The following is a 144,179-nucleotide window of genomic DNA, read 5'->3' on the forward strand; positions in this document are numbered from 1 at the left end:
CTGACTAACGCTTGGCATTAGTTCAAGTGTACTTAGACTGTAAAGGCTAAAAGGGAATTTCCGTTTAGGACAACAGAATGTTGATCGACCAACCTAAATAGGGTGAGCCTTACCTCCGTTTATTGTAACGTTACTCTAGCTAAGTGTACATGGGAAACCATGGCATAACCAAACCAAAGCTACTATAAGAGAAGTAATATTGGTCGGCTTATCTGTAGTAGTGGTTATGACCTCTGACTAGAAGTTAGTGTTACTTTAATTCAAGTGTATATAGGTCTATGGGGACTACACAAATTCTTTTAGAGAAAGCAAGCATGAGAGCGGCACTCTATTAGTATAGTCAATTACCTCTGTCTAGTGACCAAGACTGGCGAGTTTGTGATCGTGGGCCCGCATAATTAATGAATGGCCAGTGCGAGGACCCTGTGCGACACTGAGAACCGAATGAACGAGTACAATAAAAGTAAAGAGTGAAATAGAATATTCAAATGTAAAGCCAAATTATTATACAAATGACCAATAATCAATTGACATTCTAAACTAAAATCGAGGTCATAATAAAATGGAGTCAGATAAAAGTTTACTTGGAATTAAACTACTTTGCCACACTGAAAAGACCGAACACGCAAGAAACCTTCCCCGCCCGGTGGGAAACCACCATTGGGCCGATTGGGCGGGCCTTACAACTGAACTGATTCTGTAAATTGTTCATGTACAAAATATTAAATATATTGATAAAAATAAGTTACATTTCATCTTGATAAACAAGCTGTGGATAGGCATCATGACCTTATTGGAGAGTATCATGAAACAGAAACTTCTGGTAAGCATAGGGTGACCACCATCAAACAAAATAAAATGTGGGATGATTACTAAGTTTGTGTGGGACATGTTACCAACACTAAATCACAACCTGAAGCTGTTATATAATGTCTAACTTAATAAAAACATTTGTATTCTGCCTTTCAGCTGATAAAAATACTTTGTTCCTTAGTCCCTTCCAGAAAACACCATTACATCACAATGTAACATAACATGTCTTTATTTTACATGTCATTTAAATTCAACATCACTGACCCTAAAGGCAGCAGGCATCATGCAGAGAAGTATTTTTTTGAAACAGTTCTTCTGACCAATGCTGCGTTCATGCCACCTTGTATTTACCGGAATCTTGAGATGACAACACGTGACGTTATATTCTGAGCTGTTCACGTCCTTGGACTGGGAATTATGCGTTTCCATGGCACCACTATCAACGCCTATGAATCTACAGAGGTCAGGTGGTACAGTGGCCACGTGGTACATGTGGGAGCTTTCAGAGAACTCCCAGCTTACAAGCTCTCACTTTTTACAAGCTTGAATCTCATAACTACAGGAATTACGAGGCCGCGTGAACGCACCAACTCCACTCACATTTTGATTGACAGCTGTCACAACATACTAGTGACTGTGTTTACTCCTTTATTTTCAGCCATTGGATAGTATTAAAAAAAAACAGCTGTTGTATTTGTGTAAGGCGGGATGTTACTTCTGTCGAAGTGCTGTTAAAGGTGAAAAACTACGCAGCAAAAACAATAAATAAAATGCTTTCTTTAAAAGGCAAAAGAATGCATGCATTATTAATATTTTCCTAATATGATAATTAAAAACCAACAGACTGATGAAAATGCGTTTTCTCAATATGCGACGTGCGGGACAAGGAGTGAAAATGCTGTGCGGTACAACGCAAAGCGGGACGGGTGGTCACCCTAGGTAAGCAACATAGTAAGAAAAGTGACAGTCATGAGATATTAGTAAGAAAACCACAAATACAACACCCTTCAGTCTAATTATGATAGTCATAAGATCATAAAGTAAACCAGGAATCTGGTTTTGAGTTAAATAAGTGTTAATAAATACATTTATTAAGCGTTTATAACATGTGCATTAAAAACGGCTCACTATTTGGCAGATATTGCATTAAAGTCTCCCTTTTTATTCATGCAGTTATAACTGCATTATTAATGATTTATAATGCATTCATAAATGACTTATTACTCATTAACAAACACCTTTATAAACCCTTTACAAAGGGAACCTTAATGTAAAGTGTTATCGTTATAATAAAAGGTACAGTGATATTATGCTTTCCCCTGGACTTTGTAATGAGGCGGAAGCCAAGTTAGAATCCACACACAGTCATTTATTAAAAACCACAGCAAACAAATCCAAATCAGCAGGCAGATATAATCCAAAAGATACAAGATAAACAAGAAAATTATTATAGAATGCTCAGTAAGGCAGGTAGACTGGCAATACTTCAGGATGGCCTGTTAGCCAGGCCATGCTTAATGGTCTCACAAACAGGAAGTAACAAGTGAAGCAGAGGGAGCGGCACACAGTCAGTACTCGGGAGAGGGTTCCCTCTACTGGCATGACGTTACAGAATCGCCTGGCTCTCGATGTTGGGGTCAGCACCTGGGTGGAAGAGTTTGAGGAGAGAAAAATGGAAGGAGGGAGAGACACAATAATTAGCTGGAAACTCTAACTGGAATGTGACCTCATTTATTTGTCTTATGATTCTAAATGGACCTACATTCCTTGGGCTGGGCTTCCTGCTTGGTAGCCGCAAGTTGCGGTCCTGTGTGTAGAGCCAGACCCTTTGTCCAGGTTGGTAGGGAGGATGTGGGTGATGTCGCCTATTGGCCTGAATCTCCTGGGTCCTGACAGCCCTTTGCAGACATACATGAGCACTGTCCCACACCCTCTCACTACGACGAATCCAGCCATCGACTGCAGGTACCATAGATGGTTCTCCTGACCACGGGAACATTGGGGGGTGGTATCCAAGCACGCATTGAAAGAGACCAGTTGATGAATGTCTTAAAGAGTTCTGCGCGTACCCTACCCATGGTAGAAACTCTGACCAGCAATGCTGTTCACGACCACAGTACGACCGTAGTTACCTGCCAATCTATTAATTCAATCTCTCAACTTGACCATTGGATTGAGGATGATATCCTGAGGTTAAGCTGACATTGATGTCCAGCTGTCTGCAGAAGGCCTTCCATACTTGTGAGGTGAATGTGTTCCTCTATCTGAAACAATATCTTTGGATATGCCAGAAACTCTGAAAACATGTTGGAACAGCGCTTGAGTGGTTTTCATGGTAGTGTGGAGGCCTTTCATAGGTATTAGACAACAGGCCTTTGAAAGTGATCAATGATGACTAGGATTGTTGTGAATTCATTTGATGTAGATCGGTGACAAAGTCTATTGAAAGGCGTGACCAAGGTCGTTGGGGAATAGGCAAAGGTTGTATCAAACCAGAGGATAATTCTTTTTGTATTTTGGACTGGACACAGACTGAGAAGAACTTGACCTAGTTAGTCACGTCTTTAATCATTGATGGCCATCAGAATTTTGTGTGAGATAGAGTGTTCTTGAGACATTGACTTCTATGACAAGCGGCAGGTTGGGATCAGGATGTTTGAGGATAGGTGCTGTCGTGAAACTGTTCTTGAGTTTAGTGAAGGCTTGAGTGGTACTTTCAGTCCATTCTAATTTTGAAGGTTTACCTTTCAACAGGGATGTCAGTGTTGCAGCTGTAATGCTATAATTATGGATGTATGGATCATGGATAAAGCATCGATAGAAGTTGACAAATCCTAAGAAGCGCTGAAGTTTCTTGACTGTGGTTGGTTAGGCCATTCAGTGACTGCTGTAATCTTGGAATTGTCCATTTCTTCACCTTGATGGCTTTGATCGCTTGACATGGAATTCACACTTCTCAGCTTTTACATAAAGTTGATTCTCTAGCAGTCTGGATAGCAAAGTCTTGACATGATCCTTGTGTTCACTTTCAGACTTGGAGTCGATAAGGATATCGTCAATGTATGCAACTATGTACTTGTTCAGGATGTCTCTGAAGATCTCAATGATGAAAGACTGAAAGACTGCCGGTGCATTGTCCACCCCATATGGCATGACCTGGTATTCATGGTGCCCCCTATTTGTCAGAAATGCTGTTTTCCTCTCACTGCCTTCTCTGATTCTGATGAGGTTGTAGGTACTCCTGAGGTCTAACTTGGTGTAAATTGTTGCCTCTCAGAGTTGTTCTAGGGCAGCAGGTACTAATGGTAATGCATAAGAGAATTAAACTGTGACATTGTTCAAACCTCTGTAGTCAATGCAAGGCCGAAGTCCTCTATTCTTTTTTTCTACAAAGAAGAAGCCTGCAGCCGCTGTGGAAGTAGATGAACGAATGAAACCAGAACTGAGAGCTTCTTCTATGTATTCTTCCATTGTTTCTGGGTATGATGGGGGATAGATCTTACTTTTGGGAGGCATCGCATTGGGCAAGAGGTCATTGGCACAATCCCAGGAACAATGATGTGTATAGTAGAACTGTAACCTTTGCATAATCGCACCATGCCAAGAGATGACTGGGTCGTGAACATATAGCCAAGGGCATCCTAGGATGATTTCAAGGCATGGAGAATCAATCACATATAATTAGATGATTTCTAGATGAAATAGTCCTACTTGAAGTTGCATGGGCAAAGTTTGTTGGGTGATTCCATCTCCAGTGGGCTTGTTGTTAACAGCGTTAACTCTGAGTGGTGGATCACAGGGTTGCGTGGGGATATTGAATTTCTTGATGAGGTCTTGATGGATTAAATTCAATGCAGAGATCCGGAGTCATTCAATGCTGTAAAAAACAATAGAGTCATTTTCAGTAGTAATCTTGACACTGATAGTGAGGGATTTAGTATTAAGGAGAGAAAGACTGTCAACACTTACTCGGCTGGCAATTTTGGTGTTCCTCTGGGCTTTTAGTGAACTTACAGCGTTAACGTGGCCTGTCACTCTGCAAGTAAAAACACAAATTGTGTATCAGCCATTGTGATCTTTCCTCCGTAGAGAGTTTGGTAACACCTAGCTGCATGGTTTCAGGGTTGGATTGAACAGTTGGTAGGACTGGATTGGCTATCTGAGAACTTTGGTTGCTTGGAATGATTCTCGTGATGGTGACTTGGATTTAGTGGGGTTATTGCGCACAAGGTTATCAATCTTAAAAGCAAGCAACACATACTCCGAAAATGATTGGTTTTCTCCTCTGCACGCAAGTTCTGCCTGTAACTTAATGTTCAAACTCCACTGAAACACAGCTTTGAGCACATCATTCCAACCACTCTGAGCAGTGAGCATTCTGAATTCTATGGAATAATCAGCGGCTGATCGGTGACCTTGAATCAATTGCAGGAGTTGTGTTGAAACATCCTTGCCTCCCGCTGGATATTCAAACACATCTCTGAGTTGTTAAACAAAATATACATTCGACTTTTCAAACTGTCTGCTTCCCAGAAAGCTGTGGCCCAATCGATCACTTTACCAGTTAACGGAAACATGAGAAAAGCACATTATTTTCCTCATCAGACTCAAAATCATCCCCTTGGTGTTTGAAAAAGATTTCTACTGGCTGGAGAAATCCTTTACATTTCTGCTGAACCATCAAATTCATCGGGTAAAGCAAAGCTTACCTCCTTCGGCACAAGTGGTGGTAGCGATCAGAGATACTGCGTGAGGTATTCGTTAGCAGCTTGTAGTTTGCCCAGCTGTTCTTGGTATCCCTTGAGGATGTTGCTTTGGTAAGTGAATGCCAACTGTAGATTAGACACTTCTGCTGGATTCATCGGTGGCGAAGTATTATGTAACAAGGCGGAAGCTGAATTAGAATTCATATGCAGTCATTTATTAAAATCCACAGCAAACAAATCCAAATCGGCAGGCAGATAGCATAAACACAAGGCAGGCAGAGGTATCACTCAATAAGGCAGTCCAATCCAAACAACAAAGCAAAGGGATAATCCAAAAGGCGAAAACGAAACAAAGCAGGCAATGGTCATACACAAGATAAACAAGACAATGATTATAGAACTCTCATTAAGGCAGGTAGACTGACAAAAATTTGCAATGGCCTGTTAGCCAGGCCATGCTTAAATGTCTCACCAACAGGAAGTAACTAGTGAAGCAGTCAGTACTCGGGAGAGGGGTCCCTCTGCTGGCGTGACTTTACAGACTTTTAGTTTGGTTTGCATTTTTTTCCTGTTTTTCTTTCTATTTTCTTTGGTTTCTAAACATGTTTGCATTTGTTGTCATAGTGACTAATTAGTTGATTTATTTATTCCCTACCTGTGACTTGTTTTCCTCCTCAGTTAACCCATATAGCCCTAATTTTCAGCTGTTTTTTGGCCATTCTTGTTGCTACTGTGGTGGTTTGCTGTTTATTCTCGTGTTCTCCTGTGCTCCTGAGTATTTATTTTGATATTCTTTATTAAAGTTGTTAATGCTGTGATTCGATCCAGCCTCAATCATAACTAAAGATGCAGACAAAAATCATTATATTGTTATGAATGTAATTAAAGTTCCTAAAAACACACAAATACATAATAAAGAGTGGCTTTTTGATGTTTTATTCCAAATAAAACAAAAAAGTCAAATGTCAGGGTAAAAAAAGATTTTCCCTTTGAATTGTTTTTTTTTTTTTTTTTTTTTAAGCATAATCTCATTTTTTATATATTAATTTTGCTTCTCAAGTATTGATTGTCTTTATTTAAGTATGTTTAGATATTTTGTATTGGATAACAAAACTCAACAACTCAGTGAGATGACATATATTACGCAACACAGGTTTTAGATGTATGTTTTAATATTAAATCAGATAGAATAATTCAGGAGATACTCCTCAGAGATAAAGACTTCCAAAAGGAGTGCAAGTAAATTTTTAAACAAACAAGTGACACTCTCAACCCATCAGAGGTCATAAAAATACTCCAGCACTGGAAAACAGCATGTTTTTAACTATGCATTAGTAAAAAAAAAAAAAAAAAAAAAACAAGAAAAAACAAAAACAAACAAAAAAACACAACAACAGGATATTTGATGTTCAAAGGTTTTCCAGCAATTAGAGAAACTGTGCTTAATTAATTTAATATAATTTAAAGTGCTTAACTAAACTAAGATTAACTAATGCACAAATTAATTTCATCCTTCATAAGCTCTTAATTAGTCATACTGTGTGTCCACGGATTTCTAAGAATACAGCGAAACATAGTTGTTTTAATGCCAGTCTATCATTTTACTGCTTCAGTTTCAGTTTTCAGAACCTTTTCACCTATAATCATTTTAACCAGTCAATTGTAATAACTAAAGCACAGCATAGCACCCTAGGTGCGGAATGAATCATTGTCCTAAGGTGATACAGCAAGCATTACTTGCAATCAAAATGAAGCAAACATTGATTGATAAATGTCAAACACAGATTGGTAATATTTCATAATATTGAGCTTTGGAGAGCTTAAACTCTGTTCCACACTCTGCATATGTAAGAAATTATCTCTGAAGATTTTCTGTCTGTCTGTCTGTCTTCCGGGGGGCGTACTGTAACAGTTCTGTTTTCCCTGTTCTGCGGTGTGCAGTCTGTATAATGCATAAACACAACTTCATTCTTTATAAATCTCTCCAACAGTGTGTAATGTTAGCTTTAGCTATGAAGCACTATCAAACTCGTTCAGAATCAAATGTAAACATCCAAATAAATACTATACTTACTATATCTGATATCCATTTTGAGGGTTATATTAGCTATGTGAACTTTGTTTATGCAATGTATTATAGAGTTGTGAGCTTGGGGGCGGGGAGCGCGAGCATTTAAAGGGGACGCGCGCTGAATCGGCGCATATTTATTTATGCCCCAAAATAGGCAGTTAAAAAATTTAATAATAAAAAAACCTATGGGGTATTTTGAACTGAAACTTCACAGACACATTCAGGGGACACCTTAGAGTTATATTACATCTTGTGAAAAAGGGTTCTATGGCACCTTTAAAGGGTTAGTTCACCCAAAAATGAAATTTCTGTCATTAATTACTCACCCTCATGTCATCCCACACCCGTAAGACCTTTGTTTATCTTCGGAAATCAAATTAAGATATTTTTGATTAAATCCGAGGGTATCTGATCCACACATAGACTGCAACGTCATTTCACCTTTTGACATCCAGAAAGGTAGTCAGCATGACTACAGTGGTTCAACCTTAATGTTATGAAGTGACAAGAAAACTTTTTGTGCGCAAAAACAAAACAAAAATAACAACTTTATTCAACAATTTGAACCATTGTCATACATAGTAAACTCACTGCAGGCTTCCTTGTTTACGTTCGAACGCCAACTCAATATTTGCCAATACTGAACATGTGAGCAGACACATGCAAGTGCTGCTGACACAGGAACCGGCCAAGTACATAACCTGCCAGTGTTCAAAACTATCTCCTTACCTTAGCCCGATTCACAACGGTAAGCTTGTAATAATGTTTTATAATAAAATTGGAACTGGTGGGTTTCCGCGGGAAATTCGAGCATGCAGTCATTCATCTTTGCATCATTACGTCATGTCTGTAAACAGAAAGAAGGAGTCCCAGCTAGTAGTCATGCAATGCTGATGTTGTTAACATTAACAATTTGAGAACAAAGTATAACAATAATAATAGTGTCAGGACGGCGGTTTGATCTACCTTATGTTTGCTTTTGTACCGCTGTTCGTCCGGAACGTATGTTTGTCTGGTCACGCGCTTCAGCGTGTGGTATTTGTGTTCGTTCGCCATGTGCTTCGGCACATGTTGTTGTGTTGTTTGCGTCATGCATTCAACTGTCTATTGTTGCCCCGCCCGCTTGTTAATCTGTTAACTCGTTAATTTCACGTTACTTTTTTTTGTGTCTAAATTCAAGTTATTTTTATGTTGTTGTTTTTTTTTTTTTAGTTTTTGTTTTTGCTGCGACTAGAGCTCTGTTTGATTTCTAGCTTTATTTTGACTTTGTTTTAACCAACTTGATTTAATTTTTCTTTTTTTCTCTCTTTTTTTCTTGGCATAACAGTTTTTTCTGGTTACTTATTTTTTGTTTTATTTTATTTTTCTCTTGTGGTTTTATCTTCAGATCAATTAGTTTAGTTTTTCTTTTACTTTTTATCTTTACTTTCTCTCCAGTCTCCCTGTTTCCCTGGCTACTGGATTGTGCTTATCTTCCCACTTCCTCTGTCTTCCCCACTGCCATCTCCCTTCCTCTTCTCACCGCTTCACCTCCCCTCACTCCCCATTGCTCCCCCTGTCCCGTTCGCCATCATCCTTGACCGCCTGAGCTGCAGACTGCTCTTGGCTGGGCATTTCAGTTCCATGGACTTTGTCTTGCTACCTGAGGCCGTCATTGACTGTGGACATTATCCAGTCTAGCCCTTGCTGCTATTTTGTTACTCCTTGATCTGTTTCCCTAATAAACTGTGTATTACCCTGCAAATTTAATCCTCTTCTTTCCGAACCCTAACAAATAATTTGCAGGGTCTGACGCACTCCAAGCTAAGCAGCCGTTAGATTTAATCACCATTGGCAGCACAATTTCTTGTAGGCCTAATGCTTTTTTTTTCAGTTGGTCAGAACAAATGTGGCAGACATGTTACTTACTTGTTCAGATGATATTTTCCGGTGAAAATTCTTATTTTGGTCATACTTCCAAGACTATAATCTGTGATTCCGAAGTACAGTATCCACACCGATGTGGTGACTGACAGAAAACATCAGATTCATCCGCGCTGAGGAACCGTGACGATCCACAACCAACATAAAGATGATACTTACGCAAATAACTGCAATTGCAGGTTTCAAACAGAGATGGCGACAAAGAGGCAAAACTTACGAACTGCAGCTTTAAATAACATTTGGATGTAAATGGTCCTCTTCCCCTTGCAGTTGTTGTACATTGTATTATATATATATATATATATATATATATATATATATATATATATATATAAAATCAATTCATGCCACACCACACCACAAGGAAGCAGTATATACCATGCTAAAAAAATCTAGCATCAAAGGCACTCTAAGCGATTCTGAGTGGAGTAACTTCCTGTTGACGTTCGAAGTGTTGTCAAACAAAACAGAGGCTAGCTAGACCCTCCCTCCTACTCCTCTTGGCCCTCCCCTCCGTGCTTCCTGAAACAGTCATGAACGCGCATTTAAAATGTAAGTAGTTTGCCTATTGACGCTGCTTGTCGGTTATTGGCTGGAGCATGTTTATTATGTTAAGTGGTCCAGGCTGCACCAGTTTGTTTTTATTGCAGTTTTCGGAGCTTGTGGCGACTACAGAGACCGCGTTTTTTTACAGTGTGTTCAGGGGACAGGCAGCTAGCACATAGTGAGGAGATGTTTGCACTTTGCAGTATGTGACAAAAAAAAATTGGGCCTAAAAACGCGTCAAATCGCTTGCTGCGTTCACACCAAACACGAATAGACCGTCAAATTTATGGCAAGCCAAAGTACTCACAAACGCCAAAAGCGCGCGTTTTGACGCGTCAGTGTGCAATCAGACGTCCGACCAGGCGTTTGTGAGTACTTTGGCTTGCCATACAAATTCGCGTCTACCGTGTCTAGTTTGCCGCTTGAGCATTTTGAATGCATTCGCGCGTCTAGAGCGAAATAGACGCGCATAAAAAACAAGCGTTTGAAGCGAAATCCGCTTCTTGTGGGAGGGGCAAGTGCTAGGCGGTTGTCTGTTTGCAAGATGGCTGATGTTGATCGTGCGTTCATTGAGAGAGCTAACGTTACCGCTTTGTATTCGCGGGTCGATAAACGTGTGCGTGACTCAAAAGTGAAATGTGTATTTACAACTTACCAGGTTGCCCAATCTCCTCACCGACACTCTTCCAAGCGAGGTCCTTTTTATTCCTGTCTGAAGTATGAACTTGTGTCAAATCTCTGGGTGAATGCTCACTGATAATATCAGTCGTTCCTCCATTTTGAATGAGTGACTCCGGGCGGGCCTGCCGCCACAGCAGCAAGCAGGCTCCTGATTGGTTAACGCGGCGCGAATTTACGCCAAAATTCAAATTTTTCAACTCGGGCGTCAGACGCGAATTCGCGCGAAACGCTCAATTCGCGTCATTCGCGCGAACTAGACGCGCGAATGAGGCGAATTCCGCGCCGCGCTAAACGCCTCATTCGCGCCGCGAGACCTCCAGACGCGCGTAAACGCGTCTTTACATTGACTTAACATTGAAATCATTCGCGCCAGACGCTCTATTCGCGTTTGGTGTGAACACAAGAGCGCCTTTAATTTGATCTCAAATGGATGCATTAAAAGTTATTACTCCACCACCTGGCAGAGATGGTTCAAAACAGTCGAAGTCTAATTACATTTGCAACTAATTACTTTGTCTCTGTTATTTACAATGTGTAGTTTTTGGATATTTTACTGCAAAAATCGTACATACTGTGCCTTTAATGTAACTATATTAATTATATAACAAGCATCTGAATAACTCTTAAGCAAACTAACCCTAGAACAAGCAAACAAACCCTGCTCCAGGGCAGGTTATGTTCATAGAATAAGTTGCTATGGCTACTCAACCTGAAAGTTACCTCAGTTTTTGGAACAGAAAGTTGAGATTATCCGCTTACTTACTCTTAAACATAACCAGGTATGTCACATAACCTGCTTTCTGGAATACACCCAGAAGTATTGTTACAATCATGCAGATGCATGCAAACAAAAACGACATTCAATCTTCATTCCTCAGACCCTCAGCTAAAATGAAATGATATTAAAACCGCTAATAGCAGCAAATCATTGTCTTAATGAGTTATTAATCATTATGAATGAGTCATTAAATCATTCAGTCAAATGATTTGTTCAATACGGCTGATTCATTCAAGGACAACACAGAAAGTTATTAGACGTGTCATTTATTAGAACGATTCATTCAAAAAAACGCAGATTCATTCAGTAACGAAACTGAAACTGTTGCTCTGAGATGCTCAATGGCTCTTCTGTTTGGAACTAAATAGAGGAAAAACAGACAATATTGACAATAGTGTGTATAAAATGTACAGTAAGTCACCTAATAGGCTATAATTTGTTTATTGAATTGTTATTTAAAATCAATATCACATTTGCAAACGTACATCAAAAATATATTGGTATTCGGGAAAACAGTACTTTTGCTTGTGTGATATTGCTTATGAAATATAAAAAGCAAAAACTTATACTGACACTTCTTTGTGCTATATCTTGGTTTTGAGAAGCATTTTGATTAAATTTGGTGGCTTTTTGCCTCAAGCCCGTTCGGCATTCACACTAAAAACCAATGCTGCTGCTCAGTTTTTGTACCACTCAGTGGCCGTGACCGCAGTCATAACGATCGACGGTGACGTCACGTGCATACCCTCTATTCTGGAGGGTTAATAGAGTACCTCAGGGATGATGTGTTTTTGTAGGCAAAACCTGGAAGCGAATTAGCATTTTAGGACTTCCGGTTGCATCGCCCATAAGTCAATGGGTTTTTTGAATGGGTTTTTGCTAAATCGCCTGAAATAAGGTCTGTGGTTAACAAAGCCTCTAAATATTTTCACGTTTTGATCTATGGCATAAAACACACCAGTTATAACCCGCTTGTGATTTTTTTTAATCCTTTAAACCAGATCATAATCAGCGAGCATGTTTTTAAATAAAGTTGTTTTCTAAATAAAGTTTGAGGAAGCTTAGTGGTGGTGACGTTGACCCGCGATGGTGTGCTGTAGTCCGTTTATAGCCTACTGTTAGCTTTTTATATCTGACGACTTTATTAAGGCTTCAAAATGTATAAATGTTGTTTGTAAAGATTATCTTGATAGACAAAACGTGTAAGTGTCTTAAACCTTTGTTAAACACAGAGCTTATTTTTTGTGATTTTCCAAAAGTTTATGGGAAAAATGCATAGGCTTTCAAACGAGGGAACCCGTGCGCGCTAACTTCCGGGTTGGCCTATAAAAACACGTCATCCCTGAGGTACTCTATAAAGGCCTTCTGAAGCAAAGCGATGTGTTTGTGTAAAAAAAAAAAAAAAAAAAAAAAAAAAAAAAATTCCATATTTAACACGCTATGAAGTAAAGTGGCGTCACGTCAGTTAAAGGGGTCATGAACTGTGTTGTTTTATTGTTTTATAATGTTTCCTAGGGTGCACTTATAATGTTAGTATGCATTTTACATCCAGAATTGTCATAATTTATAAAATAAAAGGCATTTTTCCTACCCTGATTTTAACCCTCTGGTTTGAACGCTCTGTTTTAAGGGGCATGTCTGCTGTAAGACTTCAGTGTAAACGCCCACTGCTGTGATTGGCTAACATCTTTTCATATGAAAATATCCAAGTATTACTCTCTCTTTTAGCGCGTTCTTACTATTACAGCTCTCAAGGTTAACTAATCGTAAAAGTGTTGCATTACATTTAGATCTATGGCATTATATTTAGATCGTGGCATGAAATGTTGCAGAGGTGAACACTTTGTAGCTGATCACAGACAATGTTGATCGCATGAAATCTCGTCATTGAAACTCAATTTCTGTACACTAACAAATGCTTTCATCTTCACTAACAGTGCAAACGTGATATAACTAAGAGATCCGTTGAATAAAACGGGAGTTTTGCACGTCAGTCACTGATAAACTTGCGCTGTTTGATTGACAGCTTCAGCACGCGCTGCTCCAACAATTGCAAAGGGAGATTTCTTTGATCACTTTCTTTATATAATTTAATCACCGTTAAATAACAGATTATTTTCATCCTACTAAGAGAAACACGCGAATAGAGCGAATAGAGCGAATTTGACGCGCGTCTCATCTCAAAATGTTCAAGTGTCCAACTAGACGCGTCTGACACGAATTTGACGCCCTAGTTTGGTGTGAATGCAGCATTATTATATTATAATTCGCATCATGGGAGGGGCTTCCATCTCTTTCATTCTCTCCTCTGAATAAACACATCATCTTGTCAGTTGGAAACCAGTAGGAGCAATTTAACTCGGTTATGCCGGCCGGCTTTTGCTAGCTAGCAGGTGGGCTAGTATCAACGGCTAAAATCATGCAAAGCGTTTTACAACTAACCAGATTGTCCGATTTCTTTGCTTATCCTCTTCCAGGCAAGGTCCTTTTTATTCCTGTCTCGATAAAAATATGATGACACATCACAGAGCTCAGGGTGGCCACATACAGCGACTATTATCTTTGTTCTGGTCTCCACCGCTGATCACGTCATAAACACGTTACTACCAAAGCAGAGTCCCTGATTGGTTAACGTGCCGCAAATTTTTGCCAAAGTTCAGATTTTTTAACTCGGGCGTCTAGGGCGTCAGACGCTCAATTCGTGCATCAACGGCCGATTCGCGCCGCAGGACGTCTAGACACGCGTTTACATTGACTTAACATGTAAATCAGACGCCCCAGACGCGTTCGGTGTGAACGCAGCATTAGAGCACCTTTAAATTGGTGGCGGTGTGAACACATGGTCACATGTCATGCGCGAATCGGTGGGCGGGGCTAAACAGGCAGTGATGAAGTAGTCGTTGATCTTCTTCTGCAGAGGCGGTGCTTGCTGCCCTTTGATGTCATAGATCCCCACTTTGTAAATCCTGTCATTTGCTGGGTCTGGTGTCAGAGCTTTTATTGGACTAACAAGGAAGTTTTCAGCTCTAAAACTTACAGGATATGATGACCTCTTATATGTCAAAAGCTCAAGGAAAATTTGATTTCTCAGTTCATCACCCTTTCTGTAAGTTGAATAGGGAAGGCGTAGGACATAGTGTAAGATTTTTGAGCTATGAGAGTTTTGCAGTTTCTTCCTAAGTAGAATATGGAAGGTGGTCTGAATATGGATTTATTATTATTTATTTTTTTTACACATAGGCATCGCTTCGCTTCAGAAGGCTTTATTAACCCCCCAGAGCCGTGTTTATGATGGGTGGATGCGGATGGAGGCACTTTCTTAAGTTGATCCTCACTCACTGCCATTATAAAGCTCGTATGCGTCAGGATTTTTATTAATATTTCTCTGAGTGTGTTCATCAGAAAGAAGAAAGTCATATACACCTAGGATGGCTTGAGGGTAAAGCTTGGGGTAATTTTTCATTTGAAAGTCAACTAATCCTTGAAGCACAGGGGTATGAGTCAACGTGGAAAATCACTGAACTTTTTTTTTTTACCATCGCTTCACTCATATTATTCATGAATGGGCCACTGTTCTTAAGGTGAACAAATCTGTGCTTGATTACTTTCCCCTGACAACGCACAAGAAAGCATTCTGATAAAGTCTGCGGGTTTTTATATTCAAGTATACCAGAAATAAAACATAAAAAATGTTTACACGAGCTCGTCAGACCGATGGAACTATTTGAGCAGAAACCAAAAGAGTTTTAATTTCTTGCTATCGCGGCAGGGTGGTTAATCGATAGCAGAAAGCATCGCTTATGTTATTCTGCTCTGAGAATCTGATGTGGAGTCGCTTTATTGCTCTATCGCTGAATATAAACACCGCTGGACTCTTGATAAATGACATTAGATTATCGATAAAAAGTGAGCATTGGACTAGACAGATGATTTAGACAGAACCCCGTTATATTAAATGATATTACAGTAGTTAGTTAGCATCTCTAGCTACAGGTCCACAGTCATGACGCTACATTGCTAACGGACCTAAGAGAAATAACTTAACCAAAATGCCGTTTTACTTTCTTTAAGCGATAAACTGGATTCACCCGGATATCTGTTGAACATACACGCATTGGACTACTTAAACATATTGTTTGTCGCGGAAGCTGTTTTTAGAATAAGTTAGCCTATTTAGCGGTGTGCAGCTGCTGCATACATACATATAAACTTTCGTATTTCACCACATAACTCAGTTATAACTCTGTGATCGTGTATGTTTGGGAACTAAATACTAAAGCGCGTCCCCAGTATTTTATTTGTAAGCATCAGGCTTGAGTCTCATGTAAGGTATATGAGCGTGTGATAGATGAGAGAGAGAGAGATGCAGCGGTGGTGAGGAAGAGCTCAATGCCGTGTGTGCTGGAGGATGATGCGGATGAGCTGGATGATCACAGTCATTAACAGAAGAATGATGAAGATCCTGATCGCCCTCGCTCTCATTGCTTACATCGCCTGTGAGTATATTACAATAACTGACACACTGACATGAGATGAAACATACCCGGCTGTCTATCTGCTCTACTTTGTTTCTACAATAATGGAAAACTTGGGAATATATCCTTGAAAAGTTATGTAATTCAATAAAACCGCGAAAAGTAATAGTAAAAGTAATAATGGAAAGTTATGGTAATGTATCTCTCCCAAATAGTACTATGCCAGTACCATAGTTCAGCCCATGGTATATCTAATGGCCCAACTGAAGCATGGTATTTTAATGGCTCTTCATAGAATACCATGGTGCATGTCCAAAAATATCATGGTATTCCCAAGACAAAAAAAAAAAAAAAAAAACATGGTAGTGCTTTGCAAGGTTCCCACCGTCACTGAAAACTTGAAAATATCAGTACATTGTAAAACAAAATTTTAATTAAAATAATTTTGGCAGCTGTGGTTGCCAGAATTACTTTGTAAAAAATATAGAAAAAACTGTAAACACATTTACAGAACAAACTGTAAATTTTACAATATAAAACTGTAATTACAAGACAATTTTTAATGTAAACCAGTAAATTTAACAAAGTTCGTCATAAGAAGCTTTTTCACAAGCTGAAGTATATACTAATATAAAGAAGTGCATAAATATAAAGTGCAAAGAGTCATTCACGGAAATGCGATACACCATCATGGTAACCCACAACACTTACATAATGCAATAAACATTCATTAAACAACAGAAGATGTAACATAAAACCATAATGTACATAACTGATAACAAAAACTATTAAGAAACATGATTATTTAAAAAAAAAATACTTTCAAATATGGAGTGTCTCACAGGGAATTGTGGGAATATTAGTTTACTGTTTTTGTCTGTAAATTACACATTGATTTGTTCTTTTTTTTACTTCTAAAAATTGTAAAATTATCAGCATTTTACTGTAAAAGGTTTTACAGTTTTTCCCTATAGTAAGGGAACTTACTGTTAACCTATTAACATTTTTTTCGTAGCATTTTTACAATATTTTACAGTTAAAATCACATTAATTTTTACAGTGTACATTTTCAATCTGTGATCTCTAGTCCTTTAAAAATCATGTAAAAATGTATGTTCTTCTTTAAATTATTTCATTTTTGTGATTGCAGCTCAGTTTTTTTTTTAGTATCATTGAGATATTTTTATATTTTTTATATTTTTCATTTTTATTTTAATTTTGGTTAAAGTTTAAGTAATTTTGTTGTAGGCCTATGCATTGTCAATTTTTGGAATTCTGACCATGTTCATTTTTGTTAGGTCTCTTGTTGGGTCTCTGTCTCTCTCTCTCTGTTTGACCCTCATATCTGTTTTAGTAAATGTGCTGACCGGGGGACATTTAGCAGCTGTTACTGTTTTGGCAGTGTCATAATTACATGTTTCAGGACTGCGCAACATGCATTGCATGTATCAAAATGTCTGCAGCTGCTTTTTTTTTTTATCACTGAGGACATTGAACTCATTAAGTCAAGCCCTTTAATTATATCTATATATATATATATCTATATATATATATCCGTGTAGTTAGTTAATATGTGCTGTTGTGTTTGTCTGTTTGGCTCCCTGAGAGAGTGCTGTTGCTGTTGTTAATCTATTTTTTGATCTGTAAAGTGAAATGGTCAACTTTGTGTTGTGACAGCTCTAGGGCAAGTGCAGATACGCTTCCTTGTTTCACAACACCAATATTAATGCAATGAAAACATTTTCTAATTATTCCTATGACCTTCATCTAGCAGACACACAATTGAAGAATCTGACAGACATTATTAGCTTTAGGACAAACATAATACATGAAAAATGAGATTGGAAACATTTCAGTGTGTGATTAGCTTTCTAATAAATTAAATAAGTTCTGAAAGAGCATTATGTAGCCATCATTAAATGTATTACTATGTTGTGCATAAGAAATGTTAGTGTACTTTGAGCCACTTTGTTAAAGCCCCTCTTCTGTCTTCTCACAAGGCATATCACATGTTTGGTTAAAGATTAGAGGATGGTTTGGCTAAAATGGATGGACAGGTATTGGTCATCATTTTCTTTTTTTCTCTCTTTTTTTGTTTTTTTTAGGGCTAACTGTGATTTTTCTAAAAAAAATCACCAACATTCACTATGGATTTAATCAGTGTTGGTTAAGTTACTTCAAAAAAGTAGTTAATTATTAATTACATCATCAATGTTGTATTTAAAATACTTTTCTAATTACTCTGTCTGAAAAGTAGTTTAATTACTCAATAAGTAACTTAATAATTACTTCTTAAAATCCCTATAAACCTTCACCGGATAGACAATAGAATGGAAACTCTTTTAATAATTTAGTCAACCATGGAATAGTTTAGCCTTTTATAGCTTTTTAAAACATTTTAACTTTATTAAAACATGTACTATAATACTTTTATTTACTTCATAATACTTTTTTTTTTTTTTTGGTAACAAATAGGGATGTCACTATCCCAAAAATCTAGTAGTTGGTACTGATACCACCAAAAGTGCACAATACTCGATACCACGGTAAAAATACATAAAAATACAAATAAAACAATGCTATATTTTTTCCCCCATGTAGGTCTAATAGTACTAAGTAAAAATACCACATAAATTGAATAATCAAATATAAAATAACTCTGCATAGTCATAACTGTGTAAATTAAATATAGATTAATACTTATTAAAGCGTTTCTTTTGTTGTTTGATTATCATTTATAATACAGACAGCCAGTAGTAGACAGTAGCATGTTTTAAAGGTGTCCCCTGAATGTGTCTGTGAAGTTTCAGCTCAAAATACCCCATAGATTTTTTATTATTCAGCTTTTTAACTGCCTATTTTGGGGCATCATTAAATATGTGCAGATTCTGCGCGTGTCCCCTTTAAATGCTTGCGCTCCCCGCCCCCAATCTCACAACTGTATAATACATTACATAAACAAAGTTCACACAGCCAATATAACCCTTAAAATGGATCTTTACAAAGTGTTCGTCATGCAGCATATCAGATCATGTAAGTGTAGTATTTATTTGGATGTTTACATTTGATTCTGAATAAGTTTGATAGTAGCCTATGCTGCGGCTAACGGGGCTAAAGCTAACGTTACACACTGTTGGAGAGATTTATTAAGTATTAAGTTGTGTTTATGAATTATACAGACTGAAAGTGTTTAAAAATGAAAATAACATCGCTTTGGTCTCCGTGAATACAGTAAGAAACAATGGTAACTTTAACCACATTAAATCTTCAAATTGTGACTGAACAGGAAGCAAGTACATCATGTTCCAAATTATTATGCAAGTGACATATTTATATTTATTAATATACAAAACATATATTTATTTATCCATGTCTTTTTAGATGACTGGTATCAGTCTCAGACAAAATAATTTGCCAGGTCTATGGAAACTTAGAGGTTGTTCCACATTATTAAGCAAGTCAAAGTTCTCATGCAATATGGGTAGGAAGAAAGATCTTTCTGAAGATGAAAAGCATGAAATGGTGCAATGTTGTGCAAAAGGCATGAAAACAACTAATATTGTGTGAAAACTGAATGGAAATTATCAAATTATCATAAGATTTGTGAGTGATTTAGAGCACAGCAGAACTCGGTCAGATAAAGGCTTATTAATAAAAGTTCCTATAAAAAAATGTATTGTATTAAAAGGGGAGCTATAAAAGCTCTCCATGCAGGCATCTTCATGAAGTGGATTTTTTTGTCTTTTCTTGTTTGATTAACATTAAAAAGCAGCAGGAATATCAGGCCGCTGATTTCTGGCCGCGCGCTTTGGATGTTGGTGCACAGAAACCTTCCCACACAGCGAGTAACAAATTGAGTTCCCTTTTGCTTAAACTTAAACTGAAGATGCAGCACTGGCCCATCAGCTGTCCCACGTGTTGTTCATGTTTGTTCACGTTCTTGTTCTCACAATATTGCATTGTTAGAATTCATAAAATGTTACAAGCCAACTGGTGATTGACACCATTTTATATGCTCACCAACATTGATTTTTACTCACATTTGACACTAATGCTTTATTTCCAGGAATAATTTAACAAAAACTTATTTGATTTGTTCATGATAGCTGTTAGTAGTCTGAAACCCAATTACGTACCGGTCCAAAAAAATACCGGTTCTCGATACCCATCCCTAGTAGTCTTTTTTAGTTCTATTTTTGTGAGTTTGTTGTCATAGGATTATGTTTTTTAAAATACATCAAGGTGCCCCCAACTTCGCAAACATATACTCCATAAACACGCGGCTCATATATTTATTTAATTAAATCACAGTCTTTGTAGAAATGGTGCCTAATTTTATAAAAAAGTCATGCAAAGAGCTCTAGAGTTCCATTGTAGGCTGTATTATACATTATAAGTATTATACATACATATACATGCGTCTCAGTAGCCAGTTTCCTTTTGTAAGTCTCATTTACATTGTCACTCAGAGAGGTTCGTTGGGTACGGGGAGTATTCCCACACGCAGCATCTCCCTGCTGAGTTAATAGCTCTAAAAACCAGTAATCTACTTCCATTCTGTATAAAAATACACAGGCAGTTGCTGGGCTCTCAGTGCCATTACAATGAGTGCTGTCCATTATAATCATTAGCGGTCTTAACAGTAATTATTCATTGATCAAGATCATGCCAGCATAACATTCAACTCATCCCCTACCCCCATATTTTTTCATATTATTGTTCTTTCCCAAACAGTTCAGAAAATTTGAAAAGGTACACTTGTAGATATTTTCAGTCCCAGACACAGCATTTGTTCACTTGCATCAGTCTGCGTTCATACTAGGGATGCACCGATACCGATACCAACCTCATGTGCTTGTACTCGTACTCGTAAATATAAATAATGAAGTTGTACATTTCTTTTTATATAACGACAATTATATACACTGCGTTCCAAATTATTATGCAAGTGACATATCAGTAAGATTTCAGTACAATAAACATTTAGATTTTAGATTTTCTAAGTAAATAATCTCTCCATGCAGGCTGGCAGTTGTGCGTAAAGATGCATTTTAGACACCACTAACCAAACCTCACAAAGAGAAATATTAACAGTGGGTGTAGAAATACATGAAGACTCATTTTTTAAATAGTTTTATTCACTGACTAATGCTGTACTGCAATAGATGTTCTAAACGGATGGATTTCTGGATGGTTGGCGAATGGCCACCACGTTCCAACAAGACTGCGATTGCCAGCAGGTGGCGCTATGACTAACTGAATATTGGCATATAGATGTCTTTAGGCCAGGACGTTTATTACACATGTGAAGTTTGGGGCAGATCGGACACTGTTTGCCTGAATTACAACAGCTTCCTCTTTCATGGCGAAACATCAGACTTTGTCAGGCCGCCACGGACACGCTCTTCAACGAAAACTCAAGATCTTCACAATTTAAGGCCTTAAGATTATACAGACCACATATGGATGTTGATCTGGTTAAACCTCTATGAGGAATTGATCACAGTGTAAAATGTCATTTCCTGTTGCCCACAGGTGGCGCTATGACTGTAACTGAATATTGGCATGTAAATGTCTTCGTGCCAGGACTCTTATCAAACATGTGAAGTTTGGGGCAGATCGGACACTGCGTGCCTGAGTTACAACAATTTCCTGTTTAATGACGAAACATTGAACTTCATAATTCTGAAACCCAAATCAGATGTAAATTTTCACCACTTCTGATGTGTGTGCAAAGTTTCATGAGTTTTTGAGCATGTTTAGGCCCTGAAAATGTGATTCATTTCGGAGAAGAAGAAGAATTGACTGAGCAATTCCAATAGGGTCCTCGCACCATCGGTGCTCGAGCCCTAATAATGCCGTGTTCAAATTGATAGTTGAATTAGAAGGCTATTCATCACACTAATGTGATGCTATAATAGATGGAGAAGATTAGTGAGAGATTATCCCCTAAATTTTCCTCTCTGCTGGCAAGTCATTCTTACTGAAGTATGTCTTGATTTAAAAAGTAAGGAGTTACTCATATGGGGGTTTGTGAGGGAACTGCAGGGGGTTCATAAGTTTAATTAATATAATTAATTATTTAATTAAATCATCAAAATGTCAAATGTAAATAAATAGTTGTAACATAAAAGTCCAGAAAACTACCTGAGTTTGCAAAAATCACAAAAATATTTTAATGGGTATATTTTAATGCTCACTGTTTGTTCAGTTGACTTTCTTCAGGCTAAAACAATTAGAAAATAAAAATATAGCTGCAAGCAGCAATTATCGGGGCCAAGCACAAAGAGCACGATAAGTCATGCCAACATGGCAAGTAATGACATTTTAAGATGATTTTAGGCAAATTGGCTGAAAAATCATTAATACTGTCATTAGAAATATGATTGAAAGGTTTATCACAGTCGTAATCCATATCTTTTTTCTGGCATGGTCTGAAGGTGATCTTACTGCCAACTATGGAATCATTGGTATCTATGTTCTTGGCATGACCCAAAAAATCTATTAAAATAGGGATGCACCGATACCAAGCTCATGTACTTGTACTCGTACTCCTAAAAATACCCCCGATACCAAAGACCGATACCTCACGTGGCGTAACTAACAGAATTGTCCGTGCAGAGAGCACCGGCGGCAGCAGCAGAAACATTGTCAGCCTCAGTGGTGTGGAAATACTTCAAAATTAGTGATGACAACACACACATTGCGAACTACATGCTTTTGTTAATGATTAGTGAAGGCAGGATAGGCAGAATCGCGCTGAATGATACAGACCAGAAGCGCGCTCTTTCGCATGCTCTCTCTATCTTTCTTGTGCGCGATCGCAGACAGCGTGCAATCAGTTCTCCTCGTACCTGAATGGTCAAATGCACACATAGTTGTCATAATGTCCATCGTGTGGAGTATCTAATGTAAATACAATCGGTTATTGCTTAAGTGGACGTAAACATTTGGGTGAAAACAGGATATGTGTCAGTATCCATGGATTCGGTCTTAAAGGGACCATAGCCTATATATTTGTCATTAATGTTAATAAAACAACAAAAGATGTTAAATAAATGTATACATGGTAAATAAACCTACTGTATCTGAAAAAAACAAGTTTATAGCATTTGCTGTATTGTTTGTAAATTTATTTTATATTACAAAAATTATATTGGTAATTATGCCCTTTAAAGGTTATTGGACACTGAAATTTTTGTTCTTTAAGTTTGTGACAAGCACATAAAAATAAAGATAATAATAATAAAGAAGCTGTTCTACATTCATTAGTCTCACTGTTTTGTACTTGGGAAAACTACAACATCAAAAAAAAAAAAAAAAAAAGAGAGAGAGAGAAAAATTAATAAATGTATAGGTATCGGCGAGTACTAGAAAAAAAAGTATTGGTACTCGTACTCGGTCCTTAAAAAATGGTATCGGTGCATCCCTATATTAAAGGATTAATTCACCCAAAAAAATAAATTCTGTCCATTATTGCTCACCCTTGTGTCATTCCATAACCTTTGTTCATCTTCGGAACATGGAGTACTTTAATGATATTTCTCTTACCTTTCTGGACTTTGGAGTGGTAGTTGGATCTCTGTTGGATCTTTCTCTTCATCAAAAAGAACTTAATTTGTGTTCTGAAGATGAACTAAGGTCTTACTGATGTGGAACAACATAAAGGTGAGTATATAATACTGTATTGTAGTTAGTGGCAATTTCATGTTTTGTTCTATTATAGCACCATGAAGAGGCACAATCCCACCATTTTTTAATGTGTCTGTAGAGTGAGCCGATACATGTGTGTCAAATTTGGTGAAAATATCTCATTTTATTGGAGTTACAGACATTTATATCTATAAGAACATAAAAAATGACCCATGGTCAACTTTGTTTGCATTTTTTGCCAATTACTATCAATATTTTGACATTTGGCCACTAGCATTTAGCCAACAACTTATGTTTCTGAATTTCCTACTGTGGTTTCGTCTCGATCGGACTAACTGTTGCGAAGATATTGGCGAAATTTGTTTTAGCGCTAAATCACTTTGTTGCACAAATCATAAGGTGAAACCTAGCGTGTTTGGAATCGTTGGAATAGGCAAGGATTCAGGAGTATAAGGAGATGCCTTTTGTGAAAATAAGTTGACCACACCCAAAGTTATAAGCATTTGAATATTTGATTTTACCACTAGGTTGCGCTGACTTGAAACTTCTCAGGCTCCTCCAGGGCATTGTGCTGTTTCCTTATGGTGCACTAATGCGTTCATAAAATACAGCATTTTAGTACAAAATTCAAAATAGCTGATGGCCAAAATGGCCAATATGAGAAAATTGAAGATGATGTAGTTCAATTTTTGTGAAAATATGTTCAACCATCTATTAGGAGTTTGAAAAATAGGCTTTCGAAAATGTTCATGACAGAAAATGACATCATGCAATTGAATTGTCTTGAGCCAAGGAATCAGAGGAAAAATGTTGTTTCTAGTCATTACGGTTCTGCAGCCATATGCTAAAATCATTTCAGTTAATTTTTTTTTTCCTCATTAATGTACACACAGCACCCCAGATTGACAGAAAAACACAGAATTGTTGACATTTTTGCAGATTTATTAAAATAGAAAAACTGAAATATCACATGGTCCTAAGTATTCAGACCCTTTGCTCAGTATTTAGTAGAAGCACCCTTTTGATCTAATACAGCCACAAGTCTTTTTGGGAAAGATGCAACAAGTTTTTCACACCTGCATTTGGGGATCCTCTGACATTCCTCCTTGCAGATCCTCTCCAGTTCTGTCAGGTTGGATGGTAAACGTTGGTGGACAGCCATTTTTAGGTCTCTCCAGAGATGCTCAATTGGGTTTAAGTCAGGGCTCTGGCTGGGCCATTCAAGAACAGTCACAGAGTTGTTGTGAAGCCACTCCTTCGTTATTTTAGCTGTATGCTTAGGGTCATTGTCTTGTTGGAAGGTAAACCTTTGGCCCAGTCTGAGGTCCTGCACTGTAAAAAAAAAAAATCCCAGTAAAATTACAGTAAAAAACCGGCAGCTGTGGTTGCCAGAACTTTACCGTAAAAAATACAGTAGCAACTTAAAAAAAAATCTGTTAAATTTACGGTAAAATAATGTATTTCATTAACTGTTATAATGGTAATTTACCAACCTAATGAAGTACTAATATCTGTTTTGTACCTGTATAATACACTGACAGTCACCAAACACAGTGGTGATAAGAGTCACATGATGAATCAAAGTTCATCACAAGCAGCTTTTCCACAAGCTGAGGAGGACAATAATAATATATAGAAGGTGCACACAGTGTCATTCACACACACACTAAACACCATCATGGTAACATGCATGAAATTTAAAAAATGCAATAAACATTAATTTAACAAGATTAGATGTAAAATAAAACCCTAATGTACATAACTGATTAGAAAAAAATGAGAAAAACTAAGAAGAAACAGAGTTATTTCAACGAAAATATATCAAATGTGAAGTGTCACACAGGGAATTGTGGGAATGTCAATTTACGTTTTTTCACTGTAAATTTTACAATGAATTGTTATTTTTCACTTCCAAAAACTGAATTTAACGGTATTTTACCGTAAAATTACATTAAATTACATTAAATGTACCGTTAGACCGTTAGAATACCGTTAGTTATTCACCGTATATAGTACGGAAACTTTCTGTAAACCAATTGACAGTTTTTCACCGCAGCATTTTTACAGTCTTTTACTGTTAAAATCACGGTCATCTTTTACAGTGCACTCTGGAGAAGGTTTTCGTCCAGGATATCCCTGTACTTGGCCGCATTCATCTTTCCCTCGATTGCAACCAGTCGTCCTGTCCCTGCAGCTGAAAAACACCCCCACAGCATGATGCTGCCACCACCATGCTTCACTGTTGGGACTGTATTGGACAGGTGATGAGCAGTTCCTGGTTTTCTCCACACATACCGCTTAGAATTAAGGCCAAAAAGTTCTATCTTGGTCTCATCAGACCAGAGAATCTTATTTCTCACCATCTTGGAGTCCTTCAGATGTTTTTTAGCAAACTCCATGCGGGCTTTCATGTGTGTTGCATTGAGGAGAGGCTTCTGTCGGGCCACTCTGCCATAAAGCCCCAACTGGTGGAGGGCTGCAGTGATGGTTGACTTTCAACAACTTTCTCCCATTTTCCGACTGCATCTCTGGAGCTCAGCCACAGTGATCTTTGGGTTCTTTACCTCTCTCACCAAGGCTCTTCTCCCCTGATAGCTCAGTTTGGCCGGACGGCCAGCTCTAGGAAGGGTTCTGGTCATCCCAAACGTCTTCCATTTAAGGATTATGGAGGCCACTGTGCTCTTAGGAACCTTAAGTAACCTTGGCCAGATCTGTGCCTTGCCACAATTCTGTCTCTGAGCTCTTCAGGCAGTTCCTTTGACCTCATGATTCTCATTTGCTCTGACATGCACTGTGAGCTGTAAGGTCTTATATAGACAGGTGTGTGGCTTTCCTAATCAAGTCCAATCAGTATAATCAAACACAGCTGGACTCAAATGAAGGTGTAGAACCATCTCAAGGATGATCAGAAGAAATGGACAGCACCTGAGTTAAATATATGAGTGTCACAGCAAAGGGTCTGAATATTTAGGACCATGTGATATTTCAGTTTTTCTTTTTTAATAAATCTGCAAAAATGTTAACAATTCTGTGTCTTTCTGTCAATATGGGGGTGCTGTGTGTACCATTAATGAGGAAAAAAAATGAACTTAAATGATTTTAGCAAATGGCTGCAATATAACAAAGAGTGAAAAATTTAAGGGGGTCTGAATACTTTCCGTACCCACTGTACATCCTGAGTAAGATCGATGTATGACAGAGAAGGACTGACCAGCTGAGGTTTCCATGAGGCTTTATGGGGGTCAATGCTGTGAAGTGTTGGTTTATGTGTCTAAAGCCCCAGAGATGGAGATTAAAGCAGGAGATTACAGAGGATCAGTGAAAATCAATCGGCTAATGGTCAGTGCTCTGGCCATCTCTTAGTAAAACACAGCAGTGCACACAGCATGAGCACGCAGAACAGGACACACAGCTTTAAACATCATTCTGCACCATAGAGCAGAAAGTCACCAAAAGGCCACAAAAAACCATTAAGGTTTTAGTTTTTTCAGTAGAAAAAGAATAATTCCTTTACTTAGTCTGTGCAATGTGCATAGATCCTGAGAGACATCTTGCACCGCTATTTTTGGTAATACACGACAATTTCCCCTTCACTAATACAATCCATTCATCTCCTCCATACTTAATGAACACTGCTAGTTTTTGCTATATTTAGCCTCAAGATCACCTGTGACTTCTAGTGTTTTCATTGACATCAATAAAACCCATTTGAGCTGTCACTGGACGTATTCAAATTGCCACAGGAACCTGTAACCTAGTTCCCTGGCTGGTAAGGAATGCAGTGGATTTGACCTAGTTATGGAATAGCATATGATGAAATTCATTTCAGAAATAGTTTGTTATTAAGATTGAATTAAGATATTTTTTGTTATATATGTTAATGTTTTTTCTGCCATTTAAGGGATTTACAGGGATTTTTCCACTAAAATCTGTTTGTTTGGATGACTTGTATTAAGCTTTTGTTTTCGTCCCAACCTGCTGATGCTGTCCCTGTCTTTCCTCTGTCCATGTTCCACATCTCTAGAGGATTCGATGCCCTTTTTGGGATAATCCTTTTAAAAACAGTCTGACTCTTGTGCCAGCTTCAATCTGCAGTAATTACCGTTTTATATTGGCCACATCATCTTTTTGGTTGAAGATGTAAAGTTAGCGCTCTATGAAATCCATTTTATTTGTTCCGAAATTCAATTTCAGTTCATTCTTTATTTTAGACCAATGGGTCTGTATCAAAAAAGGAAAAAAAAAACAAAAAAAACATAAAAACGTATTTTTACAAACAACAAAAATGTTATTTAAAAAATGCAAACTTTTGTTCCAGTGTTTCTAAAAACAGGAGGTATTGTATCACTTAAAGGTGCCCTAGAATTAAAAATTGAATTTACCTTGTCATAGTTGAATAACAAGAGTTCAGTACATGGAAATGACATACAGTGAGTCTTAAACACCATTGTTTCCTCCTCCTTATATAAATCTCATTTGTTTAAAAGACCTCCGAAGAACAGGCGAATCTCAACATAACACTGACTGTTACATAACAGTCGGGATCATTAATATGTACGCCCCCAATATTTGCATATGCCAGCTCATGTTCAAGGCATTACACAAGGGCAGGACGTCTGGATGTGCACAGCTGAATCATCAGACTAGGTAAGCAAGCAAGGACAATAGCAAAAAATGGCAGATGGAGCGATAACAAAGTCCCTTTAAGACAAGTCATTTCACTCGGTGACCATCTTTGAAACACCTCTCGGGCATCTTGTGCCTCATTTCGGAGGCGCGCGTCTGACTGTTTCTATAGAAACCAGTGCTTCTAAAGGCCACTGCAGTGACGCGATGACTTTACCAGTCGGCGATTGGCTCTTATTTAGAAGGCAGGACTTATTCCGCCATATTGCGCTTTACACTTTCTCCCATTCAAAACAATACGAGTGACATGTCTTGTGTTATTCTATAGTCTTTGGCGATGATCCATGATATCATGATATTTTTTGTGATATTTGTAAATTGTCTTTCTAAATGTTTCGTTAGCATGTTGCTAATGTACGTTTAAATGTGGTTAAAGTTACCATCGTTTCTTACGGTATTCACGGAGACAAGACTGTCGTTATTTTCATTTTTTAAATACTTGCAGTCTGTATAATTCATAAACACAACTTCATTCTTTATAAATCTCTCCAACAGTGTGTAATGTTAGCTTTAGCCACGGAGCACTATCAAACTCATTCATAACCAAATGTAAACATTCAAATAAATACCATACTTATGCGATTAGACATGTTGCATGACGAACACTTTGTAAAGATCCATTTTGAGGGTTATATTAGCTGTGTGAACTTTGTTTATGCTGTTTAAGGCAGTCGCGAGCTCGGGGGCGGGGAGCACGAGAATTTAAAGGGGCCGCAGCCTGAATCGGCGCATATTTAATGATGCCCCAAAATGAATAAAAAAAAAAAATCTATGGGGTATTTTGAGCTGAAACTTCACAGACACATTCAGGGGACACCTTAGACTTATAATACATATTTTGAAAACACGTTCTACGGCAACTTTAATGTAAGATAATTTAAAACCAATTTAATTGTATTTTTTAAATCAATTAATCAACACATGAAATTATGCATATAATTTCTTAACACAGCCTGTGAAGTGGTAACATTATACGAGCATTTAACTTGCACTTATCCACCTTGGAAGCTTAAGCACAATTTTTAATACATCATTATATCACCTGAAACTTTTTAATTTTAGCTTTACTATATTCGCACCACAGGTGTGCCGTATAAAGTGAAGTACAGTACTATTATAAAAACATCTTTATCTGTACACACATAAAATTTATGAGCCAGTATATTTGCCTCTACAACTTACATCATCGTCATCATTTCAAGGTTCAAGGTATTTTACTGTCATTCTGTACATGTTGTTACATGAGAACGAAATATGTACTCAGTTCCAGCAGCATGCTACATAAAAAATAAATAATATACAAATATGCATACAATAAGTTAAAAATAATGTAATGGACTACATTTAAAATAACTTAATAAACTAGAACCCAACACTAATTAAATGGATCTTGGACTTCCTGAGTGGACGGCCACAAAGCGTAAGGGTGGGGAATACATTATCTGAGGTCCGCTTCACTTCAATTGGGACACCACAGGGTAGCGTCTTGTCACCACTATTATATTTATTGTACACTGACTGTTGTCGCAGTAGTTACCCTGGACGTTATATAATTAAATTTGCAGATGATACTGCTGTGATTAGTCTATTGGAGTGAGATGAAACTGAACAAGGTCCAGTGATGCATGAATTTGTTGACTGGTGTGAAGCCTCCCAGTTGCATTTGAATACGTCCAAGACCAAAGAGTTGGTTTTTGATTTTAGACATGGGGCTCCCTCACCCACTCCAACTCTGATAAAAGGAGAGGAGATAGAGATGGTGACGGACGGAGTATAAATATCTCGGTCTTATCATTGACTGTAAATTATCCTGGGATCAGTGTGCTGATGCCGTTTTTAAAAAGGGTCAACAACGTTTATATTTTCTTAGAAAACTTAATTATTTTAATGTTGATAACAAAATGTTGTCTCTTTTTTATAAGTCTTTTATTGAGAGTGTTCTCTCTTACTGTATTGTATGCTGGTATGGACATTCAAAAATCACCCACAGGAATAAATTGGGGAAGATTGTTAAAACCTGTGGAAGAATCATTGGTAAACAACAGGTAGACCTGTACCAACTATATCTGACGAGATTGGTACAGAAGGCAGACAAGGTTTGCATGGATACAACCCATCCACTTTCAGTGGAGTTCAAGCGTCTCCCTTCTGGTCGTAGATATAGATACCCTAAGGTTAGAACTAACCGAGCAAAAAACTCATTCATTCCCATGGAAATAACCCAATTAAATAAGGTATAGGGAGGGGTATGATTGGAGAACATATGTGAAGTAGTTTTTATTTATTTTTTTTGATATTGTGTATGTGGATAATGTTTGTGTTGTGGATTATGTGTCAATATGTCTGTACTGCATAACAAATTGCCTCTCTGAGGACATTAAAGTTTTCTAAGTCTAAGTCTATACATGTAAAAAGAAATAAATAAATAAAACCTATTAATAAATAACTAAACAGCAAATTTTAAAAAGCAGTGCATGATATTAGCAATTTAAACCAGAGCAACACCATGAACCTTGTCACACGTGTTTGACTATATGTGTTGTAGATGAAACTGTGGTGCTCATTTACACATGCACACTTCCTATTTCAATAGTAGTGTTTCAATACATTAATATTCACAGTAGGCGTGCAACGGTATCAAATTTTCATGTTGCGAAAACTGCTTAAGCTTTTATCACGGTATATGGTATTATCACGATATTGAAAAAAGTTGCAAAAAAATGTTGTCATAGTATAACAGGTTTAAGAACTCTTTTTCTTATAATACCCGCATTACCCTCAGTTTCCGGTTTTATGTTGTAGAAATCATGGAAACACCAAAGATGCTTTAAAATAACAATAAATAACAATAAATAAAAACAAAATAAATAACAAAAAAATACTGCGCCATTGACTTTAGACCAGGTTTTTGTTGGTCAATGGCGCAGTTGTTTTCAGTTGCCTGCCTCTAAATAGCAACGCATCTAAACACGCACCCTTTTTCAGACCAGCACGCCCATGGGAGAACAGATGGGCACGAGTGCATTTGCTTTTTAAACAACGTGGGCACTGGGTGTGAAAATGATAACCTAAACTAGCAAAAAACACTTGCTTCATGCCTGGCTGTATGATAGGGCCCACTGTATTCCGTTTATCGGTTTTATATGCTGAACATCAGCGACTACACACACACAGGTTGTGAAGGTCATGTAATGGCTTTAATTGCATAATGGCTGTGCTGGAGGTAGCATATTGTAGTGCTATCACATTGTTCAGTCTGTATATAACAAAAGGATGTTTTTATCTCCTCTTGTCATTCAGAGCATCAGATTTGCCCTTGAGGGCTGCATATAGTTTTCTCTGGTCCTCTACGTGATCATCTTATTTTATGAATATTGATTAAATATCCTGTTTGATGGGGAATTTGGTTGTTGTAATTTTATCGCTGTGTGAGATTTTCTTTTCAGTTTTTTTGGCTGATTAAATATGATTTGCTGCAAGAAATGTGTTGGATATCTGGATATCTGGATATTAGAGCAGTGCAATCAGTGACGTAAACAGTGGCCAAGGGAACAAACTAGAGACTAATCAGGACTAAACCGAAGCACCTGAAACAAACACATAGGAACAAAAAGACAACAAATAAACACAATCCTGAGAGTCAGAACACTCATCTAGGAGATATGTGCTGTAAGTAGTGTATATTATTTAATTGCAAAGTGAAATTATAATGAGTTACTGAAAAAGTAATGTTTGCTTGGTGACTCCTAAGAGAACTCTAGTGGAGAACTCTGACCCCTGTTGAGTTGATAAACCCTGAATTAGATCATTTTTTTGACACTGTGAGTATTATTCTTTGCTTCCACCAAAATAGACTGTAAATCTGGAAAGGAAAACTTTAAAAGTAAGCATTTGCTTCCCAGTTTTTTTTTTTTTTTTGTTTTTTTTTCTTCTCAACTTAGCACCAAACTGGCATTTAAAATAAAACAATAATTTACATTTTTAGAATTATAATGATATTTAAGCACACTTTTGTTTAAAGGAACACGCCACTTTTTTTTTGAAAATAGGCTAATTTTCCAACTCCCCTAGAGTTAAACAGTTGAGTTTTACCATTTTCGAATCCATTCAGCCGATCTTCGGGTCTGGCGGTACCACTTTTAGCATAGCTTAGCATAGTTCAATAGTTCATTGAATCTGATTAGACCATTAGCATCTCACTCAAAAATGACCAAAGAGTTTAGATATTTTTCCTATTTAAAACTTGACTCTTCTGTACTTTTAGCATAGCGAAAAGGAAAAGATGCTAACGGTCTAATCAGATTCAATGATCTATGCTAAGCTATGCTAAAAGTGGTACTGCCAGACCATGAGATTGGCTGAATGGATTCGAAAATGGTAAATTTCAATTGTTTAACTCTGGAGGAGTTGGAAAATGAGCCTATTTTCAAAAAAAAGTGGAGTGTTCCTTTAAAGGTGCAATATGTAATATTTTTGCAGTAAAATATCCAAAAACCACTAGGCTAGTGTTATATATTTTGTTCACTTGAGTACTTACAATATCCCAAATGTTTCCAACTATTTGTAAATCGTGAGAAAATTGCAATTTTAACCAAGGCTCCGGGACGTGTGAGGAGTCGCCTGTCAATTGCGTCATACCAGCATTACCCTCGGTTTCCGGTTTTATTTTGTAGAAATCATGGAAACACCAAAGACACTTTAAAGTAACAATAATAACAATAAATAAAAAAAAATAATAATAACAATAAATATAAAAAATAAAAATAAACTAAGACTTTAGACCAGATTTTTGTTGGTCAATGGCGCAGTTGTTTTCAGTTGCCTCTAAATAGCAACGCGCCTAAAAACACACACTTTTTAGAGAAAAACACTATTTTGTCAAGTAGCTAACATAGCATAATCAGATGCAGCTTTATTTATATTAACAGTAATACATAATTTTCTCCATTTATCAACACAAGCTATCCAGCATTTAATATGATATTCTAAAATCGATCTATCTTACTGCAGTGTGTCTCAAACAAGTGTCTCACAGCAGCCACCGAGCGAACACACAGAGTAACGTTATATCATTTTCAACAGTCTCAAATGTATCTAATATGATAAACAGAGCTGTGTTACCTCATACTCATGACCGGAAAAGCGTAAGTGCCACTGGCGACTGTGGCATAATAAAAGTTCTGCTGCTCGTGAGGCGTGTGTCGCACAATCGCTCCAGCGCCTCGTTCAGCTCCCACAACACTCGGTCCTGCTCTGCTTCATACTACAGTAACGTTAATAATCGCATCCATGAACATGATTTCTTCCCGACTCCAATACCTATTCTTTTGCACCGTCCGTTGAGATGGAGACCACATTTCCCAAGATTCCGCTCTAAAACTTGGCGTCATCAAGCTACGCCATTGTTTTGAATAGGCTTCTAGTGACCTCTAGCGGACAAAATTATTACATATTGTACCTTTTAAGGGGTTAAATGAATGGCAAAACTCACCATTTTGTTCATTTTCTATGTGTACCCCAGTTTGAGAACCACTGGCTGATATGAACGAACAGTCGACTTGGAAAACCTTTAGTCGGAGCAGGCCTAATTGATATGTGCATAAGAGTGATTGGTTAGTAGGGCTGGACGATTAATCGAAAAGTAATCAAAACCGAAATTCAGAACCTCTAACCGACGTAATTTTCCCATGTCGGTTATTTCGGTTTTTTAATCCTGTTAATACTTCCCCCTTAAAAACATAACTGCGTGTGTAGCCACGTGACTCCGCCCAGTCCAGTCAGTGGCATAAAAGCAAAACACGGAGGTGAACGCCGGTTCAACACATAGTGATGGCGCGCGAGCGGTGAGCCTTGCGTCTTGACTAAACTTTGTCAGTTGTATTTGTTTTATGGTTTGGACATTCAAGCGATTAGACGATCGGATTTGTATTATTATATCGAGCTACCGCGCTCGCATAGATATATACATATATCTATGCCGCGCTCGCGCAGCTGCATGTGGCACGAACACTCATACAAACAGCTGCGCAAAACGTGAAGATCGCGCGCACACAGAGGAACGCAGAAACTTGTTGTCAGCGCTGTCCTGTGATTTATCACTAAAATAGCTTAGAAACTCAAAAGTTATAGCATCTATTTTTTCTACTTTTGAAGGAACTATTTACAACCCACAGCTTCACAATTAATAGAGAGACGGTATGACTAATTCACACACGCAATCACTACTGGTACTGTGCTAATTTATCTTTATCTGATTTACAACGAGCAGAAACCTGTAAGAAATGTTACAAACCATAGATAAAATAACTGCTGATAGTGAGCTATGATGTCAGATCACTCTTTCAACAGGAAAAAAAATATCCCACCTTAATAGTCAATCATAGGCTATTTACAGTACAAACCTTGTCAGTGAACTATGAGGGCAAAAAAAAAAAAAAAAAAAAAATCAGAAATAAAATAATCGTTCATTAATCGTAATCGAGGTAAAATGTTCAATTAATCGAGGTTTTGATTTTAGGCCATAATCGTCCAGCCTTATTGGTTAGTTTTGTAACTTTATGCTTGAGCAGTACTTCATTCACTTCACATTCACCTTTCAGCTTAATAAACTTGGAAACTTAAAATACAGCATTAGTTAACGCTCAGCCAAGACTCTAGACACACAGCTGCAACCATTTACACATATTACGCAGTCTTATGTTTTAAATAACTAGAGACCCCAAAACCAGGGTGGAGAAATTCAGAAAGATGAATTTGGGTCATATGGAATGCTACTTTGAGAAACGACTGTTCCAGTTTTTTTTGATCCCTAAAGAGGCCCCAGGACTCAGAGAGTGGTTCACCAAGAGAGTGACCTTGACAAACCAGTCTGCCGCCGCTGCCCACCTGCCCCAAAACACAATTTTCACGCCTACTGACAGGCAGCACTAAAAATTATGTATTTTGTAAGGACTTGGCCAGATGTAATTGGGCATGTTTTTAAGACTGTATTATTTTATTTCCTGTTCACTTAAGCTCGTTCAGAAGCTTTTATTTTTGTTAAAAGTGCCAGTGTCCCATTTCTCAACATGAATTGATTTATCTGACTAAATTGCATTTCAAAAGGTCCAAATGGACCTAGTGTATTATGTGTCTTGAGCCGGGAACACACTACCGTCCTGTCAGGCCGATTATGAATATAATTTGGTTGTGACGACTGATCGTGCCCAAACGGACCGGGTCTGTTTTGGTCATTTGGTGTTTACAGTCATGTAGTGTGCAATGTCTAAAGATTAATCGTAGAATTTAGGAACTAGCTGTTGCCATTCATCCTCACAAATATTTTTTAAAACGTGTTTAATATGACGCTGGTAACTATGCTGTGGAGATCCACATCCACAATCCATGCCAAGCATCTTTTATATTATTTCATAAGTTAACATTGCAAGTTAAACATTTTTAGGCTATTCATTTTGTTCTGCAGATGAAAAAAGTGAAACTGCATTCTGTAAAAATTTAGAATATGCAGTGATTTCTGAAAAATCACAAACATATAAAATAATTTTATATGTATTTTTTTTTGTTCTAACTGGTTACTCTGGAACCGGAACAAAAACAAAATAGCATTTTTGTTTTGCTCAGAATGAACCAGACTGTTTTTAATGCCTGATTTGAGAATAACAATATTGCTTTATTTGCTTAATTATTGTGCATTATTGCTTGATTAAATAAACAAAAACAACAACAACAACAAAAAAAAAAACGGCTGCATTAATACAACTCTGTTCCTCGATTGCTATGGTCCCGAATTTTTTTTTCTATCAGGCTTCTCATTCTGTCCCCTGTGATTTAGATTGTTTCTCCTCTCATATTTGCATTGACATGGCATCAGGGGGCACACGGCAAGCTGGCCATGCACAAAACAGCCTGCTGTAAATCACGCAGCACCCAGGAATTTGCAGTGACAGCAGCAAGGCCACTGGGAAAGAACTGGCCAAATTGGGAACAGAGGGATTTGCATAATTACTTCTCTAACTCTCTTCTGGAGAGAGTTAGAGAAGAACAGATGGTTGTTCAGAGGTTTTCTGTTTACAGTCACATTTTGCCTTGGATTCCTCTACTGTCCTCTTTTATTTACTTATTTATTTATTTATTAATCTATCTATCATCAAGTTTAGCCACTGACTTGAAACTTGAAGTTGCTTCAAGACTTGAAGCTGTTGTTTTTGTTGTCGATACTCGCCTGGTGCAAGTGTGGAGGGAGGATGGTTTATTATTTATGGTAGTGATTGGCAGGTGTGTTATTTATCTTTGTGATATGTAGCCTTGTGCGTGTTACAGAGAAGAATGATGTTTCTTTATTAAACAGTAAAGGGCAGATGTTTACATTATCAGTGTAATAATACAGATTTATGTATGAAGGTTATAACTCACATACCCAAGTCAAATTCATCTTTTCTGTGCTTTGATTAGATAGTCAATTGATTGAAGAGGTACTTGATTGTGATTATTACGTATATAATGTTAAAATTGTTTATATATGTTCAACTTTTATTCTATTATTTATGTGAGTGAGTTTATTCGTATTAACTTTGAGATTGGAACAGAATGGTTTTAATTAGGGCTGGGCGATGTATCGAATGCTTTTGTCATGCGCATTTCTTCAGTAAAGCCGGTTCCCTGATTACCACTAAATCGCCATCACCTGCTTTCAAATGGAGCGGCATTTAATAGACAGAGCCGTAGATCACTGATAAGCCACGCAATATCGCGTTCAATATCCATATGTATCGCCGTCGATATTGAACGCGATATTGCGTGGCTTATCAGTGATCTGTGTATGTGTTGCACATTAAAGAAGGCAATGTTATAAATGCAGGAAACAAAATGGTTTATTTTAAGCTTTTTTGAGCTATATTCATCTTCCATGTGCCTCATTATAGTAAATCAGTGAATCATCAGAGTCTCTTAAATATTCCTGAGATTGAGAGTTCTTATCCTATGAGACTCTCTCTCTCTCTCTCTCTCTCTCTCTATATATATATATATATATATATATATATATATATATATATATATATATATATACACACACACACACACATATATATATATATATATATATATAAAGGTATACAATAATAAAAAAAGGTAGACAATAATATAAAAATCAAAGTAGAGGTGCATTCAAGTATAAACATATCAAATAAATACTTAGTAAAGCTCACAAATTTTTACAGTCTTGATAGCTTTCTTATTCCGTTTACATACAGCCTTATCTCAGTCAACAAAATAAAATTGGGTTTCTGATTAGTAAATGTACATTTATGAATGTAAAATTTGGTCAAAAGTATAAATAAATTAATTCAATAAAAGCACTTGTTCAGGGTAACAGTGAAACCAAAGAGTACATTTTCCCATAAGAAAGAGAGAGGTCTTGAACATTGAATATTATTTAATAATACATTTCTGTACCTTACTCCACAATATAACTGAAAAGTACAATTCCAAAATAAATGCAAGGTAGTTTCATGATAATTATTATATAAAGTACAGTTTACATTTATATCTTTTTAAAATCTTGAAAATTATGATTTTCTGTGTACAACTGTGTATTGAGAATCAATTTGCATTCGTTTGTGTGATTTTATAGGTTTGTGTGATGTTCTAGGTACTAATGTCTCATGTTTTTCTTTTTTTTTCTTTTAGCTGTTTGGGGAACCTACGCAAATATGAGGTAATTATGGCTTCTTTTTTAGTCTGCTGCTAAAATCAGCTCTTCTGTAAATGTTGGAAAAACTAATAAATGTCAGATTACCAGTCGTTCTGCTCAGATGGGCTGCTCAGATCTGTTATCAATAGAAAACCTTTGTCATAATACATTTATGGCTGTCTTGATATCAGATATCACTACATGATTACTGTGGTATAAATTATCTTATTGCATTATCTATAGGAATTTAGGAATCAAATCTGTGCCAATGAATCACAATTTTTTTGGCTAAAGAATCACATTTAAAATATGAGTCTAAGGGTGCTTTCACACCTGAGTGTTTGTTTCAGAACGTGGTGCGTTTTCTCTCTTGGCTCGGTTAATTTAGGCATATGTGAACACGACAATCGCACTCAGACCCACACCAAAACAATTGCTCCGAGATCGCCTGAACGAGCTGGTCTCGGCCCGATTGCAAACAAACTCTGGGGCGGTTCGCTTGTGGTGTGAAAGCAATCTGACCCAACGGACCAATGAACCAATTGATATTATATTCATAACAGGAAATGTATTATATAAAATGCAGCAGTGTCCGATTCTGTGAGTGAGCACATTAGTTAGAGCAGTTCAAAACCAAAGAGCACCTTTTCATCTTAAAATGTTGTGTAATCGTGCTTCTTTTTGCAAGAATGTGGTCTCAATGAAGCCTTGATTCCCGCTCTGCTGCATTATAACATTTGTATAGTGTTTGTGTCTTGACCATAGACTGTAAAAAAAATCTTGACACAGTTAGCCTACAAGACAGCACTGGGAGATACAGAGAGAGCGTTCTTGAATTAATACAAATGCATTATGTAATTTAACAGCGGGAATAATGGCTACATTCGTAGTGTTTACACGTGTCTTGACAGTTATGCTCATGAACTGAAGCGAACTTGTCAATCATTTTAATGGATGACACAGGGGAGACTGACCAAAAAAAGGACTGTTGTACACGCAGTTGTATTACTTGCATAAACTCATTTTGGTACGCTTTGAAAACTTGCCTTGTGAAAGCAAACCGAACCAAGAAGAAAATGCAACATTGTACCAAATTAAGTCCCTGTTTCGGAAAAATGCAATTGATCTACAGGTGTGAAAACACCCTAAGGAAGTGGACATAAAGTTTGTAACTTTGTACAAAAGTGTATAAAAGGAGTCAACACTTCTTGCATACTGGCATGTCTATCACTCCATCTTTATTACCGAATCCAAAAAACTCCCACACTGGCAGGATAACTTGATTTTGTGTGATAGGTACACACTGTGTCTTCTTTTTTCTATTTTGTGATGGGTGGCAACAAGCAGCAAAGTGCAATACCACCATCTACATGTTAACTGATGACTGATGGATTATTTATGATATTATCGTGTGTAGTATTAACATGATGTAAATATTTATTTAATTATTTTTAATATGGTTATCATCAGTGATTTGTGACACCCCTAGTTGCATTGGATTGATTGTGCTGGAAAGTTGGTAGAATTCTGCAGAGTAGGTTTAAAATATGTAAACAAAAGTCAAAATGAAATTAATTTTGACTATTAAAATATTAGTCCGGTCATTCCCAGGGTTTCAGACCATTGATATTTAACAGAAAACTCACTAGTATCCACATTCAAATAATTTCAAATCAAATTAAATCAAATACTGCCCTTACTTCTTTCTTCTTAAATATCTACATATGTGTTGTCACACTACACTAATAAAATTCATCACAAGTAACTGAGGATGTGTAAATTATTGATGACTGGTGTTTGAAACTTTGTGTAACTTTATTTGGGCATTGATACTGAGCGGTCCTTATCTTTAAGTATTGCAATGCCCACATATCTAAAGCCCCTTGTGAAGGACCACTGTACTGTGTGTTAATCGGAAACAGAGATTATGCTCACTGCTGGGCCATAGTTTGAAACCGAAAAGGGAGATTGATGGAAAACAAGCTTTACTATAGATCAGCTTCCGTCATTTGGTACTGTTGACTCTGAGTGTATTCATTGTGTGTCCAAACTGAGCTGAGGGAGAGTATTGTGTGCTTCAGTAAGCTCTGCGGTACAAGTGTGAATGTCTGTGTATCTGTGTGGATGCGATAAAGCCGTCTGCTGTTATTTCCCACAGGTCTATACAGGAACATGGAGAAATGAAGATTGACCAGAGGATAGATGAGGTTTGTTAGCACAAGCTGTTCATGTTTGTTTTCAAGTTATTTTTACAATTGTGTGTTTTTTGTTCAGCTTTTTACTTTTTTAAAAAAATTAATTAACACCTACCTCAGTATCACTGGAAACATATATATATATAAACTTAACAGCTGATATCCACACTTCAAGCTCTCGGGAAACATTGTACAGCTACCCAAGAGTGCAATGTAATTAAGATTTTAATTACTCGTGCCTTTGATAGCAATTAAGTTTCCTAGTCAGGGGGCAAGTAACAAGCAGTGCTGATCTTATGTTATGCTGTTATGCTCTGCTTGGAACCCCCAAATACCTCTTCTCTGCTTGTGATGCTGTCTTGACTACATGTGTGCCATTTCCCAGTCTTTGTTTTCTGAAAAGAGTTACTTTCAGTCATTATTGTCCATTACTGTATGTTAATGCTGTTTTGTATTGGGGTAACAGGTACAGGCTGGAATATACTACACAACTTTTAGAATCTTAACAGATTTTAAAACACTAGGCATCGCACACCTGCTGTCTTTGTAAATGGTTACAGAGGGAAAACTGGGCATCATACACTAAACGACTTAAAAATCAATTCTGTGAAATCTGTCAGCTAGACCCAAAAGACTGGCTCTGACTTTCAGCAACTCACATTGCCTCGGCTAGACTGCAAATCGGGCAAAAATCTGGCCAAAAGTTGTGTAGTGTATTTCAGTCTTAAAAGATTAGTTTACTTCAGAAATAAATTTGCTGATAATTTACTCTCCCCCATGTCATCTAAGATGTTTCTTTCTTTCTTTAGTCGAAAATAATTATGGTTTTTGAGGAAAACATTCCAGGATTTTTCTCCATATAGTGGACTTCAATGGCTTCAACTGGTTGAAGGTCCAAATTGTAGTTTAAATGCAGCTTCAAAGGGCTCTACACGATCCCAGCCAAGGAATAAGTGTCTTATCTAGCAAAACGATCTGTCATTTTCTAAAAATAAATACAAATTTATGTACTTCTTAAACACAAATGCACATCTTTCACTAGCTCTGCGATGCACCACACTGGAAAGGTCACGCGTGATGAACATTTGTGGTTAAAAAGTATATAATTTTTTAAATTATTTATTTATTTATTTATTTTTTAGAAAACGACAGATTGTGAAAATATTGCATTGGCTTAAATTGAAAGAGAGAACCAAACTGTATGTAGCAACCAGAATATCATAGAGACTTGGGCCTGTAAGAAACCACCCAGAACACACTAAGGCTGCATTTACACTGCCACAAAAAAATCAAATTTTTTTACTCACATCTAACACAGATCGGAATTAGTTGCACGTGTAAACACAAAAATCTGCACGAGATCCAATTTTTCCGCATTCGATCTGAGCCACTTCCAAATGTGGTTTTAATTTCAGATACATATCTGATCTCTTTAAATGCGACCTACGTCTAAAAACGCATATCCGATTCCCCTTGGAATTCCAAGCCATCACACGGTGAGGGCGACACTGTTTTTTTTTTTTTTTTTAAATAAACCAAAAGCTTCACTGGGTAGGCTACTCTCTCTCGCACACGCTCTCTCCCTCACTTGCTTACTCGTTATCATTCATGTTCGAATTCATTCAAATAGGCTATATGTAATCTTACCTGTTACTTTATTTCACTTCAGAATTATAGATCTAATGACCGTAGATAAAATAACAATTGCAAATTACCTTTATTTTCCAGTCTATATCCGTTCATTCAGATTTCGCACTGCAAAACATCCATGACACTGACAGCTGTAAACTTATCCATTCTGGCAGGTAATCATGGCCACCCGACGTGAAATATATTGCCATGGCCATTCGAAACCCTAGGGTCTACCATGTGCATGTAAAATTATCAATGACAATCATTTTGGGGCGGGAAGTAATGTAAACAAACACAGGTATCAGATACCAGTTACGTCTAAAGTGAATGTAAACGCACTGGCCAAAAAATCGGATACAGTCAAAAGATGGGATCTGTGCATTAAGACTTGCAGTGTAAATGCAGTCTAAAAATCACAAACAGTAGCAACACTTTGAAAACCACTCAATGTAGATTGCTATATCTTTAGTTTGTCATATTTATTTATTTATTATTTCCATGCAGCATGTTTGCGAGAAAGTTTGAAACAGGATGAAACGCATTAAATTTGACTTAAGCTGGTTTGTTTGCACGTACGTTCGCATTAAAAGTCAGTGCTATAACTGTGATCTCTATCGTGTCATTATAGATCCCAAATGTCTGCTTATCACCTTCAGAAGCTCATTAGAAACCGCTTTTCTCCTATCTGCCTGACCTTAAAGTTCAAAGTGTGTCAACACCTACTGAGGCTTGTTTGTCAGCATCTGTGATAGCTTTTAGAAACGATGACATTTAGTCTCCGGTCTGACGTTTAATATTTCATTTAAAGAAGTGTTACAATTTGCAAATGTTTTTTGACCCAGATCTTAAAATCTTGCTGTTCTGAAGCAAATGTCTGATGTTTTAGCTGTCATTTGAAATGTTAATGAAGTTAGGATTACTTATTGAACATGACTAATAATTAGGAATAGTGCTTAAATCGATTAAAGCAATCAGATAAATGACCTGATATGCTAATTTGTTGAATTGATCACAGTTAATTACAGGTATCAGCAACACATTGTAAAGGCTGTAGTCAGACCTTTTTTTTTTTTTTTTTTTTTTTTTTTGTGCAGAACCACCTTTCTGCTTATTAGTGGCTTAATTAAAGAATGAGTAATGATTAATAATCTGTTAACTATTTCTGTTCCCTAACCAAAAGTCATTTAATTGAGTTTCACATAACCTTACGACTACTCTCGGGTTAATCTGTAAATCATTTTGAGGGCTGATAGTGCTTGACGACTAAGTCAGAGATAAATTTCTGCCATTGTATCTGTTCTGTTTTCCTTAAAAGGCTTTAAATGTCACAGTCTCACCTGGCTAATTAATGCAGTCCCCTCACTCTCTATAAATATCTCTCTGGTCACCTCTTTACTCTTTGTCTCATGCATCTTTTCTTTGACCATCCTGTCCTGTTCTTACTGCTATCTCACTCTGTTCCTCTCAGGCAGTGGCACCTCTCAGGGAGAAGATACGGGAACTTGAGCTTAGGTATGTTTTTCTTCTGCACCCAAAAAACTTAAACTATGCTTTAAGTCTCGCCATGTTTCATTTAAACATAAAACACATTCAAAATGCATTGATGTTTCAATACATTTCAATTTATTTATTTACCTTGTATATCTGGTGGCCACATTTCATAAATGTATTGAATATATTGTGCAATAGTGAGAAAAAAGCCCTCTTAAGCATGTTCAGTTGAATAGGATAGAAATTACATGATCAAAGAATATTTCACAGTAAGGAAAAAAATACAATGTAAGTTTGCCTTGTGTGAAGTGGCATGTAACTTAAAACAGCCAGTCTGGAGATGTGTAAGCAGGGAGAGACAGGAAGCTAGAGCACGATGTGCGTCACGCCTTGACTGGCATGGAAGGATAAGGTCAAAATTTCACCGTGATCTTTTCTCAGTCCTTAGTCTCTTTTTTTTTTTTTTTTTTTGATGATGTGTGAAGTCTCCACAGAGAGTGGCTCATTTTCTCTTCACTTTGCTGCATCTCAGCCAGACCTAAAGGAGATTCTTTGATGCTGTTTGATTGGCCCTGAGCCCTTACTAATCCCAGCACTGACATAATCTCAAGGCCTTGTTTACACCTCGTATTAAGATGCAATTTGGTCGATCGGATCACAAGTGGATTCTAAAACGTATTGAGCTTGTGCACTTTTAACCCCTTCCAGAGGTAGTCGAAAACACATTCGACTGGATTGCTTTCTTAGTGTAAACGCTCATGTGGTCAAATATGTTCGAACTAGCCAGATGGGATTTAAATTTTATCTGCTGAAGACCTTAGTTTGGTCCTAAGATGAAAAATGTACCAAGCATAATGTTCTCACACCATTCCTGATTTCTAACACACACTTACTGCATTCAGCATGGTCTTATGGCTGTCAGAGCAGAAATGAAAGCTGATACTCTCTGTATATTTTTCAGTATATTTTAATCTGAAAAAGGTCATATATTTACCAGCCCATAGACCCTCCCCTTGAAGAAATCAGGACAGAAGTGAACAAGAGACTAAACACAAGGTGTAAACGGGAATGTGTCTCCTTCGTCTACTTGTGATCAACCAAAGCGCATCTCAATACCATGTGTAAACAGGGCCTCAGAGTATATTACCTGTTAGAAAATTCATCAAACAGGCACAGGTATCATGGCAGCAGTGTGAAATGAATCTTCATTTAAAATCAGTTTGGCCAAAGTAACAAAAAAACATTGGTACAGGTTTTTCTGATGGGTGTATTGATGTTGTTTGTTCTTATAAAGCTTTCTGTAAAGCTTTACTGGGACTGCATACAAAAAAAAAAAAAAAAAAAAAAACACAACATGAGATCAGAGTTATCTCTTCGGGACTGTGTCCGCTTTGGGACCAGTGAGGCAATTGAAATTATCAGTGATAAAGTTATCAGTGAATTTAGGGGACTAAGAGAGTGGGGTTATATCTATATCTACAAATCCACTTGTCAGTATCTCAGTGTTTGACCTGAGAAACTCAAGAATAATTGGATGAGAGAATCACAAGAATGGATTCATCCCCCTGGATTCTTGAGTTGTTATTGAGTTTCTGTGCTCAGATACTGACATATTCAATACTGACAAGTGAATTTTTACTGGAATGTGTTGAAAGAGTAGCAAGGAGAATTTGGACATTTTTCATCAGCATTGATTTTTTTTTTTTTTATGCTTGTGTGTGTGTGTGTGTGTGTTTGTATTGTGTGCTGTTGCTGTTATAGTCTTGAATCTTGCTTAAGGTTTTCTTTTATTTTACAGTTTTACCCAGAAGTACCCACCTGTGAAATTCTTATCCGAGAAAGACAGAAAGAGGATTTTGGTGAGAGATTTTTGCCAGACTTATTCAGGATACAAAACTGCTTCTTCAATAATGCATGTCTGTCTGTCTGTCTGTTAGATATACATGGCATCCCTTGCACCTTACTAAATTACAGGTGGTCATCATAGTTTGACATTTCGTTGTTCATTTTCCACTCTCTGATAGATCGGCGGCATTTATCTTTCTCCTATTGAAATGTTATAAAAAAAAAAAAAAAAAAATCTCCTATGTTTAAAAGGTTACTGTGTCAGATTGAAGCATGATCAATTTGGCAGCTGTTACAGTGAAATAACAACAGTTATTTCAGAGAGAGTTTTTCAATAGGCTGGGTTGCACCCAGATAATTGAGAGTGTAAGTACATAGAAGCCTTGAGGAAACAAGAAACAGTAGGGAGTAGGAACACTGCTTAATTCCTCTAAAACTTAAGTAAATAAAAAGTAATGTATGACTCTATATACTACAATAATTTGGGCTTATGAAATGATATACAGTCTTTCCTCTGGTAGATCACAGGTGGGGCAGGATTTGTGGGCTCTCACCTAACTGATAAGCTGATGATGGATGGTCATGAGGTGACTGTGGTGGATAATTTCTTCACTGGCCGTAAGCGCAATGTAGAGCACTGGATTGGCCATGAGAACTTTGAGCTGATCAACCATGATGTGGTGGAGCCTCTCTATATCGAAGGTGAGTGCATCTACTAATTGCTTTTAATGTGTGATTCATCATGTAGCTAAACAATTTAATGTAAACACAATGTGTGAATGCATTTGGAGAGCATTATAGCTTTGCCTTAGATCATGCCGACATATTTCCAGCTACACCAAAAATGAATGAATGAGGCATTTATATAGCGCTTTCCTATGTACAACTGTACACCCAAAGCGCTTTACAATCATATCAGGGGTCTCTCCTCATCCACCACCAGTGTGCATCATCCACTTGGATGATGTGACGGCAGCCACAGTACAACGGCGCCAGTGCGCTCACCACACACCAGCTGTAGGTGGAGAGGAGAGAGAGTGAAAGAGCCAATTAAATGGATGGGGATTATTAGGAGGCCGTGATTATAAGGGCCTATGGAGGGAATTTGGCCAGGACACCGGGTTACACCCCTACTCTTTTACGAGAAGTGCCATGGGGTTTTTAATGACCACAGAGAGTCAGGACCTTGGTTTAACATCTCATCCGAAGGACGGTGCTTGTTACAGTACAGTGTCCCTGTCACTATACTGGGGCGTTAGGACCCACACAGACCGCAGGGTGAGCACCCTCTGCTGGCCTCACTAACGCTTCTTCCAGCAGCTACCTGGTTTTTCCCAGGTGGTCTCCCATCCAGGTACTAACCAGGCTCAGCCCTTCTTAGCTTCAGTGGGCAACCAATCTTGGGCTGCTGGCCATATCACACTGTTAAATCAAATTTCCACACCATGAATATTGGATCCAGTCTCTTTACCAGACCCCATCATAAGATATCCGTTTGGTCGGGTATCCAAAATCGGGCAGCAGGGCCAATGGAGAGGGACGCTACGGAGGCCACACCCTGCTGATAGGAAGGTAATGTTTGGTAAATCACAGCATATGGGCTGTTAGCCCAGTACATTGGCTGACTGACCGAGAATGCACATTAGTACTGGGCATGGCGTCGACCACCTCCGCCACATCTGACTGCGAGGATGCTGGAGGAACGTGATTCAGCTTTGTCCAAGTGGTAGTCTGAAGCTACACATTTGTTGAACACAGCGGCCCAACCTGTTCTTGAGGCATCTGTTGTAACAACATGCCTGGACACTTGTTCTAAGGGCACTCCGGCCTTAGAAAGGCAAGGACTGACCAGGGTCTGACTCTGGGCGCTCGTTGGTGAGACACACCATCATGTTGACCCAGGTAGAGAACTTGCAGTCTCTCCAACTTTGGTAAAGATGCGGGGAGACAGGGACAACCCAAAGGGGAGGACCTTGTACTAATATGCCCGATCCCTGAAAGCAAATTGAAGAAACGGTCTGCGTTGAGGTAAAATCGAGACATGAATGTACGCGTCCTTCAGGTCAATCGCTGCAAACCAATCCTGGGGGTGAACCCACATGAGGGTGCGTTTCTGTGTGAACATCTCAACAGACATATCTTCCAGGGGGCAGCAAGGACCACTGGTGCCTAACCCGGGAAGCATAGCATCCCAAAGTAGAGGCAGTGAGTGTGGTGTAACGCTTGCCTGGGTCAGTGTGTCCCTTGAGTCTCAGCCACTGGCTCAGTGGCTAGGGTGGCATAAGGAAGCAGCGCGTCCTTGAAACTCAAACTCCCTGCCTATGGTAAAAGATGGCAGGGCTGGGAGTGAGGAAGCGGGGAGTTTGCACTGCAAGAATACCCATGGTATGGCCCAGATACTGAAGAAACTTCTCTTTTATTGAAAGAGGAACAGAACTGGTGGAATAGAAATAAACTGAAACTGAAGATTCTCTACCCGGCCCTCCTTTGGGGGAAGGAGTGGTATGAACACCATCTCCTGGTTTAGAGCAGCTCCCTCCATCTCTGGGCCACCCGTTTAGCCAGAGATGGCACTCCTGGAACACCAAGGTGGACATCATCTGGCTGGGCGAAACACGGCTGAGAACCGAGCACCATACCCAGGAACCAATCATCCAATCGTGAGCACTCCGTGCAAGGTGGAGGGTTCCACTTGAGTCCAATGCCCAACTCTGAACCCGATTCAGTGTGAGCAGTTGCCACAAGTGTGGGAAACTCAGCTTCACCATCCTTCATGCAAGGTCTTTCTGTAAAGGATGAGAGTGTTCTAAAAGTCACTGTTATGGGAACTGAAAGAAGAACTGTCAAAGACAGTCAAAGAAAGAGGAAATTATTTTGATTTAATTGATTTAATAAGACTGACAGAAACAACCAGCATTGAAGGTGAGGGAGGTGGCTTTCATAAATTCAGTCTGGTTTGAGGACAGACGTTGTCAGTGATTAGACTCAACAATGGATGTTTGAATGTGATGAAAGTGATGTTGAAAGTGATGTAGAACTTAGAGGAGTTTCAGGTCATTCTTTTGGCTCAGGTGTGAGGCTCACAGTATCTCTTTGCCCCTATTTGTCAGGCAACTTCACACCTCCCACCACTCCTGCTAATCAAACCAGGAGAAGTGAGAGGATGGCTAGTTAAAAAAAGAAAAAGACCTCTGTAATGGAAAATCTCAGCAGCTGGTTTCAACCCCTGATGAGTACAGGGTTGACATACTCAACTCTGACATTAGCCACATTCACACAAGAAACTTGTTAAATTACAGTCAAATTATAAATGTACCACAGCTATTCACAAGCAGAAAGGCTTTCCATCTTTTATTTGTAATGCACCTGTGAACACATCTCCAATTTTCGACTTTGATTCACAGGCCTATCATGAAACAGCATGAAAGACAGTGCTTTATCTTTTTGACTGCAAACTTCTTACGCCAAAGCGTTCTAACCTTGTACGTGCTTAAACGGTTAATTCTCAGCTTTGTTCACATAACACATAATTTTTTCTAGCAGTGTTACAACCATTTAAGCCGGCACAGCGGTGTCCTGTACACACAAGACCTCTAAACTGAAAAATACCATTGAAAGTTTTATATGCTAAACCACTTTTCTTTTCTTTTTTTCTTTTTTTTTCATGGCAGATTTTTACTTTCGTTGGGAGTCTGTTGCAACACATATAACATTATACATAATTTAAAATCTTTCACAGATTAAAAATATCAAATTTAAACCAAGAAATGAAACATGTTTTTCTTCTTTTATTATTATTTATTTATTTATCGTCATTTAGATGTATTTTTACTGAGACTTCTTCACAAGAAATGCTAAATAGATGTCATACTGGATTTTGTTTGAAACAGCCAGGCAAAATACTGTGGCATGGTCAATGAATAAATTGTCTGTCAGCAGTCACTTTAGATGTAGTTTAAGCCTCTGAGCAGTGGACTGTCTCATATGTGTTTAGCTGCTTCCATGAGTTTTTTAGCCTGTCAAAATTTGGTTTTGACATGAACCAGGCTGCTACAATAGCCGTGTTTCCACTGTCGGGCCAAAAATGAGCATGCAAGTGCGTGCCAGGGCCTGTCGCCCCGAGGGGGCTGTAGCCCCTATTGTAATTGTTAGTTTTCTTATTAAATTAATATAAATGAAAAACGTTTTTTTCCTCGTTACTCTTTCTACAAATTTTGTCCAATTTTGGATGATCTTTGGACCAATCCACACAGAAATGACTGACTTGAATTTTGATATTCGCTACCGTTATACCGAGATATTCACAGAGATATTTATCTCCGAATGTGACCCTGTCTGTGTTTGTTGTTTTATGCTAGTTAGCTTAGCATGCTAAGTGGTTATTTGTAAAAGTTTTTTCTATTTCAGAAATTGGGACTTTCTGAGAATGATCTAATATGAACTTGCATGAATGCAGTGCATTTCTACAAAAAGTCTTAATTTGAGTTGATTCTCACTCAAACTATGGAAGTTTGACATCTGGGTGAGATGGCGCCCAGTGGTGCAACAGGATGGGTGACAGGCACCTGACCCCAGAGACTGTGGGTTTGAGTCACATGTGAACAACTTTATAAAATTGTGTGAAATGTTGTCATTTAGATTCCTTTATTATCCCAATAAGTTTTGTTCTAGTCTTTCTTCCTCTAGGATTAGAATTAAGTTTTTGTTCATTCTGTGTTCATACTCATCTCAACTTGAGTTCATTCTCACTTGAACTACTGAACTTTGGCAGGTGTGTGAACATGTACCTGCCCAGTGGCGCAACAAGATGATTGATAGGCACTTGATCCATGGGTTCGAGTCCCGTGTGGGGCAACTTTATAAAATTGTGTAATGTTGTTTAATTTTAATTTCTTTATTATCCGAGTAAGCTTTGTACTAATCTTTATTCCTCTTGGATAGACATAAGGGTGTTTTTGTTCATTCTGTGTTTTCTTCTCTTCTTCTCTTCTGCTCATTTTGAGTTCATTCTCACCTGTACTTCTAAATCACCTGTTTTTCATGTACGTTCAGTTCCTGTTTTCCTCTTCCATATTGTGCTAAAGCCCCGTGAAACCGCTTTCAGTTCTTGTTTCCCATGTTTTCATATCAGGATTCCAGGTAATCTCAACATTTAAGACAAGGCACTTACTTTCAGACACCAGCAAGTGTCTGAAATAACGTCCAATTATGATCCGATATAGATTTTGATCACCATATGAGGCAGAAATAAATATTGATATGTGATGCTAAAGGCTACTTATGCTAACCAATATGATCATAATTACATATATGTTTATGGAAAATACCAGAGCAGCGGTGGAGCCAGGATATTTTCCTGTGGGTGGCCAAGCAGGGGCCAGCAACCAGTCTGGGGTGGCACAGAAAGGTTTATTATTCAAACATAAAAATGAGTTTGACTATAAAGTGCTGGACTGTTTTAGTGCCTACAACACAACTGAATACATTGTACTCAAAGGATTAGTCCACTTTTAAATAAACTTTTCCTGATAATTTACTCACCCCCATGTCATCCAAGATGTTCATGTCTTTCTTTCGTCAATCGAAAATAAATTAAGGTTTTTGATGAAAACATTCCAGGATTATTCTTATTTTGTGTTTATAAAGCATATACAGTTGTATTTTTTCCGAAAATGACCGATTGTTTCGCTAGAAAAGACCCTTATTCCTTTTCTGTTATCGTTTAAAGCCCTTTGAAGGTGCACTGAAACACTCATTTTCAACCTTCAACCATGTGAAGGCCATTGAAGTCCACTATAAGGAGAATAATCCTGGAATGTTTTCATCAAAATCCTTGATTTATTTTCGACTGAATAAAGATAGACATGAACATCTTGGTCGACATGAGGTTGAGTAAATTATCAGGAAAAGTTTATTTAAAAGTGGACTAATCCTTTAATTGTAATTGAGGTAGTGGTGGAATAGATCAAGTGGCATCTGGTTTCGATTACAAATGAACAGGACTCACATTTATTTCTGCATTAAATTACAGATTTCATTTGTGCCTTATATTGTGAGCTCACATAGCAGTATGTATATTTGAGAGTGATTTTCATAAATGTGATGCATATATATAACAAATACATGATTTTTTAAGTTTTGGCAAAGCTTTAATCATATCCACATTTAATCATGTTGTATTTACCCAACTGTTCAGCGGTGTGATATTTACTGTTCAACTGTTCACTGGGGGATGCTGAGTCTCCCTCAGCATCTATGTTTTTTTTTTTTTTTTTTTTCCTCCTCCACATGTTTGATTTGTGCCTGGCACTGACGCAAAGTGTGTGTGTGCGCACCTGAAAAGTCTCCCGTGTTGTGGTTGTAAAGAGATGGTTCTATGTCTAAATAAACTCGTTTGTGGTCAAGATAAAAAATAAAGAAATAATAGTTGTGAGCGGGGTGGCCTAGCTCCTCTCCTGTACCAGAGACCACTTGCAGAATTAAGACAAATCATATATGATTATAACTGTGTATTTATTTTGTTTTGTATTTCATCTCTCTCTTCCCTGTGCCTTTGTTGATACCAGACTAATACATTGGCATATATAAGCTCTCTCTGTTGTGCTGGCTGGATTATAAATGTTTACTTCTGACCAAGTGCCTGATCAGTGGTTAAATATCAATGCTGGAGTCTTAAGTCTTTAAGTAAAGACCAATTGTTCGCTTCTGTCATGCTCATTTTGTCATGATTGTGAAACGGTGGGGTTTTGCGTACTCTTAATTTTCAGCTTATATTTTTGACTTGCAGGTCGAGGTACAAGGCTATTTGCCCCACCCGGCACATTGTAAGCCCTGCCTCGTACTGGCCAGACATTGGAAAATTGGCTAATGAGCTCATTTGATAAAAGAACTAGTTGTTCATGTCATTGATTCTTTGAAAGCTATTCAAGTGTTTTGCTTGAGGTACTTAAAATAGAATGTAAACTAGCACTTGTCCTCAAGCACAACTGTATATCCCACTTTTTTGTTGATTTGGTTGTAGGGGTGTCACTCTATACTGGTATTGACGATAACCGTGATATTATAAAATGAAATATTATTATTGTGTTAATTAGGGGTGTCACAGTATATTGGTATTGGCGATTAACTATAATTAAAATGAATAGTACACATATGATAATGTGACGCGTAACGGTGGCGGTATTGCACTTTAACGCTGGTTGCCATCACAAAAAACACAAGCAGACAGTGTGCTGCGCATAGCTGCTAATGCTGGGTAAAAGCATGTGTATTTATAATGCAATGCCAATTGACATAGCCTTTACCACTGTATATAATAGTCCTACTATAAAATAATGTAATTTCTTTTTAATTTCTATTTGACTGATAGCATTATTTGTATTTATTTAATTTTTTTTTCAAGATTTCTATAGACATCACAATATGTCATTATCGTGAATTGATAACCATGTAGTGAAAAATTTGATATGGTGACATTTGATGGAAATTTTGAGACTGACTAAATGACAGTGGCTATTGGGTTGCCTCTTATATCCTCAAGTAAGGCCATTTAGGTAGACAGGTGGCCAATTTTTGTTTCATCTTAAACAAATTTTTGTGAAAATAAAAATATTCACTTTCAAACTTCAATAAAGCTAAAGAGGCAAAAGTTTTTATTACATTTTGTCTCATTAAATGTAATGTACAGGAATATTGCTTATTATTAATGAATACTTTAATGGCTTTGTAATTCTAAAGTAAACATAATAAAGTATGTGAATACATTAATATGGTGTTGTTGCATTAGTACATATATTAGTATCAGTGTTGGGTATAGTTACTTTGGAAAGTAGTTAGTTAGGTTACAACGTTACCATCAATTAAAAGTAATCAGTTATGATACAGCGTTACCTATTCATAAAAGTAACGCGTTAGAGTACTCATGCGTTACCAAAAATTAAAAGCCGTTTGCAGCGGCTCACACATGACAGACACAGCCCCCGGCCCCTTTAAATGCACCTAGAAGTCGTGACTCCGACAATGAATAACGTCAGTCATCCGACTAAATTAACACTGCAGGATAACAATAACAGGAAAGACAGTCAGCAATAGGCTATTCCACATGGCGTTTTATTTATTTATTATCACAGAACATATTATTAATCAAAATTCGCACCTACCCAGCCCGGGTAGCCTAGGCTACTGTATATTATGAGCACCACAAGATAACTCCTGATTTTTCTTTAACTTTAAATAATGCAGTTATCAAAGTACAAGTATGCTTACTTGTAAACACAACCTTAAACAGGCTTGCAGATTTAAATCCATTTACCTCACTGATGGGGACTGTTTTAGCGGAGTTAAAACTCAAACGCTGTTGCTTTGGAGCTGGTGCACCACCGTCGTCCTCCTCAGCAGGCTTTGCTACCAGAGTGCTAGATTGGTGTTTGGATGCAATGTGTTTTTTTAAATTTGAGGTAGAATTTTTGGCGGTCGACAGAAGCTTTTCACCAACGCAGAGTGTGCATTTTACCGTTATGTTCTTTTCTTTTTCGTTGACAAATTGAAAATAATGTGCGTACTTCCATAAACCAAACGCTGTCCTCTCTGCCATCTTGCCGGGAGTTCGAAAAAAAAAAAAACACACACACACACAGGGTCAGGCGCAGGGCACAGACAGACGTATCACAACCATTGACTTTACGATCACAGAGCTTCGGCTCCGCTGATACATCCACAGGTGGCACAGTAGACCTAGGCCTACTGTCTGACAAAAAGCAGGCTGCAGTCGGGATTTTCCTTTCCTTAAAATAACGGATTACTTTTTTTAAAAAAATAACGAAGTTACTGATTACTTACGCACGAAACTAACGCGTTAAGTTACACATTTCAGGAAAAAAGTAATTAGAGTACTCTAACGCGTTACTTTGTAACGCGTTACCCACAACACTGATTAGTATGTAGTTGTTTTTAATTGTGCTTTATATATTTAGACTTGAGACTTGAATATGGTGCTATGTGCATATTATCATAGGCCAGGCTAAAAATGTCAACACTCAATGTGATAAAGTTTTTAAAACAGTCCGTGTGTTATATCTCTCTTTACCAATGAGTCCTTGGCCTGAAACAGTTTGAAGACTCCTGGGGTGGACCTTAAAGGACACTTTCACCATTCCTCCATGCCAACTAAAGCGTAGGACCAGCGTGTCGCTGCTCTTTGATTTTTCCATTCCATTTCAACCTCAGTCAGCTACTCTTTTGACTCATCTCATTCCTCAGCCCTCTAAAATTGATCCCTGTATCACTACATCTAGGTTGTGGGAGGGTGAATGAGAACTTGTCTGTTTATATGTTCTGCATCCATTATATTTACTTCCCTATGCCTAGTCTGTTTGACATCACACTGCATATAAAAGACAGTCCATTGACTAACGGTAATGAGAATGGCTTTTCTGACATCTCTGTGTGCGTCAAAGGATGATGCACTTTCATCCAGTTTGAGTTGTAGTGAGCCTTCATATTTGTGGCATTAGTACAGTGGCTGAGTGCTCAGAAGTTTATCTTGGAAGAGCACAACATTTTCTAAATTTACCAATTTTAGATTCAAAGACTGATTAAGACCTTAAAGCCCTTAAAGCCCTCTTAAAACAATCATTTGCATTATCAAGACAGCTCATTTGTTTGGGCATATGAATAGGCAGATGGTTACCATCTATTTAGGCTGTTTTTTTGGATTAGCTTTAGGCCTAATTCAGTATCTGTAATCATTGTACAGTTGGATGATGTTTATATTGGTATAAATGGAGGTGTGTGTTTGATTTTTATCTGTCCTAAACAGTTCCCCTCTCAATTTTCAACTTCTGTTTTTTGTTTTTGTTTACCCCTCTTTTTCAGTTGACCAGATATATCATTTGGCCTCGCCTGCATCGCCACCAAATTACATGTACAACCCAATCAAGACACTGAAAACGAATACTATTGGTACTCTCAACATGCTAGGTGAGTATTACCAAAAAATAAAATTCTGTCATCATTTACTCACTTTCATGTCATTCCACACACATAAGACTTTTGTTCATCTTCAAAACACAAGACTTTTTTTTTTTAAATCTGAGAGATTTCTGTCCCTCCATTGATAGTTCATTCCACCAAAACTGACACTTCAAAATGTTGTCTAGGTGAAAAGCTGTTTCACGATATCTGCATGACTGTCTGAGTTGAGTTTGTGGCAAAACCTTTTAAGTTTGTGCATTATATTGTTCTGTCTTTTACTGCATGTGATAATTCATACTCAGAAAGCAGAAGTAAAGTGACATTCATTACAAGATGATTAGTGTAGGGCTGTCACGATTCCTTGATTAAATTTGAGTGCTTGATGCAATCCTTGATTGCAATTTAACTGGAAGTGGCACTTTCCACATATACGAGAAACAATGCACCACATTATTAGATTGTTTTCTATGGAAGCACAATATATTAAAACAATTTAAAAATCATAATATAACATAGCATAGTCCTATCATTTATAAACCTACACTAATACAGGAGGACACATCAGTATGTTTCTAAATATGCAAACTGTTTTTATCGCGATTTCAAAACCCTCGCTCTGAGTTTTCATGTGCTGATGTCTTTCTACCATAAAGAAGTGGCCAAATATTAAAGATTAAGTGAACATTTCAGTTAAACATTTTGCCAATATTAAACAAGGATTTGAAAGTGTAAAAACAACAATCACCAGGCTTCTGGAGTCCCCTGCAGAGATTTGTCTGACTTCCTTTGATCATTTATTTAAACCAGTTATTATTGCCTCATTGTTATTATATATGTATTTCAAGTCATTTTAAAGAATATTCAGCACTATTTGTATTACCACAAAAAATATTATCTGATTACTGAAATTGTTAAAGGTGCCCTAGAATTAAAAATTGAAATTTATCTTGGCATAGTTAAATAACAAGAGTTCAGTACATGGAAATGACATACAGTGAGTCTCAAACACCGTTGTTTCCTCCTTCTTATATAAATCTCATTTGTTTAAAAGACCTCAGAAGAACAGGCGAATCTCAACATAACACCGACTGTTACGTAACAGTCGGGATCATTAATATGTACGCCCCCAATATTTGCATATGCCAGCTCATGTTCAAGCATTAGACAAGGGCAGGACGTCTGGATGTGCACAGCTGAATCATCAGACCAGGTAAGCAAGCAAGAACAACAGCGAAAAATGGCAGATGGAGCAATAATAACTGACATGATCCATGATATCATGATATTTTTAGTCATATTTGTAAATTGTCTTTCTAAATGTTTCGTTAGCATGTTGCTAATGTACTGTTAAATGTGGTTAAAGTTACCATCGTTTCTTACTGTATTCACGGAGACAAGACTGTCGTTATTTTCATTTTTTAAACACTTGCAGTCTGTATAATTCATAAACACAACTTCATTCTTTATAAATCTCTCCAACAGTGTGTAATGTTAGCTTTAGCCACGGAGCACTATCAAACTCATTTAGAATCAAATGTAAACATCCAAATAAATACCATACTTATGCGATTAGACATGCTGCATGACGAACACTTTGTAAAGATCCATTTCGAGGGTTATGTTAGCTGTGTGAACTTTGTTTATGCGATGTTTAAGGCAGTCGCGAGCTTGGAGGCGGAGAGCGCATGCAATTAAAGGGGCCGCAGCCTAAATCGCCTCTTATTTAATGATGCCCCAAAATAGGCAGTTAAAAAAATGAATTAAAAAAAAGTCTATGGGGTGTTTTGAGCTGAAATTTCACAGACACATTCAGGGGACACCTTAGACTTATATTACATCTTTTAAAAAGACGTTCTACGGCACCTTTAAAATAACTGACAAAGTGACATTCCTATTTAGTTAAATGACAAATTCCTCATTGTTTTGCATTTTGTGACTTTCAGTCGAATAAAATACTATTTTTCCAGTCATATTTTGTCATTGAAGATTCCTTAAATATAGCATTCCTTAAAAATATCATCTTGTTCTCGTGAACCCAATATTGTGTATCGTCTCATCTTGTGAGCTGTGTATCATCACATCCCCACTCACATTCTCTTCTACTATTTCCGATCGGTCGAATCTTGCACCTCCGCTGTCTCATCTGTGATGACAATGAAAAAATCTTGAAACTCTCACACAAACTAACAAGGCTTCCTGCTACTGTTTACCAGGCAACAAGGTGAAACTTAGCCTCTGCCTTTGGTAATAGAATTGTAGGAGTAAAGTCAGAAAATTGCACCAAGTATAAAAACCTCTTCAATTGATTTTTGGAAAGGTTAGACTGTTTTCAATCATCACTATACACTTTCTTTGCACTCTTCAATTAGATATCCACTGTCTGTAAGTAGCCATTAAAGACTGTAATAAAGGTTTTTTTTTTCTGTCTTTCTTTCTTTCTTTTGGTGATTGAGTTTTCTTGAGTTGTCATTTCTATGTTGATATGAAATGATCTATTTTCCATCTGCCTGCAATTACATATAATTGCCAGGGTATTTCTTTGGAATCTGTTCCACAGAATTGCAATTGTCATTCATAAAATGCTTGTGTGTATAAATCAATATTTTGAAAAAAACAGCCAGCCACAGTTTAAAAATACATGATCCAGACAACTAGGACAAATAATAAGGTGCACACATATTAAGATAATGCAACCCAGGCTCATTGGAAATTTTTTTGCAAAACAGCAAAAACATACCTACACTGCGTTCCAAATTATTATGCAAGTGACATATCAGTAGGATTTCAGTAGAATAAAAATTTAGATTTTAGTTTTTCTAAGAAAATGTTTGTTTGTTTATTTATCCATGTCTTTTTAGATAACTGGTATCAATCTCAGACAAAATAATTTGCCAGGTCTATGGAAACCCTACTTAGAGGTTGTTCCACATTATTAAGCAAGTCACAGTTCTCATGCAATATGGGGAGGAAGAAAGATCTTTCTGAAGATGAAAAGCATGAAATGGTGCAATGTTGTGCACAAGGCATGAAAACAGCTAATATTTTGTGAAAACTGAATGGAGATTATCAAATTATCATAAGATTTGTTAGTGATTTAGAGCACAGCAGAACTCGGTCAGATAAAGGCTTATTAATGAAAGTTCCTGTCAAAAAAATGAATTGTATTAAAAGGGCAGCTATAAAAAAGCCAGTGTTGAGCAGCAAACAGGTATTTGAAGCTCCTGGTGTCTCTGGAGTCTCAAGAAGCTCTCCATGCAGGCTAGCAGTTGTGCGTAAAGATGCATTTTAGACACCACTAACCAAACCTCACAAAGAGAAACATTAACAGTGGGTGTAGAAATACATGAAGACTCTTTTTTAAATAGTTTTATTCACTGACTAATGCTGTACTACAATAGATGGTCTAAACGGATGGATTTCTGGATGGTTGGTGAATGGCCACCACGTTCCAACAAGACTGCGATGTCAGCAAGGAGCTGGCGGGTAATTATTTGGGCTGGAATATTGGGAAGTGAGATGGAAGGTCCCTTTAGGGTCTCTGAGGGTATTAAAATGACTTTTGCAAGATATGTGAAGTTCATAACTGGCCATTTTCAGCTATGATATAAAAAGGAGGATAGTGCCTTCTGAAATACAGTGCACTATGCACTATCCCATGCTGCAAAAAAACACCACAGCAATAAAACTGTTTGAAAATGTATTTCTACACCCACTGTAAATGTTTGTCTTTGTGAGGTTTGGTTAGTAATGGCTGAAATGCATCTTTACGCACAACTGCCAGAGAGAGCATCAAGATGCTGGAGAGCATCTTAAGACTCCAGAGACACCAGGAGCTTCAAATACCTGTTTGCTGCTCAACACTGGCATTTTTATAGCTGCCCTTTTAATACAATTCATTTTTTTGACAGGAACTTTCATTAATAAGCCTTTATCTGACCGAGTTCTGCTGTGCTCTAAATCACTCAAAAATCTTATGATAATTTGATAATCTCCATTCAGTTTCACAAAATATTAGTAGTTGTCATGCCTTTTGCACATCATTGGACCATTTCATGCTTTTCATCTTCAGAAAGATCTTTCTTCCTCTCCATATGGCATGAGAACTGGACTTGCCTAATAATGTGGAACAACCTCTAAGTAGGGTTTCCATAGACCTAAGTAGACCTGGCAAATTATTTTGTCTGAGATTGATACCAGTTATCTAAAAAGACATTACTGATATGTCACTTGCATAATAATTTGGAACGCGGTGTATAGATTATGTGGGCGTTTTTACACAGATTATGATTTACAGGGGCAGATTTTCAATTGATAAAGACTTATTTTCATATGATTCCATTCACAGTACCATGACCTCAAAATACTTTTACCATAGTGCGTAAACTAATACAGTTTGACGTTTGCATCGGGGCATCAGTTGGATATGGCAGGGTGTGGTGGCTGCCATACATTGGCTGCCTGGTCAGGTCAATGCAAAGCAATATATTTTTATTGCAGGATTGACTTTGTTATATTACTACATGTAACCTGTAATTTGTAATTACTTAATAAAAGAGAAAAGTAAGTAAATTAAAGGGATAGTTCACCCAAAAATGAAAATTACTCCCAAATTTACTCACCCTCAAGCCATCCTAGTTGTATATGGCTTTTTTGACTTTTTATGTGTTTGTTTTTTGCCAAATGTTAGTTTCCCTACATTGTGAAACTTAGTTTTACAAATGGGGACAATCTTTGAAAGATGAGGAAAAAAAAAGAAAAAGTTTTTGGTCATCACATTAAAAATAACATTTAAATTGTATAGTATTCAAACTTTTGAGCTTTGAAATGCTGGGAAAGGTTGTGTGAAGTACTTGAAAGTCATTCATTCTTAACAGTGGTCTATAACTTTCTAATTTGGTCATAATCAAAGCTATAGACCTATGTGATTCATCTTTGGAATTCATGAATGACACCACACACTTCGTTGAGTTGAGGGAGTAAGATTTGATGATTTCATCGGAGTTCACCATACCTTGGCTGTTGGTGAACTGTATCACATAAACAGCTCCATACATTTCAAATGTGATAGAGAATGAACCTTTTAGTTCCAATAGCCAAGCATTTCAATTTCTTTTTTTTTTTTTTTACATTTTGTTTTAAACATTTTTAACCATCTAAATTAATTTTGCTAACCAGCTGTCTGTGTCAGGGAAACATAAGCTTAAATCAAATTGCAGTGCATCAGTGTGTAGATAATCGTTGATATTGTACTGTACATCCTGTGCATGTCCTGTTGTAATAGAGTGAATCTGATTTTCTTTCTTTTTTTTCCCAGCCAGTCAAAACACTTAATGAAAATACTGAGAATGTAATACCTCAATTCAAACATTAAGCTGTGAAAGAGGTGGATTGTTGCATATTATTTTTCTTTGGCTGATATCCTGATTAGGATATCTTTGCTTTTTGCTTGTAGCCTTTTTCTGATTAATGTCTGGTTTGGTTGTTTCTGACTCACCCGATTGGGAGTCACATTTTGATTGATGAGTCACTCTAACCAGACTCTATCTGGTTAGATACAATTTAACAACTGATTTGCTCATGCCTCTCTCTATCCACAGGATTGGCCAAGCGAGTTGGAGCTCGCCTGCTCCTTGCTTCCACTTCAGAAGTGTATGGAGGTATGTGTACAAATGTCTCTATTCTAATGCTTAAAGTGATGAGAAGTGGACATTTATACACACTTACACATCAATTGCTGTTCTCCTGTTGTTCTTCATTAGATGTCTGTTGTAGAAATAATCAGATTCCAGAACCGCAACCTAAAATCAAGAGACCTGTAGTCAAGTAGTTTCAGTACTTTAGGTATATGGCTTTAGGTGAGTTTGGATCAAGGGTTAGAAGAGACAGGGATGAACTGCTTCTGTCAGTTTCAGAGTGCATGAGTCTGGTATCTGAAAAGATTTTGGTAAAGCTAGGACTTTATGGTGGTTCTCTGCAATAATAAAGAACCCAATCCCAGTTGTGAAGTATCTTGATAGAAGTGATGTAGTGGAGGCTGCTTTGAGTTCATCTTGAATTGCTGCAACATATATAATTTGTCCTAAAAAAATGAAATGTTATGGCTATGTCAAAACCCATAGAATATGCTATGAAGAGGGAGCAAGAAATCTGAAGATATTTTATTTAATTCAAAGAAAGTGAATTAAACAATTCACCTGGATTCCCCTGAATTTGAACCAGATAACCCAATGTGACCCATTTTACCCAAACCTTTTCTTGGTGATCCCACAACCCTTTGAAATGAGTATTTACTTATTTTTTGAATGACTGAGAGGAATCTGCAATTGATCTTCAGCCTTTTGATGGTTGGATAATCAGCTCATTTGGGATTTGGGAATGAACACAGATCCCTATCCATCAAGATAGAAATTAAGCTTACCAGTAATTAATAGGGCTAGTCATTGATACATGATTCGATTAAATTTTATTTTCTCAAGCTTGCAATTTGATTCAATTCCAATATCAGTTCATTTTGATATAAATCAGGTACAGTTAGCGTTTTCAAAAGTACCAGTACTTTGCTACCAACTTAGTACTGAAATTATATAAATGTCAAAATACCAGCATTTTCCCCTAGGATTTTGAGTGCTGTTGAGCAGATTCTGACTAACTTAAACACCTCTGATTGGCCATTGTGTTCATGCGCTCAACAGATTTATCTGTGATTGGCTACAACCCTTCAAAAACATGTTGTCAATAGACTTCTTTGATACTCTTCACCGAGAGCTTACGCAGATTCACACGGGAGCATTTGAAAGCAGGTGTCTATCAGCTGATCTGCTGTGTATGTGCTCAGTGGAACCCTGTCAGTTGCTACATTATTATATTAAAGGTTCGAATATACTGATTTGTATACAAACATTAATTGCACAAAGAAGGCAGTTTTTATAATAAGTTCATGACAATGATGTTTCAACTCCATTTATTATTATATATATATATATATGTGTGTGTGTGTGTGTGTGTGTGTGTGTGTGTATATATATATATATATATATATATATATATATATATATATATATATATATATATATATATATATATATATATATATATATATATATATACACATACACACACACATATTATATATATATATATATATATATATATATATGTGTGTATATATATATATATATATATATATATATATATATATATATATATATATATATATATATATATATATATATATATATATATATATATACAGTGGCCATCATAAAAACACTTTTTTAAGGAAAGATCTGTCACGCCATTGTTTGAAATAAGTAATAAAATTGACACAATTTGTAAGATGAGACTTTCTCATATCATAAGAAACACAGCACAGAGTGATTACTGGACTGTGATTATTGGATTGGAGGAACACTACAAATAATGTTTAGTGAAGTTTTGTTCAAGCATCATCTGAAAACAGCCTAAACTAAATGTTGGATTCTTGGGATTTAAGAATCAATATCAGTTAATCAAAATGAGAATTAAAATTGAGAAATCAATATTTTCAACCTAGCCCTACAAATTAGTTATGTGCAGTCAAGGTTTTTTTTGTTTGTATTTATTTTATTTATTTTTTCTCTCTATTTGCTCTTCTCTTTAGTATCTTTTTGACTAATGTCATTTATTACAAGCTTTAGTTACTATTCATGATAGTTGCTTTAAAAGACTGTTCAATTGAATGTGCAAAAATCAATCCTGCTTTCACCCTAGCTGTTGCTCCAGCCTTTGAAATCTGCCTTTTTAATCAACCAAGGACACTGGATTGCATTGAAATCCAAGAATCAATCTTTTACACCTAAAAGCACAATTTGTTTGAGAACATAAATGTATGTGTTATTGAGGGAATTATATAATATGAATGTAAACTTGAATAACAAAAACGAACTTTATCTACATGTACAGTGATCACTAAAAATAATTTTCTTCTCACCAGATTGATTCATTGACCGGAATTGTCAGCAGAATTTCTTTAAAGCATCTTCAACTACATCAATAACTGGTTTTAATGGCTTCACAACTCAGGGTATTTTGGAACGTATAGCAATTACCTTTCAGTTTGTTCTGAACAAATTTGTTTGCAGTATATCATTTTCCCTGTCTTATTTTGGATTATTGCAGTGTTCTTTTCATTCTTTACAGTTGTGTCCAAGGGTTTGCCATGAATATAGCCATAGAAGCTGGCATCGTGTTAAAAAAAGCGAAAGAAAGAAAGTGTCCCAGGGGGTTCATTACCAAGCTTGATTATGACTCTCAAAACACTTACCACTGGCTTTCCACCAAAGCTGCAGACTGTGCCCAAATATTATTCTTCTGATTATTTGCATGATCTTTGGCCATCATGCTTGGGAATTCAGGATTTACAAGATACTTTGCACTGTTGTCTACTGCCAGTGTCAGACATCTCTGTCTGTCTAGCTCAGTTGGTCATGCCAATGATAACTATGATGACTGTAACTGTAAAATTTTAGTAATTGTCCTAATTCACACCACAACGGATAACTATGCAGAGAAATGATATTGGAATCACTTTCAAAACATTTTTTTTCCAGCTGATAAACAATTAAAACATTGGCAGAGTCAATCAGACTCCTGCAGACTTTAAAGAGCTCAAGCATTTAAAGTGACAGACAACATAACTGCAGTACATTCTTAAAATAAAACATTATCATCCTTTAATGTGGATGGTAATATAGTAATCGTGATAATTGTGCCCAGTTTATCCCCTCTGAAAGCAATTTGGGTCCTCTACTTTTTGTTTTCAGGGTTTTGCAGTCAGCCACTTATAAACAGCTGATTGCTGCTTGCACTAGCCTTGACCTATCCTTCTCGCTGGCAGTGATGCAACAGTTTGGTGTTGAACTTCCGACTCCAGCCTTGCCCTGTGCAACAGTACGGATGAGAGCCTTCTGCTTCAGCCTAGCTTCTGCCTGTTGGACTGCCTCAGCTGCCTTCCACTTCAACCCTGTCCTCACGATGATGCCTCACTTTAGCATCCTTCGACCCCAAATACTGCAAATGTTCTCATGCCCGTGTGATGATGAATTTCTCCCTGATGGAGCTGAATGGGATCCTGAGCTTGTTGCTGTTTCCATACAACCCAATACAACTCAGGCTACGTGGCACACCCAGCCATCTGCGTAGATAGCTGCTCACTCTGCACTCAAAGCCATAGGGACTTCATAGATGAGTAGGGGCCAGAGGATTCTTGGAAAAATTCCATGCTGGTAGATCCAGGCCTTAAATTTCCCAGGGATTCCAGACTTGTCCACAGTTCTCAGCCATCTCTCCAAATGGTGTCCTTGATGGAATCTGTATCCTTCAGGCTGCAGCTGACGACCTTCCCAAGACTCTTCACTGGTTTTTCTGTGACAGACAAGATCAGGTCTTCTCCCAGCCTGAAGCGGAACTTGTCCATCACCTTTCCTTTCTTTTATACTAAATACCAGGATTTTGGGGGTTTAAAATGCATATGTTTCCACGAAATGAGATTCTACAACCCCTGAAGGATCCAGCTGACTCCATGCACTGTTGATGATGTTACAGTAAGGTCATAATAGGTGGCTACCTCACTACAGACTTGCTGAGGGGGCCTATGCACTCCGTCTCTGCTTATTTGACCAGCATATTCATTGCCAGCGCAAAGAGGGTCACTGAGTGCACCCAGTGATAATTCCTACTTCCAGCTGGTGCCAGTCAGCAGACAGTGTGCCTACAGAGACTCACACAGAACTTACTGAAGTAGTCCAGAATAAACTGTTTCACCTTCTGGGGTACATGGTATCTCTCCAGTATCACTTCAACCAGCTTGGGAGGTATTGAGCCGTAGGCGTGGGTTAGATCCATCCAAATTACCGCCAAGTCCCCCCTTCCCATTGCCTCTCTGATGAGCTGAGACACCACACCTGTATGTTCAAGGCACCCCAGCACCTCTAATATGCCTCCCTTTTCTACTGATGTATCAATTTATCTGTTTCCCAGCAGGAAAGTCTCTTGGCCAGAATGCTGAAGAAGATCTTACTCTTGACACTGAGTAAAGATAAAAGTGGTATAAATACCCCCTCAGCACATCTGAGCAACCAAGATTGTGCAACCTTTCCTCTCTTCCAGATTGCCTTCAGGGACCTCCAAAGCCTTATGCACTCTATAGGGCACCCCATTTGGCCCAGGTACTGAATAGTTGACTCTTGGCCTCTTGACAACTTCTTCGACTTCTCTCAGACTTTCAGATTGAAATTTAATGGTGGCTCAGGTGGATTTATCAGTGCCTTACATGAGTCCAATTGTTGGCTCTTCAGGTCACTGTAGGTGCGCTTGAGATAGTCATTAATCTCACCTTTGGAGCAAGTCAACCGTACCCCCCTCCCCCTTCTGCCTGAGAAGCTACTTGGTCAGCTGGTAGGGGTTGGCTATGAATGGCGCTGTTCTTCTTGCCCTCTCTTTTCTTCCCCTCCTATGGCTCTCTGCTCTCCGCAAGATCAATTGCTCTGCCCTGTGTCTCTCCAGCTGTCTCTGCCCTGTTTGTAGTTGTCAACCGGTCTGTTCCTGGTTGTCACTGGTAATACCAGAGTGTTTCAGCTCTTCATATAGCAACTATCTAGCATGGAAGTAGCTCTTTCTTTATTCATCAGTTGATCAACAGTGTTAAGTTTGAATGTCAGTCCATCATGACTGACCTAGATCAAAAGTTTTGAACCCCTTTTTTTAAATTCATTTGTTTGTGTATACAGGTGCTGGTCATATAATTAGAATATCGTGGAACAAGTTCATTTTTTATTGTAAATTATTTAAAAAAATGAAACTTTCATATATTCTAGATTCCCTACATGTAAAGTAAAAAATTTAAAAAGTTTTGTTTTTTTTTTTTTTTTTTTTTTTTTTTTTAATTTGTTGATTAGAGCATACAGCTAATGAAAGTCCAAAATCCAGTATCTCAAAATATTAGAATATTTACATGTGAGTTTCATTAAATGACCATCCCTACAGTATAAATTCCGGGTATCTCTTGTTCTTTGAAACCACACTAATGGGGAAGACTGCTGACTTGGCAATGGTTCAGGAGACAATCATTGACACCCTCCACAAAGAGAGTAAGTCACAGAATGTCATTACTGAATGGGGTGGCTGTTTACAGAGTGATGTATCAAAGCATATTAAATGCAAAGTTTGACTGGAAGGAAGAAATTGGGTAGGCAAAGGTGCACAAGCAACAGGGATGACCGCAAGCTTGAGAATACTGTCAAGTAAAGCCGATTCAAACACTTGGGAGAGCTTCACAATGAGTAGAATGAAGCCGGAGTCAGTGCATCAAGAGTCACCACACTCAGACATCTTCAGGAAAAGGACTACCAAGCCACTTCTGAAACAGAAACAACGTCAGAAGCATCTTACCTGGGCTAAGGAGAAAAAGAACTGGACAGTGAACAGTGGTCGAAAGTCCTCTTTTCAGATAAAAGTAAATTTTGCATTTCATGTTGAAATCATGGTCCCAGAGTCTGAAGGAAGACTGGAGAGGCACAGAATCCAAGCTGCTTGAAGTCTAGTGTGAAGTTTCTGAAGTCAGTAATGATTTGGGGGGCCGTGACGTCTGCTGGTGTTGGTCCATTGTGTTTTATCAAGTACAAAGTCAATGCAGCCATCTTCCAGGAGATTTTGGAGCACTTTATGCTTCCATCTTCTGACAAGCTTTATGGAGATGCTAATTTCCTTTTCCAGCAGGACTTAAGCACCTGCCCACAGTGGCAGTGGTTTGCTGACCATGATATTACTGTGCTTTATTGGCCAGCCAACATGCCTGACCTGAATCTATGGGATATTTTCAAGAGAAAGATGAGAAACAGTCGATCCAACAATATACAGATGATCTGAAGGCTCAATAGTGCCTCAGCAGTGCCACAGGCTGATCATTTCCATGCCACACTTCACTGATGCTGTAATTTTTGCTAGGAGCAAGTCATTTGCTGTAATATGTGCTGCCGACCAAGTATTGAGTGCACAAATGAACATACTTTAAAGAACTTGAACTTTTCTGTTTTGCAAATCCATTTTTTGATTGATCTTAGGAAATATTCTAATATTTTGAGATACTGGATTTTGGACTTTCATGAGCTGTACGCTCTAATCATCAAAATTAAAAAAAAAAAAAAACGTTTGAAATGTTTTACTTTACATGTAGGGAATCTAGAATATATGAAAGTTTCATTTTTAAAAATAATTTACAATAAAAAAAATGAACTTTTTGATGATATTCTAATTATATGACCAGCACCTGTAGTTCTATGACCACACAAATGCAGACTATAAAATTTGTATGTAAAAGGTTGTTTCACCCAGAAATTACCATTTAAAAACATATTTTGCATGTATCATATATGACTGTATTGTACACTTTTTCCCTTTGGATATTTAAACATTTATCCAGCACACTAATCAAGCTTACAAGCTTGATGCAAACTTTAGTGTGCAGGACTGAAATTTGTTCTAGTTTATATTGCAATGTCATCCATTATAGTTCTCCCTCTTGTTTTACAAATTGAAATATTTGTGTGAAATGTGATCCATAGGGGGTTGTGTATCATATATCATATTTGTGTGTTTTTGTTGTCTTCTAGACCCAGAGGTGCATCCCCAGAATGAGGAGTACTGGGGTCATGTGAACCCTATCGGTCCCCGGGCTTGTTATGATGAGGGAAAGCGTGTTGCTGAGACGATGTGCTACGCCTACATGAAACAGGTAAGAGTGAAATTCACCCATGAATACTCTACTGCTTGCCACTGTGTAGCAGTAGTGTTCATTTTATTAACGGAAACTATGTCTAAGACAGGTCGATGACCAGACACCAAAATCATTAAATGATTATATCAACATGCAATATTTTTGAAGATAAAAAATGAGACTAAAATGTAGTTAAAAAATACATTTTTTATCAACAACTCTCTTTATTTTTGTCGAGAAAAAAAGGAGACAAAATATTACAGACTGTTATACAAGCCTCTATAAGCTTGCATGCTTGAAGTTGTCAGATGTCAAGAGTTTAAATCCCCCAATCAGAGCTTTTCTGTTAAAAGGATACGTTTTCTGCCCAGTGTTTTACTCAACATTTGCAATCTGTCGACCATGCACACACACTCTCTACAGAACCGCAGCCGATGATCTGAAAACACAGACAAACAAGCTGGAGTTCAGGGAGAAATTCTGCTTAAATGAAAGTGTCATTCAGTCAGTCTTGTTTCTTCATGAGTCACTTGCACTGTTTGATGCAACGAAATCTGTGATCAAACCTTCTCAGTGATGAACTGTAATAAATCCAAACATGGATCTCAACTATATTGTTTTCAGTTGTGGTTGCTGAATAAATGTGTGACAATACAAAGTGTTTTTGCTATTACTGCTTCTGCTGCCCCCGGTGAGGCAAGTGGTTTTACTTACCCTTCTAAACTTTTCACTGGTCCCATCACAAAAGAGTAATAAATAAATAAAATAAAATAGGCCTAGTTATTTTTTAATTGTTTTTGACCCCTGAAACCTTAATAAATAATCATATCAATTTCAAATATTGTTAAAGACAAAGTCAATAATAAAATAAGAACAAATAATCAAATTATGAGCAATAGCACAAATCAATACAATACAACAAACATACAAATTAAATAAACAGTACTCTTCTGGTACAAAATTTCAATAAAGTAATTAAATGTAAAATAACATTGCATAGTCTTCACTATATGAATTAAAAATGGATTAATCCTTATTAAAGTTAAAAAAGTTATCCAGTTAAAAGGAGTTAGTGATTTTTTTTTTATTCTTTGTCTTTTGCTGTTTAATTAACATTAAAAACACAACAGTTTCATTAGGCTGCCGTCACTTTAAGACAGATGTCCGGATCCAATATAGTATTACACGTGTTTTATTTCTGTTTTATTTAACTGTTTACGTTCACTTAAGACATAACCAACTCAATACGGGCATTTTTACATGCAGTGATTCTGTGAGAATATGTCCGTTCAAGCGCAAGGAAACGTGAAAGAGAAATTAGTCCGACATGCGCCTTTCCAGGCGTGCGCTTCGGAGGTGTTATGCACACAAAATTTCTCAAACAGCACGCAAGTACAGAGTTCTCTTTTGCGTCTTCTTGTACTTGAATATTTAGATTGGCAAGGCTTAAAAACACCTGCAAAAGGCTTAAAAAAAACCTGGTACGGCAGCAAAGTTCCTTGATTATTACACTGGAATGAGAGTATAGTTCCTAGTCATATCGGCCTAGAAAATCACAACTTTTCATTTTCTGTCGGTCTTAGTACATGATGTAACTACAGTAGAGTCAAGTTTTAAATAGGAAAAATATCTAAACTCTTTGGTCATTTTTGATTGAGATGCTAACGGTCTAATCAGATTAAATGAACTATACTAAGCTAAGCTAAAAGTGGTACCGCCAGACCCGGAGATAGGCTGAATGGATTCGAAAACTGTAAAACTCAAATGTTTAACTCTAGGAGATTTGGAAAATATTTAAAAAAAAAGTGGAGTGTTCCTTTAAATATGACTACATGTGACCTTATATGTTTGAGTCTCTATCACTATATATTATCAACTAAACTAATTTCACAAATTTCACTTGCACTGATAGAGCAAGATAATTTATTTTATTTGTCCTCTTTCTTGGACAAGTATTTTATTTAGTGTAAATGCGTTTAAATTCTTTTTTTTTTTTTTCGCGCTCCACAAACTCAGGATCAAAGCCTGAGTTGACAGAGAAAGTTGATGATCAGCATCATGGTATCAACAAAGCTGGATTAGAGTGGTTTGGTTTTGTCAACTTGAAACTAATCCTATAACCCTGAGTTTTTTCAGCTACCATCATGGTACAGGCCCCAGGCCTCAGTCGACTAAAACTTGAATAAACAAAAACAGGACAAAGTTGACTAAATATATGATAAAAACTAAAAAGTATACAGGACTAAGACTAAAATGTAAAAATATCTGATGAAATTAACAACTGTCGCAACTGGATTTCTATGCTGTATTTTAATCATCCTGCTCTCAAGGTGTATTAACGTAGAAAATTGGCCACTTGGGGGTTTGACCTCAGAAATGTGCCATCACATTATTCTAGTCTGCTTTGTTCTTTGCTGTCGCATTCTTACCCGAGCAACATACCGTAGAACTAGACGTATTGTGTAAGAGCCAATTACCAGAGGAAGAAGCTAACAATACACATAATGTAAAGTCACAAATTGAACTTGGATCTCCCAAGCCATGGAGAACTTGAAATAATGACATAAGAATCTCAGCTATTGTTTGTACATCAAAGGGCTAGAATTTCAATCCTTGGAGGAGTGACAAATATTTGTGTAGAAAAATTAAGAGATCTTGGCAACAGCAGTGCGGTTGAATGTGAAACATAAATGGTGACTCAAACCATTACCAGTATTTATTTATTTTTTTTTACTAGGGATGTGTGAGACTAGCCAACTAGTCCATTAACTCCCTGAGGTCTGAAAACGCGCCGGCGCGTTTTGCAGGATTTTTTTTACATTGCAGCAAAACAGTCTTAAAATACTCCGTCATTTCTTGTCATAGAGACATAAGTAATATATCAATTGAAAATATAGAATGTCTTCTTTTATTTGTGTACACTCAGAGTAAAAACACAATGTTGTGCTTTTTGTAAAATAAAGAAAACTAACATGATGCATGATCTCTCCTCTCCCTCTGAACAAAGTCCAATCTGATAGTTCTCAGAAAATGAACTGTAACTTATGAATACTAATGACAAAAAAAATGACACTTACGTCTAAAGAAACGTTGAAATGTCAGGTTTTAAATCGTGCAAGTCAAATCGAAAACAAACATTCTGTGTTTATGTAATCTGTATGAAAAGAGAGCCATGTCAGAAGTCCATGATTCAGCTCATTATCTGCTAATGCGGCCACACCCACGGAGCTAGCGCTATTCAGACGCAAATTCAGAGGCAATACATGCATACATCGTCTCAATCGTGTATTTATTGTCTTGAAAAGTGTTTATTTGGATGTTAAAGCAATGGTTAGCGATCTCTAGAAGACATGCCGTTAGTTCCTAGTTCCTTTTCTTCTTTATATGAATTTGTGGCCTAAAGGTGTACAGAGAGCGCCCTCCGGCTGCAAGTATGAATTGAAAAAACAATATCCAGCACTCATAGTGATGACAATAAATATTACTTCTCAGTATAGAAAATTGACATAAATATATAAGAATCCATCAATATTTCTCCAAATGTGCATGCTTTTAAGCTAAAAGCCTATATGAAATGCCATAGAGGTAACATAATTGTTCAGACACTTTGCATTACAGAAATACATCTTATTACATTTTGAACACAGATTTAATATACTTTTTTTGGCCTTATTTCAGTGACTTAAGTTTTTTGTTTTTTCAATAACCACGCATAAACATTATTCTTCAAAAATACAAACATGTACATACATGTTCCTCACATATTATTGTAGCCTAGTTTGTGCTGAATACAGTGTAATGACACTTTTGTCATTTATATGTTTATGAACAACTGAAAAAAGCACAAATGTCAGGGCATTTCAAAACTTCTCCAAGCCCCAAATCAGCCTCAGACTCCAGAGGGTTAAATGATACTGCTGCTGCTAGAAAATAATAGTCGTTTACATTTTTTTTTTTTTTTTTTTTTTTGCATATTAAATGTTTTGCTTTATATTTTACAAAGGCTATGTTTCAATTATCGTCATGTTAATGTTACATCTTAAAAAATTTAATAAATTATGTTAAGTGTATATCTGCACTGCAGCAGAAAACAAAGTCATTTAATTTTACCTCAGATATTGCCTGCATTGGTTTTCTCTGTGGCGCTCATGGTGGATTCAGAGAAATATCCACTCTGAAGATGAGCAAGGTGAGGGAGTATTTGAAAGCCTACACAAAACTTTTCCATTTTCTTCAATGTCATGTCAAATTAATGTAACAATTAAGCTTGTTGTATTCCTGGTTAATGGGACAATACGGTATGACATTTTATTGCTGATTAAAGGAGAAACGTAATGAATGAAACTTACTTGACACTTGAACAGCTGCTATATCAATAATAATAAAAAAAAAGGTTAAATAATGCAGTTGTCAGTTGCAACATGTACAGATACTTTTCATTAAAGACTTTATATATAGGAAGACGATGCACTCATATTACTTATTTATGGGAGAAAGTGCAACACCCAATATGGCAAATAAGCCCCTCTTTCTAAGTGAAAGAGCCAATCGTTGATTAGTCAAGTCATCGTGTCACTGCAGCTGCCGTTAGAAGCTCCGGTTGCTATAGAAACAGGCAGCGTTCTCAGACTCGTGCTTATGACTCTGCATGCACATTGGCTAGTCTAGCATGAAAAACAAGCTTTTTTAAACAGTATTTGAACATAAGAATCATAAGAATCAAGCTTTATGAGCTTTTTCATTTTATTTTAGGAAATACGTTTTTAACGGGCTATTACGTTTGAAGTCGTTGGTCCTGCGCTACCTATTGATTTAGTTGATTTGAATAAATATGTCTAATTGCCAGCTTTGCTTAAATGAATGCACAAGTTTAATATACAATGATCATAATCAAGGCAAGAACATCACATATATATTTTTAGCAGCATTCAGTATGGGTTTTTACTGTTCATAGTTTGTGTTCTTTCAAAAGGATCGCATATACAGTCTGTTTCTGGGGGGCGTGGTTAGACTAGTCAGTTGCAGAATTTTCATTTAAACGGTTATGAAATTAGTCGTTACACACATCCCTAGTTTGTATGCAAAATTTGTGTGAAATCTACATACGAACGTTTTCACAAACAAATCATGGTTCACTTATAACTTTTATTCTAAAATGTGTTACATGCTAAAATCACATACTCTAGGTGACCCTATAAACATGATTGCATTTTTTAAATAGAAATTTCATCTTAAATGTTTCATTTTATACACTGTAATAGATTAAGACTAGACTAGACTAATGTGGTATTGCTTGAGGATGCTATTGCTGTGCATGTGCATTCAAGAATGAGTCTTTAAAGAGCGTCATATGTTTGCGGAGAGTGACGAAAGGCTGTAAAGGAAAGGTTGTGAGGAAAGCCCTTATATGGAGATGGTTTGAGTGTGTTTTATGCAAATGATTAACCTCTAGCATATGGTCACTCATTTAGAATACCCGAAATTCATTACACTAGAATTACATTACATTCATTACATTAGAACATTATAGCCAGGTTAAGAACAAATGCATGCATGTGTTGTGGAATTTTTTTAATGAAATGTTGTGCACTTTGAAATATAAAAAAAATCTATCAATTTCATGATAAGTAGTCCGTTAAAGCTACACTATATAACTTTTACCACTCTAGCAGTGAGTCACACAGGCACTGGGCTTTTCTGCAGTAGTTTTCAGCCCACCTAGTTTAAAATATTTGGAATGTAAATACTTATTATAGGCATACTATAGTGATTCAGGATAAGACAAAAACACAGTTTGGAAGATATGTTATATCTATATAATTTTGGGCTCTGAGAGACAAAGGTAAGATCTCAATGATCATCTGCCTCTTTGGTTCTCTGACAGTTTCATTTCCTGTCTGTCATCTTGTTGAACATTCTGTATGATTGATTGGCACCACCCTTTGGTGCAGCTGATTTGATCTATTTTCTTCTCTTGGTGTCACTCTTAGGTTGTCTTTATAGCATTCACTCTTCCAACAATACACACATTGTCGCTCTACATGCCACCACATGAGAAATGCTGCCTCATGTTTGATTTGAATATCATCAGTGACATGTGGCAGCTGGCATATGTGGCTGACATCTTTTTCAAATGAAATTCAGTGACATTTGAGAAAGATAAAGGCTGTTTGATATAAAAATAAAAGTCTGTTTTTTTGTTTTGTTTTTTTTTTTGTCTAAAAAGAATAGTTTCTGTTCACCACCTTTCATGCAAGAAGGTTGTTTCTGCCACCTAATAAAAGATGTACCGATACTAAATTTCTCTGCTAATACCGATTATTCAGAATGATATCGGCCGATACCCATAGTTTGATTTTTCTTAAGGAAAAAAAAAAATCTCTCCCAAATAATGTTGCAAACTGTACAGGGAACCCTCTCATTTGGTACACTACAATATTAGAGGTTATAATTAACAACAGAGGTGTTATATTCAGCTGCTGTTTATTTTCAGATATAATAATTATACTCAAATAAAAACTGAAATGTATAAAACTTTCCGCGGTTGAAACACAAATAAAGTGATTACATGATACATGATATATTCTAGTAAGTTATACAATATATTTCAACATACCTTTGATGTTCATTTATGTTTTTCGAGATATAACTATTGAAGAGGAAGAAAAGACTCGTGCTCCGAGCTGCCGCCTGAGCTGAGGCATTACAGCGATCTGATACGTCACATTTAAGAGCGTCAAAACGCCATTTATTGTTTGAATTTCATGATAAAATGGACGGAATTTGAAAACTGAAACTTTAATTAATATCAGAAATAATAAAGCACAAATCTTTTTGTGATTATTGGATGAGAGAAGCTACAAATAATATTTGATATAGGAAAAAAAACACAGACCTGGCAAACCTGGCTTGAACTACCTGTGATTCATAGGGTCAAAAAGAGTTTAACACCACTATTATTTTTAAACTGTTAGTGTGTTAAAATTCAACACACGAGGGATTTTCTTCACACACAGTATGTAAGAGTTGCAGTCTGAACACGTCTTTCCGCAACCCTTTTGATTGACAGGATATAATCTCCCTGACCATCGGCAGTTTTTAAACAATTGGCCATGATAATAATAGCTTTTATCAGCCGGTACCGGTTGATAGCCAATACATTGGTGCATCTCTAGTAATTGTGACTTTTTTAATTGAAACCCAGCTTAAAGTGATAGTTCACCCAAAAATGAAAATTTTTATCATTTACTCAGCCTAATTTCAAACATGTATGACTTTCTTCCTTATGTGGAACATACACTCCTTGTGCCAAGCTAAAAATGGCAAAATATTTAGTGGTCTTTTAATGGTTTTAACCATCTTAATCACAAATCACTGGTCAGGAAATTAGCAAGAATTGCAAATATTTTAAAGTAATGTAGCATGGAATAGCCTTCCCCAACTTGCAGACAGCTTTTACAGGAAGAAGAGTCAGTGTTGTTCCACTCAATGTTAATGGCTTCAGACAGGTCAGTTGAAAAATGTCTTCCAGTTCATTTGAGATTAATGTAAGACCAAATATTTACTATAGGGTTCAAATCCTCAATCTGACCAGGCAAAAACATGTGCCTGGTGGACTTGTTCTCAAGCCACTTGTCTTTGCAATTTGGGAAGGAGCATTGTCTTGTTGAAAAATAACATCTGATCGTTCCTTATTAGAAAACAACTTTTCATTTGTGGAAAGCAAACCATTCTGCAATATTCTCCTTTAAATTCCCTTTAAATTCTCGTGCTCACCGCTCCTGGAGCTCCCACATGCCTTAAACAGCATAAACAAAGTTCACACAGTTAACATAACCCTCAAAATGGATCGTTACAAAGTGTTCGTCATGCAGCATGTCTGATCGCATAAGTACAGTGTTTATTTGGATGTTTACATTTGATTCTGAATGAGTTTGATAGTGCTCCATGGCTAAAGCTAACATTACACACTGTTGGAGAGATTTATAAAGAATGAAGTTGTGTTTATGAATTATATAGACTGCAAGTGTTTAAAAAATGAAAATAACGACAGTCTTGTCTCCGTGAATACAGTAAGAAACATTGGTAACTTTAACCACATTTAACAGTACATTAGCAACATGCTAACGAAACATTTAGAAAGACAATTCACAAATATCACTAAAAATATCATGTTATCATGGATCATGTCAGTTATTATTGCTCCATCTGCCATTTTTTCGCTATTGTTCTTGCTTGCTTACCTAGTCTGATGATGCAGCTGTGCACAGATCCAGACGTCCTGCCCTTGTGTAATACCTTGAACATGAGGTGGCATATGCAAATATTGGAGGCATACATATTAATGATCCCAACTGTTACGTAACAGTCGGTGTTATGTTGAGATTCGCCTGTTCTTCGGAGGTCTTTTAAACAAATGAGATTTATATAAGAAGGAGGAAACAGTGGTGTTTGAGACTCACTGTATGTCACTTCCATGTACTGAACTCTTGTTATTCAACTATGCCAAGGTAAATTCAATTTTTAATTCTAGGGCACCTTTAAATGAATTTTCACAGTGAAGTAGCTCTCCAATACCAGCAGCTAGTAGCAAACTTTAGATTAGGTAGACCTAGAAATGAACCTTTCTTACTTATGTCCACTCTCTCCCTTAGCTTTTCATTTTCTCATTTTGATTTTTGCTTTCCTGCACTTTCGGTGTCTCCTCTATTCTTTAATTATCAGTCCATCTTTCTCTCACCCATCCTAACATCTGTGTCTGAGGCAAATCTTTGGGCTGGTGGAAGTGCTTCTCTGCAATCATTTATGCTTAATTAGATTTACTCTTCACTCTATTCACTCTTTCAGTCATGTGCTTCCTTCCATCCATAGCAATTGACTTACCTATTCATATGATTGCCCTTTGCTGACTACAGACAGACTCTGTTCTCCTCTGACCACACATTAACACCTCTTTGTGATTGAAGGAATTAGATTTTTAAATGAGATCTCTTACTCTCACACTTATAAAAGCATATTTATTAAAGTTGTTGTTATACATACATTGATTAAATGGATAAATCCATTCAAATATTGATCTAGATACTATATTAATGTTCAGTAGACATGTGATATGATAGCAATACTTATTGCTTATGCTGTTCACTAGGGCTTGTTAAAGAATGTGAAATGTGGTATGTAAGATGATAATGCTTTAAGTGTGTAAATTCAGTTTATATGTAAATATGTTTAAAACTGATATTAATATAACTAGCGTACATAATCAGTGTATCTTCAGTTCATTTGTTTTTTGGGGGGTTTTTTGTTTATTTTTTTAAATTTAATATTGAATGCAGAAAAAAAGAGAAAATGGCACCTTTTTCGTTTTTAATTTTTTCAACAAAAAACAAAAACAAGAATTTGGCTTGATTTTTTTTTTTTAAGGGGTAGAAAATTAATAAACAGCTTAGAATATTCGATCTCTACATGTGGGCAGAAATGAAACACCCCTTTCCACTGATTGGTCAAACAAATATTGCTTTTGTCGGTTCTTCCCCAGTTCTGCTCAACAGAATCATAGTCATCTTCTTCTACAGTTGAATGGATTCTTAAAGGGGATATTGGATGCAAAATTCACTTTTACAAGGTGTTTGGACATAAATGTGTGTTGGCAGTGTGTCTACACATCCACCCTATAATGATAAAAATCCACAAAGTTCTTTTTTTTATCCCCACAAATCATAAGCACTTGTCAGATCAAGCCGTTCACAGATTCTTGGCAAAAGTGACATAAATTTTGTTATTGGATATAAGAATGAACATAACAGTCATCCTTTACTCTCGATGTCTGAGCCGCTGAAGATGCAGTGGATTCATTTTGTTTTTGAAGGGAATGCACCCCCGGATCTGCCTATATGCATTTATGTCTGCGCTAGATGAATGCGGCTAAAGTTAAAGGCCAGTAGACACCACACAGATGAATGCCAACAAACACGTCTGTTGGAGTTTGTTGGATCAGTACGCAGCCTCCGAAATGAGACGCAGCTAGTGTGATAACCCTGTCGGCGTCTGTTGCCGTTGGTCAGGGTTTGTTTTCACCCATCTGAACATGTTTAATCGGCTTTTGTTGGGTTGTGGAATGTCTGAGCATTGTGGTATGCTTTTCCAATAAACAACAACAAACTCTGACTTAATCTGACCTGGCCATGAACCGTTGCCATGACGATGAGGCAAGTCCCTTGCAAAGACTGCTGTTTGATCGCGCCGGCGCCTCACGCACACACAACAAAGCGCTGCAAACGTGACATTGCAGCTTGTTCATTATCAAAATAACACAGTGGAACAAACATAAATGTTGTCATTTCTATTTAGAACCCTCTCACTGTAATTCATATATGCAAGTTTATAATGAACAATGCTTTAAGGTGCCCCAAACATTTTATGTAAAGATAAAATGGTAACACTACAATAAGGTTTATAAAGGTGTTAGTTAATGACTAACAAGTAATTTTCAAATGTATTTTAATCATTTTTGAGCATTTATTACATTACATTTCAAGAATGGTGAGCTCAGTGTAATACCTGCCAAATAGTGTTAACAGCCCGCCCACAGAAGATAGGGGTGGGGTGAACAGTAGCTCATTATCATTTAAAGGGACATGCACCGAAATGGCTTGCTGTGAACAGAGCTGTTTTTGATGATAAAAATTTTGTTTTTTGTTTTGTTTGTTTTTTTTATTTGTTTTTAATCAAAGTACATTATAGACTTTTCTAGCATACTAACTTGTGGAAAATTTGCATCCGATGTCCCCTTTAAAGCGTTTATTGCCACTACATTTACAAATAAATTTGGCAAACTATGCATGAAATATTAGTCTATCTCATTAATTTACTTACCATCTGCACCCACAACTACCCCCAACCTACATCACCTGTTTTATTCATCTGACAAACTATCAAAATCTGTGTGGCAAAGCTGTGTGACACAGTAAACAGAGCAAATGAAATCGAGCTGGAAAAAAACATCAAATTCTTTTTTTTTTTTCTTTTTTTTTTTTTTTGTGTGTGTGTGTGTGTGTGTGTGTGTGTGTGTGTGTGTGTGTGTGTGTGGAAAAAAATGAAAACTGAAAAAAGGTTTTCTGATTTCACTTTTCTAATTTCAGTATTAAAACAAACAAACAAAACGGAATGATTGGAAGATGACTGATTGTACATTTAACATTCTTTTGGAACTAAAAAGTTTACAGCAGCCAGCTTATCTTCTCAGACTAGATTACTATTAGAGCAAAGACTTGTTGATTGTCTCGCATATGTCATTGGAGTGCACGCAGACACACACACACACACACACACACACACACACACACACACACAAGTAACAGTTGTGTGTCTGTTCTCTGCTACCTAAAACTGACTTTTCATAACTATTTGAAGTGTTAAAATTATTCAATTATTGCAAGCTGTTGCAATGTGCATATCATGATTTGTATATTTGTAATATTCTAATAATTTTAATATATTGTGCTACTATTTGAATTTGTAAGTTACTGGATAAAAGTGTCTGCTAAAGGAATAAATGTAAAGGTAGATCTGCAGAGTGGAATTCAGGAGCTCATTAAACCCGAGTGAACGCTGTGGCTACAACATGTCAAAAGCATGTTCGCTATGCTGCCACAGCTTCGCATTGATGTTGTGTTTATACCACAAACTCACCAAATCACATGATATGTGCACTTCACTTCCTTGAGCTCCTGTCTCATTAGTTTAGTTTGAGTGGTTATTACATTATTGGAAATCCACTTTTCTGGTATCTCATCTCTATCCTTTACATTTATAAATGTATTAAAGGAGGTTGTTAAAAACACTGCATGTGCCTTGTGATGTGTCTTACTTTCTAATTGACTTAATTAGTCATATTCAATCCCTTTTGCTGTCTCTCCATCTCATTACATCACCATCCTTCACACACACACACACACACACACACACACCTGCACTCATCAAGCAGTTTCCTTCTCCTGTTGGGCCTTATGGTTCTGTGTCTCCACCGTCATTTCAATCAACAGATGACAGTTTGCTAAGCCTGAATTGCAGCTTTCCGGCATTGTTGAGACCCATCATTGCTCAAAAAGGCTCTCTCAGTCCATATTCAATCTAATGGAAAGTATTGATTTAAAGCTTCTTTCACTGAAGACAGATTTACTGCATGCCCTCACAGCTACAAAGTATCCCTCACAGTTTTGCTCCAGGGTATTTTGAAGATGTCAATTTAGATCAAAATGTGATGAGCTTTGCCACACATATTAATGAGATTTTACAGTCCTTAAAGGTGCCCTTGATTCAAAAATTGAATTTACCTTGGCATAGTTAAATAAAAAGAGTTCAGTACATGGTAAAGACATACAGTGAGTCTCAAACTCCATTGTTTCCTCCTTCTTATATAAATCTCATTTGTTTAAAAGACCTCCGAAGAACAGGCGGATCTCAACATAACACGACTGTTACGTAACAGTCGGGGTGTACGCCCCAATATTTGCATATGCCAGCCCATGTTCCCAACATCATGAAAGGGATTACACGTCTGGATCTGCACAGCTGAATCATCAGACTAGGTAAGCAAGCAAGAACAATAGCAAAAAATGGCAGATGGAGCAATAATAACTGACATGATTCATGATAACATGATATTTTTAGTGATATTTGTAAATTGTCTTTCTAAATGTTTCGTTAGCATGTTGCTAATGTACTGTTAAATGTGGTTTAAGTTATCATCGTTTATTACTGTATTCACGGAGACAAGAGCCGTCGCTATTTTCATTTTTAAACACTTGCAGTCTATATAATTCATAAACACAACTTCATTCTCTATAAATCTCTCCAACAGTGTAGCATTAGCCGTTAGCCACGGAGCACTATCAAACTCATTCAGAATCAAATGTAAACATCCAAATAAATACCATACTTACGCAATTAGACATGTTGCATGACGAACACTTTGTAAAGATCCATTTTGAGGGTTATATTAGCTGTTTGAACTTTTTTTATGTTGTTTAAGGCAAGCGCGAGCTCTTGGGGCGTGGAGCACGAGACTTAAAGGGCCACACACACTGAATCGGCTCATTTATAATGATGCCCCAAAATAGGCAGTTAAAAAAAAAGAATAAAAAAAAAATCTATGTGGTATTTTGAGCTGAAACTTCACAGACACATTCAGGGGACACCTTAGACTTATATTACTTATATTGTTCTAGGGCACCTTTAACAGTGAGTTGGGTCTGTTCTTTATTTTACAGTGAGTGGGTCTGTTCTTTATTTTTTCCTAATTTAATTTACAAATGCTGCAATTTAAGAAGAATGCATAAGGAAAACTGGGACTGGATTCAGACAATGACTTGGAAACTTATTTTGCAGTTGTGCATGTGCAGTGTCCACTGATTTATGTATTTTTATTGTCATCAGAGATCAAAGATAACTCAAGTTACCTAACATTTTAGTCACTTGCATCACACACTTGCTTTAGGTCTAACCAGTAGTAAAATCACACTAACACAGCCTCATCATCGCAACTAAAGCATGCCATGCTCACACACAGGCACGCACACACACACACACACACACACACACACACACACACACACACACACACACACACACACACACACACAGTGTGTGCAATCACACGATAGCCTTGCAATCAGACGGGTGCTTTTCCTTGCCAAAAGGGACACTTATGTAGTCTGTCCTTGTTTTGTCCTCGTTATGTGTATTCTGGCATTTTTGCCTCTCATCTTTCATTTATAATGCTATTTATGTGAGTTTTCATGTTTTTATTTATGCCCACAGAGTTAATTATTGAACTACTGGACCTAAAAATTCAACTATTCTTGTTAAACTTTGTTTCTCTCAGGCTTTACCACGCCATTGCCTGTCTTTAATGATTTTTATAGCCAAAATCATATTTTGCAGTTATAAGCTGTATTATTTTGTTTTCATGGCTCATATTTGAGCTGTTAGTTCAGTTCAAGGATAAATCCCTAATAAACACTGTAACATTCATTAAAAAAATAAGAACTGTCAATTTTGATTTCATGATCATTGCATGGACTTTCTTGTAGTTAGTGCACTGTGCATTGCTCATGGGAACAGTGTTAAGATATTCATGTTAAAATATTTGGTCCTGTCCAAGCTTATTGTGCAGAGATGAATGTAAGTGAGCCATTCATATTTTAAATTCCCTGAAAAGTTTAAACACTGTGGCTCTGTGGTGCAGAAGGGTCCATAAGAGTCTTTGGAAAGCATGTTTGGACATTATTTTTGCAGTTCTGTTGAATAGGGATGCTTTTTCTTCACTTTGCTTATTCCCTGTGATCTCTCTTTTGATTATTTTTTTATGTTTTAAATGTATGTAACCGTGTGTACTGGCCTTTTAACCTAGTTTTGATTGGGATTGCCAGTGTAGCAAGCATGGAGCATTGTGGAGAATAGTGATTTGTTACTTTAATGGGAGATCAGAGTTTTTAGAGCAGAAGTTGTCTACCATTTCTGACGCCCTACCAAACTCCGTCTCTTCATGGATTTCACAAAATAAACATGACAGACTGACACTGAATTATTACTTTCATTATTAACCCTCTTGTGCTCTTTTTTACGTTTTGTAGAAAAAGTTTAAAGGTCCCGTTCTTCGTGATCCCATGTTTCAAACTTTAGTTAGTGTGTAATGTTGTTGTTAGAGTATAAATAAAATCTGTAAAATTTTAAAGCTCAAAGTTCAATGCCAAGCGAGATATTTTATTTAACAGAAGTCGCCTACATCGAACGGCCAGTTTGGACTACATCCCTCTACTTCCTTCTTTAATGACGTCACTAAAACAGTTTTTTGACTAACCTCCGCCCACAGGAATACACAAGAGTTGCGTTTGTAGAGTGTGTTTGACATGTAAAGACATGTTTACAATAACACTGAGCGCGTGCATCTCCACGTTATGGTAAGAGGCGTGACCTTTCCGGGCAAGGTGCGCTCTATCTATGGCTCTGGGTTCGCTAAGCTGCTGTCGAATCACAACACAGGAACCGCTGGCACAATCAGAACTCGTTACGTATTTCTGAAGGAGGGACTTCATAGAACAAGGAAGTCATCAGCCCGTTTTTATGACAGTGGAAACAGCGGTATACAGATAAGTAAATTATGTGAAAAATACTGTGTTTTTTTACACGCGAAACATGAACACATGTTATATTGCACACTATAAACACAATCAAAGCTTCAAAAAACCACGAAAAATGGGACCTTTAAATTGTCCTGAAAAATAGTCGCACTTGTGCTCCTTGCACATTGGAAATGAATGGGAGATGAATTTCACCTAGTGGAAACTTTCGGTACTGTGGCCAAACAAAATTTTACTGGAAGGTTTTTTGGGTTTTTTTGAGATATCAAGCTCAAATTTGGAACACAACTTTAGATTTATGGCTTTAATTTTCTTGCAGTTTTAGAGTAAAACGTATTTTTAAAAAATATATAATTCACACAAAGAGCACCGGAGAGTTAAAGGGTTAGTTCACCCAAAAATGAAAATAATGTCATTTATTACTCACCCTCATGTCGTTCTACACCCGTAAAACCTTCATTCATCTTCGGAACACAAATTAAGATATTTTTGATTAAATCCGATGGCTCCGTGAGGCATAGCCAGCGATGGTACTTCCTCTCTCAAGATCAGTAAAGGAACTAAAAACATATTTAAATCAGTTCATGTGAGTTCAGTGGTTCTATCTTAATATTATAAAGTGACAAGAATTTTTTTTGTGCGCCAAAAAAAAAAAAAAAAAAAAAAAAAAACCACGACTATATGTATACTATACAATACTATACTATATGTGTAACTATACAGAATTTAATGGTATACAATTTTATACTGACATTTTCCCTCATAACCAGTGGTATAGCAATCCTAATTATGTGGTAGTTTGACATAACATAGAAGAAACAGAAAAAGAAGAAAGAGGAGGAAATATATTGTATAAACGGACTCTTTCTTGACCCAAGATTTCATCTTATGCATCTGAAGTGTAAGTGATACTGTTTTAAAAACTGCAAACACGAGTGGAAAATGAGTCCGTACATGTTTCCCGCTGACAATTTTTTAGTATTCTGGGCTTTTTGATGCTTTATTTAACATCACAGCTCACATGGACTGCACAAATGGAACACTCAGATTCAGATACACGGATGATTAGGTTTTGACGACACTGCTGAGAAATAACCTGATTTTCTTCTTGTAATCAAGGTTTTCTTGTGTTGCCGGGTTATTGGTTTGCCTGTAAACTGGTAAAATGGGTTATTTCTGTAATATGAGTGTTGGTAGTTATCAGCCTAGCAGTGTGCATGTAAGCAGTAATTTTAATACACTTTTTATGGTAACATTTTATAATAACGTTCAATTATAAGTCACTTATAAATTATTAGTTAGTGATGAACTAATCATTTACAAAATATCATAAATGATTAATAAGTGATAGACTAACATTTTATGAATGTTTCATTAATTCAATTAAAAGTTACTTATAAATTATTAGTTAATGATGAACTAATCAGTTACAAAACATGACTATATATTCATAAATTATTAAAAAGTGATATACTAACATGTAATGAATGTTTTCTTAATTAAGTTAGAAATCTTTTATAAATTTCTAGTTAATGATGAACAAATATTTACAAAACATGACTATACATTCATAAATGATTAATAAGATGTACGATTTACAATGTGTTGTAAGTTATCTTAAAAAATGTATAAACCATGAAATAAATCAAACAGATCATTAGTAGATGATTAAGTTATCAGTTGATACATTATCAAATCACTGAAGTAAATGATTTGTAAATGATTGTAAATTGTAAGTGATTAGTTCATCATTAACTAATAATTTATAAGTGACTTATAACTGAACGTTATTATAAAGTGTTACCTAAAAATATTGCATGTTTGTTTTTTGTTTTTTTTGTTTTGTTTTTTTGTTTTTGTTTTTTGATAATATGCCCATTTATAATGCTTCAATCTAATTAGGAAATGTAAAAATAGTAGTCCCAGGGACCTTAAAGGGGTCATGAACTGTGTTGTTTAATTGTTTTATAATGTTTCCTGTGGTGCACTTATAATGTTAGGATGCTTTTTACATCAAAAATTGTCATAATTAAAAAAAAAAAAAAAAAAAAAAAAAATCCTTCCCTTGATTTTAGCCCTCTTATTTGAACGCTTTGTTTTAAGGGGCGTGTCTCCTGTGAGACTTCAGTGTAAACGCCCACTGCTGTGATTAGCTAATATCTTTGCCTATGAAATAGCTAAGTTTACTCTCTCTTTTAGCGCATTCTTACTATTACAGCTCTCAAGGTTAACTAATAGTGAAAAGTGCTGCATTACATTTAGATCTATGGCATTATATTTAGATTGTGGCATGAAAGGTTGCAGTGATGAACATTGTAGCCAATCACAGACATGTTGTTCAATGCGCTTGAAAGCAGTGATCTCGTCATTGCAACTCAATTTCTGCACACTAACGAATGCCTCCATCATAACTAACAGTGCAAACGCAATATAACTAAGAGATTTGTTGAATAAAACAGGAGTTTTGGCACGTGTCCAGAACTCACTGATGAACTCTTTGATAAACTCTTTCTCACTGTTTGATTGACAGCTCCAGCGATTGCAAAGGGAGCATTATTTATATAATTTGATCACTGTTTAAATAACAGATTATTTTCATCCTACTAAGAGAAACAACGTGAGGCTGACCGTTTAGTCACTGGTTTGATTTACTGACACGGTTAATACTTATTTTTAGACAAAGAACATCTGACTGTACATGAATCATTACAAATCAGATAAGGCATTAGAATTAAAACAGTTACTTACATGTTGTTGCATCACTGTCAAGTCCATATCGTTAAAGTCTGTTTGCAAAGCCTGCGCCGAAATGATTTACCAAAGAATCCAGAGTGAAATCATGAATGCAAATAAATAAATCTCAACTGAGACATGTTGAAAATAAATAAGTAACCATATTCCTAACATTGCAATGATGAAGTAGGATTTGATTTCTTCTGCGGAGGCAACGTTTCACCTATCTATGACAGGCACATTCCAGGATCAGTCATACAATGGGCCTGGTATATTACGGGATATTCTTATAGTACGATGACTGTAAGAGCTCCAGGAAAAGTTGATTTCTCAATTCATGACCCCTTTAAAGCTGCCTTAAAGCTTATAAAGTTACATTAATATAGCTGTATTGTCAGCCCAAAATATTTTGTGAGATTGGATGCTAGCCATTCAGAAGCACTGACATTTGCATGATGCAAAAGCACAAAAGAGTTGCAAGTCTTCCCCTGTGATGCTGACAGTGCCTACAGGCTTTCCATCAATGACCAACACCTCTGAAATGTTTGTGTTGGCCACATGCTTTTTATGGGAGAGTTTCGACAATTTTGACAGGTGTACCAAGGAAATTTGATGATTTATGTCACATTTGCTTGAAATAAAATGTTCACTGTAAATCACAATGATAATCACAAATGCCAACCATAATTACTGTGAATGTTTTTACTAGGGTTGTCAGCGTTAACACATTAATGCATGCGATTATTTCAACATCCTTAAAGCGTTAAAACATTTTAACACAAATAAAACTCAGGGAAAGTTTTCAATCGAATGATCCAGTAAGAGAGTTCATTCAAACAATCGGTCCAAAACAGCACTATGTGTATTGGAAGTTTTAGCTCAAAATACTCCACAGATAATTTTTTATAGCATGTACAAATTGCCACTTTTTGGGGGTGAGCAAAAATGTGCTGTTTCAGTGTTTGCCATTTAAATGCAAATGAGCTGCTGTGCTTGGCCTAAGAGGGCGGAGCTTCAAGAGCTCATTCTCGGGTGTCAGGAGTCAGTCAGGACGCACTATACTGTCAAAAACTGCGACTATATGCTGCATGGAGATAGAACAGGTATAGTTTAGATTAATTACGGTTATAACTTATATTGTCTTGTTTTTATACACTTTATTAGTTCAAGCCAGTTTACCAATGAGTTTTATAACGTTTATTGTACTTAACACAAAATATGAAGCGTCTGTTTTCACTCCAGAAAATCTCTGTAAGAGCTTAAAACACAGTGCAAGTGTGCATTAAAATATTATCCATAAATTCTCTCTCTCCCTTGCGTTATCATTAACAAACATAGTAAAGTACACAGAAACACTTGTTACAACTAACAGTAAACACAGACCTCAGTGCTTTCCACAGGTTTGAAATATACTTGCGGTGGTAGCCGGCTGGAAAATCCTCCTGTTACCCACGGCACAAAAAGGATCTACTACATGTGACAAACAACAAATAATGTGTGACTTTATTAAAAAAAAAAAATAAATAAATAATAATAATAATAATAATGAAATTCATTTTGATACAGATTATGCTGTTTTGGGGGGGATATGAAGTAGGCTACATTTTTTATTCATTTACCGCAAAATTCCTCAACTGCACCATTTGTATGCATATGAAATATTACATTTTTATGAAAAAACCACTTGATGGTGATAATCAAAATTAAATATGTGTTGTTTCTGGATATTAATCTAGGTTTTTTGAAAAGACACGAAAGTGGCGCGGCTGGCGTTTTCCACGCGTTTTTAGATGCAAGATGTGAACGGCCTCTAAATTGAGTGCAGCTGGTTTCATTATCTCGGGCGGATAAAAAAAGTATAAGGGAGTAAAAACAACAAAAGCAAAAATGTGCCACCAAATATACTTGGGCGGCCGTTAATATACCTGGGCGGCCCGCCCAGGTAAAGTCTATGTGTAATAGATACACATTGTGATCAGTCTTGGCTGGTCCCAGGAGCGTATGATCACACCGTTGTGATTAGAACGTTCAGTGCATCAGGTGATCAACTGCCAAATTCAAATATGCGTGCGCGCTTTGGCTGGTGCTAAACCAGAGACGGACGGATTTAAATACACATGAGTACTAACAAAACAATATATTTAGAGTTTGTAAAATACACAATGATGTCTATAGAAGCAGAAATAACAACCCTTTCCATTATAATTATACGACACGTTTTATTCATAATAGATACACATTGTGAAAGTAACTTTAAAGCTTACTCTATTCTTCCCCAGTTCACCGACTCACTTTCATGTATTTCGGGAAGTGGATAAATTATGTTGTAAATCCAACAGATCCGATTCTCTGTGCAGCGCAAACTAACATGGCGGCGCCCATCGCGCATGCAGCTCAACTAACACGATCGTTATAAAGGTGTTTAAACAGCAAAACACATCCACTTGCACATATTTGGCAATCGGAATATTAGATATTTCATGCTATAGTTAACAAATTTGTGAATATTTTGAATAAAAAAGGAAAAATTAAATGAAAGCAGATCATCATTCATACAGTGCTGCGGTGTGTCAGGTAACAAGCAATGACGCGTCACCATGGAAACCATAAAGTGATATGTTCTAAATAACGGTTGCCTTAAAAAACTCACGATGGGGGGACAGCCAGAATATTTTAAACTTACGTGTGAAAGGGTTAATAAACTGGTAAACTTTATATCTGTAAATGCTCTCACCTTTATTTCTGCCATATCCAGTATCACTCTGGAGACTGTAAGCTGGATCACAAACAGTTTGTATTGATCTATCCTTAAGTAACAACTTTTTAGCACAACTTCTGTTTTGTGTTGTCCTTTTGTATTGACATTCGTTCACAAAGTCTGGTGTGAAATGATTCGCACAGACATAAACAAATTTTGGTAGAGTTGAGGGAGCATTTTCTTTGAAAACAAAATTAATCCACCTCGTCTTCAGCAGCTCAGATTTTGGGAGTAAATGGAGAGAGCTATGTGGATTAATCCATCCAGCTACACAACACTTAAAATGCTTGGGAGACATTCATGTCAGTGCAGCAATGGTGGGCTGTGTACAACTCGCTGCGAACTTGCTCAGGGCGGTTCTGTGTTAAAACGGCAGTGTCTGTCAACATTCGTGGATGGGGCCTGTGGCTAATGTGACATCACATTGCCAGGAACCTGCAAACGGCTTGTTCAGAGACACTGCTTATGATTCATGGGGATTAAAAAAAATTTATATTTGGTTGGATTTTTATCATTATAGGGTGGTTGTGTACACACACTGCCAACACACATTTATGTCCAAACACCATGCAAAAGTGAATTTTGCATAATAGGTCCCCTTTAAAACACGATCTCTGTCATTTTCTGATGGAGCCTTCACACACAAACATGAAAATTTTAATCTATTGACAGCCCTAGTTTTTACAGATCAACCCACTTACATTTGTGACACTCAGATGCTGCTGTCAGTAAAGGAAAATGGAGGAACAGACCAAATACCAATACATTCTGAAATTCATGTACATTTTTAGTCCAGTTGTTATGCTGCTTATATTTTGGTTAAATTAGAAAAGAAACTAAATAAAAAATGAATAAATAAAGCATTTTCACCAGAGGCCTCAGGCTTTTAAACAAAAATTTGATGATATTGATACAATGATCTCTAGTATCAATGGAATATTGTCAAGAAAAAGGATCACAGTATGCATTTTGAGCTTAATTTGCGTATATTCCTGATGTCTTCTCTGAACATCGCTGCATGTTCACTAAGCAATTAACACGTGCAGCAGAACTCATTGTGTTGATGAGGTTTGCATGTGGCTGTGTCTCACAGGAAGGAGTGGAGGTGAGGGTGGCACGGATCTTTAACACCTTCGGATCTCGCATGCACATGAATGACGGGCGAGTGGTCAGTAATTTCATTCTGCAGGCTTTACAGGGAGAGCCCCTGACGGTAAGACCCGTTCATTAAAATAATGAACTATATGCAGTGTTAATTACACCTAACTCTATAGCATCTCTCTTACTTTGACTCATTTCAGCTTCACACAGACACATATATGGGGTCTTACTTCAAAGTGTGGCCCTGTGAAACGAAACTTCTATAAAGCACACTTTTGTTTCATTTATTTAATCTAATCTTCAAATAATTTTTAACAGTGGCCATCCATACAGAATTCTGTCTTTTTTCCCTACCTATCATAAACTGTCATCTCAAATCACTAATTATTTTGGGATAAAAATGACAGTGGGGGTAATGACATTTTTAAAAAAGTATTTTCTATGGCTAATTGCCTTGTTAGCATTTTTAAATGCATGCAATTAAATAATATTTCACATTTTATGCATAATGTCATGCTATAATTATTAGGGCAGGGTTCTTATACATATACAACATTAGAAGGTAACAAAAATGATGAAGGCATGGTAAAGGTTTCAAAGACAGTTTTAATTTGACCTTCATATAACAAAAAGGAAAAAAAAAAATCTATCTATTGTTATATAGTAATCTACCCCAGGGACATAAAAGTGCCTAGTTGAAGAAACACCATTAAATGTGCACGCTTCCTTATTGTAAACACTTCAGCTCACATGAGGATTTCATATACAGATGACTGTTCCTCAGTCACCTTGTAGCAGCTCTTACAGCATGTGCTCTGATGATTCTGATTATAATTTTGTTTGTTTGTTCTGCACCTTTTTCAGGTTTACGGTTCAGGCTCTCAGACAAGAGCTTTCCAATATGTGAGGTAAGCACTTGATAAAAAAAATAAAAAATGTGTTTTTATTTGTTCATACCTCCCAAGAGCTCTTTAGAGTATGTCTGCATGTGTAAATGACATTGTTGATGAAAACTAATTAACCGCACAACAATACAGCAAAACAAATGCTATATAAAATTTCAAAAAAACAAAAACAAAAAAAAATCCTAAATATACGAATGCATAGGCATAATTTGCGGTGGGATGGGTGGGACATGTCCCCACCACTTTTTGAAAGGGTCGATATTGTCCCCACCCGTTTTTGAAACATCTCGCAGCATGGATATCTAATACAAAAGAAACACCTCTAGTTGATTATCAGTTTGTTTTAATAATAGGCGATCTGGCGGTGGGATTGTTGTTTTTTGTTAATCATGTTGAGTGCTAGTTGTCGCTGTTATCAGAGGCGCAACAGTGTTCTCGGCACTGGTGCACACTGCGGATTCAGACGGACGAGCGCTTCAACTGAGACTCTCTATTCGTTACATTGAAATCACAAATCAAAATATACATAAACGTGTCCCAGCTCTTGATATACAATCACTGATGAACATCTTTGGTTTTAATGAGGAAAAAAAAATAACTATACATGGATGGATTAGAACCCAGAACCTCTTGTACGCTAAATGAAAATGCTGCCACTAGTTTATCAGGACAATCTACTTTCAACAGCGGAACCACGTATTTATTAACTAATGTACATACTCTGAAGACTAACAACATATTGTATTATAGCAGATGTAAGGAAGAAACTATCATATTAATATCATATTATTATTATTATTATTATTATTGTAATAATATAATTACAATAATATGTTGTACTTAAACTGATGTTGTAATATTACCACAGTGGGCCTTATAGGGATAAACGTGTTTAGACATAGATCAGATGTCCAGATATCGGATATGTATCTGATTTGAAACCACATTTGGAAGTGGCTCAGAATGAGTGTGGAAAAAAAAAAAAATCAGATCTTGTGCAAATGCACATGTACAACAGCCAAAGTTTATGCAACACATCCATCTGTCACCTTTTTTTCTTTTCATTTCCATCCGATTTCATGTCTCCTTTAGTTTTGTATATTGTTCTTTCTACAGTTATTGTGCATGTGAGTGATAAGGGTAGTGAGAAAGAACATCTGGTCTCTGTAATGTCAAAAAAAAAAAAAAAAGGAGAAAAAAAACCAGCATAAATGAAATGCGTCAACCAGGAAAAAAATATTAAAATGAGCCTGACTGCATCAGTGCAGTCCTATCTTTTGTCTTAATGAACTGAACCTTGGGGAAAAACAGACGTTCTTGACAGATTGCTCCATGGCATTTTCAAAGACGGAGATCTGCTTTTGATGGGATTACTAATGCTTTTTGGTAATTAAATTGAAGGTATTTCAAAGGCTGAACTCTGTGTTTTGATTTAAACGGCTACAGTGTTTGTGTACAGACTGATGATGTGGTGCTATGTTGGATGCAGTTATTAGTAAGAGTAATGTGTCAATCATCTCTACCAGCATACGTTCCATACCAGCTCATAAAAAATGCTTGATTGACTGATATGTTAAAAAGTTTAGTTGTTATGCTTTCGAATCATATCACATATGAATGTATCTTTGTAAAAAAAAAAAAAAAAAAAAAAGCTGTTATTTTGTGAAGAGAACCACATAAAAAAAAAATCACTCATTCCAAATTTTACAGATGTTATACACATGTAGTATTGATAATATATTTATAGTATAAATAGCTTCTTATACAGGAAAATATGCCTTTGTATTTTTAGGAAGGGGTGACTTGCAAGGGGCTCTGTATATTTGAGGCCAGACAGGTTTGCCTTATCTATGTTCAGATTCATAGGAGAAAGGATATCAGCTTTTTCCCGGTCTGTTGGCATAGTTACTGTGCTTTTGTTTTTCTTTTGTATGGCAGTAAAATAGTTTGGTGAAATATAACATTTTGGAAGAATGGGTACATTGGTCTGGCAGAACCTTGTTAGTGTTGTATGACCTTCACCATTTGTGTGTGGAATTTTGTAAATGCCTCTTTCGTCTGACCTTCACATATTTTTCATCATTTTTCCAACTTCAGGGAACAGAAAGGATCTCAAAAGAAATTATGGCACTGTTTGTAGACGATATTTTAAATGGAATTTAATCAAGCCAGTTTCATCTACAGGTATTTGTTTTTGACACTCCAGTGGGGCAAGAGAACAGAGCCGTTGTGGGTTATTTGAACTATCTCAATCTCAGCAGAACAAACATTTAATGTGTGAAGTTTGCTTAATTAGGATTGTGTAATATAAGACACAGAAATGACCGCAGAATTTTTCTCCAACTTTCCTCTGTGAATCTGTTTCATACTCTTCTTTGAGGCCACAGTATCAAATGGCAGACATTGGCTACCCAGCTTTTAACCATCTTCATATGGATACTACTGGCCACTCTACTGAAGGAATTATTTATGGCATCGATGACACAATGTGCAAATTTAATGACTCTGGCAAATTCAAACAGCATAATAATTAAGAGGGAAATCAAGGGTGACTTTGTACTGACCAGTAATGTTGCAAAGCCATTGTACCTGTGGGTTGCCATATTACCACTCGGCATAGAGCAGTTTGATAACTAGAAGTAAATTTTATATATAAATATAATTATATAATATTGTATTGTATTGTATATCTTTGTCCACCGAGGTCGAAAATTGGCTCACCAGCACATAAAATAGCTATACAAGTAGTGTTAAAAACAACAAAAACAGAATGAAAAACAGACAAATTCACATTTCATAAAAAATATAAGGTAACACTTTATTTTAGGGTCTTTTAACTAGTTGCTTATTAAGATGCATATTACTAGAATATTTGCTGTTTATTAGTACATATTAAGCACATATTAATGCCTTATTCTGCATGACCTTATTCTACATTCTTAATCCTACCCAATCCCTAAACTTAACAACTACCTTACTAACTATTAATAAGTAAATTAGGAGATTATTAAGGGAAAAATCTAAGTTAATAGTGAATATGTGTTCCCTATACTAAAGTGTTACCAAATATAATATAATATTAATATGTAGTATAATTATATATATATATTTTATAGGTCCCACTTTATATTAAGTGGCCTTAACTACTACATTTAAATTAATCATTTGATACAATGCACTTATTGTGTACATACATGTTTTTAGATTGTACTTATATTTTAAAAACACCTGCATGTAATTACATCTGTAATTAATTTCTGTAATTACATTTATAATTACACTGTTGACCCATCCCTTACACCTTACCCCTACCCTTAAACATACCCATACCACCAAACCTGTCCCTAACCTTACCCGTATCACACCTCAATAGCAGCAAAAGTGTTTTGCAATTCAGTATGAACCCAGTAAGTATACTGTACTTATTTTCTGATGTACATAGTAGTTAAGGCCACTTAATATAAAGTGGGACCATTTTATATTTATATATTTTATTTTTATACAGTCTTTGGAGTTGAGTAGTGAATAAAGTTGTGTTGTGAAATATATTTTTTATTTTTTATCTTTTTTTTTTTTTTTTTTTTTTTTTTTTTTTTTTTTTACCAGGATGTACATTTTTCAGTGCTGTAGAGCAGCTTAAATCCTGAATTGTAATCAAACATCTCTTATGCCACTGGTTTCAACTGTTGGATACAGATGCCAAGGCCAATCCTTTAAACACAAAGTTGCTACCTTTTAAGAGGCATTTACAGGGAACAAAAAACATTTCAGCTTTTTTATCTCTTGACTTGTTTTATTATTTGTTTTGATCAAGAATCTTGAAATATTTTACATTTTTAATTGATGAGGTGGGTTAAGAGAATGTTTTTTCAGTCTTAGAAAGAAGATCTAGTAGTAGTAACTAGTAGATCAGTGTTTAATAGCAGTGTCATGGCTTTGCACCCAACACATCAATGTACTGTAAATGAGTTCTAGAGTATTTTAAAGATTTGTTTATATCTCTTGCAGCCAGACAATTAGTTTTCCACTTTTCTTAAAGTGCTTTAAGCATTGCATTTAACTGTGCATTAAATATCCCTAATACCTGACAGATATCACTGAAAATAAGAATTAAACAGCACAATGAGTCTGAGAAGTGGCCCACACTTTCTGACGTCAGGTTGACTGACATGTCTTTGAAGGACAAATGTGGTTTGAAGTGTTGGAGGGCATCTAAAACGTTCAGTGGTTAAGACCACAGACTAAATTACTGAACTCGTTTACAGTACAGATTCTTTATGGAAGCTGCTAACCACATTTCAACTAATTTCATGAGAATGCGTAACTATTTTAAAAGTTGCCAATTTTGTGCAAATTGGTATGATTTGATTGTTTAGGAAAAACTAAGCATGAGGGTCAACCCCTAAACCTAACCCTCAGTGAGGCATAAGCAGATTGCACAAAATCCTATGAATGAGGTCATACAAAATTTGCCACCAATTTTCAGTGGTGGACGAAGTACACAAATCAAGTACTTGAGTAAAAGTACAGATACGTATCATAAAATATGACTCAAGTGAAAGTATTTAGTGCTCCTTTTCAATTTTACTTGAGTGAAAGTATAAAAGTACTTGATTTTTAATGTACTTAAGTAAAAAAGTACTGATTGATGAATTTTTATTTTGTAATTTTATAAAGGCCACTTATATGATTTAATTTTATATTATATATTTTATATAATCCTATTGCTCAAAATAATTATGAATGATTATGTCAAATAGCCAGCACTAGTCAGTATGGATGGAAGATTAGTGGATGCAGATACATAATATGTAATGTGTGTTGACAAACAATATAAAAAACATTGCTAAAACATTGCTGCAGCAGAGGGGAAGATGAGCATATGTTAATTTGTGTTAGAGTCGCACGATTCTGGATAAAATGAGAATCAAGATTTTTATTTGTCTCTTTCAAATAGAAATCATGATTCCCCCATGATTCTGAATAAACTAAAACTAAACTAAACTAAATTGCATATAATTATTTACTAGAGGACAAAATATTACCTGCTGCAGTCTATTTAAAAATATTTAATTAATTAATTTTAAAAAAAATGGGTTTGAATGAATGATTTAATGACTCACTCATAACTATTTCACTTGTTTCATTACTGGATGAATCAGTGTTTTTGGACAAATCTTTTGAATGAATCATTTAATGTCAGAAACATTTTAATAGTCACTTGTCGCCCCCTAGTGCCGTAATGATGTAATCTATACAACTGTTATTTGAAGCGGCAAGTAAGTTTTAAAATGTGATTTGATCTGATTGAATCAAGATCGCGATCTGTAGACACATTGATGTGGACGTATCGCATTAAAGCATTTCAGTGGGCTTAAACAGATTGCCCTTTACAGCAGATTTAGTTCAAAAACATCTGATCTAAATGTGATTTTCAGTTTCAATAATTCATCCCAGAATTCAACATTAGTTGGCTTAACCGGACTTACTTACTTTACTTACAAACTTACTTTTCGCCATCAGTCACGCACACACTAGAGGATCCCCCAGGCTAATTTTCAGTCAGACTTGTAAATTTATTCACTGGAGAGTCGCTCTGAACAGATCATTGAATCAGTGATTTGTTGACTCGAACAACTGCAATACGATCAGTCCAATTCGCGAATGAATTGTTGATGTGATTTGTGAACCGATTTAACAGGATGATTGAAAAGAATCAGTTTGTGCACAAATCGGACACGACTTTTGCATCTCTGACCATGTGATGATTTCTTCATTTTAAAATAAGGATTAACGATATGTTTTATGAAATGTAGTTGAGTAAACAGTATGATTTTATGCTTTGGAATGTAGTGAAGTAAAAGTAAAAGTTGCTCAAAATGAAAATACTCTAGTAAAGTACAGATACTTGAAAAATGTACTTAAGTACAGTAACGAAGTAAAAATATTTCGTTACTGTCCACCACTGCCAATTTTACAAAGCATAAAAAGTTTTGAATTGCCGTTAGAGTGTGTTGGAAAATTTTAATGCTCAATCCAGTGGTTCCCAGCCCTGGTCCTGGAGTATACCAGCACTGCACAGTGTAAATGTCTCCCTAATCAAACACAGCTGATTCAACTCATCAGCTCATTTAGGGCTTCAGACTGCGCCTAAAACAAAATATTTATTTGCAAGTGATATTTTTGCTGAGATCGCCACTGGCGACAACACAAACTAGCATGTTATAATTATACATTTATGTGCATGTTCTGTGACCAGTACCAGTAGACTATGATTTCTGCGATGCAGAAAAAATAGACTGAATCAATTCATAAAAACGTAATTTACTGCATAGTGTGAATTGATGATGATAAATCAAGAGTTTGTCAGTATAATTAAATCAAATCACGACATGGACTAATGTATGTGAATATTAAACCGCTTTATTGTAAATCCTGCATGTTCTGTGTCTGTGTGAATTAATGCCGCAGACGCACAGTTCCGTTTTCTACACACATACTGAAGCAAGCGTGACGCTCGCTGTGTTTCTCAGCCTCTGCCGTCTCGACATGAACACAGAAACTTCATCTCCAGACTCAGAGCTGCTCTGATAGTCATTTCATGAGCATTTTAATGTTTCATTTGAGAAAAACTATCATCATATCATCTAGAAGCAAAGGTCTTTATGGCAACCCATAAATAAAAGTTCGGGAAAAGTAACTTGTGACAGAATTACTATTGTACAGTATAATGTACACCGACGAGCCATTACATTATGACCACCACCAGCCTGGAGCAATGAGCGTGCCTGACAACCGAACTGTGCCGCATATGCAGTTCACAGAGCAGTGTATATGTTACCAGCAATGTGTGAAATCCAGCATTGTATATACCATCCGAGGACCAGCTTTCAGTCAGTAGACCGTTCGGTTTCAGAATGGGAAAAGCTGCCAAGTTGTCGGACTTTGACAAAGGACAAATTGTGATGGCACGACACCTCGGACCTTCAGTCTTGGAAATGGCACTCCCTGTAGGTTGTTCAAGTAGGGCACAGATGGCCAAACAACGGACCGTCATCCAGCCGCGTGTCGTCCACAGCCCATTGATGCTAGAAGAGAGTGGAAACTGTCACACACTGTTCACAGTGACCGCAAGCCGGGTCTCCATACTAACTACACGCCATCGCCAACAACTCATGAAATGGGCCCAAGTTCATTGAGATTGGACTGTGGATGATTGGAAGAAAGTGACCTGGTCTGACCAATCAAGATTCTTGGTGCATCAGGTTTGAAGGCCAAGCGTGGATACGCCGATTACAGGATTTGGCACCTGGATGCACTCTTGGGCGGACATGAGCCTGCAGCGTTTTTTTCCGGACACTTTAGGCCCCTGTGATGAGCAGGGCGGGCGAGAGCCGTGAGGGAACGACGCGAGGCCGGTGACACGAGTGATAACAAATCTCTCACAGAGAAGCTCCGGAAGCATGTCCCTCCTTCCTCCCGGTTTTCAGCACCAATGTAACGACGTTCGTATATACGGGAAGAAAGAGGCGGGAACCGGCGAATGTTTAACAATCTTTAATTCAAAATAAACAAATACAAAACTAAAGTAAAATGCCGGCAGGTCCTCACAGACAACTGCCAGCCACACAAACATAACCAATCGAATCTATGTTTTGTGGTGTGTTTTTTACACTACTACTTTTCTCCACTATTGCACTACCGGCACGCGTTCAGAACTCTTTACGCAGATCAGCTATGCTTCAGGAACTCAAGTAGCTATCATGCTGAGCATGAAAAAAACTGTCTACATTTCAATGCTCTCTTGGTAACTGTCTATGCAGGAACTTTTCATCAAAACTTACTTGGCTATTATACAATTTATTCATCTGTTTTGGATCTTGGACACGCTGTGATGTGCAAACAGACCGCTATACAGCGGGGATCTGTTACGTCCACTCAAAAGATTAATGGCGTTTTGCTTATCTTGCTGCTGCTCTCCGGGGATATTCAACTAAATCTACCCGGGAATACAGCAGGACTCTGGCGCTGAGCCTTATTTGGCAACAACCATGGTGGTGTCTCACAATGAGGTGAGTGCCTGGGGATTTCCTGTAGATCTACCTGGCCTCCCAAACAACAAAGTGAGTTTAGTTAACAACGTACACAACGCTCCAGGGTATGATATTTCTACACTGCTTTCCGGTTATTTTACAAGAAGCTCAATTGAGGTACCAACGTATAATGCTAATGCTTCCTTGTGTTGAAATCCTGCAGTAAGAAAGCAGAGGCTATGCAAGATCTTTCAAACTGTTAACCATGCAAAAGTCCTATGGGACCCGAAAGTGAAACCAAGAGGACTTTTTGGTGGACATTTGAAAATCAGAAGTATAGTTTCAAAGAACGAACAATTGTCTCATTTATTATCCAACTCAAATTTGGACTTTCTTTGTATCTCTGAGACGTGGCTGCAACAATCTTCTTCTAGTGTATTTATTATGCCTGGATATCAGCCTGAAGGGGGAGTATTAATATACGTCAAAGATGGCATTAAGTGTGAACGTCTCATGTTTAACAACGTTAATGATTTAGAATTTGGGGGTTTGAATATTATTCTATCCCCTCAAATGTCATTTATTGTTTTATGTGTATATAGACCCCCTTCAGCAAAAGATACCTTCTATGATCAACTTATCAAAGGAAATAATTCTTATGGGTGATTTTAACTTGAACTGGGAAGATAAATTAAAAAGGAAAAAAATAAAAATGATTGCAGATAAATTCAATTTAAATCAATTAATTAAAGGCCCAAAAAGAATTGCTAAATCTTCCAAGACACAGTTAGATTTAATATTTACCAACAAACCCATAAGGATAATTAAGAGTTATAATGTTATCACTGGGTTATCTGTTCATAATTTAACCTTGGCTGCATGGAAACTAACAAAAAATAGGTTTAAAAATAATACAGTAACTTCTAATGTTTTTCATTGTATACCTAAAGGAAAATTAATAGCATTTAATGAGGAAATAGCTGGTTTAAAGTGGAACGATAAACTATCTTCTAAGGATGTAGATTATGGTTGTAATACATTTTTTAATAAAATTAATTCTGTAAGAGATAAATTTACTGTTAGAGTTCAGAAAAAAAAAATCAAGCATAAAAATAATTTTCCGTGGTTCAATGAGACTTTATGGAAGCTGATAGGGATAGGTAGGGATTCAGCTGTAAAGAAAGCTATTAAGTCTGGAAGAGATATAGATAGGCTCCGTTATAAAGGTTTGTGAAATAAAGTTATCCGAGAGATGAGAGTAGCTAAATCTAATTATTATCTTCATCTAATGAGCGAGGCAAAAGGCAATAGCAAGCTAATTTGGAAAAACATAAATAGTTTTTTATGGAAGGAGCCAACTTTTATAGAAGATTTTAAGCTTAAAGTTCAGGGAAAGCAAATTGAAGATGATTATGCCATTGCTACTACCTTTAATAGTTTTTTTTTTTTTTTTTTTTATTAGTGAATTAGGGGAAAAATTTGTAAGGAGGGAAATAAATATGTTTCTGGTTGATGTTGGTAGTAAAAGTTTTAATATTACCAAGACTAATGAAAAATGCAAGTTTACAAAATTATTAGCTTATTAAAAAATTCTAAATGTAGAGATGTTCATCAATTGGACACCATATTTTAACTCCTGTTATTACTCAGAACTTTCAGTTCTCATCTGACGCTCTAGCGTGATATCCTCATATTTATCAAATATAGAACAATATGTAAAAATTAAAGGGGTTAAGTCCTGTAACTTACATTATACAATGGGTGTACCCCAAGGATCAGTGTTAGATCCCGTATTATTCAGTCTTTATGTTAATGATCTCCCGAAACAGTGTGAAGGGATACAAGTGCAAATGTATGCTGATGATACTGTCATTTTTACGCATGCGAAAACAGCAGAGTTAGCAGCCGAAAAGCTACATGCTGCTATTGAAAGGATTACACAGTGGCTGGAGCAATCGTGTCTTAGCTTGAATATTGGTAAAACAAAAGGAATTTTCATCTCAAAAACAAAGGTTCAATCTCCTAATGTTGATATTTTTATAAATGGTGAAAAGATAAAAATATTTAATGAGTTCCATTATCTTGGTGTAATATTGGACTCAAATCTTAGTTTTAAAAAACATGTAAAGGAAATGGTGAGGAATATTAAATATAACTATATTAAAAATCTACAAGAAATCTTTGAACTTTGACTTTATCTCAAGAATCCTATAATGCAGCTCATTCTTTCTGATAAGATCACACCCTACACTGCCTTGATACTGTAGGTTCTTGGTAGAAATCTTAGCATCAGGATATATTGACTGTGTAATTAAGCACATTGTTTTTCAGATATTGTAGGTCAATAATTAAGTTTCAAATTGCCTTTACATTCATTTTATGCAAATTGGTATTTTGAACAGCAGGATATTGACCTGTGGAGGTAGAGCATAATTAACAGATTAGATATGTTGATGAGAATTAAAATATTTAGACTGGGAGAGATTGTGACGTGCAGCAGATCAGAGCAGGATTGCCCAAACACACCTACTCAGGAACACTCAGAACAATGTAGAAGCAGCAGTTTAGCATGTCATAGACATCCTATACAAGTAGCATATAGTTTCATCCGCTGTCCCTTAAACATGGTGCCCATACAGTCTTGGCCAGAAAGATCCATCTTATCTGTGATGTTTCTCAGTTATGTAAGTCATTATAACATGTCAACTTGATTTGTTATAAACATCTGCATTTTTTTCTCTGTTTCTCAAAACATTTCACCACATTTAGTCAGTTTTGGGGTGTGTTCACACTTGGACTTTGGTTCTCTTGGTTATTTTAATCCAGACCAAAATAGAAAATGATACAGTTAGTCCTGGTTCACTTAGTGTTCACACTGTCATTTTTAAAACCATTCCTGAAGATACAAATAAAATAAAATAAAAAAATAAAAACAGTGGTACATATGGTGATATTTTTTTTTTCCAGCTGAGAACTCATAAAGAGCTTATAAAATGTGTAAAAGTCAAAACTGCTCCAGGGATTCCTCCGTTGCACACAAATGAAGATCTGGTGCAAAGAGACACGGTTCAGACGCCTGCATTGAACTGTAATGGGCAACATTGCTCACTCCTATGACTAGAAAGTCCTGTTTTTGGTTCTCTTAGATGTCTTTGGTCTGCGTTGCATTCATATTTCAGTCACACCACCTCAGAGTTCGTCTCAGTGGGTCTCGGTCCGCTTATTTGGTGCACACCAGGGTTCGGATGGCAGCATTCACGCTTGTTCAAATAAACTAACACTTCAAATAAATTAACAGAGCAATCACACCAGAGTTTGATTTAATCAAACCAAACCTGCCAAGTGTGAACACACCCTTAATGTCATTATTATTGTCCCTGATACTTGTGAAAAGCAGGAAAGATGAAGCCTAAGCTCTTTCTACATACTTTACAATTACAAATACGGATGTTACAATACCAAAATTCCAGTAGTTGATATCAGTTTCAATACCAAAACTTAAATATTAATATACATTTGTTCTGGAGGAAAAGGCATCAGTCTTCCATCACACTAAAGAAGGAAGGAAAAGGAGGAAATCTCCGTTTGAAACATGGCAGGAAATGTCACTTTTCACAGGCTCTGATACCCCTCCCAGGGTCAGAGCCCCTTCGGTTCAAGAAGATAGCTTTGCAGCCCTTGTCTGATTCATCCTAAAGATAAATATGGGAGTGTTATCTCAAATAAGCAGTATACACTCTGTGAAGAGAAGATGGATCTCATAGTGTTATTAACTCCCTCGAGTCGTCGGTCACGCCGGCGATACCGCCTCGTTTTTTTTTTTTCCAGTGTGAAAGAGACTCAAAATACTCTGTCACTGTTGCACATACAATTAAGTTATACATCATTTTAATCTGTGGAATATCTTCTTTTATTTGTGTACACTCCGAGTAAAAACAAAATGTTGTGCTTTTTGTAAAATAAAGAAAACTAACACGATTCGTGATCTCTCGTCTCCCTCTGAACGAAGTCCAATCTGATAGTTCTCAGAAAATGAACTGTAACTTAGTGAATACTAATCACAAAAAAATAGACTTTTGTCTAAAGAAATGTTGAAATGTCAGGTTTTAAATCGTGTAAGTCAAATTGAAAAAAAAAAAAACCTGTTTTATGTAATCTGCATGAAAAGAGAGCCATGTCAGAAGTCCGTGATTCAGCTCATTATCCGCTAATGCGGCCATGCCCAAGGAAGCCAGCGCTATTCAGACGCAAATTCTGAGGCAATACATGTATACATCGTCTCAATCGTGTATTTATTGTCTTCAAAAGTGTTTATCTGTATGTTAAAGCCATGGTTAGAGACCTCTGGAAGACATGCTGTTAGTTCCTGGATTGTCACATGGCCTATTCTTCTTTAGGAGGCATTTGTGGACTAAAGGTGCACAGAGCGCCCTCCAGCTGCAAGTATGAATTGAAAACACAGTATCCAGCGCTTATAGTGATGACAATAAATATTGAATAAATATTACTCCTCTGTATAGAAAATTGACATAAACATATGAGAATCCATCAATATTTCTCTAAATGTGCATGCTTTTAAGCTAAAAGCATATATGAAATGCCATAGAGGTAACATAATTGTTCAGACACTTTGCATCACAGAAATACATTATATTTTAAAGTATATAATAGAATACCATTATTTTAAATTGTAATAATATTTCACAGTATTGCTGTTTTTTTCTGTATGTACACCATGATGAGCTTGAGACATGATCACAGAGGGTTTTTTTCACAGCCTACCTGTCTGAAAGAGCACATTAATATGCAAGTCATTACAGCTCATTATGCGATTATTTTGTCTTCTCAGGTGTGAATTACAGGATTATTCATGATGACTCACGCCTCCATGCATACTGTGTTTCTTGACAAAAAGTGTCTTACAAAAACTAAATCTCTCTATTGTTTTATATGAACGAGTAGGCAGGATAATTTTTTACATCATTTTGAAGCAAAAACTCTAGTCTACAACCTCCAATACCCAGAAGTCTTGTGAACACAGATTTAATATATATATATATATATATATATATATATATATATATATATATATATATATATATATATATATATATTTTTTTTTTTTTTATTTATTTTTTTTTTTTTTGGCCTTATTTCAGTGACTTAAGTTTTTTGTTTTTTTTCAATAACCACGCATAAACGTTATTTCTTCAAAAACACAAACATGTACATACATGTTCCTCACATATTATCGTAGCCTAGTTCGTGCTGAATACAGTGTAATGACACTTTTTCCATTAATATGTTTATGAACAACTGAAAAAAGCACAAATGTCAGGGCATGTCAAAACTTCTCCAGGGCCCCGAAAATCCTCAGACCCCAGAGGGTTAAAGGAAAAGAGACCAATTCACCATCCGTCTTTCCTGCTGTATTGACAGCTAGTGTTCAATGCACATCTAAAAGGAATAGTTTATCCAAATGATAAAAACTCTGTCATTATTTACTTGCCTACAGGTTATTCTAAACCTGTATTTTTCCATGGATCACAAAAATAGATTTTTTGTCAGAAAATAATGACAATCTCATGCTTGGGGAAACTATTCCTATACTCATTTTTATCTTATATCTTTGACAATTTTGCCTTTATTCAGTAGTACAGAGGATGATACAGAGGAATTTATGGAGTGGACAGAAAGAAACCGGATTAGGAAAGGACCATACGCCAGGATTCTAAATCATAAGCCTGACAGTGTTAGTGATTGAACGTTATATCACCAAGGCCAATATAGGAAGATAATATAGCAGTTTTTAATTATCAGCATCAGACAATAAGTTTTTCGGTCCCACTTTATATTACAATGTACTTATTGGGTTCATATTGAATTGCAAAACAAGTTTGCAGCTATTGAGGTGGGGTACGGGTAAGGTTAGGGAAAGCTTTGGTGGTATGGGTAGGTTTAAGGGTAGGGGTAAGGGTTAAGGGATGGGTCAAGAGTGTAATTATAAATGTAATTACAGAAATTAATTACAGATGTAATTACATGCAGGTGTTTTTAAAATATAACTACAATGTAAAAACATGTATGTACACAATAAGTGCATGGTATCAAATGAGTAATTTAAATGTAAGTATAGTAAGCATAGTAGTTAAGGCCACTTAATATAAAGTGGGTCCAGTTTTTCTATTTGCCTGATAAGTGTCAGAAGTGGGTGTTTATTTTGAAAGTGCCAAGACTTTTATTTTGATAGTGCTAAAAACATCAGTGCCTACAGTAAGCACAGATGCACAAGGAGCTTTTATTCTCCATCTTTATTAGATTACTGTCTTTGATTAACAGTTATGTCAAATTAATTATTATGAAAAACCTATGTAAAAAAAAAAAGAAAAAAAGAAAAAGTGAAATGCTATAATACTTTCTCATATACTGTCTCATATACATTCAGCAAATCTATATCATTTAAAGAAGTCTTTGAATATCAAATAATTGTTTCATTTCATGAGCCTTGCAAACTTTGATGAATCCAGCTGCTATATCTTCTAAAGTGTGTATTTGAGGCCTGCATAAAATTAGGTGTACTCTTATGTGATGGTTTGTTCATGCAAATCAGATGTGACAAGTTTTGTTGTCACTGGACACATGCAAGCGAGAAATCCTGGATTTCAAATGATGCTGTGCAAGCCTCTCTTTCAGTGTAAAACAGTGTTATCAATTGCCAGGCAGAAATTTAAATGCTAATCACTGAGAATAACAGAATCAGAAATCAGAAAACCTCTCCTCAGTAAGCTAAAGCCACACAATGCGATATCTAATTTATAGCTGAAGCTCAAACACACTTAGAGGGGTTTGAATAATTGCTAAAAGTAAGTATGAGTAAAAGTGATGTTTGATGTTTCTGTCAACCCCTTTGTTTATTCAGAACATTTTCTCACACCCCCTCTATGCTTTAGGCAAGAGTATAAAGCACACAGCTTGAGCACAGCACAAAGCCCACTGATTTCCTGCCAGTTTCACCTATTCAAATTATGCTATCCTACGTAATAATGGATTTAGGACTGCCCCGCACAATATAAAGGTCAGTGTGGTGGCACCTAGCTCTCTGCTGTAATTTATTGGCTCGTAAGTCATGCACTTTTTTCAGATTTTATGAATTGCTAAATACAAATGATGGCAGCTGCCATTTAGAACGTTATAAACAAGACTTATTCAAAATCTGCAAAATCTGCTTCACACATTTGCACATGGAAATCACCAGTTTACACATTCATTATCAGTGGTTAACATAGACAAAGAAATATTGAAATTATATTTTGATTGAGTGATGTTTAAAAAAAAAAAAAAAACATTGTAAAAAGATCATTTTAAAATTCATGTTGGAATGATCATTAACATGGTTCTCTAACCAGGCATAAATCAATTTTTTTTTTTTCAACAGTCAGTTCATCCACACTGAGCAATTTTTGTGTCAAGCAGCAAAACTGCTTTACTACTTGACATAATAATTGCTTATCAAAAGAAAATATGTTTCATCTACAGTAGGATTTTGGGCCAATGAAATCGCACAGTAGGTGGCTACCTGGTACAATGCAAAATAAATGGGAGCAAAGCATTCAAATCATTGCTTTGTTGCTTCTTATTGTAATTGGGCACTTGAACTTGAGGGAAATTGCTTGTCCTTTTTTTTTTTTTTTTCAGTAGGATGCTGGGACTCTCAAGGCCTTAATTAAATATAAATGCACTAGCCAAATAAGTTCTAGCAAAGTCTTTCTCAGTTCCTGAACTGACCTTGCAATCCTTAACAGTTCATTATTCACAGTCTGCATTTCATCCAATTAAGCCTTGGCATAAAATGCCAAACGATCTTAAGCATCATCATTTACAATTGACTTGTTCTAGCAGGGTTTCTTTGATTCTGTTGTCCTTGTAGATCTCTAGGTGACAGCAGTTACTGAAAGGCAGTGTTATTAAAGGATTAGTTCACTTCTGAATGAAAATTTCCTGATAATTTACTCACCCCCATGTCATCCAAGATGTTTATGTCTTTCTTTCTTTAGTCGAAAAGAAATTAAGGTTTTTGAGGAAAACATTCCAGGATTTTTCTCCATATAGTAGACTTCAGTGGGGTTCACCGGGTTGAAGGTCCAAACTGCAGTTTCAGTGCAACTTCAAAGGACTCTACACGATCCCAGATGAGGAATAAGGGTCTTGTCTAGCGAAACAATCTTTCATTTTTAAAAAACAAAAAAATAAATGCTTGTCTTGCACTGCTCTGCGATGCGCTACGCATTACATTGAAAGGTCACTCGTGACGTAGGCGAAAGTACCGCGGTAGGGCGAAAAACATTTTCAAAAACAACTTCAAAATCGTCCGATATCATTTTTACCTTCTTTTTTTTTTTTTTGTAAAGGGTGTTTATCTTTGCACGTTCACTTTGTAGACACTGGATTGGTACTTCCACCTACGTCATGATTGCAGAGCTAGTGCAAGACGAGCATTTGTGTTTAAAAACACATATATACATTTTTAATTTTTTAGAAAATGAACATTATTCCTCATCTGGGATCGTGTAGAGCCCTTTGAAGCTGCACTGAAACTGCAATTTGGACCTTCAACCTGTTGAAACCCACTGAAGTCTATATGGAGACAAATTCCTGCATTGAATAGAATATCTGATGTTGAACCTTTATGTTTGAATGGCTATGCTGGCGTGTTAGCGAGATCTCTGCTGCCCCACTGTGTTCATGCCAACACAAACACGCGCACACATTGAAGGAATGCATATATGCGTGTCTGAGCGCCCTGAAGAGGAAATTAAGTGTGATTCATTCATACTACTGGATTTGAAAATTGCTGAAGGTCTCTGTGAATTAATGAGTTTAAATAGTTTATCACTTTGTTCCTTCTTTTTATTCATTTTCTCTTCATTCAGATTAAGTCATCACATCTACATCATTCTTTCACTGCACTGTGTCGTGATGCCACATACACTGATTTAGTTGTTTCTTTTATTCCCCCCCAGTGATCTGGTGAACGGTCTGGTGTCCCTGATGAACAGTAACATCAGCAGTCCAGTTAACCTGGTGAGTTTATAATTTTGCTTAAATTAACAAACCATAGGGGCCATTCACACATTCAGTTGTTGTAATATTTCTGAATGGCTATAATTATCATTTTATTCTTAGAAATTGAGGGGGGAAAAAATCTTTTGACAGTCATTAGTACAGGTTTGTTATAAATAACTAAAACTAAAACCATAAAAAAAGCTGTTACTTGAAATAAATGTTAACTGAAATAAAATATTAAAACCCCTAAACTTATTTTATTGAAGCTAGTTGGCAAGGAAACATTCATCATTTTCATTTAGTTTAACTAAATCAAATACAACTAAAACTGAAATAAAAATAATAAAAACTATATAGACATTTAAAAGAACAATAAAAGTAACAAAAACACAAAATTAATTATCAGTATCTTGATGATACTAAAACAACACTGCATCAGTATCAGTGATACAGGCATTTTTTTTTTTTTTTTTTATAGTACTTGATGCCACTAAAGAAATATGTAAAATGTCAGATATTTAAAACACTGTCTTTATGTTGTTTTCACATAAATTTGGAGATTCAGTGTTAAATATTTATGCTTACACATTTTAATTTTAGGTGTGAACCTGTTCAATTAAATACATTTTTATTGATTTAATAGCACTAGATTCTTTTAATTTGTTTTTTACAGCATTTATTAATCAGTTAACATTAGTTAATTTACAAATATACTATTGATCATTTTTATTTATTGTTCGTTTATGATATGTTAATTTATACAACTTGAAATGTTAAAATTGTATTCGCATATTTAGTAGTATTAAGTGCTATCAGTTCAATTAAATGTAACATAAAGGCTGAATTATTCTGTCAGACAGGCTTAAAATAGCTTTGAAAAGTGTAATGATGTGACAGGCAATAGACTGGTCTTTTTAGATCATATCTGTCCAGTTCATTTAGAACAAACAGTCATTTACTAGCTTAAACTTATTTTCATGTAATCAAATAACTAAAAATATGATGTTTTGGTTAACACTGGGCACATTGTCCAAGGAGTGAATTGCTTGGCCTTCAATCTTAGTCAATACAATGTGAAGACGATATTAAGACGATATCTCCCACGTAACCCTATTGATCTATCTTCCTTATGTCCGCTCGCTTCTCTCTTATAGGGCAATCCAGAGGAACACACCATATTGGAGTTTGCGCAACTTATTAAGAGTCTAGTTGGTACGTTGAAATTCTTTAGAATTGGAAATGGGGTATTAGAATCTTAAGTTAACACCAAAACACTGAATGTCTCCTCAGTGAGCCGCAGTCATATTCAGTTCCTTCCAGAAGCTCAGGATGATCCACAAAGAAGACGGCCAGACATCCGCAAAGCCAAAATGCTTCTGGGCTGGGAACCTGTGGTGAGTTATGTACTGATCATTGCGTCTCACTGTTGATTATTGGGGCCATTTTAACCATTTGACATCTATCCATTTGACATCCATCCATCCATACCTATTTGACATCCATCCAGTTGACATCCACCCATCCATACCCATTTGACATCCATCCATTTGACATCCATCCATCCATACCTATTTGACATCCATGCGTGCATACATATTTTTCTATCCATCCATCCATACATACATTCGTTGTTCCATCCATCCATATGTACATGCATCCATCCATCCATTAATATGTACATATGTTAACTTTTTCCCTGCCATTGACACATTTTTCCGCCAACCTTGTTTTCACTCTTATACTGTAGGGGGCCCTGTTTTTCTGAAATAGTACAGCATCTCCAGATCCAAAAACAAGTAAAGAAAAAGATCTGCATAGCTGTAAACACACATATCACTCACTATACCCTCGTTCACTATTCCCTACATTAGTCCACTAATGTAGTTCACTTGAGAGAGCGAAAGAAAATGAGTGAGCAAATTCAGACACTGTGGGCTATAGGGCTATAGTTTGTGCTTGCTTTTAAATAATTATTTGAAACTTGGCAAACTTGCAGCTCCAGTAGTAAGATGAAAAGATTTATCTTGAACTCTGTCATTGAACCTATGTAAAAACCTTAATTAAACTTTAAAAATCAATTTAAAATTTGGAAAATGTTGGATGGATGACTCAGCTGCGAGCGCCATCTTCTGGCGAGACGCTCATAATGTATTATGGGTATTGTCTAGCCATTGAGTGTACTTCGGTTGAACACTTGTTATTCAGGGTGGCCACAGGTTCTTAAAAAAGTCTTAGATAAACTTTTCCTAATAAAAGGCCTTAAAAAGTTCCAATTCGATGGGTGTTAAATACTTTTGATCACATTACTGCAAAAAATTCTGACGGAACCATTGACAGTTTACAATCAGTGGACAGACCCCCCACGCACCCCCCACGCACACACACACAAACACACTTTTACTTCCAAAGTAAAAATAATTCATTCAGATTCATTGAACATTTTAAACAGAATGCAGCAATTAACATTTGTCAGAACCTTTTGTAAATTACAAACGTTCCATTCAAACATTCAGGTTCAACATCAGATATTCTATTCAATGTAGTTATTTTTAGTAGTCTGAATCATGATCTTGAAACCAAAAAAACCATAATTCTTAATTTATCTAAAATCGTGCAGCTCTTACAGTGGGTACGGAAAGTATTCAGACCCCCTTACATTTTTCACTCTTTGTTATATTGCAGCCATTTTCTAAAATCATTTAAGTAAATTTTTTTCCTCAATAATGTACACACAGCACCCTATATTGACAGAAAAACACAGAATTGTTGACATTTTTGCAGATTTATAAAAAAAGGAAAACTGAAATACCAAATGGTCCTAAGTAGGGGTGTGACGAGACGGGTATCTCACGAGACGAGACGAGACTCGAGATTGAGTTCACGAGACGAGACGAGACAAGATTTTTACACACTATTTTTAAGAAATCCTCAATGGCGAAATACATGACTAGAAAAAATATTCTGCAGGTGTATTTGAAATGTTTTAACTAATCATCTTGAATGAATGTCATTTCAGTTCTACTTTCTTACTATGAATTATCATATGCAGTAAAAGACAACAATACTCAAGCACTGTAAAAGGTTTTGCCACTAACTTAACTGACTGACTTCTCTTCTGTATGATTTCAATCTCTTCAGACATTACTGTACATGATTAATGAGCTTCTACAACCTTTGACCTCCTAACTGAACTCCTTTCCACAAACTGATCATAGAAATAAAAACAGTATAAATAAAAATGGTAACACTTTACAATAAGGTCTCATTTATTAACATTAACACATTAACCAACATCAACTAACAAGGAGCAATATATTTGCTACAGTATTTATTAATCTTTGTTTACCGGTATGTTAGTTAATAAAAATAGTCATTCATTGTTAGTTGATGACAGTTCACAGTGCATTAACTAATGTTAACAAATGAAACCTTATTGTTTGTGCTTAATAAGATTAAGAGAAAACTGTTATTCATTTTTATGGTAACACTTTACAAGTTGAAACCATAATCACACTCTCTCAATATTCAAAGTGCAAATAAGACCAACTTTTTCTTTGATACAGAGCTAAGAGATGGTTACAGCTACACTGCCCAGCCTAAAATAGCTTTCATATTGAGAGATATTTGCATTAATCAAGGAGCCGCTTTCAAAATGCAGGTATTGAAATCGCGTTTGAATGCGCGCGTGCGTTTACTTTCACTTTCAGCGATCGCGCGTAACTCTTTAAATATGGAGCGGCGCGACCGTTATCCAACTGAATTAAATGTTTTTTATTTAAACACAAAGCAAAAGGACAGTGGAGGCATAATGTAAACGTAGCGGTGGCATATTCTTTCCTAATCATCCTAACACTCTGTCATGGCAACATCACGAGACTACTTTTCGCCTCAACGAGAAATCTCGTCACACTTTAGTCTCGCGAGATCTCGTGACACGAGATCTCGTCACACCCCTAGTCCTAAGTATTCAGACCCTTTGCTCAGTATTTAGTAGAAGCACCCTCTTGATCTAATACAGCCATGAGTCTTTTTGGAAAGATGCAACAAGTTTTTCACACCTGGATTTGGGGATCCTCTGCCATTCCTCCTTGCAGATCCTCTCCAGTTCTGTCAGGTTGGATGGTAAACGTTAGTGGACAGCCATTTTTAGGTCTCTCCAGAGATGCTCAATTGGGTTTAAGTCAGGGCTCTGGCTGGGCCATTCAAGAACAGTCACGGAGATGTTGTGAAGCCACTCCTTCGTTATTTTAGCTGTGTACTTAGGGTCATTGTCTTGTTGGAAGGTAAACCTTCAGCCCAGTCTGAGGTCCTGAGCACTCTGGAGAAGGTTTTCGTCCAGGATATCCCTGTACTTGGCCGCATTCATCTTTCCCTCGATTGCAACCAGTCGTCCTGTCCCAGCAGCTGAAAAACACCCCCACAGCATGATGCTGCCACCACCATGCTTCACTGTTGGGACTGTATTGGACAGGTGATGAGCAGTGCCTGGTTTTCTCCACACATACCGCTTATAATTAAGGCCAAAAAGTTCTATCTTGGTCTCATCAGACCAGAGAATCTTATTTCTCACCATCTTGGCAAACTCCATGCGGGCTTTCATGTGTCTTGCACTGAGGAGAGGCTTCCGTCGGGCCACTCTGCCATAAAGCCCCGACTGGTGGAGGGCTGCAGTGATGGTTGAATTTCTACAACTTTCTCCCATCTCCCGACTGCATCTCTGGAGCTCAGCCACAGTAATCTTTGGGTTCTTCTTTACCTCTCTCACCAAGGCTCTTCTCCCCATAGCTCAGTTTGGCCGGACGGCCAGCTCTATGAAGGGTTCTGGTCGTCCCAGACGTCTTCCATTTAAGGATTATGGAGGCCACTGTGCTCTTAGGAACCTTAAGTGCAGCAGAAATTTTTTTGTAACCTTGGCCAGATCTGTGCCTTGCCACAATTCTGTCTCTGAGCTCTTCAGGCAGTTCCTTTGACCTCATGATTCTCATTTGCTCTGACATGCACTGTGAGCTGTAAGGTCTTATATAGACAGGTGTGTGGCTTTCCTAATCAAGTCCAATCAGTATAACCAAACACAGCTGGACTCAAATGAAGGTGTAGAACCATCTCAAGGATGATCAGAAGAAATGGACAGCACCTGAGTTAAATATATGAGTGTCACAGCAAAGGGTCTGAATACTTAGGACCATGTGATATTTCAGTTTTTCTTTTTTAACCCTTTCAAGCGTGAGTTTAAAATATTCTAACTGTCCCCCCAGAGTGAGTTTTTTTAAGGCGACCGTTATTTTAGAACGTTTGCCTTTAATGTTTCCATAGCGACGCGTCTTGCGTGTCACTAGCGCTGAGCGCAGCAACAATACACTGTATGACAGATGGATCGCTATTATTTTGTTTTTCCTTGTTTATTTAAAATATTCACAAACTTGCTTACCATGTTATCAACTATCTGATATTCCGATCCTCAAATATGTGTAAGTGAGTGTGTTTTGTCGTTTAAAAGCCTTTATAAATGATCTTTATCTTGATCTATAACGCAGATGGGCGCCGCCATCTTAGTTTGCCCCGCAGTTCGCAGAGTCCTGTCAGTCGGATTTACAGCAGGTGAATTCATCATTTTCTCCCGAAATATATGCAAGTAAATGGCTGGTGAACTGGAAGAATAATAGAGTAAACTTTGTAGTTACTTAGGCCCATTATGTGTGTCTGATATGAATAAATGTCGGCAAATTGTATATGAATGGATTGTTATTGCTCCTTCCACTGATGTCTGACATCAGTGTGTATTTTATAAACTCTAAATATATTGTTTTAATGGTGCTTATGCGTATTTAAATGTCTGAAACCTTAAAAGAAACATTATGTGGCTGAAAACACTGCATAGTTGTGATATATGACAAGAGCTGCGCGCGTCAGTCTCTCAGCCAGAGCGCGAAAGAGCAGTTTGAATCTGGCAGTTATGTGACGTCGCTGAACGTTCGAAATCCCATATGTGGGACCGTACGCCCAGGGGCACTGAAATAAAAATCCCATATGTGGGACCGTACCGCTCAAAGGGTTAATAAATCTGCAAAAATGTCAACAATTCTGTGTTTTTCTGTCAATATGGGGTGCTGTGTGTACATTGAGGAAAAAAATGAACTTAAATGATTTTAGCAAATGGCTGCAATATAATAAAGAGTGAAAAATTTATGGGGGTCTGAATACTTTTCGTACCCACTATATATATATATATATATATATATATATATATATATATATATATATATATATATATATATATATATATATATATATATATGGTCTTAAATTTCAGATTAAAAAGATCTAAAAAAGTCTTAAATTTAACCTTATATCTGTTGACACCCTGTTATTATGGTGCATTGTGGGATAGAATGAGTGCACTCGATAACAACCGCTATGGTTTCGGACATCACTACAAATGGCTGTTCCCTCAAATAGTGCCTCATTTAATGGTTTACAGTAGGTGGTGATTGCGGACACAGCCATAGTATGTACGGTCACTGGTGTGCGTTAAGTTTTTACAACAGCCTTAGTTATGGTTGATCCAATCATAATTCAGAGTTGGAACAGTCTGTTTATTAAACTGTAATTTGTGTGTTTGCAGGTGCCACTGGAGGAAGGCTTGAACAAAACCATCCAGTACTTCAGCAGAGAGCTGGAGCATCAAGCCAATAATCAGTATATACCCAAACCCAAGGCTGCACGCATGAAAAAAGGAAGACCCAGACACAACTGATGAATTTTCTTCATCTCAGGGATGCTGGGATACTAGAGGACCTTAGATGTCCAGCAGCCATTTTACAGTGTGGATTTCCCACCTCCCACTTACAGATACATCTTTTTGGGGGAAAAAAAGGAATTTTTCTCATGTTTTTCGCAAATGTTTTGAAAAGCAGCTCAGGCAGAGAGCTGTCTCTAAAGAGTTTGTTTTTCAGTCAAATGTGCCTCAGAGATGTCCAATTTACAAACTTTGCCTTGCACTTTGGTTTGTCAGTCGTCTGTCTGTTATTTAAAGCAAGCTTAGATCATCTTGTGCATTTTTGTTGTCTGTTTACATTCTGTGCCGTTTTAATTCATGTGATCTGGGTGGGTTTTTTTTGTTTGTTTTGTGTTTTTTTTTTTTTTTTTTTTTTTTTTTTATCATTGTCAAAGCTAGCAAAGTTTTTTTTTTTTTTTTGAATGGACGCCTGTAGAAAATTATGGAAATTAGCGATTGCAAATTATTTAAAAATCTTGAATGTCTGGTCTGGAGCAGGAAACCTCATCCTGCTTTGTCCTGAAATTTGAAGAAACGGATGAAAGAAAAGCTTTGGAAAATGTTCTTTGTGCTTTAATCTTTGTGATGATTTTGAGCAAAAGCTGTTGTTACCTTTGTGAAACTTCATACAGAACTTTGAACCTATAATTGATTTCAGGTGAAAAGAATATTTTAATAAAATATTTACTGTGATTTTCACTGTTTTCCCTTTTTAATCTCACTTCTCTGTCCTTCTGCTCAATGGCTGATTATTTCCCATTTGCATTGCTTTTAACTCTTCACTGCTGCATTTCCATTCATAATCATTTTTTCTTTTTTTTTCTCTCACCTCACCACTGATGGATTCATACACAAAACGGGGATCCTTTAGAAATCATTCTAATAGTCTGATGTGCAAACATTTCTTATCAATGTTGAAAACAGTTGTGCTGCTTAACATTTTTGTGGAAGCCATGATACATTTTCAAGATTCTTTAATGAATAGAAAGTTCAAAAGAAAAGCATTTATTTGAAATAAATCTTCTGTAACACTATACGGTCACTTTTGATCAATTTAATGCATCCTTGCTGAACAAAAGTATTCTTTCTTTAAAAAGAAAAAAATAGGTAAATAAGGTTTTGTATTCTTTATTGTAACACTGCTTTCAGCCTTTTGAAAACTACACCAGATAGAAGACCTTAAAGGGAAAATTCACCTCAAAAATGAAAATTTCTGTCATGTCATTCCATTCATCTTCACAACACAAATGAAGATATTTTAATGAAATCTGATAGCTTTCTGTCCCTCCATTGACCGTCTACACAACTACCACTTTGGATAGTCCACCCAAAAATGATTCCATCATCATTTACTCGCCCTCATGTTCCAAACCCATAAGACGTTTTTGAAAAATATCCTTGTTGTTCTTTTCACTATAACGAAAGTGAATGAAGACTGGGACTGTCAAGCTCTAAAATGCTTCAGTGGAATAAAAGATTATCAGTAATGACTATATGTATAATGTCTCTTCATCACATACATTATCATATGGGCTACTTTTATGTTATTTTTCGTAATTTTGTAGTGAAAGTAATGATAGAATTTTCATTTATGTGTGAACTATTTGATTTTCTATCTGTTAATACAATTTACATACAAGCTACAAAAGAAAGAAGCAAGCTGACATCACTGCAGTAAATCAGAGTGGTTATGCCTTCGAAACATATTCTTGGCAGCAGTGACGTGGTTGAGGGAGAACAAGGTGTTTTAGTAGTAGTCATAGTTGACATTTGCTCCATGTCTGTATGATCCAGCGTCCCGAGGCCCCATGGGAGAGTTTTCATCGTAGTGATGCTGGCGACCTTGGTCATTGGATCGGTGCTGGTCCATCCAATAGGCGAGATCAGTTTCAAGTCTCTGAAAGAAATGAGGGGGAAAAGGGTTCAAGCAATAAGATAAATCAAAGTTTGAAATAAGATGGCACAACTAAATAATGACATTCTGTACTACACTGTATAATTAACAGTTTTATCAATGTTCTTTTGAAGAGCTTCACAACCTGATTTCACCAAGTACATGTTCCTTTGTTGATCCTGGAACAACATTCCAATCAACCAATCAGATTTGAGGGGCAAGTTGACAAGTTTACAGTTTGTCAAGTTTAGGTTTACAACCAGGGTTTATTTCCCTCTGATTTTAGGGACAAAATATGGGTAGGGATCAGGTTAGGATAATTTTTGGAAAGGAAAGTCTTACTTGGCAAAATCACGATGACTGATAACATATCTGTGAGCCATTCGTCAGAGATTTTGCTCTGAATTATGCCCTTGTGAATGATAAGGGTCAAGGACAATGGGTATAGGTGTATGAAATGTTTTGCAACAACAATATAATAATAAAAACATATTTTCCAATCTGAAATTTAGGCTACATAGCCCCGCACATGACATCCGGAAAAAAAAGAAAAAAAAAGTAGGCCTACTGTATATCGTGGCCATAAATTAATTTGTTCCTACGACTTACTAATACAGATCGGCACGTTATACTAATTTGTTCCCTCATTTTAAGTAAATCGTGTGCACCATAGGCTATAATAATTTGTTCCCTTGTTAAATCGTGGCCACATTGTAATAATTTGTTCCCTTGTTTTGCTTAATTCTAAATTAGAATACGAATTAGTTCAGTGAGGGAACAAATTCTTTATTCGTGGCCATGATATATATTTTTTGTCCACATGTCTTGTGTGGGGCTTCATAGAAAATGCCATCCCAGCTAACAGAAGTATGAACGTTTTGCTAACTCATGAAAGTGTTATTTCTGAATGTTCTCTGAATGTCCAAAACGTCGTTTTTTTTTTTTTTTTTTCTTTTTCCAATGTTTTCTCTTTGTAATGTGAATGTAATGGGAACATTCCATTCTTCAAATATTATGAAAATGTTCATTTTGAATGTTCTGAAACAAGTAACATTTTACAAAATACATTAGACTAATGTTTTTGTGCTAACAAAAGTGCTTTGAGAACATTATTAAAGACCAGATAACTTTGAATGAAACTTTCGATTAAAACGGTTGTTCTAAGAGAACCTTCTGAAAACGTTCCCTGTTAGCTGGGTTCATTCCCTCAAGGACTGAGAAAAACACTTTTGGAGAACACATTTATATGTTTGAACTGCTTTAAGGTATAGAATTAAGAGACTTTACAATTGATTTCACACAAAAAAACTAAATAATAATAACTTGGGATTATTCAAATGTACATATATTTTTCAAACAGTTGGGCCTTAAGTTAGAAGCCTAAATTGGTTGTATTTGTAACAGGTCAATCCCATATGGGATTTGATTTAACTAGATCTTATTAAACCCTCTATACCTGACTGACCGCTGTTATATAGCTGTGCTTGTGTCTGGGTGTCCACAGTTACAAGATAACACACAAATCAATTTTTCATGCCCATTATTTATTTATTATTTCAGGGCTGGGCAACTCTAGCCCTCGAGATCCACTTTCCTGCAGAGTTTTGATCCAACCCTGATCAAACTCACCTGCCTGTAACTTTCTAGTAATCCTGAAGACCTTGACTAGTTTGTTCAAGTGTTTTTGATTTTACTAAACTTTGCAGGAACGTGGATCTCGAGGGCCAGAGTTGCCCACCCCTGATTTTTTTTTTTTTTTTTTTTTTTGGTGAGAAATCATTTGAGTGTTAGTGAAAGAAACATCAAAACCTTCAGATGCAGGCTGGAAAAACAAAGCCGTGCACTTACTGACAGCAATTTTCACAAACATCATTTCAAAAACAAACTGATTTTAAACATGAGAGTGATAGAGAAGCAAAAGATACAGCGACATATTTTATGAAGTATCCAGTCATCATTGACTGAAGTTAATTGAGCTCATTAGAAACATACTTAGTTCACCCAAAAATGAAAATTATGTGATTAATGACTCATCCTCATGTCGTTCCAAACCCATCAGACCTCCGTTCATCTCCGTCCACGGCAACGTAAAAGTGCATTACCAACACCGACAGATGAAAGGATTCAATGGAATCAATTCAATGGAAAGGATTCCAGAAGAGAATACAATGCTGAATAAAGTCGTAGTTTTTTGTTATTTTTGGGCCAAAATGTATTTTTGATGCTTCAAAAAATTTTAACTGACCCACTGATGTCACATGGACTACTTTGATGATGTTTTTATTACCTTTCTGGACATGGACAGTGCACCGTACATACATTTTCAATGGAGGGACAGAAAGCTCTCAGACTAAATCTAAAATATCTTAAACTGCGTTCCGAAGATGAACGGAGGTCTTACGGGTTTGGAACGACATGAGGGTGAGTCATTAATGACATAATTTTCATTTTTGGGTGAACTAACCCTTTAACAGGTTAAGTAAAAGTACCTGATAATAAACTACTCAAGTATCAAAAGTAAAATGATTTTTCATTCCACTGCCATGCATTCTGTGTGAATGACCCCTAACGTGTTATTGTTTGGTGTAGCATATTCTTGAGATTCGGATACGGATTTACCGAATCATCCAGGACTCTTTGCGAACCAGTTTTACAGATTCAAACGAACCAAAATGATCAGAAGATTAATTCTCAAACTGGAAACCGCTATGACCAATCTGCAAAACATTTTTTTTTTTTTCTTTGCAGTCATAAATTGGTCTGGAAAAAATGTCTCAGAGTAAAATTATTAATTTTCTCTTTAAAATGTAATGAAGTAAAAGTAAAAGTCAACAAAGTCAACCAAAATACAGTATACTCTACTAGAAAATTTAAAAAACTGTATTTCTGAACATTAATAAAGTATTTGTAAGTTCTTAAACACCTCCGGAGTGTCCGGACAGAGATTTTTTAATGTGTTTGCCTCAACTTTGTCTTAAATTGTGACACAATTTTGTCTTAGATTCATGTTAGTAAGAAGTAAAGAAGGAGTAGCTACCTGAATCTCATAATCTATTTTAAGACATTTTATATATCAAACTGGTTTATGGCTGACACAAGCACTAACCGCTTCATCAAAGCCCATATACATGAACTGTTGGATCCACTGCTGAACGTCAGGGCGGCTGCGGTCCCACAGGTTTCTTTTGGGCCTTTTAAGTGAGGCCAGGAACTGTTTGGCCTTGGAGGGAGTCACAGCCACAGCTGCAGCTGGCTTTACATCACCGTCCACTAGTGGGAGACAAAGTCAAGGGACGGGAGGATACAAATAGGGTCATAGCACAACCACATGTATTTTAATATTAGTGGGATATGGGCAAAAAAAAAAATGCTTTAGCAAAACTATATAAAATATTAACAGATGTCAGATCATTTACGTTGACTATAAGTAAATTTCATCTTGATGAACTTGTGAATTTTTTGCTGACAAAACAAAACATGCAGTTTAAAAGACTGAAAAAAAAGAAAGTCACCTTTTTTCATCAAGAGTTTTTCCAGTGTGTTCTCACTAGCAACATCTGGAAAATATTACAAACTGAATTAGAGAGATTATAAATAACACATGTGTGTATTTGTGCATATATGTTGTTCTGGTAAACCCAACATTATGGGGACAAAATGACATTTCAACTTATAATTCATAAACAAATAGTGTTAGGGGAGAGAATATACAGTTTGATACAGTATAAAAATCATTATGTATAATGTCCCCATACAACATGGAAACCGCGTGTGTGTATGTGTGTGTGTGTGTGTTAATCATTATGCAAAATATACAGTGTTAAACTGTAATATTTACCAAAAAAAAAGTAAAACTCCTACAGTACTACAGGGGGATCATAAACATGTTAAACATGAAAACCCACAGACAAAATAAATAAATAAATAATAACTTTTGCCCACATTACATTTACTGAACTTTCCCACCTTTTCCACATCAATATCAAGTGAATTTCCACCCGTTCGAACTAGAGTGCAAGCACATTTTAGCAGACATTTTTGAAAGAAAAAAACTGTGATGTGCAAAGTGCAGGAAAGAACAAGAAAAAAAAGAGGAAAAATGACCTGAGAGAGCCAGTACAGTCAGTAGAGCCACAAAGGTGAGAAGTCGCAGGTAAAACTTCTCAGAAACCATGATTTCTTGTCTTCTTCTTTGTTGATTTGCACAACGCCGTTGGTCAGCAAGAAAATGTGCAGAGAGGAGAGAGGAGGAGAGAGCCCGAGGGAAGCCTACGCAAACATTCTCAATGGAAACTGCAGCTGGCAAATTACTGTAAGTCGGCTAACAGAAAGACCGTCTCCTGGTATATTTAAACGAATACACATGTGCAGAGTGAGTAGTTTTTCACATTAAATGGAGTTGCAGCTCTTAATACTGAAACATAATTCTAGTTTGACTTTAAGTAACTGTTTCCAAAAACTTAAAATCACCAAACTTTAAAATGGATTTTAAAAAATGGTGTAGGATCTACATTGAATAATTACTTTGAACAATTTTCACTCAGAAATTGCAGTAACACTGTAGTATGGGGAACAAATATTCACTACTAATTATGACTTTTCCCTCAATAAACTCCTAATTTACTACTTATTAATAGTTAGTTAAGTAGTTGTAACTTGTAGTGGTTAAGTTCAGGTATTGGGCAGGATTAAGGGATGTAGAATATGGTCATGCAGAAGAAAGGCATTAATATGTGCTTTATAAGTACTAATAAACAGCCAATATTCAGGCTAATAAGCAACTAGTTAAAAGTGATAATTGTTCTCCATACTGAAGTGTTACCGAAATTGCAATTACAAAGAAACAGCAAGTAACACATTGAATTTAACATAAAGGCCCGGTTTGACAGACAGGCCTTATTTCAATTAGGGCATTTAAGCAGCTTTTATAAACATACCCTAGAAAAGAAACATTACTGGTGTGCATCTTGAGACAAAACAATGGCCAAAGTCCCTTTAAAGCTGGGGACACACTTAACGACTAGCTGAAACATTCTAAGACTGAACTCAACACACTATATGATTTTAAATGCTGGCTATAAACACCGACTGAACGCAACTGGCTCTGACTCGCACGTTTGGGCATGATCAGTTGTTAGTATCAATTACATTCATAATCGGCCTTTAAATCGTTAAGTGTGTCCCCGGCTTAAGACAAGTAATTTCACTCGGCGGCCATCTTTGAAACGCCTCTCGGGCATCATGCAGCTCTCTGAATGAGGAAACATCAAATTATCCAAAGCTGTTTGCCAAGCTTTCGATTAAATTTCATATTTGTAATCACAAATCAAATCTAACAACAACTGTCTCATATTTTTTTTTTTTCCAAACGCTCGAATAATCACAAAAAAACTATTTTTCAGGCTGGATCAAGCTAATGCGCATGCGCAGACGTAAATGCGCGTCTCCTGTGCCTTATTTCTGAGGCACGAGTCTGGCTGTTTCTATAGAAACTGGTGCTTCTAATGCAGTGACGCGATGACTTCACCAGTCGGCGATTGGCTCTTATTTAGAAGGCGGGACTTATTGTGCGTTTCACTTTCTTCCATTCAAAACAATACGAGTGACACGTCTTGTGTAATTCTATAGACCTTATTTACCAGAGAAACAAGCGCGCCGCCATCTTTATAAAATTGTCTTTGAACTTCCGCTTTGCGGTAGCTCTGTACATTTCTATGGCATCTTTGTCAAAGAATAATTAGTTGGTTAAGTGGATTTACTTGTTGTAGAGTTAATGAAAGTTATCATGAGCATTGTTATATTTAAAGCAGATGTCTTAACAAATGTCAGTAGACCCGGAGGATTTTAAAATGAGCAGTTCATTCATAAATGTAAGATCGCTGTGGAAATAGAAACCGGAAGTCAAAAGACAACGAGCGCAACGCTGAAAAGGGGCGGGGCTACATAAGGTCTATAGACCTTATTTTCCAGAGAAACATGCGCGCCGCCATCTTTAGAATATTGTCTTTGAACGTCCGTTTTTGCGGTAGCCCTGTATATTTCTATGCCATCGCTGTTGAAGAATACTTAGCTAGTGAAGTGGATTTACGTGTTGTAGAGTTAATGAAAGTTATCATGAGCATTGTTATGTTTAAACCAGTTGTCTTAACAAATGTCAGTAGACCGGGAAGATTTTAAAATGAGCAGTTCATTCATAAATACATAAGATCGCTGTGGAAATACAAGCCGGAAGTCAAAAGACAACGAGCGCAGCGCTGAAAAGGGGCGGAGCTATAAGGTCTATAGTCTTTGCAATGGCTCAGACATATTTTAAGATAGGCCATGTCAATGCAAGGTGCTTTCAGTTAAAACAGCTCAAACTTGCATTTTAGTCTAGGACTAGCTTAAGCCTTGTCTGTGAAATGGGGGGTAAGTATTTTCTTGTAAAACATACTCCAATAATCTTACTAGTTGCTTATTAGCATGCATATTACTAGAATATTGGCTGTTTATTAGTACTTATTAAGCACATATTCTACATTCTTGATCCTACCCAATACCTAAACTTAACAACAAACTTACTAATTATTAATAAGCAGTAAATTAGGAGTTTACTGAGGGAAAAGTCCTACTTAATAGTGAATATGTGTTCCCTATACTAAAGTGTTACCGTTGGGATTGTTTGTTTCAGATTGTAGAGGTGAAGTTGGCCCCTTTCATCAAGCCGACCCCTATGGGTCCAACTGCCTGAAAACAGGCAATGTCAATTTGTGGTCAGGAGGCTAAGTTTACAAGCCCAAAGGGTGAAGTAGGAGAAGTGCAAGGTTGTTAGCTGTGTTCGAGTTAATCCAAGAGACCTTGTTAGAGTCTTTTTCTGACTACAGGATTATATGGGCTTGCATGAGTGGGAGTAACAGCAGAGGGAGGTCATGACCCATGTCCCAGTCCACTTTATTAATTTAAGATGCTCCCCAGTAGGCATTCTTTGAAAACAGAAACTGGGCGCAGACATTTACCCAGCTAACAGGGAATGTTATGAACAAACGTCCTTCCAGGAACGTTCGTTCAAAGTTATCTGGTCTTTAATAATGTTCTGAAAACGTTAGCACAAAAAAATCTATACATCATTCATGGAACTTTCTTAGTGAGATGTTTTAGTTGTACGTTAATTTAACTTTGTAAATGTTACTACTTGTTTCAGAATGTTCAGGCTGAATGGGAGTCGTTGCTTCGCTTGCTCTATTTAAGCACTCAGATTAGTGATTGTGAATATACATGGATTTCTATGAGTATTACATTGTGTATCTGATGAATCACTGTTAATAATTTCCTTCTTATGCTCTTTTAATTAAAGACAAATAGCTGAAGATTGGATTGTGATAAATATCTGGGGTGTTATTGGAAATTTACCAATTGCATTGTACTCTTTTGGGAAGAGATGATAGGAGCTGTTGCGCTAATGCTGCAGTATGTGATCTAGACTGACTGACTGGCAGACACAAATTCAAACTGGAATGAGCTGAACATGTTTGGTCTGCTCAAAGTCAGTGATTCTCAGAATGTAATACTTTAAATCTTCTTTTCCTTGCAGAACTTAGTGACGTTCAGAACTACATCACTCTAAAAAGAAAGGGAACACAAATTTAGGATGTGCTGTCTGGAAGGAAAAGTAATGACTTTTATTTCACAAATTGAATTTCCATGCAGTTCACAGCATGGACCACATTTCAAGAGAATGTGGTCCATGCTGTGAATGTTCCATTTTTCATCATTCCTCTCTCGCAGGTTGCCTTATTTTACATAATGCATTTGTGTAACATGAAGAAAATAAATTCAGTGTTGGCATTCTGCTAAATCAATGTCGTCAGTAGTATTTACCAGAGATTTGCATTGGCTGTTAGGGATTACATGATTGAATACTGGAAAATTGTCACTCAAAAGCTGAAAAAAGGCTGTTAAAACTGATAGCGGCACTATATTTAAATAAAGTATATTTACTGCTGTACTTACATTTCGAATAATTGAGTTACAAAATGTGGTTAAAACTTTATTTGGTAACACTTTATTTTACAGTGTCATTGTTACATACATTGTTACATGCAGTTACTAGTAATAACTATAAATTATGCAAAATTACATGCAACTAACCGTAAACCAAACCAAACCCTAATCCAAAACCTATAGTAAGTACACGTAATTACTTAATATTACTCAGTATTTAAATGTATAATTACAGTGTATAAAAGTAAAAGTGTAATCCTTTATTTTAGTGTCCTTGTTACACCTGTTAAATGTAGTTACTATATTAATAACTATAAATTATGCATGATTTCATGCAACTAACCCTAAACCCAATCCTAACCCTAACTCTATAGTAAGTACATGCAGTTAGTTAATATTACTCAGTACTTATATGTGTAATTACATAACAAGGGCAACTTTTGGTAACCAAAATGTGTTTAATGTTGTACTTACGGTACTATTCTTGAGGAAAATTTGTGCAGCAAATTATATAGTTGAATAATCAGCTCAAAGGTGGAAATGGCATCTTCATTTACTCACCCTCATGTCCTTAAACCTCAGGAATATTTAATTAAAATGATGACATTTTGCAGATGATGATTAAATGGTGAGAAAGTGACTGGATGCTGACTCACTGAAAGCCCTCTGAGCCGGATGTTCAAGAGAGATAACAGAGCATGATGAGAAAATGAAAATCAAACCAAGAAACATGGAGCTGTATACGAGGCCATAAAAGAACATGAAGACACATGGCAAGTAAATCAGTCAGCAGAACACACCATGCAACACTAATGCCATTCAACTCCTCAGCAACTGAGCTTTTCTCTCAGCATGGGAGTAAATTGCAATTTTAAACTACAGGCTTGTGAGAAGACAATTTGTATCACAGCAGTGAGGGCAAATAATCTGAAGATATCTTACTTTTGTCTTTGAAATGTTGTGACATTTAAAGTGACATTTGAAACCTTTTAGTATTGTCTATCAGTATTTACACTTTATAATTATGATTGTATTTTAGTGGACATATAAACTCAGTTATAGATGAAAGCTTCAAAACATAAAAGAAGAAAATGTTTATCATGTTTAGTTTATATCACATTGAATCAGACACATCATGCCCATAAAAAGGACAAACCTTTCCATGAACCTGCACATCCCAGGACATTGTATATTATTACTGTTTTATACAGATTTATATTGTCTTTTGTATTGTATACTCATTTATGCATGCTTTATGGTTGAACCACTAGTTAATAACTTAATATAACCTCAGCAGTATCAAGTTTTTATAGCAAAATTATTTCTTAATTTCACGAAAATTGGGTTATACCAAATCTTTATAACTTCAGTGAGGCTCTTGCTACACTAATCAGAGTTTAATGGCACACAAATTTGCAAGCCAGCTCTGAATATCGAAATGAGTCAGCTTCGAAACAAAGAAACCTTTCCTGCTTGAAATTACACATTTTTCATTGGTCAAGCCAAACTTGAGAGGTGTGACCTCTGCAGGAGTCAAAAGGGCACTATCTCAGTGACCCTGCCTCCTTTGTGTTGTTCATGTGGGAAAAGAGTGGAAAATCCGGTCCTACCTTGATGCCATGGGACTTCCCGGTGCCAATTACAAAAGTTACAACAAGCCATGTTGTAACTTTCCACCCAGGAGAGAGGACTCTCCGACAACAACTGAGTCAGACTAAAACAGTCAAAGTTCATCATTCTTCACTCAACCTGGAAGAACCTGATTGCAACTTCACCACCATTGAACTATTGAACCATCAAGACTTTCATGAGATGCTCATTCAATGGTTAAATCATTGTGCAAGTATTGCACATTTCATTCTTCACTCAACCTGGATGAACCTGATTGCAACTTCACCACCATTGAACTATTGAACCATCAAGACTTTCATGAGATGCTCATTCAATGGTTAAATCATTGTGCAAGTATCGCACATTTAATTGTATGTGTTTGTTTAGACTATTAGCTATATGTTCGTGATTTAGTAAAATAAAACTTCTGTGCACATTTACATGAGTGTTGATCAGTGTTGGGGTATGGCCAGAACACACCAAGCTGACGCCAAGAACTAGTGACGACGAAAGCAGACTGCGGGGTTGGCTCACGTCGGCAGCGTCTGTGTCCAAAGTTGGCTTGACACACCAAACCAACGCCGACCGTCGGCTTGGTGTGTTCCTAACCAGACGCGACGCCACGACGCGATAAAAAAGTATCTTTTCCATGTTAATTTCCATGTTAAAATTTGTCCTAACCAGCCGCAACGGTGACACGCGAATATTCTTTTTTAGAAACGGTTTCTATTTCTCCACGACGTCGCGGCTGGAACAGCAACACAAAGTATGGCAATGATAACATCAGGTACTGTTTGTGCTTTATTTAATGTTGAAAGCGTCTAACGTGAGTTTAAATATCGTTCCCAGCTTTTTAGCTGTAATGATAACAACACTGGCTAATTCACCTCAATTCTTGAAAATAAATAAATGGGCACAAGAACATTAAAACTGTCAACTCAATGCAAACAAACAAGTGTATTCTATGACAAAGATTGTTTCAGTCACTCCGTATGTACTTTAAATAATGTTTAAATGGTGTAATATTTATGAATTTTACTATCTAGGCTACTAACCCATTTCATTGTGTCTGCTGTGCTCTTGCCGACAGAGCCCGCCCACACTCTCTTCTGATTGGCTGTGGTTTTTGATTTTTGATTTTATCACTTCTCATTTTCGCATCGCGTCTAGTGTGGACAGTCAAATTGCTCGTCATTGGAATCTTATCGCATCGCATCTGGTTAGGACACGGTGTTACAAGTAACGAGAGTTATGTAATCAGATTACTTTTTCCAAGTAACGCATTACTTTTAAATTTACAACAAATTATCTGAGGTAGTGTCACGATCACGTCTGTTCCTGTCACATCCCGGACTACATTTCCCATGATCCTCCATTGCTCATCACCTGCACTCACTTCACAATCACTCCACACTAATCACCACACCCAGCTGTCACACATTACCTGGACTATAAAAGACTCATACACACAGCACCTCACCGCGAAGTCTTGTTTCCTCAGTGTACAATTCCAAGCGTTATTTCCCTGTTTACCTGTTTGTTACTGTTCCTGCCTGATTCCTGTTTTATGACCCATTGCCTGCCTGATTCCTGTTTTATGACCCATTGATCCTTGCCTGCCTCGATCCTTGCCTGTACCCTGACTACGACTCTGCCTGTTCCTTATTGCTCCTGTTTGTTCCTGTTTGACCCTGCCTGTACGACCACGCTCACTTCAAATAAAACGCTGCATTTGGATCTTACTCTGAGTCCTACCTTCGTTACAGAAGACTTCGCCACACCAAGATCCAGCAGCTACCGTGAGTGTTTCCGTCACATTCAGCATCAGCATGGACCCAGCTATATGTCTCATCCACCTTCGTCAAGGTAATAGTACCCTGGAGGACCATATTCAGAAGTTTCTGGATATTGCCCATTATGCAGACTGGCCTGACTGTGCTCTTATTGACTTTTTTTTGTGATGGCATCAACCAACCTCTCCAGAGTAGATTAAGACGAGAGGGACCGCGTTCATCACTCTGCGGTTTTATGGACTATGCTCTGTTGTCAGTTGGTTCTCCACTTACTGTGGGAGTCGCGGAGGAACACGACACCGCAGTGAATCACGTAATGGCCGCCGCACCAGTGGACCCTCACAAAATGGCGGCTACCATTACAACATCACATCACGCCTTCGCTGATCGCCCAGAGCAACGTCACGCCTTCGCTGATCGCCCAGAGCAACGTCACGTCTTCGCTGATCGCCCAGAGCAACGTCACGTCTTCGCTGATCGCCCAGAGCAACGTCACGTCTTCGCTGATCGCCCAGAGCAACGCTACGTCTCCGCTGATCGCCCAGAGCAACGTCACGTCGCCGCTGATCGCCCAGAGCAACGTCACGTCGCCGCTGATCGCCCAGAGCAAAGTCACGTCGCCGCTGATGATCACCCAGAGTCACGTCACGTCTCTAGATCAGTCCGGGAGCGGAGAGGGTTGCGTTCCAGTGTGGCTGATCCTCCACTGACTACGGTCCGAGCAGCTGGCATCCCCAAGTCCTCGCCGGCCGCTTCGCTCTCAAACCAGTCGGCCGCTTCGCTCTCAAGCCCGGTGGCCGCTTCGCTCTCAAGCCCGCCGGCCGCTTCGCACTCAAGCCCGGTGCCGCTTCGCTCTCAAGCCAACCGGTTGCAACGCTCTCAAGTACTCCGGTTGCAACGCTCTCAAGTTCGCCTGTGTCTACGGACAAGATGGCCGCATCGCCTGTGTCTACGGACAAGATGGCCGCATCGCCTGTGTCTACGGACAAGATGGCCGCATCGCCTGTGTCTACGGACAAGATGGCCGCATCGCCTGTGTCTACGGACAAGATGGCCGCATCGCCTGTGTCTACGGACAAGATGGCCGCATCGCCTGTGTCTACGGACAAGATGGCCGCATCGCCTGTGTCTACGGACAAGATGGCCGCATCGCCTCATCCTCGGAAGAGGAGGAGGAGGAGGAGGAGGAAGGCTTCTTCCGTTCTTCCCCCTCTTACGCCCAAGCTGCTTGCTCGGCCGGCGCCACCTGCGCTTCTTGCCCTGCCAGCGCCACCTGCGCTTCTTGCCCTGCCGGCGCCACCTGCGCTTCTCGCTCTGCCGGCGCCATCTGAACTCCCTGCCTTGCCAGCACCACCTGAACTCCTTGCCCTGCCAGCACCACCCGAGCTCCTGGCCCTGCCGGCGCCATCCAAGCTCCTAGCCCTGCCAACGCCGCCCAAACTCCTTGCTCTGTCAGCGCACCCAGGCGTCTCGCCCTGCCGGCACCACCCGAACGCCTGGCCCTGCCGGAACCACCTGAACTCCTTGCCCACGAGGCCGCAACAGACCCCGTTGAAATCCCCAAGAACTTTTTGGGGGGGGCAGTATACCTGAGGGCGGGGAGCTTATGGGTGGGCACTCTGCCTGGCCACTGCCGTCATTGGCCTTTGAACTATTATGGCCGTTTATGGACCCTAACCTGCCGTGGTTACCCAAACCACCTGACCTACCGTGGTTATCCAAACCACCTGACCTACCGTGGTTACCCAGACCACCTGACCTGCTGTGGCTGCCCAAGCCACCTGACCCGCCTGACCTGCCGTGGTTGCTCAAGTCACCTGACCTGCCGAGGTTACCCAAGCCACCTGATCCCCATGGCCTTCTGACACTCCGGACTCACCATGGCTGCCCGTGGCACCTGACCCGCCATGGCTGCCCGTAGCACCTGACCCGCCATGGCTGCCCGTAGCACCTGACCCGCCATGGCGGCCCGGGAACCTGCATTGGAGACTCCGTTCCTGTCCGCCACTAGAGCTCCAATGCACCCACCCCCCTCCCTATTGGTGTCATCTACGCCGCGAGGACGCGCCTTCCGGGAGGGGGGCGTTATGTCACGATCACGTCTGTTCCTGTCACATCCCGGACTACATTTCCCATGATCCTCCATTGCTCATCACCTGCACTCACTTCACAATCACTCCACACTAATCACCACACCCAGCTGCCACACATTACCTGGACTATAAAAGACTCATACACACACCACCTCACCGCGAAGTCTTGTTTCCTCAGTGTACAATTCCAAGCGTTATTTCCCTGTTTACCTGTTTGTTACTGTTCCTGCCTGATTCCTGTTTTATGACCCATTGCTGCCTGCCTCGATCCTTGCCTGTACCCTGACTACGACTCTGCCTGTTCCTTATTGCTCCTGTTTGTTCCTGTTTGACCCTGCCTGTACGACCACGCTCACTTCAAATAAAACGCTGCATTTGGATCTTACTCTGAGTCCTACCTTCGTTACAGGTAGCCTACTTTTTAAAATAGGTAACGCAAGTAACTTTGTTTCCCATTTATTGTCTGACACCTCTTCAGTCCCCATGTTGAGGGAATCGAGAGTAAGTGCAGAGACGTTGTGTGCACTGTTTAAACATGATGCTTATTGTTGTTCTAGACTAAATGTGAACAGGCATTTACTCATCTCACTTGAAAAAGCAGAATGAATGAATAAAGACTTTGAAATGCACACTCAGAATATTATGCAAACCTACAATAATTAAATGTTAAATTACACAAATCTATTTAATCTCTCTTTATTAACCAATGTCTTTGCTTCTGACCTTCTTTGATCCAATTCAACCATACTAATAACCAAAATTGTATTTCATTTAATTATTTATTTATTTGTTTATTTATTTATTTATTTATGTGAGGTAAGAGTGCTGAACTTTCTTCTCCTGTGTCCTATTCTTCTTCAATCCAGAGTGGCAGCACAGCTAAAAGGTTTGTTTGAGCTGAGCTCTCTACTGTACAGGCATGAAATTACATTTCCTTCACTCTGAGGCTTATTCATTTCACTTTTGGTTTGAAAGGGTCTTTACATTTGCCAGAAGTAGAACGCAAATAAGCTAAGCCCAGGTGAGAAATTAACACACCACATTGCTTTCCCTAAAAGTAACTAAGTAATGCAATTAGTTATTTTTTTAGGGAGTAACACAAGTAACTCTCCCCAGCACTGGCGTTGATTCTGTGGTCACTACTTGCAAAACAAAGCCCTGGTGTAATCACACATGCTCTAAGAAGTACTGTACCCAGTAAGAAAGATTTTTTTTGTTTTTTTTTTTTTTGTGGCCATAAAATAATGCTTTTAATTCGTTTTCTTGGAGTTGATCGATGATTATTAGTGTTTGCTGGACGAACAGGTTAATTGATTGTTATAATAATTCTGCTACATCAAGCTAATTCTTACATCTGATCCAATTATTTCTAATTATAACGAGTTATGATTAATTATTTCCATTTGAGCTAATTTGCTAAAGTATATTTATTGTAATTTGTATGTCACTGATGTCATGCATGTCTAATTTTCAAACTGAAACTCACAATTACCTTTCCAAAAAAAAAAAAAAGAAAAAAAAGTATCATTCCTCATTTGCTTGAATAGCTATTTGTAGAATATTGTTATATCATCATAACACATTAATAATGTGCTTATGAATTAGTTTGGGCTCCAAAACTCTGTCTCATGACAATTAAATCATCCTTCGCAAAGTGCATTTATTGCTGTGCTGATTTACATAATGTGCATAATGTTGTGCTTACAATAAACATCTTTGAAGAGTGAGCGAGAGAAAAAACGTAAAAATGATTCACAGATGAGAGAAAGACCGCAAGGTGATATGCTACTCCATAAGGAAAAGACATGTAATAGATATAACCCAGGCAGCTAATGGAGGGGAAACTGTACACAGAGGAAGCCCAGCGGGAAAAGACAATGGCATGTTATTTTAAGTCTTCAACTTCCAGCTCTTGATGGTCCACTTGCCCTGGAGTACTTCCGTAACCTAGAAAACCAGCAATAGGAAAGTGAGACCAGTAGTTTCTCGCCAAGCCCAGCAGCGTGTCATATCCGCTCTGAGATCGCAACTCATCCACCCAGCCGTAGAAATCAGAGGACCACAGGTTCCAGTATGGTAGACTCCTCTTCACCCTGATCTCCCTGTGAGCTGGAACACCTTACAGACAAAGAAACAACAAGGCTATGTCTTCAGGCACATTTATATTTATTTTTTATTTTTCAGTATTTAACACAAATACATTTCTTTTATAGCTCTCAAAACGCACAGAATGAGAGATGACATAATTTCTAATTTCTCAGAGAATCTCAAATATTTAAGACTGCTATGAAGTAACTCGAATAACCTTCATCTGAAGGAAGATATCTTCTCCCTTTTTATAACTACTTCAGGACTGGGAAGAAAACATAGTGAAGTATGTGCTGACATGACTGATATAGCACTCTTACATAACATTTAGTTACTTCCACAGTTTTAAACTCTTTATTGGCTAAATGCCTGTGTAATTAGCTCCCATAATGCTCCTGAGCCAGACGTGCTGGCCAAATATTTGGACTGTTCAGTCCGGTGGTGTTAATGGATCTGGCTAAAGCTGGAACAGACCAGCGCACAGCCAAAATAAGCAGCATTAAAATAAATACTCAAGTATTGTTAATCACATCAGCAGATGGGAGAATTGAGATCTTACCTGCTGCACAGAAGAAAATCGTCAGGAAGGTGCAGAAGAGCACGAATACGCGGATATGAGACATCACGTCCCCCTGTGTGCTGAACAAATCAAGGGAGAGAATGATTGCAAAAATCCTATTTCATTAGGTTTATGATATCACATAATGAAATTAATAAGCTCTTATTAGTCAAATAGGCTCAATACAGCTCTGTGACTTCAATACAAACACTCGTTCAGCTTGGAAGTCTCTGAAGAAATGTATACTTTTTTTTTGTTGTTGTTGAAAAAGACCCATTTCGCAGTCATTACTCATTGCATATTGTGTCACACTTACAAAGTCATTTTAAATGCAAATCATGCAAATTTGTAATTAGAAAATATCAACTTAGTAAAGTTTTGTTCTAAGTAACAAAGTGTGAAAATTGCAACACAACTGTCCAATTTCCCGAAGTAGCCTATGCATATTTCTAAAGTCCAATTTTCCAAAAAACTTTTTCAATACTACTTTTTGTATGGTCTCCAGTCTATTATTCATGTGACAGGTGAAGGCTATTCCATTCCTTTTCCGAAAGAAGAAATCAAAATGGATCTAATCAAGACAACACATCTCTAGTTTAAGAGACTCCTCCGGAAGCTGTGTAGAATGGGCAAAAAACTAAGACTGGACATAAACTATGATAAACTAAGTTTATGGATGGATGAATTAGTTTTAAGTTGGTCACATCTATGGGACATTCAGCTGAAACCATGATAAAAACTAATTCCTGAACATCTTAAAGTGAATTGCAGTTAAAGAATACAGCATTTATTTGAAATAATATTTACTGTAATTTTTTATCATCAGTCTTGCTGAATAAAAGTATTAGTTTTCAAAATGATGCTGTCAGATCTATGAGAGGAAACTTACCTAGAAGTAAGAAGCAGAGAAAGACCTGTAAGAGTGAGTCTAAACACTATGGACTGAGCTTGTGTCTGTCCTTCTCAAATCAGTATTCTGCTACTGAACAGCAAATAACAGCAAGAAAAGATGCCACATTCTTCTTCCAAACCAGACACAGCATGTTCATGTTACTTCAGCGGTGAGGACTGTTTTTGATTGCACCGACAGAAGAAATAGCCAGGTAGACAAGCAGAAGTAAAAGAAAAAAGGCTTGCCGGTACATTTACTGGTCACAATGCCATTCATGTTTATACAAGATTGTATTTACATGACAGATTTCAGGAGTGGGAGTGAAAACCATATGTCGTCAGCACAGACAGAGAGACAGAGACTGAACTACCTTCACATCCTCACTGCGTTCATCAGCACAATGTTCATCCTGTCTGACAAATCATCCAGAGAGAAAACCTTGCCAATCACACATCTATTCAAACAGTGCATGTGAATGAGGATTGTGGATAGTTTTTTACATGGTGATCCAACCTTGAAAATCTAAAAGAAAACAAAAGAATATTCATGTTAGATGACAACCTATCCACAAAATAGGTGTGACAACTGTCCTGTACAGAATGGCAAATTCAGGGCATCAAAGTGGTAATCAGTGCATGAGCTAAAAGATTTTCAATACAGAATATGTGTGCAGGTGAGAAACTGCAATCTCTAGACAATGAATAATTCAAACAAACAATAAGAAAAGAACAGGAATATTAAAGAAAGAAAAAGAAATCAGACAAATTTATTTAGCTGAAACAGTTGCCAAACGGTAAGTTTCATTGTTGTCATTGCAACATATTGTTGCTTCCATTCTCGTTTTTAAGCCTGTTCACACCAAGAATGATAACCACGCTGATAACTAAATGTTTTATCATTATAAATGAGATGGTAACGAGATGATAGATGACAAATGCACAACAACAAAGAACAATACACTAATATGAATATAAGCTGATCAAGTGGCTAAGGTGATACGCAACATCTATTAGCACACAAACATGTTATTGCTCATGTTGGGACTGGTGAGCAGCTCCATAGTGCTAGACCAGCTACATTAGAGGCAGCCATAAATTTGGCTTCAGAGCTTGAACTTATTCGAGAATTAGAGCATAGTCAAACTACACCTGTAGCTAGGGTGCATGGAGTGTTCACTTCTAATGATGCACAAATGGCTATTTTGCTTGAAACTGTGGAGAGCTTCAGCCAGGATGTTAGAGCTTTACAGGTGACCATTCAAAATCTTACTAAATCCCAAGCTAATAAAAGAATTCCAAGCTCCTTTTAGGGTCCCTTAGCACTCTGAGTCACAGGGTCCCAGTCAGGGCCTGAGAGGCTGTGGTGATGAGTGCTGGGAGTGTAACTGTTACCATCATTTGAGAAAGGAGTGCCCTTATGAACAGGGAAAATAAAGGGGGTGAGTAAAGAAGGCCAAATGCTCGCCCCCCTCCCTGATTATACGCCTCATGATTACACAGTTCAGTGTTTCTTACAGAAAAGGTGGCTTGATTTGTGACGTGTTACAGAAGCACAGATTTCTGTAGTATTGAATTTCTGTAGTATTGAAAAAAGTTGTGAAATTGATTTTTGGCAAAAACCAACGGAGGGAGGTTCTGAATTGGCTCCCTATTTAGGGAAGGTGTCTGTAGCTGATGGTAGACAAATGAAGATCTTGGGGAAGTGGTCAACTGTATGTCAGATAGAGATGTTGGCTCTGGACACAGATTTTTTAGTAGCCAATATATTCTTGCAGGAAATAATTTTGGGCACTGATTTCCTGATGAAATTTGGTGCAGTAATTGACTTGAGTGCACAATGTTGTACCTTAATGGGAATGTGTCTGCCTTTACATGTGGGTAATGTAAATGATAAGACCAGGACTTGTATCAGTAAAGGAGGATATGATTGTCCCTCCAAGAAGTGAGGTTATAATTGATGGTAATGTTGAAGGGGTGGGGCTAGAGTGTATAGAAGGGATGTTGGAAGGGTTGATAGGTTACTGATGTCTTGGTGGCTCGTTTGTTATGTAGGGTGGAAAAAGAGGTGTTGCCACTAAGGGTCATTAATTTAACAAGTGATGGACTTACATTAAGAAGAGGGATAATATTGTAACCCCGTGTACTGATGTTCAGATAGTAGATAGTGCAGTTACTACCCCAACATCACTCAAAGACTCTGGAGCAACCATGGACAGCAGAAGTACTGTTGCAATATCTGGGGTTGCATAACAGGGATTTGGAACCAACATAATTACAAGTAATCCAAAAGTAACTATCTCTCTGATTTTTAGTAAGGATGACACAGATCTAGGGCAGACCCATAACCCTCCATCAAATTCACACGGGTGATGTGAAACCCATTAGAATGGCTCCTTGTTGGTTACCAGTCCATCTGCAACATGAGGTGGTAGACCATGTGAAGCAGATGCAGGAAAGTGGTATTATACGGCCATCATGGAGTCCTTGGGCCGCCCCTGTTGTTCCGGTGAGAAAAAAAGATGGCGGGTTGAAATTTTGTGTTGACTATTGTAAATTAAATGATGTCACTAGAAAGGATGTGTATTCCCTTCCACGCTTCGATGGCGCATTAGATAGTCTAACACATGTGCAGTGGTTTTCTACTCTGGATTTGGCCAGTGGTTACTGGTAGGTGGAAGTGGACCCTAAAGATTGGCCCAAGACTGCATTTATAACAAGACAGGGGTTATTTGAATTTAATGTTCTTCCTTTTGGTCTATCCAATAGTTAGCTCCGATTTTAGCTTATCCAGACTCCCAGCGCCTTTTCATCCAATGCAAGTGATTCTGGGATAAGGGCTCGTCACAGGAAGTAGATGGCCTGGAGCGAGTGGTGGTCTATGAAAGTAGAACCCCGAGTAAACATCAATGAAAATATGCCACCACAAAGTAAGAAAAAGAAAGAAAGAAAGAAAGAAAGAAAGAAAGAAAGAAAGAAAGAAAGAAAGAAAAAGAAAGTGTGGTCATGTTCACAAAGTATTTTAAACATTTCCTATTAGGGAAATTGTTATTGTTGCGAACATATAATTCTCTTCAGTGGTTACATAATTTTCAGGGGTGGAAGGCCAATTTTGTTGGAACAATTGGCTGCCTTACAATATACGATTGTTCGTCAACCTGGTAAGGACCATACTAAAATGCAGATGCATTGTCAAGGTTGCCTGCTTATTTAGGGGATTCCATTGTTAACTCTGTTAGCCAGGTAGAAGTTGAAATAAGTTTGTGCTTTGGAACAGGGGGAGATATTGGATCAAGAAGTAAGTAGGGTGGAAGGAGAGAAGAGAGGAGAGAATAATCTAACAATAGCCCAACAAAGTGATTCAGAGCTGAGTTTGTTGTTAAAACTGAAGAATCAGGGAGGAAGTAGATGGGAGATTATGAACTTTACTTATCCATCCCTTAAAAAGTATGCCTTGGTTTAGGAACAGATACAGGTCCAGGGGCAGAGGTTAGTGAGGGTGATGGTGCCAGAAATTTTAGGGCTGTTGCATAATACATCTACTGGAGCACATTTGAGAGTGCAAAACATACAAGGGAAGGTGGGGAATCATTTTTATTGGCCGGGGTGGCACAGGGTGAAGCATTGATGTCAGGAATGTCCTGAGTGTGCAGTTAATAAGGAGATCGGTCCAGCCCCCCCGTGTCTCCCTTATTCCTTTTGAACGAGTTGCATTTGACATATAAGGTCCCCTTCCTAAGACCATTTAAAAACAAATATGTTTTGGTGGTAGGGGATTATCTGTGGACAGAGGCCTATTCGCTCCCTAACCAGGAAGCAAAAACAGTAGCCAGAGTTTTTGTAGAGGAGTGGGTTTATCGTTATGGAACCCCTATAAGCCTATAATCTGACGAAGCTAGGAATTTTGAACCAGATTTATTTGGGGAACTGTGCCAATTGCTAGATATTTATAGGACAATGACATCTCCATACCAGCCTCAGTCAGAAGGTACGATTGAGAGGTTTAACCATACTGTGCTGTCTATGCTGTCTTTTTATGTAGATGACAATCAGCAGAACTGGGATGTCCTGCTGCCCTATGTGATGATGGCATATAGGAGTGTGATAGATGTGACCAGTATAGGGAAAAAGATCACGGAGGCAGCAGCTTCTGCAAAAGCTTAAAGGTTTATTTCCACAGAATATAGTTACACAAAAATATAAATGCTAGCCCAACTGAGGAAAACCAAAATGTAAAGGAAAAAAAAAGGAAGAAAAAAACAAACAAAAACTTATACAATAAACATGGGTCACTGCATTCTGGCTCTTAAAATACAAAGCTCTAGGAACTGCAGGACCTATTCTCCCAAAACAACACTAACTACAACAGACACAGCTCACAAACTTATACATTGGTGGCCAGCACCAATTAACAAGAAAAGGGGGAAGACATATACACATAATGGCCATTACACATTATAAACATATAAAAACATCAAATATACACAAACACCACTTCAAATACCTATTTGTAGAATTACTTCGTTTATAACTTTGCTTAATTTATATATGTATATATGGCTGGGCGATATATCGCATGCGATTCTCACGCGCATTTCGTCAGTAAAGCCGGTTCCCTGATTACCGCTAAATCGCCATCACCTGCTTTCAAATGGAGCGCCTTTTAATAGACAGAGCCCGATAATGAACCCGATTTTGCGTGGCTTATCAGTGAACTACGGCTCTGTCTATTAAAAGGCGCTCCATTTGAAAGCAGGTGATGGCGATTTAGCGGTAATCAGGGAACCGGCTTTACTGACGAAATGCGCGTGAGAATCGCATGCGATATATCGCCCAGCCCTATATGTATATACAAAGAGGAGAGAAACAGTCCTTGAAGTCCCCCTATGCAGAAACACTAATTGTCCCGGCTAAATCATCGGCCGGAACTGTATATATAGGTCTGAAGTTTCCGCCCGAACCCCTTTTGATGGTGCACCAGCTCGCGGGACCCAGCCGTGACGGACAAACAAAAGAAATGGTAAGAATAAACAAACTACTCGTTAAAGAGTGTGCGCACTTAACTCCAAACGAAAGTTTAAATAAAGCTTATTAAACCAAATTAATGTTTTTGTCTCTTCTTTACGGTCAATAAATGTAATTAAATGCATAAACAAACTAACCTGACCAAAGCTCTGCAGACATCTGCCACAAGGAGTAGTGTTTGAATGGGATTTTACCCCATTCTGTTTGGCCAAGAGATGGTTTTGCCCATTGATGTAATGATAGGTGTAGTTGGTCAGGAGAGTGTCACAACTGTGAATGAATATGTGGAGAATGTAGCTGAAAGTCTTTCTACAGTGGTAGGAGCAGTGAAAAAACACCAGGCTGGAGCATCAGAACGTCAAAAGCGTTTTGATTTTAGAGCCAAATTTCAGTATTATTCAGTGGGTGAGCTGGTGTGGTTAAAGAATAAGGCCAGAAAAAAGGGGGTGAGTCCAAAACTGCAGAAATGGTTTGAGTCCATATAGAATTTTGGAAAGGGTATCTGTATCGAATACAGCCATGCGGTGCTTTTTAATCAACTGAAACCTTATATTCCTTCTATGGTTGCAGAAGTAGCCATACTGGGACCAGAGCAGATCAGGAGACTACACCTAGCCAGACCACCTTGAGGAAAGAAAGGGGTCCACACTTTGGGTCTAGCTGGGTTTTCCGACAGTCACGGCCACCTCATCTTCCTGCGATAGATTCCCATTCACTTGCTGTCTCCATGACCACTGAGAGGTTTCAACCAGTGGTTTCACCTGCTCCAATTGGGTTGTCTGTTCCACCTGTGCCACCTTCTGTTGGGGGCCTACTTCTGTTGCAGCTCTCTGTTGAGGCTGAGGTTTCTCATTCTCCTGCTACAATTCCAATCATCGAGGTGCCTTGCTCCTCCTGTGTTTCCTGATACAGCTGGGGTGTCCCTCTTATCTGCTGCACCCACTGACTCTGAGGGGGCTTACAAGAGTGATTTGCCTGTGGCTGTGGCGCAGCTGTCTCCACCAGCCTTGTCTACAGTAGGACAAATGTCCCTGCCAACTGCGTTGGACTCTGGGGCCCCGGAATTTACAAAAGGCCATAGTATAGAGGGGGGTCGACCTGTATGGACAAGAAAACCCACTGTGTGGTTCAAGGATAATGTTGGAACTGCTTAGGGACTCGAGGACAAGTCGATGTAATGAACCTGAAGGACACTGCATGACGTCACCCATAGTGACAAACACAGGAGTAGCATGCTAGGTGAGCATACCTGTGGACAATAAATTATAATATGGTTTTAAAAGGGGGGAGGGGAAGACAAAGAAGGCTTCTTCTGATGTTTTGGTAAAGACACTGCAGTGTTCTTGGGTAAATAATAGGGGGTCATTTTGTGGCGTTCGTGGCTGGCTAGCATCACCGGCGCTGAAGAAAACCAGGTGACCACTTATTGGCCTGGAGGTAGATAGTGGGTAAAATCTATATAGAGAGGAAAGGGAATATAGGTGAACACTGGCAGGCTTCTTCCTGGAAAACTTCCTCTAACATTGCCATGGAGGGAAGGTTGTGTTTTTGCAGTGACTGTGGGGTGTCATCGGATACGAACAGGGACATCCGAAATTATTTCATTCATTCAATGATATATGTATTGTCAGTTGTGCTCAGTTGCGTGTGATTATGTCCCTTTAAATGTGTTGGTTATCATGTATAGGACAAGGGATTTATTCTAAGAGGTTTCTAATGAAGTGTGCTGTGTATATGATATCTTACACTATTTATTGGTAGCTGTGAAGTTTGAACGCTTATTGGGTTCCTTTTTAATGTGTCCACTGTAGAATGAAATTAAATAACCAGTGTATGTAATCAGGAGACCAAAGAGTGAAAACGCCACAAGGCTGCTATTATTCTTAATACCGTTTATATTCTTTGTTGATAAGTCTGCTCTTGAGTGTGCATTAATTGCTCCCCCTGGACCTTACCAGGTTATTTCATTTCATTTCACATTTATTTGTATAGATATTTTCACAATACAGATCGTTTCAAAACAGCTTTACAGAAAATGTACGTCAACATTTCAATAGGGTAATCTGTTATCAGAGATGACTGTGTCCAACTTATGTAATTTCAGAATGTACATATGCATATCACACAGTTAGCTAACAATGTATTAATTTAAGGCAGGAACAATGAGCTCAGTGAAGTAATGAATACATGTTAACAATGATTAGGATATACGGCAGAATTTGCATTGGTGCATGCTGGTCCAGAATTTGCGCCAACTGAAGTCCTTGCAGAGGTTGGGGTCATTTCTTCACAGGTGTTGAGGCATCTGAAGTCTTCATAAGAAGCTGGATCCAAACTGGAGCTGATGTAGGCAACTCTCTAGTCGCCTCGGGATGGTCATCCCAAGATAAAACAGAAAAGCAAATGGAGAATAATTAGCATAGCTGCTGTTCATAACATCAAGCAAAGATAGTCATGTGCATTTGATCTGATATAACTGGAGTACAATGATATGAGATCCATTATGTGAATGCTCTGCAAAAGAGATGAGTCTTTAATCTAGATTTAAACTGGGAGAGTGAGTCTGAGCCCCCAAACATTATCAAGAAGGCTATTCCAGAGTTTAGGAGTCAAATGTGAAAACGCTCTCCCTCCTTTAGTGGACTTAGATATCCTAGGTAACCTACTACTAGAAGCCCAGAGTTTTGTGATCCTAAAGAGTGTGATGGATTGTATGGTTATAGAAGATTGGTTAAATACACAGGAGGTAAACCATTTAGGGCCTTATAGGCCAGTAGCAATACTTTATAACTGATATGGAACTTAATAGGTAACCAGTGTAGAGATGATACAATTGGTGTTATATGGTTGTATTTTCTTGAATTAAAGGTGGTGGCAGGCAGTTCAAGTACATGCCAGAAAGCTTACCAGTGACCCCTAGTGGTGACTGGGTTTATTACAGTATACTTTATTTTTGTATGGTGTTGAGTTTGGTCTTAGTACATGGTCACGTTAAGCATTTTTCACGTTAAGCCTTTTAGAATGTCCTGTTTTCTTGTCCACTGGTTGTTAATTCATGTTAGACAAAATCAAGCAAATTGGGCTGTTTTTTTTTTTCTTCCAAAAAGACTCAGCCGCTTGCAAATTCTCGTTTGTATGCTAATTATGCTCATTATTTGGATATAATTATTAGCTAAAGCTGATACTGAAAGAAGAATATAGCTTAAGTGATCCAACTCTGTCATGTCCTGTTTATTTAATTTCAACTTTTTTCCCTCAAAATATAACGTTTTTTCTTAAAACACAACGACTTTATTCTCAACATTTAAGTGCATTCTCAACATTTTATTTTGACTTTTCTCAAAATTGAGAAATTTTATTCTCAACACTGTATTTCGACTTTTTTTTTCCTCTCGAAAAACTGAGAGTTTAATCTTCACTTTAATCATGCTGCATTTACGTGCTGCGTAACATGAGAATGAACCGCATTGGTTATGCAGCACGAGCTTCCGGAAGAAATTTCTTCTTGTACGTTATTCATGTTCGGTTGAGCTTCTGCTTATGTTCGCTGATCAATGTTTACATGTGATTAAAAGCCTAAATTAAATATTTTCATCATAAAAAGCAATCGAGTTTCTTCAGAAAATTTGGACTAAACTGTTCGATTCTCGTTTACCGATCTTTTTATGATCTTTTTAAAGCGTCAAAGTGTTCGTTGCAAAGACAGTCAATGGAGAGACAGACACCTCTCAGATTTCATCAAAAAGATCTTCATTTGTGTTCCGAAGATGAACGAAAGTCTTACAAGTTCGAAACGATATGAGGGTGAGTAATTAAATACAGAATTTTCATTTTGGAGTGAAGCAACCCTTTACGAGAAGGGGGTGTAAACTTTGAACAGGATGATGATGAGGAGTAAATTTTTGATATGTAAAAAAATCATATTTTTTCATTTAGTACTGCCCTTCAGAAGCTAATACTTTCATGTTTCCCAGAAGATAAAATAATTACAATTTCCCATTTTAAAGCAATTCAAAAAGTTTACACACCTTTTAATGCATTGTGTTGCTGTAACGAAGCGGGACTCAGGCAGGGATCCAATTGCAAGCTTTTATTATAAAAGAGTGTGGTCGTACAGGCAGGGTCAAACAGGAGCAGCAAGGGACAGGCAGAGTCATGGTCACAGTACAGGCAGAAGTCGAGGCAGGCAGATATCAGTCACAGTCCAGGTAATAACAAACAGTCCAAAGGTAGGCAGCAGAGAATAGTAAACAGGTAACAGACAGGATCTGTAACAGGTAGACAAGCAGACAGGATAATAATGCTCAGAATTGCAGCACAGGTTAACAAGACTTCAAGAAATACTGTGGAAAACAGATGTTGTTAAAAATAATATGCAGAGGAAAACCAAGTCCTATGTTTGGTGGATCCTTTGTGTTACATACCTTTTTAGTATTCCGAAGTATTCTAAAGCATTAAGATTAAGTTACTAAACTTTTGTAATCTAACAAAATACAAAATATAAAGCATGTATTTTGTAATCTGTAGTGAAATACATTTTATAAGTAACCTTCCCACTCAACCATGTACTTGTGTCATTTATTTAGTCTTATATATTTTAATAGTCATAAGTCATTGCGTTCATTTGAGCTGAGTTAAAATATAATTTTTCGTAGCTATTTTTTCCCAACACTCCCATGTAGCTTACACAATCTTTGATCATATTCCAAATTAGGAAGTCATAATGCAGCCAAAGATAAATTATGACCAACGCAATGAATGATCCGTTCATGAGCGCCCCATCACTATCACAGAGACAGTGTTTCACATCTGCAACATACCACAGAGATACCCGAGAAAAGGTAAAAGAAATTATTTAATTTCAGTCATGTTGACGTATAGTGAGAAATAATATTAATCTATCCAATTGTCCAGTGCTGCTTATACAGTATTATACATTATTAGATGTTTGAAACAATGATACAAAAACAACTTTTTATTATCAATTTTTGTTATATAGTATGTGTGAAGTTTACAGATGCAGAAAAGTGCCTAGATATTAAAAGTGTGTTGTCATTGCTCATTATCACACTACAATACATGCAGTAAAAATGACTCCCAATAATCCTGAAAATAGGTAGTTAGTTCACCCAATTAAAATTGTCATCATTTACTCACCCTCATGTTGTTCCAAACCTGTATGAGTTTCTTTCTTCTGTTGAACATAAAAGAAGATATTTTGAAGAATGCTGGTAACCAAACCATTTCGGTGTCCGTTGACTTCAATTGTATGCATAAAAACAACAACAAAAACAATGAGACATTTCTCAAAATATCTTCATTTATGTTCAACAGAAGAAAGTCATATTTGGAATGACTTGAGGGTCAGTAAATTATGACAGAATTTTAATTTTTATGTGAATTAACCTTTAAGATAAATGTTAAAGTGTGCCCCTAAAAGCACAAATGGCCCCTGCCACATATCATTAAGGCTGCATACTGCATACAGTCTAACAGTACCACAAACTTCAGTTACAACAAATGTCACAGGACCTGCAGTATGTCAGTATGAAAAGCTGCAAACATTCTGATAATAATTTAGATGTCTCTGAAGTTTGACACAAAAATGAATAAATATTCCACAAGCTGCATTTGATTATTACAGTTATGTAATGATAATGGATGCTAAGAAGGTGCTTGATAGTGTCAAAGACAGATGAAATAGAAATAGGTTTAAAATTATGAAAAAAAAGGGGTATATGGTCTGAAAAGTCAGGTAAGGTACATTGTTTTATTTTTCTGCTTTACTCTGCTGTCTGATAGTGACATCCACTGGTGAACTGCATACA

At 37.2% G+C, this 144,179-nt stretch overlaps 2 protein-coding genes and 1 long non-coding RNA gene across 3 annotated transcripts; 1 reads left to right on the forward strand and 2 right to left on the reverse strand.

The window, feature by feature from the left end:
- Nucleotides 1-2,175: 2,175 nt before the first annotated feature.
- Nucleotides 2,176-6,493, reverse strand: LOC125269994. The gene is made up of 4 exons (XR_007185233.1): nt 5,523-6,493; nt 4,783-4,849; nt 2,576-4,690; nt 2,176-2,457 (listed from the first exon to the last, which is right to left on the reverse strand). It is a non-coding gene; the product is annotated as an uncharacterized LOC125269994 (long non-coding RNA).
- Nucleotides 6,494-15,274: 8,781 nt separating this feature from the next.
- On the forward strand, nt 15,275-115,113 carry uxs1 (UDP-glucuronate decarboxylase 1). The gene is made up of 15 exons (XM_048193137.1): nt 15,275-16,014; nt 38,020-38,047; nt 40,182-40,230; nt 43,319-43,362; nt 45,140-45,200; nt 45,708-45,888; nt 55,060-55,164; nt 60,756-60,815; nt 67,806-67,927; nt 89,637-89,756; nt 90,509-90,552; nt 107,603-107,663; nt 108,800-108,857; nt 108,936-109,039; nt 114,268-115,113. Exons 1-15 carry the CDS (start codon nt 15,927-15,929, stop codon nt 114,397-114,399), a joined length of 1,257 nt encoding a protein of 418 aa, XP_048049094.1. The 5' UTR covers nt 15,275-15,926; the 3' UTR covers nt 114,400-115,113.
- A 419-nt stretch (nt 115,114-115,532) lies between these two features.
- Nucleotides 115,533-120,603, reverse strand: ecrg4a (ECRG4 augurin precursor a). The gene is made up of 4 exons (XM_048193138.1): nt 120,419-120,603; nt 119,827-119,871; nt 119,421-119,584; nt 115,533-116,317 (listed from the first exon to the last, which is right to left on the reverse strand). The coding sequence occupies exons 1-4, from the start codon at nt 120,486-120,488 to the stop codon at nt 116,168-116,170; spliced, it is 429 nt and encodes a 142-aa protein (XP_048049095.1). The 5' UTR covers nt 120,489-120,603; the 3' UTR covers nt 115,533-116,167.
- Between the last annotated feature and the right edge of the window lie 23,576 nt (nt 120,604-144,179).

Source organism: Megalobrama amblycephala, linkage group LG6 (assembly GCF_018812025.1).
Source record: "Megalobrama amblycephala isolate DHTTF-2021 linkage group LG6, ASM1881202v1, whole genome shotgun sequence".
In the NCBI taxonomy this organism is placed as follows: Eukaryota; Metazoa; Chordata; class Actinopteri; order Cypriniformes; family Xenocyprididae; genus Megalobrama; species Megalobrama amblycephala.

Bases quoted from the DNA above. Each gene is read 5' to 3' on its own strand.
- uxs1 (XM_048193137.1), top strand. From the start codon at position 15,927: ATGATGCGGATGAGCTGGATGATCACAGTCATTAACAGAAGAATGATG. The intron at 38,048-40,181 runs GTAATTATGGCT...TATTTCCCACAG, and splicing joins GGAACCTACGCAAATATGAG to GTCTATACAGGAACATGGAG. The intron at 55,165-60,755 runs GTGAGTATTACC...CTCTATCCACAG, and splicing joins TGGTACTCTCAACATGCTAG to GATTGGCCAAGCGAGTTGGA.
- ecrg4a (XM_048193138.1), bottom strand. From the start codon at position 120,488: ATGGTTTCTGAGAAGTTTTACCTGCGACTTCTCACCTTTGTGGCTCTA. The intron at 119,872-120,418 runs GTCATTTTTCCT...AATATTTTCCAG, and splicing joins GACTGTACTGGCTCTCTCAG to ATGTTGCTAGTGAGAACACA. The intron at 119,585-119,826 runs GTGACTTTCTTT...GTCTCCCACTAG, and splicing joins AAAACTCTTGATGAAAAAAG to TGGACGGTGATGTAAAGCCA.